At 40.5% G+C, this 132,554-nt stretch overlaps 1 protein-coding gene across 1 annotated transcript; it reads left to right on the top strand.

Moving 5' to 3' along the window:
* Positions 1-35,318: 35,318 nt before the first annotated feature.
* cdh8 (cadherin 8) lies at positions 35,319-114,909 on the top strand (the record flags this gene model as incomplete). Its single annotated transcript, XM_083901272.1, has 11 exons — positions 35,319-35,576; positions 65,228-65,522; positions 88,656-88,775; positions 94,301-94,468; positions 94,730-94,917; positions 99,828-100,072; positions 107,030-107,166; positions 110,071-110,192; positions 110,913-111,030; positions 114,000-114,251; positions 114,416-114,909. 11 exons carry the CDS (start codon positions 35,319-35,321, stop codon positions 114,907-114,909), a joined length of 2,397 nt encoding a protein of 798 aa, XP_083757398.1.
* Between the last annotated feature and the right edge of the window lie 17,645 nt (positions 114,910-132,554).

Genomic DNA, 132,554 nt, shown 5'->3' on the forward strand with positions numbered 1-132,554 from the left:
ACAACTATTCAAGGGTAAATCATTTCCATGAGTTAATTACTTTAGAGCAACAGGGAGGAAAATAGCTTAGTGTAAAGTCTAAGACATCTGTGCAAAGTGAGAGAGCAGGGTTTGAGAGAACACATGCCACTGACCCACTGATGAAACAGGGTTTTCTGCCGTTTGTGGCTTATTCCCTCTCGAAGCAGGATGTTTTTCAGAACCTGCACTCAGAGAAATCATGCATTATTAAAACGCAAAAAACATTTTCACCACTTAATTTGATTTTGTGAGGGCAATGCCTGAGATTTATTGCCAAGACTAAACAAAGGGGCACACATTTCTCCATGTCTCACACCATATAACAGCCTTGACTTTTGTCCATCCAATTTATACCTCTTCGCTGATTAGGTTTGTGAATTTTAATAAAACAACAGGTGACCTCCCATCTCTTCAAAGTGACTTTAATCTGCTAAGATTAGTCAATTTGTGCCACACATGAGCATAATGCAGTGAGAAAGGATGCATTTTTATGGATAAGTAGTCAATAAAATCAGCATGTTACTGCCATAGTGCTCCTTGGCTGGGATCCAACCCGTTAATACCATTACAACAATGCTGGTAACGGGCCTGTTGGCTTTGCAAATTGAGCCACTGCAGGCTCGCTGGGATCTGATTGGATTTCCCCCAGTCCTGCGGCTGGGAACATGTGTTTCTGTGATCCCCAGAGCAGCTGTCAGTTTTCTGACGGCAATGCTTCTCTCCACTGGGGGAAAGAAAGTGCAGAGAAAGTGTGTGTGTGTGTGTGTGTGAGAGAGAGAGAGAGAGAGAGGATGAGACGGAGAGGAGATGGAGAGAAGCACCCAATGGCTATTTACAAAACATTTGTTGTTTTATCTGCACGACGCAGTCATAGGCCTCCGCACCTTTTTCTCCACCTCTCATTAATCAGTGACAAAGCCCTACTTAAGTGCTTGTTGTCCTGACCTATTCACAACTGACGTTGGCATTTGAGAAATACCAGCGAAGAGCGGTGTGCTATATCAGCAGGGGCGGGTGGGACAGGTTGGTAGCATTTTAATCGGAAGCAGAGCCATTAATATATTTCTCCTCAGAAGAAGCTGTCAGCGTCGCGACAGCCCCCTTCACAGACTCATCAGCTGGCGGGTGAGGGGAGCTCACTCGGGGTTGATGAGCTCAATGGGTGATCACCTTTTGTAATGAAAATGACTGAGGGGTAGCAAGGGGAGCAAAGCATAGATGGAAAGATGAAAGGTGAATCACCTGTGTGAGAGAGATAGCAGAAATGGAGAAATGTGAATGGGAGATGCAAAGTGGTGCATGCCATCTTTTCACAAACATGTGCATTAAGGGCGGTTGGTCAGGGCCAAAGGAGGCTCAGAGGGGTGAGAATATATAGAGACCACTGCTACACTGTCATTTCACACGTACTATTATCTCATATGCAATGTCCAAATGCAATCCTGGTTTACACAGTAAATACAAAGCTCATTCTGCATGTATTCTGGTCACTTAATGTATTCTGTATAATCTATTCTATTATTTTAAAAGTAGATATCTTCCATATTATACATTCACAAATGTGGAAACGCATACTTATTATGTGTTACCTTTATAATTACTGTCTTTGGTGCTGCACCGTTTAAAAAAAAAAGAAGAAAAAAAGGATTATCTTGTCTTATCGAACAGACAAAATTACATATGATGGTGATGATGACGATGATAATAATTTTGGTGGTGATGTCAATGAGGTCGATATTCCAGTGGGCAGCGTCGGTCTGTAATGCATTCAGTCTGACAAAGTGAACCTCTCTCAGCTTGCCCTTCTGACTGCGTGGCTACGCATCAGGCAGCATGGCATCATCATTAACACAGTCACTGTCAAGGCTTTATCATAGGTCAAGTTCAGTGGCGCTTCTGGCTAACGCAAGTGCTTCACTCCTTACTCCTCCTTATAAGCATGAATGACAGTGACATAATAAATGAAGTGAGCGCAGAGCTTGATGTGGAGAGTGAGCGGTGGAGAGGTGCAGGAGATTATTTCAAAAATTATCGGGAGAAAGAAAAAAAATTCAATCTGAAAATAATCACTACTGGTGATGGCTCATTAAACTGGCCCAGTCAATAAACCTTTGTCAATAAACCTTGACAATGATTCTTCAAGTCTCTAAACTGTAGGTGTGGAAAACCATTTTTTCAGAAGACATTACTTAATTAGATTTTTAAATTATGACCAAAGATATAAAGTATGGACTTTATACTATGCAGATGTGTACATCATTGCTGCAACACATATCCTGGATCCGTTTGATGTGTAAGTTGTGCACATCCTCAGAGAACATAAAACATGTAATACTTACTTGAAGTAGGTGAGTGCATAGATATGTTTGCTATTGTCAGGACGTCATTGATTTAATTGCCTTTAATTGCCTTAAAGGTACAATATGTAGTATTTATGGGTTTATATAACCCAAAATCCACTTTTTTTACATATTATGTGCTCCTGCATTGTCTAGTCGCTGTATAATAGTTTTTGTTTAATTTTCGTAGTGTTTCAAAAAGTCATGTTAAATAACATGACCACGGACCGCGGTTGCATAGCCACCGTTAGCAGCGAGACGCCATGTTTCTACCGGAGCCTGTAAGGACAAACGCGAGAGAACAAAACAAGCGTCTCTTTACTTGTAGCGGAAGTCCCGCCTCCTCTCTCTCCGTTTGTCTGCTACGGCCGCGGTAGCTCGCCCTCTCCCTCGCCTCACGAACCTCATCTGCTGACACGGAGAAAGACGACGAGGACGACATTTGACCAGCTGCGGATACTGTAGCGCTCAGGGAAGGGAGGGGTGAGCAGAGCAGCAGGTCTTTGTTGTAAATTTCAGCCTCTCCTCTAGATGGCACTATAAACTACTTATTTCCCCTTTAAGAGCCTCAATCTCAAGTAACCACAAGCCAATCACCTCCATTGTCACCATGTTCTGTGTTCAGTGTTTGCTTCTGTGGAGAACCCCCTACTGGAATACTCCAGCAACATAAACACTACATATATGGTGTATAGCGAATGTATTATCTGTCAGTCCAACTTCTCTCGTGATCCTTCACTGAGATTGTGAGGTGGCGATTGCCCATTGAAAGGGGCCATTGTCATACTGGTAAAGACCACATGCACGGGGGCTGGGGGTGGGCATTGAGTACTGCAGTTCATTAAAGATGGCACATGGCCAGAACTAGTTGTGAGACACTGATGTTTATTGTCTCTCAGTTGCAGAACAGGTTATTGTTATGGGTTGGAAAAGTCTTGCAAGCCGTTTATGGATAAACCATTGAGATCTGTAGGTTGCATTGTGTCTGAGGGCTTTGTGCTGTGGGTGGTTGGTGGATCTGATCAGCTCAGGTGGTTGATTAATGCTGCAGCTAGGGGGGGCTGAAGCACCAGCAGCAACCCCCTCCAGCGCTAATGCCACTCTCATCTAGATAGAAAGTTCCATCAGCTTTGTATTGATTTGTAGTGATCCATCACTTTTAACTAGGCAAGATGTCCCGTTTCATGTCCCGTTTCATCCCCACCCCAGCAAAACAGAGTTGCTGGAGCCCAGGTTGAATGTCTATACCATTATCTTGATTTCCATGTACGTACTCTGTGTGTGCAGACATTCTCCTGAGTCTTCTTTCTTCATAGGATGAGCACAGTGGGACATGTTTGGGCGAGACACCAAACATCTGGAGAATATCTGGAAGGATCAAGGTGGGAGAATGGTGTCTGGCGTGAACATACAGGAAGCACGACACTCATCCATTCATTTACTGAGTATTATCCAGTGTTCTCCTCTGCTACGTCCTCACATGCAGTTCACTCGCTGGCAATATTTTTGCTTCCATTTACCACGAAGTGAAGTAAAAGTTGTTAGGTTTAATCTATGCAAACAAAAGTTGGTTCTCAAAGCAAACTGATCACTTTAGACCATTTTGTCTTTGACAGTAAATGCAAAATGTGGCAGTTACTCATGTCTGCGTGCTCATAGGAAGAAACAAGAAATTTGGTTTAGTAACGTTGCCTCAACATTTTTGCAAACTGAAATGATCGGTCAAATTCGCAGAAAACTACGACGATTGGTGAAAGTTGTGGTGACTGGGCGAAAAATGTAAGGTCGTGCAAAAGTTGCAGGCATTGGTTGGATTTGCATTAATTGTTGTGATCACAACTTCGCAAATTCTGGGATGGTCTGACTTCGATAGTGTGCAGTGCAAACAAAGGAAAGCAATATCACTACAATGCAGCTCAGCTACACATGATATATTCACAGTGAATGAGGAACATTTATGTTGGTGCATCTAGTGTAAAGCTGTACATTGTCCAACATTGGTGCTCCATTAGTTTGGTAGCCCACCTTACTCAGTACAATTGTAATCAACTTATTTCCTTATGCCAATTCTAAATGTTGTTTTTAGTGGGTAGTAGATACATTTTACAATGGTATTAAACTATTCAGGGCCACAGTCCTTCAGTTAACTCTCTTAACTTTCTAACACTAAGAGGTAAAAATGTCTTTTGAAATCTGAAGTGGTCAAAACCAAATCACAGAAAAAATGTCACGTTGCTAAAAAAGCTTCTCTTTTAGGTTCCTGTTAAGAATTCAAATTCCAGAGTTAACTCACAATATAAAGCAGCCATATGGTGAGGCTCTTTCAGTAGTTCAATGTCATACACGAAAAGCTCAATAAAAGGGATTCCAATGAATAGAGTAATAGCACATTCACAAAACATTGTAACATTCTGACTGCCGAAGTAATGAAAGTGATCAGTATATATTGCTCTAATACAGCAAAGAAGTTCAGCTCCCTCTAAAATGTCAAAATAATTATGTACTGTGTTGTATTTACATTTGAATACTAAGCGTGAGCTAGAATGCGATTAGAACCTGATCCTGACGGATAGTTGATTTTTAATTGAACCTGGGCTGGGCTTCTGCATGATGATTGGAGGAGCTGTCTGAAAGGCGGGACCAGTTTTTGATTGACTGCATTGCAGAAACACACACGGCAGCGGAGCCTTTTCTGCCTCAGTCCTGTGTCTGTAGACAAATACCTGGTCGTAATGTGTTGTTGTCTCAGCCCATTTTCATTGTTTGCACAAATACACTGTATATAAAAGCACTATTATAGCATTTCAGTTTTACATAATGATCACTTTTTCTTGTTCTAGTTGTTCGTTTGCAGAATTTATGTATAAATAGCTGGGCCTGAAATGAGCTTCCCATGTTGATTGCAGTCTAAGACCTATCTAAAAACAAGGCAAGTCCTCTGTTCAGAAGTGAAAGATTTTAATACATGTAGAGGAGATGGGACAAACAGCGCAATAAGAAAGACGGGAGTTGAAAAGAGACACAGATAAAGAGAGAGAACAAGGGCCTGCGAGTGTCAAGCAGGGCGGACTCTTGCAATTCAAAGGGGGGTTTTCACATTATGATTCTGCCACAGTGTATTGCATACTTCAAAGACCTTATTACAGCAGCTGATTAGCATTCACGCTGCCATTCACATAGCTAGTCCGACACCTGCATGGGAAACAGGGGTAGGATTTGTGGTGAGGACGACTAGCTGGGGATCACAGCGATAGTGCGGATGATTTGGAGAAGAGGATACTTTGAGAGTGAGGAGTCCCAGGACAAGAATTCTAATTCTTGACGAGACTAAATTAACACAACCGCCCTGAATATAATACTGTTACCGGTGAGGCAAATGATATGAGATCATGATGATGATTGTAGAAGGCTTTCCAGGGTTGGGTTTGGACAGTCTTGGGTGAAACCGGGTGAAAATGTTTGGAAAAAGATAGTTATGAGAAAGAATGTTCACAGCACCTTCTAAGTTATTTTTTAGCTTATTAGCTTTGTGTTTACTCACCCATTAAAAAAAAAGAGGGAGCATTTGTTCTCACAACACATCACAACACTTGATGTTTCCAGCTATGGTGGCCTTTTTCATTAATGCTACATCCTCATAGACTGCTTTCTTTTCTTTTATTTTGACATTAAAGCAATATTCAATTCAATCTTTTCTGACGATCACTATTCTAGTTGACATGACAAGGGAAACGGACATGAGCTACGTTTTTTTGTGCGCGTTTCTGAGTTCATTGCCTGCGATTACGTATTGTTTTGCAGCCCATGTATAAACTTGCTCTCGACACACAGAAAACAGCGAGTACAACCCACAGCATAAGGTCACTGTTAATCAACAGCGACTTAGTGCTGTTAGCGCTTGGCAGACACAGTGTGTGTTTCTCACTTCGTGCCACTTAAATAAAAATGATCTGAGTGATCACAGCGTAAATTTGATGAGGATTTTCTATTTTAGGTTTTCAGACCAGGAATTTGTTTTAGTTTTGGCAACAATTCTATGTTGTTTTTCTTCTTGAATTCTGTGGCACTAATGGGTAGCAAAATGTGAAAAGCTAATTGAGTCGATAGTTATTATGATTATTATTAATAGTCCCATTATTATGACTATTCAAACCTGTGCTCTGAGAACATTTATTGTATTTATTCATGGTTTCTCTTCTTTCTCTCCCTCTTTTGCCTTTAAACCATCTGGTGGAGGTAGTTGCTCAGCCTGAGCCCTTTCTCTTCTTATTAAAAGATCTTTTTATATCAATATCAGCAAGTACTTGCTCATGATGGAAATATTTGGTTTTCCCTCTATCATATTGTAAGGTCTCAACCTTACTCTGTAAAAAGTCTAAAGGTAGGCCTAATATGTGCTGTGATTTCAGGCAATATAAATGAAATTGAACTGAAAAGATTAATACTCTGAATTAAACAATAAACCAATTGGGGTTTGAATACAATATATTCCACAGCTGAAGTTTGATTACACACACACACACACACGCACACATATACATATATATATATATATATCCTCTCCCAAATCATATACGTATGTGGATCTAGACATCTAGACCACCTAGAGATGGCAGGGGAAGCGCTCCTCCAATAAAGCTTAGTCACAAAACATGTGAATCTAAAAAAAAATCACATTTCAAAATATGAAAATCAATGTGAGCATTTTGCACAGTTGTTCAAATGGAATCATTGTTGTGTGCAAGGTCGATTCTGTGGTGCGAGTGTCATCAGCATCTCTCTCTCTCTCTGAGCTGTATACATGTATTGCACTGTGTCTATTCACCAGCCTTAGGGCAAAGTTTATTCACTTAAGCATGCTCAAGCTGAAGATAAAGGGCTTTAGATGCAACTGCTCTCTCTTGCTACACCCCACAAGCTATGATTCATTAGCTTTTTGTCGTGTTGACTGTTAATACTTGATATTGTTGCAGGCTGTTCATTCCAAACATTTCCCCCGCATTGCCCACCAGCAGAGCAAGAGTGGAAAAGGAAAGTGGCTCCTATTACAAGGGGATAAAAGTTGTATTCGCAAAATGCCATCAGAGCCAGTAGGTCATCATGTGGACTGAGAAAACATTTTGTCGCCAAGCATTATGTTTTACTTTGGGTTATTTAACTTTTTTAGAGCCTACTTTTGTAATAGTAGTTTTGAAATCGATGGATGGTGACCTGTGTGGTGCTGTTAAATGGAGAGTGTCCAAGGGACATACTGTATACAGGAATATTGTGGAAAAACAAATATGGTTTGTCTATATGCAACAGCCATGGAGACAAAGCAGAAAAAGCACATTATCCTTGTTTCAGGAGCTGTGACTTCAGGCACTGAATTTCCCTCCTTAATTGTGAGCAAGCACATTTTCAGCCCACACTCTCACAGCTTCAATAACTGCTTATTGTGTAACAATAGGATTTATAAAACGTGAAAATGTTTAATCGTGAAAATGGAAAAACTCTCAGAGAAATCAAATCCTGTATTGGGTTATATGGTGGATGCCGGTGCGTATAGTGCGTGGGGCATCTCTTCGGGCAGTGGGAACTGTGTGCAGTATTAGACAGTTGGGGTTAAATAGCCAGACGACTATAGATCACCTTGTGAACTGTGATAAGGCACCAATACGGACAACAGCAGGCACCAGGAAAAGATATCTGACCCGGGCACCAGACAGAAACACACAGTTGAACAGATCAATATCACCACCAGGAATAAGAGGAGCTGGGCTTTTAATACAGATTATACTTTTAAATGGCTGTGAAGCATCTGCTCAAAGGCCTCCCCGTTTTTGACAGTTTGGCTGGAATTGGAGCCAAGAGTTTTCTAACATTATCTTTCACTTATATTAAATCCTTAAAACTGTGCTGGCCCTAAGGTGCATACAATTTTGACAAAAACTGACAAATAAACTTTTTTTTTTAACTAATGCAATTCTAAATGTAATAAACATACTCGGCCTCAAGGCAAATCTTGAACACTTGTTGGCTGTTTGAAAACACATTTAACAACTACAATTTATTCAGCGTGCAACTTTTTTTTATTTATACATAACTGCAGTTTGGTTGTTTTGACCAGAGATGGATGACTGGAGTGGGTAAGAGTATTACATTATCCCTGTTACGCCTCGTCATCAGCATCTCTGCATGGATGCCGTAATGCTCTTCGTGACGAGAGAAAATATTAACTTTGTTCAAAAAAGAATGAAAAGAGAGACCGACAATCTGCAAAGTCAACACAGGTTACAATTTTTTTTTTTTTTTTTTTAATGAGTCTACTCTCTAAACTCAATATGTTACCTGTCATTAAACAAACAAGCAAACAGCTAAACCATGGGACCTTTGCTAAATTACAGTTTTTCTGTCATGTGCTGCAGTTGAGAGCCAGAAGAAATGTGAAACTGTGTCAGGTTGTGTGTTTGCCTCTGACTTAAGTGCTGGGCACCCTGCTAAGATGAGCAGAGCACTTGACGTTTGTAATGACTGAAGTTAATAAGATTATAGGTACAGCTCAAAATCGCAGTGCATTTACCTTGACAGGTAATTTCTACCCTTTCAAATGTATTTGTCCCTTTGCAATTAGACTGTTTCCATTGTAATTCAACCTCAAACCAAGTGTATGCCTTTAATATCATCTCGCGAAAAAATAGGAATAAATAAGAGGAGATTTAGATTCTGATTCAATAGAACGTTAATGGTTGTAGCATTATCTAATATTACATACCCATGCAAAACAAATAATAATAAACATATTTTTAATAAGTGTGCTTTCACAAAATAGTGGCAAAATGAATGTGCTAAAACCGATACAAGCTCAATTCAATGTTTATAGGACTATTAGGAAAACAATAAATTGTCAGCACTGTGCAAATGTATCACATCCGTGAGAAGCTGCTGAACAAAGTAAATGTTAGAAGCTGATAATTGTTTAAAAGTAATTACTCGGTAGCTAAAGCACAGATTTGGTTTTAGTGAGCAGTGTAGGAAATACTTTGTAATATCTAACGACTTGTTTACACAATAAATTGCTGTACTCACCACAGTAAATTACACATGTACATTTTTTTACTAAAACCACTGTAAACTATGCTTGAGACAACCCTAAAAAAACATATGCAAACAAAATGCAAATAAATTGCATGATCTGAACTGTACCACTTGGTGGAAGTGGGGCTTTAGATTCTTGTGACCTACAGCAAAACTGCGGGAGACAAGTTAACTTTTTATTTTGAGAACATTAAACCAGTAGAGAAAGCTCAGCTGCATCATGTTATTGGAGCTCAGTGGAGATTAGAGTTAACTGTCATCTCATGCAGCATTACAGTAGGTACTTCCATGCACAGAGGCAGCATATTTTATTTTTGTCAGGATCAGCCAGTATCAGTTGCAGGCAGTATATGGCCTCTGTTTGTGACAGCTTTGACGAGCACTTGATTGGAATACACGGGTTTTAAAAGGGGGACGAGCCCTCTGACTTTGATGGATTTCTGGGCAATATTAGACAGCGGGCATGTATCCCCTTAAGCTGTGGTGGAACTGATCGAGGTTGACCAAATAATCTGCCAATTCCCTCCCAAGAAATGCAGAGACAACAAAAAAAACGTCTAAGTCTCTCAAGCTCTCATCCCTGAGAGCTGGATCAGCAGTTGTGTCAGAAACTCCCATTAAGAGCACACGATTTCAACTTTAGAGGTGGTGGAGGGAGGACTTGCAATTTCATGGTTTTACTTTTAATTCACGTTTAATCACACAATCGTTTTTTGCGGGATCACGGGGTAAGTGCTGATGGAGTGTGACAATATAGTTTGTGAGCAAATGTCACAGTGTTGCCATTGTTATGCAGCTTGAAATTAAGTGTCACACCGTTCTCTTTAAACTTCTTATTTGTTACTCAGGTAATGAGCCAGTACTTAAGAACATTGTAATGTGAGTCCGTCAGTAAGTTGTGTCGACAGCTGGCCTTGAAGTTCCTAGTGCGCCGTCATTCATCTCATTCCATAAAGCCTTAGGCATCTTCGTTGCCGTAAGTGCTGGAATAGATTGTGTCAGTGATTTCTTTCCAGGCGATATAGTCAGTATGGTCTGAGAAGTTGAGGTCTCTCTAGGTCACCTACACAGAACAGGACATGAAAGCCCAGCACCGAGCCTCCACTTCACAAATGAGCTTCAAACGGGTGGCGAAGCAGCCCAACATTTCTTCTCTTTTCACTTTCAATAGCGAGCACAGCTAATCGCCAGCGTCTCTCTCCATCTCCTCCTCGACCTCGCTATGGCAGTGAGCTTGCAGCTTGAAAAAGTAGTCAAAACTGTGACAGTGTATGACACAGCAGAGCTTTCCAGCACAGCATTATCAGCATTTTACTGAAAAATTATGGTAATTGTTTAACCCTCCACTGGTTGAATAATTAAATTGTCTTTTTGCATTACCAGATCGATGTATAATAGCAGTAACGATATAATAGAACATTCATAGAGACACTCTGCATAATAATTTGATATTTTTATTAATACATATTTTACCAACCTTAGACTTCATTTCCTGGTAACTCATTCCGTGTTGAATCTGAGGAAGCATTTAGGTATTACATTTCCTATACAAGCTGCAATAATGCTTTTGTGTAGCAAGCATATGTAGAGTAGATTGTTATAGGTAAATGGCAGCGGCTGGCAGAGGAACCCAAATATGGATGCTTGGCTGATGTCGAATCTTGTTGTGGAGTATTCTTGTATGACAGAGTCAGAGTGTATATTTCAGCATCATGGTGCCATAATGACCCTCGAAACACTGCATAAGAACATTCTGCACTTCATTTGGGTTGAAAAATACAAATTCTGTCACATTTGTTTCACTGATATAGTAGTTTGGTCAACGCACGTCACAATCGCTGTCTAGCTCAGTGGCAAGCAGCCTGTCAGGAGCACCGGGACATTTCCAGGTGTCCTGGGGGTTGAGCTGACCTGTGCAGTGAGCAGTCAACTCGACCAGCGATGAGATGTCAAGCAGCACTGTGTTAACGGACCTGTTGCATCAGAAGTGGTCTCACCTGTAAACGCCGGCTCTCTTGCTGAAATCTCTCGCAGCCGTGTGTGTGCATGTGTACCGTTGCTCCCATGGTGTTAATACTGAACTACAGTCATCACTTATTCAGGGATGAGCTGATATAATAACCCGGTAATTATATCAGTCTAATGCTGAAATAATATCAGAAATAGAATAAAATATGACATAATGCTTCGATAAGGACAGGCAACATGTTGTGAAGAGAGATGTCTGCCACTAACATCATGTGAAAAGGATGTGAGTGAATGTGGCAGTTGTATAGTTAGGTGCTAAACGTATCAGCACAAGAGAGGGAGAGAGACTTCCTCTCTGTAAACCCAAATGTTGTTGTATGAACTTAGGTATTTTCCTCTTAGATCGTTCCTCAATAACCAAGAAATAATAATAATTAACCATTTTTATGCTGTGGCTGATGACTGATTTACACTATTTGTATTTTTGTAATCTTGATATAATTTTACATAAGTAAGCATAAGTTTAAGTGTCCACATTAACTCTTTCTTGGCCCTGTCCCATAGGTGCCTCTGAGCTTCAACAGATGGCGTGAGGGTTCAAAACTATGACTCAGTATTTCATATAATACTATATAAAGGTCTATATGTACTTCACAGTAGCCTCCTTCCCCTGACACTGGACCGTGATGGTGTCCACATATTTATGACTGCATATCTATATACAAACAGCTTATATGCTGCTTTTTCCTCATTTGCCAGAGCAGCACACAAGGTAGTCATCTCCACTGGACCCCACCACCCAGCATCCTCACTTGAGCCAGTGTGGAGAGCCCCTTCCCTCCACCCGAGCCGTGCCAGCAATTTAACTGGAACAGCAAGTGCTGGCTGGGCAGCATTCCAGGAGCCTCTCTAAAGTGGCTGAATATTCATCTTCATTAGGGATATCACCACCCCCGCTTTGTGCAGGGCTGGGTCCTTTTAACAAGGAGAAAGTGATTCAAATTGGATGAGGAGGGCGAGGGGTGACTCAAAGTCCCATGGGTTTGGTGGGAGGTGAAGACCATTTCCCCCTCTTGTTTTTACTCTTCTGTTTTTCTTTCTTTTTTTTTTTTTTGGTCTTGTTGATATGCCACAGCAGACACAATATTTGGGCTGCACATACAGGGTGCAATTGAAAAGTTCAAAAACCACACCTGTGACAAACGGGGGGGCCTGGGTGAACTCCAGGTGAATCTGCCAGCAATTTGATTTCACTCTGCAGACAGGTCTGGCAAGGGCACCATTTTGGCCAACTTCAGAAATCTCCTGGGAAAAAAAAGGGAACCAATCACAAACCCCTGGCACAGCAGAAGTGGGCTTAACGCAAAGACAACGGAGAAGCGACATCCAGCAGCTTTTGTAAACATCCAACATGGCGGCCACCAAAGAGCAGCTGTCATTTGATTTTAGCCGTTGCTTCCTTTTTTTTTGCAACTTGCTCCACAGACTTCTTTTGGATCATTGGCCTGACAAATAAAACCAGTACTGGAATTAAAGTTGGCCCCCATCCGCTTCACAGCAGTCACCTTGTGCAGCAATACCCTGCTCCCAGTGCTAATATTTGGAACACCCATTCTGTATGTGTGTCAGACACCATCTGTGGCTTGTACTGGATCTCCTCCACTATGTCAAAACGGTAACCCATCATATTTAATTTCATTTTTTGGAAAGATTAAGTGTTTGGAAAATCGAGTGCAGTCGATCAGGAGCAACAATTGTGTTGGTGTGTCCTTAAAAATTGCCACATGCAAAATAAAGTAATGAATGGATTAGAAAGTGTGTTCTGCTCTAATGTCCAAGTCACATCAGAACACCTTTTCTTGTATGGCAGCAACAGTCTAAGTAAACGCTGTTTTTTTATCACTGCACTTTTGCTAAATAAATGATGTGCTAAATATACTGAAGAGGCAAAGAGGGGAGGGCAGGGCTTAGTGAATTGTCGAGTTCGATCCCAGGCTCCACTAGTCTGCATGTCCATGTCCTTGGAGATGACACTTAACCCCATGTTGGTCCTGATGGCTGTGCAGTATATGAAAGGGCATGACAGATGTGGTGCATGCTGCTTGAATGTGTGAATGAATGGTAAAGCAGCTTTAAATATTCATTTTAATATTCAATAGAAAAGTGGTAAATAAATACATTTTCCATACATTGACTGGGCAGTAGCTTTATTAGTATATTACTACGGAGACCCGAAGTGACATGAGAAAAAAAAAAAAAAAAGACAAAAAAAAGAAAATAATAATTGAAATCTCGAGTTTCAAAGTCGAAAATTAAAAAAAAAAAAATCATAATTTTTTGGAACGTCGACATCTCGATTTTTTTTCATCATTTTGGAAACTGTCCACAGTGCTGAACCAAAGAAGCCCTGAACATGGTGCAATTGAAAATGTTTGAGCGGCTGGCAGTCAAAAGAAACTCGACATTAAAAAATGATAAAAAAAAATAATAATATATATATATATATATTTTTTTTATTATTTTGGAAACTCGAGATTTCAATTTTTTTTATTTTTCGTAATTTTTTTTTTCTCATGTCACTTCGGGGGCTCCGTATATACCTATACAAAAGATGGTTAAAAACACAACAAAAAACAACAACAACCTTACAATACAGTGACTTTATTTGTCAAACTCTTTGGCATATCAAACTTTTTTCATTGTTTCTTATATTCCTCATCAGAACTAAGGCCCTTATCTTTTTTTCACACAATGTAATGACAGTGCAGAAGTGTGCTTTCCCACAGGGGAACACATCAAGACTTGGATCGCCATGAGAATACTTGGCGTATCCTGCAAAACTGCCAGAAGCAGGTAAATGGAAGGTGTCTGTGGAACAAAACCAGCACGCTACACTTCAGACTCATTAAAAACCATTAGAGGAAAAGTGTCCGACTTGCTGCTTAAACTGTCTCCTGGGCTATCATGTCCAACCCTTTAAAATGTGACATTTAGAACAAAAGTGAGGTGTTGATGTGAGCAATGGAGCAGTGTGTGTTGCTACTGAGCTGAAAAGTAGTGGAGCAGGGTAGGTGTCCAGAGAATAGTCAATCTCGGCATCTTATGGACCAGAGGGCAAAGAGCTCCACATACTGAGCTCCGTGCAACCTCGCCAGAGTCGGGGCTATTTCTTACTTATTGCAGTATAAATATAAATGTTACTCCTCTGTCAGAATGAATGGAGAATTTCTCCAATACTCGGTGCCTCAGACCCCAAGACATTTTCTGACAATTACATCATTTATTTCTCCCAGTTCCGAGTCTAGAAGGGATTTGCCATTTTTGCCGTTATTCCCAGATGCCTGTCAGATTGTGCATCGAGCCTCTGCCTAAGCCTTCCCAACCAGACAATAAAATATACATGACAGTTTTGTTTAGGATTTGTCTTTCCAAACAAATTAGGGAGATATTGTTTCTAGACATAGTGTTTTATTGATACATCACCCAGACTTGATTCCACACTTTGTTCTTGAGTATGCATTACAAAAAAAGAAAACAGACTTGCACCTAATGATATATAAATGCCATAAGCCATAAATTATTTTATATAATCCAGAAAACTTTATTTTTCTGCCGCCATGTGGGAGTAACCACCTGCAAATACATAAATCATGAGATGTTAGGGAATATAAAGAAGTTGGGAATGGCTGACGGCTATTGAACCATACTCCAGTTGTCCAAACACGTGCTATCATTTGCTCATTATCAGAGTGTTTGCCTGAAGTATTTGAAGACCTTTGCCAGCATTGCAATATTTATGCCATTTGCAATTACTTGCTAAAATAAATCTGCATTTTATTTTCTCCCTTTGAGTAGACTTTGCCTCCTCAAAGGGAAATTTGTAGCCCTCAATGAACAGCTTTTCCCTGGAAAAGTATGATTGAAATCGTCTGTGACAACTGCCACTCAAACAGAGTGGCCCATAATGACAGGAGAGCCAAAAACAGGCTTAATACTATTTATAAATCTCTGAAACGGCATTGTTTGCAGGAAATCGAAGGAATGAGGAATGGTGGGTACGAGATGGTTTGTGTGTTTCTTCTTCTTTTCACCCAAAGCTTCTTATGACCTTGGTATTCCTGTAGTTTAAACAAAGGCCTACTCCAAATACAATTAAATGTAATTCTCTGGCGCATCCCTTAAACATTTGCATTATTTCCACGCTGGTAATGGTGCACTTGGTATGAAATGGGAATAATCTTAACATTTAATGTAAAAGCACCAAATGTATTCCTTCACCTTGCATAGATTTCATACTGTGTTCACTTCTTTATGAACACAGTTATGAAATCAAACATGTTCTCTGTTTCTGCAGAGTCTGTTCATTAATTCTCCAAATGAAATATGCCTAATCCCAAAAAAACGTTTTTATCCTGCACACCATGATTTTTAACTCTGACTCTAAGACTCCCTACTTTCCCAAGAGCACAGCAAGTGTTCGGTTCTACAACATCCAGTTCTAAGAAGTCCCAACGGATTAGCCAAGATTATTGAATCACAGCTTTCGATAATACCATCCGTTACACTTTACTTCTGAGAACAGATGCATAAGGAGCTATATGGCATTATGTGAATGTGCTAATGATAGCAGCAGACTTTTCCTCCAAATAAGCAGATGTGGTGACGTTTGAACAGCTGTCAAATGTGATGAGTGTGACACAAGCACCTGCAGTCGAAACTATGGGACTTTTGCAGTGATATAGCGGCCTACCAGCACTACATACAAGATGACAAATTGTGCTATCTGTGAAACACCTGGTGCTTTGATAGGAGACTCAGGGTGTAAGGGAATTATAATGAATTTAAAAAAACCAGCAGATACATACACGTTATTTTTAAAAGTTAATGATCATAAAGAAATCATACATGCAGCTTAATGTCAATGTACTGCAATGCTGTCAATATACATATACTATAATTCTGTAACGATTTGACTTAACTGTAAGAACAATGTATACGATGCACCACTGCTTTGAATGCTTGTGAAAAGTAATGTGTGACATTAGCTGAAATTAAATCTGTGAGAGGCATTATTACACATATAATGATGCCTCTCACACAACCGAGCTGCAATTTACCAACTCACCATCTGGATCATCAGTTTCCCCAAGGGTCAGATTTTCCGGGTTTGTCCTTATAGATTCCAGCCTCTGTGTAGGAAGCGCCAAATGCGTCTTTTAATCCCTATTTTTTGTCTGAACACAGTGGTTGTAAATAAAGGCCCAGATGTGGCATGACAGCACTTAACTCTTTCAAGGGTCACTTCGCTCCAATGTGAATACAACATAATTTATCACCAGCCATTTGTGGTATCTACTCATGCAGATAATTTTGGTTTTGTGAGCTGAGATTTATGCCTGTCCTGCAAAACAACAGAGGTGACTGGAGTTGTGTTTGCAGTGCTCAAAGCGTCAGAAAAATTACATTTGAAAAACTCTGTCCTTTTCAGAGCTGGGTTTCAGTTCCTGTGCAAAATCCAGAGAGGACACAACTGACAGTACTGTGTGACCTTTTCTTGAGGAGATAATATTACATCCTCAGATTATTTTAAACTGCAACGTTCTTGTGTTTATCTGTGCGTACAGTAACATACAAAAAGAATACATTTCACACTCACACTATTTGTTATTGTGATGATATATTTCACTGAGGAAAAACCGGCATACATTTACGAGCAGTCAACCGACATAAGTATGACTTACTGATGCCATATCAAAGAGAAAGCAAAATGCTCTAATGAAAAATTTACAAAATTTTTTGGCTTGTTTTGACAAATCTGTCTGAAGTTACAGCTGACAATTAGGAGACGCGTGTGTAACTCACAAACAAAAAAGGAAAATATCAGTGGCACATCCATCACCACCACCAGCAATGCTGTTAAAACTAAAGAAGTACAAATTGAGATGTTTTTTTTATTGTTGAAAGCTACACAACCTTGAAGATAAGTAAATTAAATGTATGTTTGCCCCACCATCACTGCTACTTTCTTTCTACACAAAATACATAGCTTTAATACAAAAATGTACATGTATTGAGAACTGTAGCATGAATGCACTTGAATGCTTGTGGATGTTGTTAGGATCATTCGATTTCAGATTAATCTCTATAAAATGCTATGAGGAACTACAGCATACATATTGGAAGATTAACAGTGTTTTCAGCTTTTCAGAGCGACTGAATCTCCTTCACCTCACAGTCCCTATACTTGACACGTGTGTGTGTTCTGTCACAATTACAAGATTTATGGACAGGGTGGATTTTGGTTCACAGGATTTAATTGTGTCTCATTTTACTATCATGCCCCAACAGAAGAAACAATCAGGACAGTAAACCTGCTTGTCAACATGAGTACAGATGCAAATTAATAGATGTGCAACGGGCCGTAACTTCCTGCTGCAGTCCAAGTCCACATGTCTATCAGTGAGGTTACCTGTATAAATAAAATTTAAATTATACAAATAAAATAAAATGTAGTTTCAGGATAAAGTGTCTCTCTGAGCATTTACATTACAACACCTGCATCAGCTACAGTAAACGTTCTGAAAACTCTTCAAATCAGTAGCGTCATTTGGCAAGGTTTTCATGTCATTTAATTGTTTGATAATAATTTGTTTGATAATAATTTGTAAATGGGTGTCTATTAGTTTAGAATGCTATCATAGCCGCACCTGGCAGTGCCACACTGGAGCCAGAGTGGCTCACTCTGCATTACATGCTGGTGCTCAGTGATGACTGTGGCAAAGGCAAACTCATGGAAACATAATTGACATCACCTCAGTGAACTTCACCGCGTTCACTTTTCCGTCGTATTTATTTATTTACTTATTTTGGAGAGAAAGTTGCGGATTCCGAGTGAGCACGAAGAACCACAACACAGTTTTCGAAGCCTCTGTACAGAGGAGCTGACTAAAATAAATAAAACTACCGATGTATTTGACCGAACACTCAGTCTCTGGCATAATGTTGGCATCAGAAATTTCGGTGGAGGTGGAATATAGAGTTGAGGAATTTGACCCAGCAGCAGAGGGAGGAAACAGCAGCTACAGCTTCATGACAGTTGCAGCCAAGGTAGGGAGAGAGAAAGAGAGACAGCGAGCCTGTAGCAGCAGATGATATCTGGTGGGAGGTCTGTGTGGCAGGTGCATACTGATCGAAACAAAATTAAAGTTACCACACTGCAACAAACTTCAAAATGCTCATTTTTTTGTTTTCTATTTTTGAGGTGAAGTTGATGATGGCCCTGAGGATGAATTGTAAGTCTTTTGTTTTATATAGAAGTGAAAATATGGTACTTTTAAAACAGACACAACAAAGCCAGAGATAAATGCATGGATAGATTTAAAGTAATCTAAAAAATTCTACTTAACAAAAACAAAGCTTCTTACAATGTCCCTGTCCTGCTCCCCAACCCACGTCTACGTATACGTATAATTATAGAATTATACTATAGAATATAAAATTATAGAATTATCTTTTTCCTCTCATAAAATTTCAGCTCACAGTACTGTTTCACCACATAGGTACTCAAGAACGTGTATTTTGACCATGTCATCTTATTATAACTATATCTGTATCGTTTGTAATCACAATGCTTTGGCTCTGTTTAAATTGATGTATGACAAAGGACCTTATCTACAATAGTCTGACATACAGTGCATTTCTGCTTTATTGCTTGACTTGCTGGCTGAAAAGGGCATAGTTTTCCTGTGCAGGTGTCGTCTCCTATGTTTCTATGCAATATATACACACCACTGCATGTCAATGTCTTTGGGTCTTCCCTTAGTATGTGTTTCTCCTCTGTCTTCATTCTGCAGGTAAGTCCCATGATTTTGTTATGCACTATATATACAGTAAATATACATATACACAGTATGTCTTCATTAAATCTGTCATAATAAACCTTAGATATTCTTATGGGGGTCCTTCATGATGTGGACTGTATGGCTTTGAGTCAACCATTCATGTCAGACAGCAGAAGCTGGATCATCTGTGCTTCCAGGCATTGATGGAGCTAGGTTAGCTTCTTCAGCCAGTAGGTGTGGATAATTTCAGGGCCTGGTTATGTCTAGCTCTTAGTTTTGGACACTCTTCCTTGGATGTCTGCACTTTGACACCTGGGTTGCCAGTGTCGATCAAATACACGGAGCTGCTACAATAAGTTGGAAATGCCAAACTTTAACCTGAAATACATCCCTCTAACAGCCACTCCCTTCTCTGTACTACATTGTTGCTTCGCCATGTGATAATTCCTCAAAGCTATGACTCTACTGCTTCACAGAGCAGGTACACGTTAGGGTTTGTTGTTAAAAAACAAACACATGGTGGGACAGTTATATAAGTGCATGGATGTGTGCATGAAGAGCCTAAAAACGGTGGGGGATGGGCCGCCACTGTCCAATATTTTGAATTTGGATTGCAGTGCCCATTTTGAATGCTAATGGACACAGTATTTCATATTCTAGCTACAGTGGCTCATATGTATTCAATGCATCTGTTATCTTTTACTTAAGTAAACTTGACCTGGTTCCTCGTGAATGCCATATTTTACTTTATCAGCTCTGAATACAAATAAGTACAGTAACAGACCAACACAGTGGAGACTGTCTCATCTGTACAGCGTTTTGCTCTGCTCACTAAGGTTCTATTGTCTTCCACTCATAAAAAGATTGGCCTGGGTCAATCTGGCAAGCTCTGTGTGCAGTGCATTTTGGTTATGGGATTTTCTGCTTCAGAGCACAACAGGAAAACAATTCAACCTTCTTTTTCTTGATATGAAGAATCAATGTCATAATTTTCAAAGGTTACCTATAGTTCTAAGATTGTTTTATTTTCCAGGAGTGAAGTTCTCTCTTAGTGCTGCTATACCTCATAGCAGCCTTTCACATAGTAGACACGTTGTATTTGTCCAATAGATGTAATGCTTGATAACCTGTACTCACCTAGTGCTTCTCTTGCCTGTGGGGTTCCACAAGGTTCTATCCTTGGCCCTATTCTTTTTTCGGTTATATTTGCTACCACTTAGGTCATTATAACCAAACCAGGCACAATCTATCTTTTCACTGTTATGTGAATGGTTTGCAAATCTATGTACCATTGAAAACAAAACAACGTGACTCACAAACTTAATTGCATTACTGACATTAAGCAGTTTCTAAACCAGAGAGAATGTAGTTTACAAGCGTTTATTACTTATGTCTGCTGGCCAAAGCTAAACCTTTGATGATACCCAGTAGTATGGTGACAGTTTTTATTCTTTTTATTCTATATTTATTTATGTTTATGTCATGTACTTGTTGTTGTGTTTTTTAGAACTGTTTTTCTTTGTAAAGCACTTTGTTGTTGTAAAGGGCTATATAAATAAAGCACATTACATTACACATCCCTCAGCCAAAGTAAATCAATAGAATAGATGATAAATAGGTGGGTAGATATGAGCTTTGATTTATTGTATATTGAATATTACAATGTTTTTTTTAATCAAGAATAAACCTCCCATTCATACTATGTGGTCAATAAGGATAGTTCTATGAAAGTCATTGCACAACCTTTTCTTCAGTGTCCAGTCAAAAAACATTCTCAACTTATACAGTTTATCGCCTAACGTGGTCAGTCACTGGCTCTGCAATGTTTGGGAATGTCAAAGATCCTTTGAGCCATTTTGAGTTTCCAGTGATTGATAATGGCAAACAGCTTGGCTCTGTGAGTAAGGATAACCTTCCATTTGATCAATTCTGTATCCGTCTCTAAGACTATACCCTACAATAAATCAATAGACGAGATTTGCTCCATCCATGTGCTCCTTGGTGTTAAGAACCTGTCGTTTGTCTCACTATTCTCGGCACATTGTCTTTGATATCCATGTCCCTTTGGTGTGTTTTCAAAGTCTTGTTTTTAAGATTATTTGTATATTGTCTAAATTCGGTTGCAAATTGCATCATCTGCTAATTTGTCATGATACAGTATTTCACAGTATTTCCCATTGTTTGTCATCAAACAGCACTTCACACTTGGCTGTCTGATTTTGTTAATTTCATAGAGAACAAAGGAAATTGTATGCAGTACCAAGGGAGATGCCTTTTTGGACTGTCAAAGCTGCAAGATATGAAAAAGCAAACACAGAGGGGATTTGATTGAGAGTCGGTACAAGTGGCAATTTATCAAACAATGAAGTAAGGCACCGAGAATATCAGGACTTAGGTTGTTAGTGTTAATATTTTTCCATTAAGACTCCTCCAGCCTGGAGACGGCTGGGGTGGGGGGATTTTTTACTTTTAATGTCATGTCGGAACAGAGTCATTATTTTGTAGTACTCACAGGAACAAGCCTATACATTCTGCAATTAAATTTCCTAAACAAAACAATTTTGGTGAGGCAGTGCAATCCCTGCAGGTTTGCTGGTCACCTTCATTCCCTGCTAGAGACGCATGTGGAAGGAAGTGTTGTCTAATGACTTCACATAGTGTCAACCACATACTGTACCCCAGTTATTAATAAACTGGAAATCCCTGTGAGATCTTGCTTGGTGAAGGAAAAAAAAAAAAAAAAGAATAAGGTAGTCCCATGGTTACCAAGCTGCAAGCCATTTCTTAGTCTTCAATTGCGGGGTGCACTGCCAAGTACCCACAAGAGATATTTTGAAAGTTAAATCAAAATATGTTCACCCAGAATGTATATAGTATGTGTGCATAGTGAATTTAAACTGCTGTACAAGTCACATTCCTAATGGCGTGTTTCCATCATGATACAGTTCCGTTTGGTACAATACGGTACAGTTTGGAATGGTAAAGCCCTCGGTCAGGCTCGTACCTTTACTTGGTAGGCGGGACGTGCTCTGTGCCCAATGGCCATGTTAACGAGAGACGTAGCGTGATGTTGTACAAGTGCGCCAAAAGTGAACTACGTCGAATTTGACACAACAGACAACAACAGCTTGTTTTTTCCTGCTCCGTTTGTGGCTGTTTCTCTCAACAAGACATCAAGCTTTATTTAAGTGCGTTGTAAGGGAGTGACACTTTTCTGTCACCCAATCAGCTGACTGTCCTCGGTCTAGCTACACCCGTACCATACTGTACAGGAAGACTACTCTGTCGCATGCTTCGACCAGCGTCTCATTCTCTGCTGCTTTCATCTCCTCTCAAGCGTGTGCACTCTTTGTTCCTACAGCTGCCATTTCTCAGTGGAGCAATCAATCTCTGATGTCTTCTGAGGATGTAATACAATGCACGTCTTTCAAAGAGATCCTTTAAACATACTGCTCCTTTAAATACCTCCTTCAATTAATAAAAGAAGTTTATTTTATTATACATTGTAGTGTCTTAGATGCCTTTCTTTTGGACTACGGTTTGCACAATGTGGACTCTTTCCCAGGGTCATTATCTTATTTCCTTGTTGAGCAACCAGTTTTCCCTGACTGGCAACAAACCTTCTGTCTGTCTGTCTGTCTGTCTATCTGTATGCTTGTCTCTTAGTAGAACCTCTCACAATAAGGGTATGGCATAACCCAAGAGGAAACCACAATAACTATTTTGCATTTTTTAACATTGTGAGATAGATTGTGATTTGGCATTTTCTTGAATTATATTGAAAATAATTGAAACATACAAAAATATTATTATAATAATAATAATAATAATAGAAGCAGGCAAATGTAGAGTGCTAATCTAGTAGGTAAAGGTTAGTGCAGATCAGGATAATGATGTGGATTTTAGTGGTGATGGAGGTATGCTATTGTTAGTGCGTTAGTGTTTTGAAGCTATAGTAACATATACAGTGTTATGAAACCAGAATAAGTAGAATCTTGCATGGTTTACCTTAATTTACATCTAAAAGTATGGTGGTTATCAAGGATGTCCGTACAGTATGACTGACTGAAGGTGATCATTCTAATTATTGGTGCAAAGACATATGGAGACATGAAATACATGTGTATTTTAAACTTTTTGATGTCTTACTACTACACAGGCATTGGCCCTTATTTGTGGGTGAGTTCCTCTAATATCATATCTCATCAACGATTGTTGTTAGGGTTTATCCTGAAAAACGAGTTTGCAGGTTGTTCATGGCTCCATGTAGACATAAATGGTGGTTATTTATCGTCAATTCAGTATGCGTACAGTTGACATTTTGACTAAAAGCAAGGCTTTAAATGAGAGTATTAATCTTACTTGGATGCCCCTTCTTCACAAAGCCCTCAGCCTCCTCCTGCTTCCATGAGAACCTTCAAGTGTCCGTAATATATTTGAACCACTTATCAGTGAGAAAATGCATAAGACCCTCCCTCTGTCTGTTGGTTGACGACAAATGGCAGAGCTCATCCTCTTTAACCAAGTGGCGAGTCCTCTTAATGAGCACTATTAAAGGTGAAGTGTCATTAATGCTGCACTTTGTCTACTCATTACAGCCATTGATGTCTGTCATCAACTAAACTTGTCTTCATCTGTAATATGCCTCTCACATTAATGTCAAATCTCTTATTTTTTTTTGCCATGTCCAGTTTTGACATTATATTGCCATTCTCGTAAAGCATCCCAACAGCCAGCAGATGAATGTAACTGGCAGGTTAATTAGTACACACCCCTTGACCTACATTCTTGTAGCCGTAAGTGATAAATTCGATGCACTTACACCGCACTTTCCTCTCCCTCTGCTGTGAGCTTTCGGTTCATCTTAAAGGTCGGTGCATTGGCGGTTTGTACCGCTACCTATGCACTGTATCTCTGTGCCCGCGTTTGTGAGCGATCCCTTGGATGGTTGGACGTGCTTGAGAGACACCTGTGAGTGTGTGCTGTTAGAACTCTTCACCTGGCATCCACTGATTATACGGAGGCTACAAGCAGTGGAGGACGCCACAGTACTGCCCTCCTTAACTGCTTAACATTGTGAGATGTTATGGTTTCGTTTCCTTTGGGGTTGATAGCTTGAATTATTATTTGGCTGTGCTTAGTTCGTTAAGTTGGATTGTTTTGTCTTTTCTTTAATCAATACCACTAAAATAATTTGCTTTGTATTAGGTCTATCATTTGTAGTTTAACATCCCAAGAGTCATTTATTTTGTTTTGTATTTATGTTGCTTTGGTTTGTTTTGAGGTATTTCTGGCGTTATAAATGATAGTTAAAATATCTTTCAGTAATATATTTCAGTCTCTATCTATTGTTTGCATCACATTTACATTTGCAACACTTATTTATTTACTTTCAACAGTTGATTGAGTTATCTCTTAGATTAGTTCCCATTTGTATCACTCTAGGGAAACTAAAGCAGCTCCCCAAGGTTGAGGTTGTTTTTGTGTGTGTCTGTTTGAAGTAATTGGTGTGGATTCAAGATGAGATGAGTTACTGGATAGTAGAAAGAGGGGAATGTATCTTACATTCCAGAGTAGTTGCAGGGGTGTTGTACAAGGCCCACTGCACAGTAAGTTTTTACCTTACTATTTTACTATTTCTTGTGCTTGTATTTATTTGGATTTTATTTTCATTATTTTAGTTTTATTTGTCTCATAATTACTGTTGTTGTGTTTTTGTCCTTTTAAATTCTTTGCCGATTCCCTGTTTTATTATTTCCACTTCCTGTTGTGTTTGGATACCCCCCACCCTCCCTTTGTCTGCTTTGCTGCCTTTCTGATTACCTGCTCTGCCCCATTTTGCTTTTCCAACGGCCTCCTCTAAATTTCCACAAAGAACTGCCTTCAAATCTCGATGCACCCGAGTGAGGCAAAACTCACCTCTAACCAAATCCAAGTACACAGATTGCTGTGCCAAATCCGGCTGAGAGATGCAGTCAGACTATATTGTTATTTAAAAGTTCAGTGAAAATACACAGTGTGGCACAGTGGTTAGCAAAGATGCCTGGCAGTTTGAATCCCAATTCAACCAGGTCCTTTTTTTGTCTCTGATGTATGGCTCTCTTCAGTTTGGTGTTAGCCTAATTGAATACTCTAAACGGAATGTAAGTGTTAATGTGAGTGTGAACGTTGGCCCTTTGAAAGGTGTCCATGGTGTGATCAGCCTCCTACTCAGTGGTGATTGTCTCAAGCTCCTTTCACAGCCCTCAAAGGTAATAGATGAACATAGACTACATTATCACCAACCATTATCATAGACATTGATTCATTGGAAAATGTGAGCACACTGTATCTGAAAACTGGGCGATTATTCAATGAAGGTACGGAACCACTGTCAAGAACTTGTCCATCCCTCTTCCTGACTCGGTGGGTTAGGGTTTGACACTAGTGTCATGTGGTGGGACAAAGATATGACATTCTCTTTAAACTTTTCAACTTCTCTGATCTGATCAACTGCTTCTGATCTGATTTAATTTTTAACAGTTAAACCAGTGAAACAGCTCCCATCCATTCGACTTTTTGCACAACTGGTTAGCTTTTTTTTTTTTTTTTTTTACAATACTAGAGGCTCTTGGTCACGTTGGTCACTCAGCTGGGCTGTTGTGCTCTGCTTCAGTCTTCAGTCACCCCCAATTTCACGCCGTCCGCCACTTAGTAATGTCAAGTTACTGTGGAAACTGGCCCACTACCTCCTCTTCCTTGTAAACACAGTGTGTATGAGTGTGGCCGAGGCTCAACTGCCAGCAAGGTTTACAGGGGAGAAGGAGTGAGAAACGGAGTGCAGCCTAGTCTCTAGTCTGTTTATTCACAGGTATGACCAGTCCCACTCTACATCTGATAACAAACCAATCAGAGTACTTCATGCTCTCATGTGGCTTATTACGCAGACACAGCAAGGCAGTGTCGGGCAACTGAAGTAAAGCTCAACTCACAGCAAGTGAAAAAGAAATGTAGTAGTGTGGTACATGGAATACATGCTTCTCAAAAATAAAGATGACGCAAAGTCTCATGATTTAGGGGCCTCAAGGTTGATGTAGTGGTTTTCCGTTGGGACAAGGGCCCTTCTGCATGGAGTTTGAATGTCCTCCCCGTTTATCTATTGGTTTTCTCCGGCTTCTTCCCACAGTCCAAAAACATGCAATATGGAGATCAGGTAAATTGGTCACTATTAATTGACCATAGGTGTGAGAGTGAATGGTTTTTGGTTTCTATATATGGACTGGCGAACTGTCCAGGGTGAACCTTATGTCAGCTGGAGCACCTCCCATGACCCTCCAGGGGAGGACAAATTGGTAGATAATGGATGGATAAATATTGTGATATTATTTGAAGTACATTCTGAACAGTTGTCACCCCACTCCAACACAACTTTTTTTTTTTCACTTGACCAGCCCACTCCTGACCAAACTAGATGCTCATTGGCCTCCAGTTCGGGTGAGTTTGAGACCACTGTGATGGAAGGACTGCCAATGTTTCTTAGACATTCTTGTCCCAGAAGAATGGATATGTCCTTGGTATTAAAACTAATCACACCAGTTTCATTTTCAATATTAAAAATATCAAAGTGTTAACGTTCAAAAATGCAACTATTCTAGCCACCTGCGTTTGCTATATTTATGAGAATACGATACAAGAATGTCGCCCTCTTGTGGCATACATAAATTAAAGCGGTGGGCAGCCACGGGGAGCACCCCCAGCTTCCCAGCAAGTTCCTTTCCCACTTGGACATGGGGCTGTCTGACATGACCTTGGACCTGGTAATTTTCCAGTGACTCAGAGTTCAAAAAATAAGACGTGTTTGCTTTTGTTTTCAAAAGAAAAGGAGAGATCAGAGGGTTCAGTTCCTATTAGACGGTTCTTTAAACCTGAAACAGACAATGGCTTGACTTAAAACTGGTAATTATGATGATGAAAGTGATTGTGAAGGGTAATGGCCATAGAGAAACAACACCATCTGTAATTATATCGGCACCCTTTCAGCTTTTCTTTCACTGTGTTATTTTCTTGGACACTGGGGCGTGATTTTTGCAGGAAAATGACGACTGTGTTTTTTTTATGATTGTTTTAACTCTGGACAGCAACCAGACTTGATACTTCATATAGCAGCTGTTTTTGCTACTCATCTAAAGAAACAAATGTCATTTGAATATCTCCCACTAATTAGTTCAGATAATTAGTTCTCGAGATAACCTGATTCAACATCTGCTGATCCACCTTGTTTTCACAATAATTTAGTGTGTTTCAGTTCTATAGACACAAATAGCAACTATTCTCTACTGGCCAGTCAATTTCCATTTTTATGAAGTAGATCTATGTTTTATAATAGTTGTCACTAAAGATGTGCATTAAAATCATTCCTTCAAGACTGAATATACAGTCTACTGAAAATAAATAAGTCACAAGGACGTCTATTAATATTTTCTGATGCTGGAGTGTTGCTGCCTTTAAAACCAGGATAATAATTTATTCCCGCATTCCGTCCGTGTCTTATTACACACGCACACCTTAAGGAAGCAGGAATGGAATTACCGTTTGTTATATCAGTGGGGGTCTCAGGACTTTCCTGCATAATTGGGAAGTAAGTGGAATAGATATGTGAATGTGAATAAATAAGCCACATGTAATTAATGAGGCCCAATGATTCGACCGGTGATAATTAAATCTGCCATGTTTTTCAATTTGCAGGATTAAGAAGTTATTTAATGTTATGTTGTACCCACATGTTACAGGTAGTTCATTCTCAAAATGTCAACATATCAGAATTCTCGGCACTCCACTTAATTATCTTCAGGCGCTTAAGACTATCAGCAAAATCAATTAACTTTAATCTGCAACCAATTAAAGTGTGACTTTAAGGAATGCCAATATGCCACATGCTGTACTTATAAGTATGCATAATAAGCACGCTCAGACGCTCAACTTAAATTATGTGTGTGGGTGTGTGTGTGTGTGTGTGTATGTGTTTTATGATCCAAAAGAGGTGAGAAGTGATTTGCACATTTTGACATTTCAACCATTCACAGCAGCTCTCTAAATATCCTGCCTGAAAACAGTCACAGTGGTTTTGAAGGAGTAAAAATAAGGGAACCAGCCTGCTTACTCAATTGTGCTGTTAATGTAATACTGCCAGATGTAGAGGGCCACACTTTCACACTTTTACTGCCATTCCGATGTTTTGGTGAACAAGACAAGTGGATAAGTTCTGGAGGAGAGAAGGAAAAATGGAAATGGAATGGAAAATGATTTTCTAATTTTAGACAAACAACCTCTCACAAGCATCGTTCACCTTTATCTGCTACACCTTCATACCACCAAAACTACTTTGTAACTTTCTAATTAGTTTTGGTCTCCTCGTCATGTGCGGAAATCTCGCAGCATCCGTGCCACCAGTCCCACTACCATCAGAGCTGCAATAACAAACTTTCTTTAGCAATGGATATTTTAGATACTGTTCCAGCCTAAATCTGCACACAACTCCTGTACACAATGTGACTTGGAAATACATTTTTCAACACATCCACTGCATACAACAAAACATATTTTCTTACCTACCATGTCTATGGATTTAAAGACTGAATGCTACTCAAAAACTTTACAACTCCACTCTACTTTAGTTAGTAAGTTTAGTTCAGGGGCCACATGCACCACAATTTGATCTCAAGATTGGCCGTACCACTGAAATAATAGCATATTAACCTATAAACAACAAGAACTCCAAATGTTTCGCTTTGTTTTACATTTAACAAAGTATCTTTTTTTTACAAAACATAATGAACAGCCTGAAATTCTTGAGAAAAATAAGTGTCATTTCAACAATATTATGCCTAAGCCATATACATGTGTGCATTACAACTTATTAATAACAGTGTATCTACAAAGGCACAGCATATTTAGTCGCAGGTATTTGGAACTGAAAAATGTAATATTTCACATCATGATTACATTCAAATTCATCCTGCGGACGGAATTGGACCATCTGGTGGGCTGGTTCTGGCCCGTGGGCCCTATGTTTGACACCCCTGGCTTAGGCTGTTTGTTGGTGAATAAAACACCCCAAACTGCTTCACGAGGGAAATGTGATGAAGATTGAGAGGAATGCTGAAAGCAGCAAGGAAATTAGCCAAAATTGAGACAACATGGCTGACAGCAGCTTTGAGACGATTCAAAATTCTTGGTCACTGACAGAATGTTGTCACCATGGAAAAAAAAAATAGACTTGACTCTCGGTAGTTTATCGTATGAGAAATGCAGACTAACTGTTTCAGCACTAGCTCGGCTCCAGCTTTCTGCTAATAAGACAATGTTGTAATATGACACAGAAATTAGACACTTTAATGTGTTTCAAAGACAGTGGTTGATTCGTTTAGATTGTTGAGATGATTCTAAATTGAAAACAACTGATTTAAGATAGTCAGCTGTTAAACAATGATAATAATCTTGCTGCATTTCCTCCCCTCCACAGTTCATATAATACAAGCAGAGATGATCTTGAGTCATGAGCTGAGTCTACCTGGAAAGATTAAGCTAGTGGTCGTACAGCGGGGAGTACGGGTTCACCAGTGAGGACAGCAATGAAGGACAAGAAAAGAAAACTAATGATGGAACATTGAGCTAAAAACAGTTTACGCTTGCTTAGACTGTGATACTTTCAAGGCAGACTGCTTATCAAGATGAGTGCAACGTGCTGAGTTGGAAATTTTGCCAAATTAGGGCACAGGGGCCACGTTGGTGGGGTGATTTACATAAATGCGTCTTTGAGGATTTCTTACACCTGCTTTAAGGGGCTCACAGAGCTGAGAATATCCCAGTGTGAATATCTGTAGGTTTGTGCTTCAAATGATTGGACAGCAAACAAATAACATACAAAAAAAAAATCGAAAACCAGGCAGTGAAATCTCCACGTGTAACAGTCCCTGTGGTGGTGGTGCTCGTTGGAGCTTCAGAGGTGGATGTCTGTGGTGCTCACTCTGTGATTAATACCACTGACAAAGCAGTAACTAATGATCGATTGAGGATGCATGGGTTCTCAAGACCATTTCCCCTTCACTTACTTTGCCTTTTACAAAGCCATCTGATATTTGAACACTGGCAGGGGCCATGACAGTGAAATAAATCACAAATTTAAAGCTGAAAACTGCTCATTTAAACATAGCTCCTCTCACTGAAGTGCATTTGATTCTAAATGATTTGATATTTTCAGAGTTACCCGTTAAATTGCTGCTTTTATCCTGTACCTTTAAAGGAGAACAGCATGAATTGCAACGGTGCCAACATGTTTGATGACAGGCTACATTATTGCATTAAGCGCAAATTCTGGCTTTTACTTTGACACATTGTTGTAATGCATATCGAGGAGACAGAGTGAGCGGCATTAGACTGGATCAAAAGAGTAATTATACCATGCCAACAGTATCACTTACTGTCATGCGTTTTTTTTGTCTGTTTAATTGAATGCAAAATAGCATTAAATTAACTCCAGGCCTCCGTGAGGAGTTTGTTTTTATAGGTTTAACTCTGTCCACACATTCCCAAACCTTCAATGAAATGATCATTCATACTGAGCAGGAGAAACTCAACATTTTACAGGCTTATGTATTATGCAGCAGAAGCTTTTAAGAAAGATGATTGGAGAATTCCCATCTGAAACACAGCTGCAGTATCAAAGTCAGTGTGGGAGGAATTTAAATGGTGCAGGAATAAATAATGGTACACTAAATGTTTTTGCTAATTGGGATCTCTGGCTCCCGGGTCAAAAGGCCTCAACCAGGCAAACGCCTGAACGGAAGTTGTGTTGTTTTAAGGTGGGAAGGTTGGAACAGCATGCTCTTAATCAAACTGTCACTCTCACCCAGGACTAATTACTGTATGCTGGATACATGAGGTGGTGTGAGAGTGACATCACTGGAACAAATGGTGGGGGAGGCCGACTTTAATGCTTAAATGATTCATACATTTGTCTATATGTGCGCCTCTACCTTTTTAAGGACCTTGCTGATGTAGTCACTGGCCTTGTCTGGACCTGTAATCATCACAGGGACCAAAATATTGTCCTAATGAGGCAGAACCTAATTTCTGAGGAACTGGTCAAGTTTAGAGCTATAATATTTAAACCGTGGTTAGGTTAAAGTTAGGATTAGGGGTTACTTGGTTATGTTTTATGTAAGGGATAAGGCTATATTAAGGTTGTCCAAATAAACTGAACTAAATGCAGTGTCCTTAAGATGAATAGCTATGCTAACCTCTGTGTGTGTGTAAGCCAGAATGCTGATCATCCTCTGCTGATAAGTGCTGCTCCCCAAAGGCCTCTGCTCGCCTCGCTGCTGCCAACTAGCTACACAAACACTAGAGGGCTCTCTCCACGGGCGACAGCATGGGTTTCCCCTGTCTGCTGTCACTCATGCAATCTTCCTGCACTTGCAACAGACACACATTTCATCTGTGGATTGATGAACATGACCTTTTCACTAACTGCCTTAATACGACCTGTGTAACTTTTCCCCCAGCTCCTTGTCATTTCTGTCACAGTGGTTCCTCTCCTATGCATTCATATATCAAGAATATAAATCAAATAAACCACAGGTGTCTGTGTATGAGGAGAGGAAGAACGCCTGGCTGGGTAGAATCTTTTTTTTTTTTTTTTTCTTCCATTGTGCCAACAGGGTGCAGTGCGTGTGTGTTTGTGTGACTGTGTGTATCTGTTTCTTGCTTAACCATATCGAATGACGGGGTAAATGAGCTTGCCCGGCCGATACAATTTCATCTCACCAATAATCAAGAGAAGTGCAGACCAACTAATGAGTTTTCTTCAACAAAGAGAAGAGTTAAAAGGAAACACTCCGCACACATGAGATTTATTTTACCTACACTCCACCTATCTAATATCTACAGCGATAGCGATGTGAAACAATAACCTTTGCGTGTCCGTTTTCGGTCCGGTATGGAGCAGCGTGCATTCATTTGTGCGCCTGTTGAGCCACGCACATCAAACCATGTGAGCGCAGTGGAGGGGAGGCTCTTTTCGCCACCGCGCATCTCTCCTCCATCTCCTCCTCACTTTTCCAGTCAGCCAGCAAGCCTGTCGGAGCTCCCACCTGAAACCTCAAACACTGTCACTCCGTCTTGACATATTGCAGGAAGGATTTCTAGCCTCTCGCCTTTGGCACATTTTTTTTCTGTCGCCTCGAATGAAATCCGGTGGACTTTTTTTTTTTTTGCGTATTTTGAAGGAGGAAAAAAAATGGTGAAATGATGCAGCAGAGGAGAAGGATTCAAGTCTCACGAGTAAGTCTAGCCCGCCATTATAATATACTAACCTAACAGGTATTAATGTTGTATAGTAGTGGTTTAAGTCGATGAGAGGGGCAGGGTGTCCCCTCTTTCTGTCGCGGGGCTAAAGTGCTTCTTCTCCGGCGCGTTTGCAAGAGCGTATCACATTTGGAGCGGCACGGTCTATACCGAAAGGTCTGCAACTTAGGCTGCCTCCTTTATTCACATTTCACTGGCTTCTGTCCGCGCTGTAAGTCCCGCACATAAGAATATGTATACATTTACTACATACCTACCCAATAGGGTATGTTTTCTGTCAGTTGCATTGCTTATGCGCTCTAGTGCCACAGGTAAAGCACCGAGATGGACTGACTGACTTTTTTCACCCTCACAGTTTTTCACCGTTACAGGGTGGATAAAAAAAAGAGGAAAAAAGAAACTTCGGAGATGAGGCGCATTTTGGATTACTGTATCTGCAGTGTAGAAGTGTAGAATGACAAGTGGCGGTCTTAAAGTTTGCGAATCCGTTTATGATTTTACAAGAAAAAACAAAACGAATTGCTCCAGTACCTTGGACAGCTCCTCCGCTGACAGCGCTCGGTTTTCTGTTCAGACGTTTGCACGGGCTGCCTCTGCTGAAGAGCTGTCCTTCCCTCTGTGGTGCTGAAAGCGCTTGCTTACGCACAGCTGGGACTTGATAATGCACCGAAAAGCGGGAGAGAAATATTACAATTTCGTGCCAGAACTGGGTTTTTATTTAAATTGAATAGATTTATAATTCCTTCTTATTCAGTTGTACTTACATATCTAAAATATGTATACATATATATATATATTATTTTTTTGTTAATATCGCTTGAGTCCTCAGGTCGTTGCCCAGAGTCGGAGAGTGGCACGGTCACTCGGATCTCTCCACACTTTATGATGTTGCAGCTGCCTTCAGGTGGAATGCGTTTCAGCTTATTGTCCTTGGAATTGCAATGCTGGAACAATGTATTACTTCACGCCGCTTATGGCCAGAGTGACTTACTGTTTGTGGTGGAAAAGTTCTCAGAACTAACACTGAACACACGTGCTGAAAGCAAACCACTGTCCAGCTGCATTAGCTTTTAGTTGAGGACAACTCAAAGCAACACTTATGTCTGTTTTTTTATTATTATTATTATTATTATTATTTAAATTTATGTATTTTTTTTGCCTTTGTGTTTGTGCACTGTGAACACTGCATATTAGTGCGTGTTGTACACTTCGAAACAAACTATCGAGCTGATGAGAAGGAAGTGTTTTTTTTTCCTTTGTTAATAAAGGTCAAAATTTACATTAGGTTCACTCAGTCGTATTTCATTTGGTTATTTTTTCATTATCATTTTTTAAGTGTTTTTAAATGCATGACTATATATCTAACATAGTTTAATTTATCAAACACCTTTTCAAAATGATCTCCTCAGGATTACTGTATCAGTGAGCTGCAGCACTGTTGACATTGTAGAGGGCACCTTACAAGCAGCCTGTCGTTTTGAAGCTGACATTATTGCTTGCATGTATATATGCATGTAAGCATGATGATTGCGATAAGACATTTCACTCAAACCACACTGTCAAAAATATTAATAATAAAGACGATGTAATTGTTCAACATCTTTCCAGTATAATCCCCAGAACAACAGATTAGAACACGGCAATCTGATGTTGTGGGCTGAATAGCCTCAGACTACAGACATGCCAATTTCTTCTTCATCTTGAGCAGGATAATAATGAAAAAAGGAGCGTAATCAGGGGTCACAGTGTTCTGGAGAAAATCAGTGACAGTGCAGACAGATGAGGTAAAAGCTTTATTCACAATTTACAACACAGCAGTGGAGTCCTCTCCTAAGCTAAAATGTGAACGCTCTTTTATACTCCTCAACCGTGTGTCCCTCAATGAGAGTGTACCCGTGTGTGTATGGCATTAGTTAGTGTGTGTGCGAGTGTCTGTGTGTGTGTGTGATTTGTAATTCTTTCGCATTGTACAAATGTTTCCCCTTTTTCGTGATAAAACAGCTGACACTCCCCAATGCTTTAAGGTCACCGTGTTCTTGGCTCATGTTCATGGTCAAATCACCGTCTGAATCTAAAAGAGTCTGGCAATGATCATCATTTTAACACTTATCACTTTTGAAGACGAGAACATATTCTTCCTGGATACAGTGCGTTCAGCTCCTTGGTTTGTTCTCTAACCTTTGACCTTTACCTATATAATTTCACCTCCATAACTGCTACAGCTCATTTGCGATGATGAAGTGACATCCTGAGTTGTTTTCCAAAAGCAAGATTTAATGTCTTGCTTGTTTTAAATCCCTTTTTTTAAACCAGTTTTCTTTCCCCAGAGGGGGATTTTTGTTTTTCTGTCCGTCTTGTCTGATTGGTTTCAAATGTTTTATTTTCCCCTCTTTCCCCCCACCTCTTAACAAACCCTTACATGACGTATAAAAAGAACTAACAAATTGTAATTGCTCTCTTACAGGTCTCCCTCTCGGAATAACACCAAATGGATGCTGCGCTGAGCGCTTCAGCCCCCTAACCAAACGCTATGGAGGCGTACCATGCAAGTGACCTTTATCACACCATGAATGCAAGCTCTGCCATTCAAAGAGGACACAAGTAACCTTTTCTTGTTATCTGAGGAGCTGTTGATCTTAATTCAGGAGGGGGTGAGACAGAGAGAGCGAGAGAAGAGAAGAGTCTCATAAAACAAATAAACAAGCAAACAAAAACATACAACGGCAGCATGCCAAAGTGGTCCGAGGAGATGCTCATGGATCTGTGGATGTCCTTGCTGCTGCTGTGGATTACTTGTGTTCCCTGTGTGTCTACGACTCTTATCATTGGCCAGTCCAAAAGTATACAAGCTGGTGGGTCCGCAGCAGTGGCGAGCCGTCTTGGCGAAGGACAAAGATTACTGAGCCGTGCCAAGAGAGGATGGGTTTGGAATCAAATGTTTGTGTTGGAGGAATTCTCTGGACCCGATCCAATTCTGGTTGGCAGGGTGAGTGCTGTGATTGTCAGCGTTATATTAAGCTCGCTTATCATGTGGAAACATTAATTCGGCCATTTGAATGCTCCCTCCATTTTTTTTCCCCATGGGCAGTGGGAGGGTTTTGGTTGTCAAGGGGAAACGGAGATACGGGGAAAAGAGAAAGTCAAGTGGGGTGTGTTTCTGTGTGTGTGTGTGTGTGTGTGTGTGTGTGTGTGTGTGTGTGTGTGTGTGTGTTTCTCTGTGTGTGTGTGTGTGTGTGTGTGTGTGTGTGTGTGTGTGTGTGTGTGTGTGTGTGTGTGCGCGTGTGTGTGCGTGTGTGTGTGTGTGCAATTAAACTTGCAACAAATATAGTCATGTTCATTTTTGTGTGTTTTTATTTGTTTTAAACAAAAAAACTGAATTATGACAGCAAACCACTGTCATAAATCTATCTATATACATATAAATATAAATATATATATATGTATACGATAGAAGGATTTCATCCATTGCGGCTCTTATTCTGCGGCTGTGGGGCCACCTGCTCCCTGGCCTGTGTGGAAGTGTCAGGCAGGTTTCTGGGGGACGGGAAGGCTGATGACCAGCCTGGCCAAAGCAGGTTGTTCACAGCTCATTGCTGGGACTCACCTGGGGAGAGTCAGCATGGCAGCTAAGTTCACCTCCCTCCCTCCCTCCCCCCCTAGAATATCACCCAGCCACTCTGGCATGGACAGGAATGCAGGCCATGAAGCATAATATTTGAGCTTGTTCACTAAGAGGTTTTGCAAACAATGTTTTGGTGCCTAATATTTCATAATTGGTGGGTATGTGACACAAGTCCATGTTTTTTGTTGTTGTCAACCCTGTTGAAAAATAGGCAAGATTTTTGATCCACAAGAAACATAATTACCTTGTGACCCAAGTTTATATTTTAAAAATCACCACTTATTTTTCCTCTTCTTTGTCCCTTTGTCTCTTCATTAAGCATGCACCACCATGTGGGATTTTTTCCAACCGGGTTTTTCTAAATATCATACAAATACAACACTTATGTTAGGTGATTTTTCAGGTGAGTCAATTAGGCAGCCTCTGATTTCACAATAGCTGCTCATCAGGATGCTGGAACAAACACTCACAAAGGCCACAATGACCAGATGTGAGCTTGGCATTTGAAGGTTAGATTGCAGGTGTGAGATACTGAGCTTTAATGATTTGACAGCCACACTGTAATTTATATATATATATTGAACCTGGAACTATTTCCTTAAAAATAAGAAGACGTCGTTTTGATGAATGGAGAAATAATGCTCCACAGTCAGTGAAAGACTAGGAGCACACTGACAATGGAGTTTTGCACCCTTGCTCTAAATGTGCTGTGTGCCTCTGGCTGGAGCATGAAGTGTTCTGCAGACTGTCAACAGACAATTGGTGGCACAAAATCAAGCTGTTCTCATTCATGAAGGGAATATTCCGTCCCATTAAATATTCTGCGGCAAACTTGAGAATGGATATTGGGTCAGTTATAGGTGTAAGCACTTTTCCATTGAAGGACAATATGAGGATTGGAAGCAGGGTGGTGAGAAGCAGGCAGCAATGGGTGAGACAAATGCAGCTTGCTTTTTGTGAGGTGATGATGATGATGATGATGATGGGTTGTGTTCACTGCAAGGTTAAGTGCTCATGAGTATGCCTGGCAGAGCTAAGATAAGTCCTATGTTTAACCAAGATGGGACTGTATTGGTTGTAAGAATATAAATTGTTCATCCTGTCAGTCTCTCTGTCTATGTTTTTCTCTCCTTTCTCTGTGTTTCTCATACTTAATTAAGAAATGAATCAAATGGGTGGGAGGTGTGATTAAAATGGGTCAAACAGATCTCCGTCTTTATTCCTCTCCTGTGTGAGGCTGCATGTGTCTGTGGTTGTGGGCTGATAGACGAGGAAGGTCGGGCCAAAACTGGAATCTTTCCATCCCATAGTTGTATTTATTTTTTATTGCTGGTGCCCTCTGAGGTTTATTATAGTTGCATCCCCAATCTTTGTCACTGACCGGGCTCCCCTCAACTACACCAACACTGGGACTTTGAGTGAGAGATAGTGTTAATGAAAGGGACAGAGAGAGATTGTGCCATCGATTTTTAACGGTGTGCCATTCTCAGTGTTCTCTCTCAGCAGACGATTAGCATAAATGTCGGAAAGCTGTAGGAAGGAGGGTGAGGGAAGGAAGAGGTGGGGAAGAGTAAAAAAAAAGGATGACCACAAGTCGTGACAGCACCCTTCCCTTTTGCTGTTCTTGTTCTGCACATTGTTTCGCGACACTGTGATTCATTGAGTGTTGTGTTTCGTCAGCCCCCGTCAGTCCCAGGGAGGCAGGCATGCGGTACCTGTTAAAGTGAAGCAGAGGAGACAGCTGTGGAAGCTTGTTGCTCAGCTGTAGCTCAGAATGAACATTGTGTTCGAAGGGATTTTAGGATTACTCATCGTGAGCCAGAGACGGTTCAGAAATAACCCCTAATTAGCAATTGTGAAGGTAGATAGGCCGGAGCATATTGTTCACAGAGACTCACACAGATGTAGGTGATGCATGTTTTCTCATTGTTCACTCGTGGGAGATGACACTCGAGCAGGTTAAGACTCTCGTGCAGACCACTGCAAGGCAAGGAGAGGGTAATCGTAGGTAAAGCAGCTCTTGAGTTGCCATTACACAACTGTAATGGAAAACGTGTGTCCCGAGTTTTAAAATTAAATGAGTTCTAGATCTGAAGTGATTGGAATCTCTTTTCTCAAAATGTGAACTTTCTGCTATGTCAGCGATGTTTCCCGAAAAAGTTTTGCGTTTTCCATCAACGTCATTTCAATTATTCAAACAGCAACTCATCGAAATCAGGCCAGTAAAGACAAAACATTGCCTCAGAACAAAAGACAGACAGTGAACAAATTATTGTTTTTGCACCAAAGAGAAATTAGAATGTGTTTTCTTTGTAGAGAAAGTCAGACTGATGACAGTGAGTGAAGAAATATCTCACTGCCTTGGACGCTACTTTTCCACACTCCTTTACCTCCATCACATCACTTAGCATATGATGTGTAATAATGATGGATTGAATGGAATGGAGTCCTTTGAATTGTAATGCAGATGTGGTAAATTGACTGATCCCTCATCCCATTGCCCAACACTTTAATCTGCCGCAGCTTCGTATGCGTTTTTCCACAGAGGGAATTGATAATCACCCATTAATATTCATCAATTCAGGCTGAACTGCAAGATTGCAAAGAACTGACAGTGACACACAGAGAAAAAAGGCTTTGATTATTGATTCAGAAAAGACAATAGATATGTTCGCTGGAGGAAAAATAATGTGCTCAAGGAAGAATACAAAGCTGCATTCCTCTAAACAAGCTGTTTGACAGGATTCCCAACAAGAATGGGCTCCATCGTATCTGATAGGTGATGTAATGTAAGTCTGCAGGGTTTTTCGCTAGCAGAGAAGGTTTTTTTTTGCAATATAAATATTGTCTTTATACACACATACATATTTCTACTGCCTCAAATGGTTCAATCCTTCTTTCATGCTTTTCCTTTAGAGGTAGAGAGATCAGTTTATCTTCACTGGTTAAGTGAAGTCATCCCATGACGTACCTTAACTACATTTAACTACTGAATGGTGTTTGTGAAAACATCACAGCTTGCTATGATGAGAATTTTATTTTATTTTTTTGATCTGGACCTGAGAACATCAGCTTTTATCTGAGACGATTTTCCCAAATCACTTCAGACCTTTTTGCCGCTTTTATCGCTTTCTGCACTTTAGACTGCATGTACAAGATGTGGGACATCAGTCTATAAATACTGATGCAAGCTGCTTCTGCTCAGCTGGATTGCCTTTCTCTGTCTCTGTTCTCTGCCTCCACCTCTGCACCTCTCCAGCTCTCCCTGTGATGGGGTGATTATGGAGAGAGTGACTCTTGGGCCCAGGTAAGCTCGCCTCCAAGGCTGATGGGGGTATAGCACGATGACGCTGTTCAAATTTCTCCCAGAGTTTGGCTGTAGCGATGCAAGGCGGCAAAGGCACAGCTAAGGAGAGGTTTAGTCATGAATGAGTGAGACTCCCTGGTCCTGCCAGAACAACCCACTGTTGCTGGTTTATAGCACATCAAAGGCTGAACCCCCTCTTGACTGAGTCATGCCAACGTATCCTCTGATTAGCGAGGATCCCCAAGCTTAATCTGCATACACTCCAGCTCCAGGAATTGAGCAGATATAGGACTTGATTTTTGATTGATGGACGAGGAGTGGGAGTTAACGAGAATATTAGCCGAATTACTGCCTGTGATTGATAGCCATTATGACACAGAAATTAGAAGAATTGGCTTGGGTATAATAAATTCTCAAATGTAGCGCATGTCAGACGTGAGCCCCCATGCCTTCTGCAAGAAGAAAAGGGCTGTCATTAAATTCAGGAAAGGAAAAGGCGCATCAAAGTTTCCTGGACCTAATTTCAATCCATTTGGTTTCTCACACCCACAGCATCTCCTGGAATACAGCTCTGTAATCCCTCTTCAGGCAGCACCACAAACATCCATATTGAGTTGCAGTCGAGCAGCAGCTCCTCTGTCTCTCAGCCCTTAGATCTCCATTCCCTCCTCTTGTGTAATTTAAAAAAAAAAAAAAAAGAAACACGCACTGTAACGCTTCTTTGTCCTCTGCTTCTTCCCCCACCCTTTCCTGCTCTGTTACTGCGTTTCTCTCTTACCCTAAGGCTTACCTGTACAGTATATCACTGATGCCGGCAGGGCCATTATATCAATGGGCCATGGTCGCGCTCTCCCTCCTCCTTTCCAATCTCTTCCTGTGTCTGTCCCTCCCGGTCTGCAATAAAACACTGGGCCCAGCAGTGGCTCTGATAGAGCTGTGAGATCACATTAGTGCTGCCCTCGAAGAGCTTGACAGGTTGTCTACGGATTTGTGTTGTCATCCCGGTTCCCATTAACAAACTGTGTTATGTGTGTGTGTGTGTGCACATGCATGTGTCATGCAGCACGGTCCACATGGGAGTGTTGTAGATCAAATTGAGATGAGCAGACACAGCCATGGATGGAGCATATTTAGACACGAGGGCTATATGGGCAACAGTAAATACAGCATATCCATGAGGGGTTTATAGCTGGTGTATCTTTGCAAACATTTGCAGGGGTGTCAGCATGGCCATATTTGTGAAAGATTCCTCACTAAAGTGCTGTAACTGTGTTATAAGTAGAAAATGCAGTCTCACATCCGTGGTATTTCATATTTACAGGTTACCACCTCACTGACATTATTACTTTTCCAGCAAATGCAATGGCATTGCATGTATCCTAAGTGTTATTGGCAACTATTTTTTTTAACCACTCTGTCAGCGATCATTTAAACTGTGAACACTCACAGTTTACCATTGGCAGATGTGTCAATTGTCAGATATTGGTCATTCCATATCTTTCTTTATGTGTGTTTTACATCATTTCTGAACACGGCGCATACACAGATTACAAGCCCCCGTCTTATCCAGCGACGGCCCTGCACTAAATCACGTAGTGTATTTTCATGAGGGAGATGAAATCATGTTTCAGTTCAGTGTTCAGTGAATCATAAGGAGGCACATGACGCGTCTCGTCCGCCATCCCTGTAAGCTCTCCTGTGTACATGCATCAGCTGCAATAATAATTTAACAGGAAAGCACATCCATTCACACGGCTTCAGAGTCCCTGAGCAAAATAACAAGCTTGCTGCCATCACTCACATCTGTGGCTCAGAATCATTAAATCCATGTTGTACAGTGAATAGCTCACATGGGGGCCTGCTTTCCTGAGCTTCTACATCAGTGGTAATTCAGAGCAAATGGCCCATTTGTGGTTTCACCTTGGACTGCATCGCCATGATTACCTCTTTCCCATGTCAGTGTTTGTCAGTCAGTGGTGTCAAAGTCTTAGAGTGCAAATCATTAAGTCGAACTCTCCCCTCTTTCTCTAAACTGCTTTCCTTCCTCCTCCTCCTCCTCCTCCTCCTCTCCTCTCCTCTGCCTGCCCTCATGCTCCTTGGGTTGGCCTGGGCTGGATGTGCGGAGGCAGAGCGCTTAGCAGGCTAAATCTTCTGGCACTCTGCCTTGAACTTTGCGCTAACTAATTTATAGGAATTAAAGCAGCTCACCTCAAAACCATGGCGTGTGTGCTACTTTGGCTAGATTAGTGTGTTTTTAAACCGAGGGACTATTCTTTGTTTGGGTGATACATTTTTTTCATAGCACCGAGAGATGCATGCACAGGCTTAATCCTCTTGGCTTTTGTGCTGCGCTGACATTTAGATGATTGTTGATTTCTCAGACAAAACACCAGCTCGTGTGTAATCATAATTTCAGCAGGCAGTAATAGATGACAACATTAAGGTAAAATTCTGGTGTCTGGTGTCGGGCATTTCCTCTTACTCGCGGAATCTGTGGCATGTTTTTCAGTCAAACACCCTGGCCAAGCAGTGCATGAGGTTACTTATTCAAATCTGATTATTCAAATCAAAAGATTATGATTATCTGAAACCTGCTAATTTGCTCTTGCCTCTTACATAGTGGTTGCATGGCACAAGCCACAACAGCAGCAGCAGCAGCAGCTAAAGATTCCTGTTTCCTTTTGCCAGTGTGCTCTTGTGGACTCAGTGTTTGGCTCAACTCCCTGGGCGGCTCCTCTCCTATGGATAGAGCCCAGTGTATATATGAAATACTGCACGCAGCTGCAGACGGCTTATCCCTGTGCCTCTGCTCCCTTGCACGTCCCATCAGCCAAACTGGGACTGCTGGAATAATCTTGTTAGGAATGGATGTTGTTATTGTGCGAGTGTACTGTATGTGCATTTGGCTGCATGGATAGGAAGAAACAATGGGGAGAGCGTTTTGGATGGAGGGGGAGTGCAGTAAGTGCCTATTTCTGGCACTTAAAAGATGACAGTCTTCAATCCTCTTCCTCCGCCTCCTGACTTTGCTTCTCCCCTCCTTCCTTGCATCCTCCCATTTCAACAACATAATAACAACACAGCAGCCTCGGTAAACTGTGGATGTGACATTTATTTAAAAATCAGTGTCTTTTCCTATAACTGGTTTAAAAGATTATAATTATCATCACTGTACCAAGCGGTGGCAGTTGAGTGCTCACCTCAATCGCAGAGTTGACAGTAAAAAAAACAAAAAAACAATGGCTCCATTCAGCATGGTTCTCTCTCTCTCTTTTTCTGTCTCTTTTCACTCTGTTTCTCAATGCAACCATTCTAAACTCTGGTATCTATGTGCCAACAGACTGTGGCATTGACCTTTCTCACAAATTAATTATTTTGGTTTAATGATCCCTTCTGCAGGAAGAACAAAAAAGCTGAAATAATCGCCAAGGGAAGAGAGCGGGTACATAATTGGGCAACACCCACACTCAGAGCCTACCTGTGGAGACACCTGTATCCCTCTAATAATACCTCTTCCTTGTATTTGTCTCTCCAAGGAACTTATGAGACTTCCAGCCTCGGCCTCATAAATGAATTAACTTCAAGGAAAAAAGAAAGTCTGGATGTTACAACTAGGGTAGCAAAGACACACATGTCTTTGTGTATGTGAAAAAGACACTTAAGATTTTTTTATTATTTCCTTTTTTTTTTTTTTTTTTTTTTTACTACTCCAATATTTGATTATTTCTTCCTTTCCCCCCTGTCAGGTCAGAAAAGAGGGTGTAATGTGGAGAAGAGTGGGGTGCATAAAAAATTCAAAACGTTATAATATAAAATCCAGATGAATTATGAATGCTTAATGGGAATCAGGGCTGAGCGTGCAGGATGTTGAAATTGTTCTCAAAGAATCCATGGAGTATGCAAGCCATGTGCACAATGAGGGACACAGCATGTTATATTGTGTTTCTCTCAGCTGCTCTCTCCTCTCTCGATGGCAACAGAATGAGGTGTTCAGGGACACTCAGTGGAGGATGCCAGAAACATGTGACAAGCTTTTAGAGGCTAGAAGCTGTCTGTTATCGAAGTCTAGTTAATTGCCTTTATCCTGGCCACCGCGGCTTGTTGTTCTGCTCGTGGACTGGACATGCACTCATGGTCTATCTGATAAAATATTAACAAATCTTTGCTAACACCCGGTCTCCTCTATTGTCTTTTAATGAAATGCAGTGCTTCAAGTATAAAGGGGAAAAAAAGTTTCCGATTATAAATAATAGAACATCCAGTTAGTATAATGCAAAAACAGATGAGTTTGATGAAAGGCTGAGCTGTTGGATATTAGGGGAGTGTGAACAGTTTGTGATCAAAGTATTTCACTGTAGCAGTGCTGCGCAGTTCTATTGCTCAACATTTGATGATGAATTTTTCAACAGACCACCACATGCTCCCATGGCGGCAGCAGGCTGATATTTTCCCGATATTAGGACAATTTTGTCCAAATAATAGAACTAAAGCATTGTCAATAAACTTTTTTTTTTAAGCTTTATTGTTTGTTTCTACATCACCTTTGATCTAATTTGTTGACATCCTCTTCATGTCAAACAGCCAAACTAAATAGAGTATATCTCTGCAGTTACAATCATGTGAATGATCTTGGTATCAAAAGGTAACACTTGTTATCAGTTTCACTGTAGATGCCACTGCTTCAGAGTAAATGCAGATGGAATCTAGCATAAATGAAGGATTTAAAAAAAAAAAAAAAAAAAAAATTGCATTTTAAAGTAAATATCACCTTTAAAAATATGCAGTAGGAGCTTTATTCTCTGTGCAAAGTCTGATGTTACTGAATAGAAGCAGAGTAAAATTACACAGGTTGTAGTACAGAGATGCCGAGGCGTTCTATAGTTTGGCTCAGCTTGGCGCCATCTGTGCCATTAGAGATTTCTTAGGTACCAAATTATTAAAACCCATTTAATTGTATTTACATTACTGTCACTACTGTTTTGAATTTAAAAAGAAAAGAAAAAAGTATGAAAACTCGTTGTCAATCGATCGCTGTGTAAACCTAATGACAACTCTCTGACTCTGCTGCATGTTCAGTTACGCAGGGCCATAGCTCTGGCTTCCATTGGTCAATCTGGGTGATTGGCAGCTTGTTTTAATTCTCTAAACCAATAGAATCGGGCTCCGCATTGACACGCATGTCAAAAGGACACAATGCGTTTGACGGACCTTCACCCCTCTCCAATCAGAACGATCTACTGCCGGGAATAGCCCCCAAAGCATGCTGGGAAGTGAAGTTCTTCATTAGAAGCGGTTTTGTCCCGGTGGAAATAAGTTGTTTTGATAAACAGCAAAGGTAAGACAACATTTCTGCTTGAATTTCTTGAAAGTCAGTTGTTGTGTTGCTCTTATTTTGCGACTGGATCCGTGAATCTTGGTCGTAAAGTGATACGAAACGGTACAGTTGGAAACTGTGGAGTCTCTGCTGGCCGACATGTTTTTTTTGTTTGTTTACACAATCACGCTGACGCTCCTGCGCCACTTTTCAATGTGTGCAGTGTTTTCTGCTCCTGCTGGTTTGAGCGAACCATAAGAATGGTTTATATGAGGTTTTAGCCGAGTTTCTGCCCTTTCTGTGGGTATGCAGCATGTCTGTGTTTATTAAAGTTATACATGGCTTTATGACGTGTTTGCTATGCTGACCCCTGCACTGGGGGCATCAGGAAAGAAGGGCCAAGAGTAGGTGAGAGTGTAGCTGGCTTTTGCTAGACTTACCAATCATTGATTATATGTGGGACAGCATAACTTACTGTGTCAATGGAAAAAAAAAAACCCTTAACATAAGCTGTCCAGGTCACAGGGAGCTGAAGGAGGCTCATAGACTGGTTAATTTTGAAAGTGTCACATGGTTATAGTGTAAATTTAAAAAAATAAATGCTTGATGCAACAGTCTCTTTTAAGTGAACACCGTTAATAATTCCATTTGAATAATGCATTGAATTAAAAATCCAAAAGTCCAAACCGTCCACAATATTATCATTTGAATGAATTATTTTTAGATACTGAGCAGTGGAACTGAGAAGTAAAAATACTTTAGATTTAACACAAATTCAAGGAGCCGTGTCTAAGCGGGAAACCCCCTCATGAGATGACTTCGAGCCTCCAAGAAGAGGAACACTATGCCAAATGGCTCCATGCCATTTTTTTTTTTTTTTTGTTACATTCTGCGTTTCATCGGCATCGTGAAGCTGCATTGTTGCTCTTAGTCGAAGAGGAGCAGCTGCAGTGAGGCAGCAATATTTTAATGGCTCCTCAGATCTTTGAATGGTTTGCCATAGCCAGGAAATGACCTGGGCCAACCCCCAAACCCATTGTATCCTCCATCTGGATGGAAACAGACATGCAGGTCCTCATTTCCCTCCATCTCAATCTGTGGCACACTCCCGGTGTTAACAGAGCCAGCACCCGCTTGAATAACCACTCGCCAAGATGTGGCATGTTTATCAGTGTCTCGCTCCACACACGGCACACGCAGCCACATAAACACAGGCGCGCGCAAGCAAGCAAGCGCAAACACACATTGTCTATGTATCTCATTGAGTAGCCAGATAAGAAAACATGACATTATCTGTTTTTGTGTGGCTGTAGTAGGTCCTGCGCACGCACATATGCACATGCATTTCCGTCGGTGCATGTGTGCACATAATATGTGCTAACAACAAATCTGTCTTGATGACCTTTCCTTCTTTGTTGATGCCCAGTTTTTTTTAATACATTGTGTGTGTGTGTGTGTGTGTGTGTATATTATTCTGGGATACGTAATTACCGCACCACGGCAGCACACTGGCTCTTTATTAGTTTTCTGACAATGGCCTTCCTTGTCACCTCTATGTAAGTGTGTGTGTGTGTGTGTGTGTGTGTGTGTGTGCAGACACGCCTGCACTTCAGTGTGACTACTCCACTGTCTTTATTCCTGTAGTTATGGTAGAGCTCATGAGTGTGTGATGTTGATTTCATTTATATGCAGGTTTAACTCAACAATAATAATAATATGTATAATATCATAGTTTTCATCCACCTATTCATCCGCTTCTTAGATATGATCTCCAGGGATTTCTTAAAGAGCTTACAACCAGTCCGACAACACACGAAAGTAGGATGGAGGGATTTGACAGAGCTAAAACACCCGAGTGTGCTGTAATATATTAGAATTCAGATTGGATCGAGGAAGATTTCAGCACACAGCATGTGCGCTAACATTTTCAATAAAAAAGTAGGAGCGGGATTCCTGTCTTTGTTGCATCACTAGAGCAGAGGGAGAATGCATGTCAAAAAGGTCTCTGTGCATACGTAATTGGATGGTGTTCTGCACGAGCTCAGCATTTGTCGATAAGGATCACACTACCCAGGTTTGACTCCGGGGATTAGGGCAAAGGCTGTTTGATCTCTGTGGTTTTGCATAAAAATCACAAGTCTTCTGAATCCTGCAGCAAAGGAGCTGAGTTAGCTAATTGGGAGGTGCTGCCGCATGGATGGACTTACACTATAGCTTCACGTCGTGTCCTCGAGATGCCTTTGACTATGCCACAATTACAGTCCGCCCGGAGAGCTGTGTTTATAATTCTTTCACAGCAGAGAAGAATAGAAACATTTCAGTCATCTATAGCAATTGACACTTTAACAATGTTTTCAATGCAGACAAAAAAAAGGAACATTCACGACATTGTGTATATACAGTATATAAGTGAAAAGCAAGCTGTTCTAATTGCACCAGGAAATCAGACGGCAAACTTTTTCATCATCAGAAACACGGTCAGCCTCAGCTGAGGCTTAAAGTGTATCCTGAGACACTTTAGCGCTGGATTCAGGGTCCCCAGTGACTACATTGGATCCACTCATACCTAAGGAGCCAGCGCAGCAAAAGCAGAGAGGGGGGTGTGCTAGCAGTTACGGAGCATAATTGCTACTAATGACCATTAGGAGTTTGGTTTTCATCCTCCAGGGGCTGTAGAAAAGGCCTTTCGTCTTATCAGTTGATTGGAAACAAACAGACAAGGCCGGATCCTGCATATTAAGTAAACAGAGGGTTAGAATGGTGTTACTCTATCAGGGGAAAGCCTAATGGAGTGGCAGAGAGCTCATCCTTTGCTAGTGTCTGAGCTGCAACAAATGGACAGCAGCTCACAAACTTCTATGCCACTTGTCAAATATATGTTTTTTGTTCAACCGCAAGCTGAAAAACAACAACAGCAACAAAAAATGTTGCATCAGTCTTTAGCTTCGGTTTTATTTTTCTGCTCCTCACAGCAAAAAAAAATCTGTAGACCTCTGCGTTGCTCTGTAGTAAAGACAGTTTTCCAGCAGCAGGGCCGGTAACCAACTGTCATCGATGGCAGCAAAGTTGTTTTTTTTCCCCCTCTGTGGAGTTATTTGCATTATGCAAATGAACAATTGATATGGATCTTCTACCCTCCGATGAACATTTTGCACAGCTATTTGCCAAGCAAGTAATTACTTATTGACACAATGATATACAGGAAATTGTGGCATAAAAAAGCAATGTCATCTCATTGAAGTAGTGGCAAAAAATAACAAGAATAACAATAATAAAATTAGAACTCATCAGCTAAATGGACATGAGTTATGGGGGCTTGCACTCATCAAGGCTGTTCACACTGCGCTCCTTTCACCACCACCTGTGGTTGCGCTCTGGGCTCGTCGCTGTGCATTTTAATTAATTCCAACATTGTTAAGGATACAAATTCACTGTCTCACTTCACTGCACTACGCAATGTAGCCCAAAACTGCAGAAATATATGCAATTATCCATATTGTGATGGAGTATTCATGCTCTGTCTGTGTTACCTGCATGTAACATTTTGTGGTGACGAGTGATAGCGACTCTTTATCTTAACATTGTGAAACTGGGGGTAGTGGTTTCTTTAATCAGGCAGAGATGGGTCAATCAGCACTTCCCGCATGTACAGCGAGATGCAATGTTTTCAACACTAGTTTATTTCAGTGGACTTCATGTTTCACCCACAGAACACCCTTGTTTGAATACAGGATTCTCTTTTCAGCATATAACTTGGACTTAGTAACCTTGTAAGAGTAAAAGTAAGTAAGAGACTGATTCATAATGATTCATCTCATATTTAATGTATTTTTTTTTGTCTCTTACCACCATAAAAAAATGATTTCCTAGCACGCTGATGCTGGCATGTTTGCATCAGCACCGCTGCAGTTCTAATATTGAGCATCCCCGGGAGATTGGCACCTGGAGGAAAAGCAGAAAGGAGGAAAAGAAAAAAGGTCCAGTGTGCAGCTGCATTTTCTCTCTCAGTAATCGAATCCCTCAAAAGGGGCCCATTTTTCTTCATCTCCCCAGGTCCACAGGACCTTTAAACAGAGCAAGGCACCAAAAGAAGGCGCCATAGAACACAATTATAATTCCAATATAGTCTTGTAAAGAAAATGTAAACAGATAGCCGGGCTGCAAAGCTGCCCCCATTTTCCCAGAAGACTGGTAATAAAGTAGAAAAGATGTAATACTGGAAGAGGCTTTTTACCCCCTGTCCTTTTCTCACTCCAGAAATTGAAAAAGTATGGCTCTCTGCAGTGACACTGGCAGAAGAGGGGATACTCTGAGATTTATGAGAGATTTAAAGGTGAAACAGAAGAGTGCTACATTCGACCACAGGCATTAATGTGCTTTTGCAAATGAACTCTAATACATGAGCAGCGATAAGAATGAATAGTGCTCTGCATTGATGGTAGAGCTTTAATTTCCACTCCAAGTATATTCTGCCACAGGCTTAATTTCAGAACCCTCCAGACTCCAGGCAGGCCTACGTTCCCTCCAGAAATCTAAACAAGCTCAAGCTGGGAGCTAATTCTGACTCTTAAGAGTGTGGTGAATTTCATATTTGCAAGTCTTCAATTATTTGTGAGAGATTTTTTTTTTTCTGTTTACCCCTTCGTGAATATTCCATTGGTTGTGGCACTGCAGTGGGGGTAGCATTTCTTGCTTGATTTTTGTTCCATCTCCATTTTGTTCTCAAATCAATAGGGATGTAGAGAAAACAGCAATAGGCCGATCATGATAATTTCCTGGCTGTCGTTGCAACCGTCCCTATAATAACTATTGTTGGAAACAGCTCGGGCTACACAGCTCAGGGCTGCAGGTGCATGCAGGACTGCATGTACTTTTTGTTGCGCACAGAAAAAATTTTGTTTAACGAAAAGGAAAAAAAAAAAAAGCAGTATGCGGATCAAAAGAAAAAAAACAGCTGATGCGGATCGAAGTGGTGGGTGATTGATTAAAGATCAGACATGATCGCTGTTCTGAGCTGTGTGTGAGAGAGTGAGAGTGAGAGAGAGAGACACACACACACACACAGAGAGAGAGACACACACAGAGAGCGAGTGAGACACACACACAGAGAGAGAGAGACACACAGTGTTGCCTCTCGCTGTGGCGACTATGGTGTTGTTTCAAACCAGTTTGATGTTCACAAAAGTTTATATAGAACATCGATGTTCTCACTAATCACGTGTCTCACCCGCTGTGGTGAAGACATGTGTCCACGCTGCCAGATCTGCAGCTGCGCACAAGAGCATGTCCCGGTAGTTACATGGAGTGAGAAGTTTATATCCGCTTATCTGGGCCAGATCGCTTGGTTTTGTGTGCCCCAGAATTTTCCTATTGTGTTGTATTGGAGGGGGGGGGGGGCCTACTGCGCATGCACCATTTATAACTATGGTAAAGGTTTTTGTCAGTTGAACGTTCACTTGCCGTAAACGAGTGAGGACATCTTTAAACTATGATAAAATGCAGATTACACACGGTATTCATGGTGTGTATAATGTATCGCTTATTTATTTAAATGTTCATGCTTTTGTAAAAATGATTTTACGTGATTCCTATCTTCTTCCTGTGAGCACCCTCTATGGACATTTACTGGTTTATTCTGAGTTTTCAGGTTATAAAGCAAAATGAAAGCTGACAGAATCACAAGATTTTTGGCAAGTGAACATACTTGTATTTTATTATTATTGGTTAACTCATTAAAGCTGCAGTAGGCAATTGAGGCACTCTCTCCATTTCCTGAAAAGCTGTACCAAAATTATGTTTTTTATTGCTTTAATTTGATGACACTGTTTTTAAATTGTCAATGATGCTCTTTTCCAGTTTTTAGGTTGCTTTGCTACACTAAAATATTCTATACAGTATATATGATGCTCAGACACCTGTGCAACAATTCCTGGATGAGAAAATTCAGAAAAATCAGTCAATTTTTTTGCCAGTTTGATTTAATCTGTGATACTGGTGCTTGAGTGGCGTCTAGTTTCAGTGTACATCATACGTATACAACCTAAAAATAAAAAGCTTACAAAGAAATGGTGGCAACTTATGTGTAAGGCTGTAGAGCTGTATGCTGTGACCTTTTCCATACTGTGTGAATCCAATCTCGGTGAGTTACTCACTTAGCCCAGGAGAGAGGCTCCTGGAGTCTGCTGGTTGGAGGATTGTAACTGGCAGCACAGTTTCACACTGAGAGTAAATCACACAAAGAAAGAGAGTGCAACGTTTGTACTTGTGTGAGCATGTGTGTGTGAATATGTGCATGCTCCCCATGGTGCGTGTGTGTGTGTGTGTGTGTGTGTTAATCCCAGGCCAAAGGCAGTAAGGCCCTGCAGGCCAGGAGGGCATGGTGTGTGTGTGTGTGTGTGTGACAGGTCAGTGTGAGAAAGGGAAATGGCATGGTATTACTAAAGCTAGTCATTCGTCTGCTGTGACACCCAATGTGCATGGAAGATGTCACTAGGACTCTTCAAGGCAGAGAGAGGAAGTGTGGCCATGCAGAGGAGTGGGCAGCAGAGTGGAAGTGTCATCCTCTTTGGAAGTGTCACCCTGTCTGTCTGTGGCACATGTGTCTTTATATTGCACATGCAGTCATTCCCTCACACACAAGAATTCCCTGCACTTTAACTGACACAATTGGTCAGTTTATTACAATATTGCAAGGGCTACAGGCAACAGCTGCTTTCTTCCCCCAAATCCCCCCCATCTTTAATTAGCAAAGTAACTGATTTGCAGTGAATTGTGCATTAACGTAATGATGAAGTGTTTTTGAATAATTGATGTTTAATTTACTTAAGCAGACATATGCTATCATTGTGAAAGTCATTCTGGTGAATGTAGATTCTCTGTGCCCGACTCCCACCTCCAGTGACGCTATAAGAACCAGTCATCGGAGGTGTTATCTAAAGTACCAGGTCAATTGACGGAGACACACACACACAGACAGAGAGAGAGAGGGGGCCAAAGAGAGACTTAGGTACCCAGAATTTTAATGGCTCCTGTTTGCCAAGTGTGGTCATGAGCCTCCAGTGCACAAGACACAGTCTAACCAAAAGAGTGACAGCATCAAAGTGCATCTGCATATACTGAATTCTCCAAGCTTTCTGATTTCTACGCAATTAAAATAGGTGCAGGGATGGAAACACACGCTGTGATTATTTCTTCCTCTTCCCTGTTTTTTTTTCTTTTCCCCTTCCGCTTTCCTTTTCCTCCTGTAAACAACATTGTCGCTCCTCCCGTTTGCTGATTGTTATGTTTGTGTACATTATTCTCAAAGCCTGTATTGAGGCCCAGAAGAGGATGGGGAATTCAGTTATTTATTAATTTTTTTAAAAAAAAGGAAAAAAGGCGAGAGCTGAGGGGTGAAAATGTATTAAAACACCAAAAAGAGACACTGCTGAGATGGAGCGAGGCAGTTGGGGGGTGAGTGAGAGAGTGCTGTATTTTTACACTATTAATGTTTTTAGACCATTATAGCGCCTTAAGTAACTACGCTGTGTCAAAGAAAATGATGAACTGCTGCATGAAAACATCTTTCAGGAATACAGCCATATAAAAACATCATGCTTACAGGCATCACAGCAGCTTCTCTCAACTCAAGTGGTCAGACTTTTCTTCTGTGTTTGTTTTTCTGCTGCTATTACGTATTTTACCATGAATATTTCAAATGCTACAGACTCATCAACACTGATTGTTTTTGTTGAGGTAGGAAGAAAAGACTCCGGCGGGATGAAATTTATTTGTCACGTTACACTCCCTGTTTTTCCTTTATCTCATTCCCATTAGCGGATTGGCTTCTCAAGTGGTGTTTCCTGTCAAGGGAACTGCAAAAACGCAGCATGAGCCAAGATGATGGAAATGCCTTTTCTGGCTTCTCTGTGTGGCACTTGTATGAGGCCAGGAGTGTATTTCAGAGGTGCCCGAGTTTGGTGTGTTGTCAAAGGCAAAGTGACCAAATCTGTGCTCGTCCTGCTTTCGGGCCAGTGTGTGTCCTTCCAGGTATCAGGTGGAACTGGTCGGCAAAGACATGTGAAGGGTTTTGTTTTACACCTGTGTCCTTTACAATCCCCCCCCCCCGAACTCCATCCAACAGAGCTCCTCCATTCCACATTGATGTTATTAAGTGTACAGACCTCAGGGTGCACGGAGTATACCGGCACTTGCTCACAGCATTGTACTTGACAGCTGCCTCTGGGGACACACCAAATTCAATTTTACTTTTACTGCCAGCCTAATGACAATGGTGACCCTACTGAGCAAATGCAAAGTTAAACTTTTCCTTGTCACAAGCTTTCAGACATCATTCTGGAGCCTGTGATGTCCTTTGTTTTTTCTCATCCACCTGCGGCGACAGTGCGGGGTCGGTGAGGTTTGGCCACCTAGTTTCTGTGTATGTAAGCCTTTTTTTGCCAGCATCTGGAGAGACTAAATGGATATTGGAAGCTGTTGCTGGAGCTGAAAAGAATGTTGGACAATGGTTGAGATTGATGAGTATTTGGGTGTTTTCCCTGTGACCCCACTGCATCTGGCAGGAACGAAGTCAGGCAGGTGTGACAGCCAGCATCCATCTACCAGTCAGCAGCAATAGGGAGGGGGCACTATTACAGAGACACACACACACGCACAAACATGTGCACACTATCTACACTATAGCCTGTTATTTCCTCCCATTTTAGCATGCACGGATACGATTCAAACAAATCCCTTTTTAAACACACACACACACACACACACACACACACACACACACACACAGGGATAGTGGCTGCCTTCCTGGCAAGTTTCGCTGTATATCTTTCCAGGAAGGAGTCAGTCATTTTTTTTTTATGTGCTGCTGACTTCCTTCAGATGTCTGAGAGCTCTCATGTCATATTATGGGAGACAAATGGCATGGCGCACAAATGCTGTGTTGACAAGCATCACAACATTTTTTCCACTTAACTGTGTTCCTCATCTGTTTGGCTGGATACACGGAAGACCTCGAGAGTATAGGCTGCATGGCTTTGGGTGACATTAAAAAAGTTGGAGTAAACAACGTGTTTTTGTCATGACTGAGTGATAATTTCATCATCGTAATCTTTCAGCAAATCGTAAAAACCATGTGATCTAACAAGCAAAGAGACCTCTGCACGTCCTCTGGGCTTTGTTTCCAGAAATCTGGCACGTTATGGGAGGCTTTGACCAAACACTGTAGTTTGAGAGGGAGAGAGAGAGAGAGAGAGGGACCTTGTATTGGCCGTTCTATTAAGCAGCTGCATCTCTGTCTCCAGTTGTCCCAACTAAGCATCGTGTGTTGCTGCAATGGCATCAGCTAAACTGTATCTTACCCTTGGCAATTCACTGAACACCCATCCACCAATTTTCAGTGGTTTCTGGCATAAATTCAAAAAATAAATGGCTTTTTTTGGTTTGTTTTTTGTTATTTATTTGGAAAGAGATGTTGCTGTTGATTAATTTTTGAGTGTAATTGCTGTGCTGATAAGCACGGTCTTAATCATTTTCTAAATCTCAGAGATGGATATCCAGAACCCTAAACAAATCCAATCAGCTACATCTTTTTTATCCTTCCCTTGTTTCTTTTATTAGGGTTTTTAAATGAGTCCGTGTTGAAAAGCGTACACAAAACTGTGCCGTTCATCTTAATCCACTCGACACAGACAAAGGCACAGCAGGTATGACTCGAATACACACATTTAAATCGAGTCAGCAGGGGATCACAGTTAATGATTGGTTAATATTTCTTCTCTTTTCTTCCCTTTTTTAAGGGTTTTTTGATTCAATTCCTCAATATGAACTTAGGTACAAAAGAAAATAAAAGCTGAATGATGCCGTGTCAATGGAGCTGAATTTAAGCCCAGCTTGTTTAAGGCAGGACATAAATGATGTTGCTGCTAGTTCATATTGACAGAATTGGATTTAGAATTAGACATTTTTGTAAAAGGGGAAGTGGAGCTGTTATTACAAATATTATTACATTTACTATTATATTATTAAATTGTCATGTTTAAGGCCCTGAGACTGACTGGCAGAGTGTACCCTGCATTTAGCCTTAAATCAGCTGGGATTGGCTCCACCCCCCACGACCCTTGAGTGGTGGATAAAGCAGTAGAAAATGAATGCATGAATGTCATGGATAAACCAAAGTTAATGTCTTTGATACATTGCCAGGACATTATCTCAGTTATATTTCTTTGTTTTTACAGGGTGTCCGAGGGGTCTTAAAAAGTCTTGAATCCAATAATTTGAATTTAAGGTCTTAAATTCTCTTAAAATCTCACAAAAGGTCTTAAATACAATTTTGAAAGGTATTAAAAATCTATTAACGTTACTTTTATTTAAAACGTGCATAAACTTCAGTCTCGCTTTGAAATTTTATATATTTTTTAGGATGCGATAACATAACTACAACACGGAACTAAAGTAGGCCACCTGTGCTGCCCGGTGAGAATTTATCGAGCACCCTACCACTAGCTAGTGTGCCGTGTGTTACAGCTTAGCATAGCAGCGGAGAAAACTTAAAGGTGCATTATGTAATAAATCTAAAGCAACTGGCCATAAAATCCTCCTAATATGTCACAGAGACTCAGGAATAATGTTCATATAACAAACTGAACTCACCAACAACAACAGTACAGACAAAATATTTGCATTAAAAAAAACATTTTGCAGACTGCAAACCATGTTTATGTTTTGAAATCATGTTTTAGCATGTGGCGCCACCTACCGCCATCTACCAATCATTGCAGTCACTAGTCTCAGCTGCCGAGCAACCAGGGATTGCCAGTTGCATCAGAAAACGAAACCTAAAAGACCTCGATATTTTGAATTTGAATGTAGTAACCGTTTTTGGCCACATTCTTACATATGGCACCTTTAATGAAAGCCCACAGCTAAGCCGAATTGCAAGTTCAACTATTTGTGGCTCCAATTATCCTTCATGTCTTTTGTACTTTTTTTGCCAGTATGGATTTGAAATGGGTCTTAAATTGTATTCATTGTAATCTTAAAAAAGTCTTAAAAAGTCTTAAATTTGACTTGTTGAAACCTGCAGAGACCCTGTTTTAATATCAGCTGATTTTGATGCCACATGATAGTCTCCATGCTGTTTCCTTTCCCCAAAACACGAAATACAGATCACCAGAGTGTTCTGTCAATCTTACAAAAGCACAACATAATTTGAAACTTTATTACACGTCGTTGATGTAAACACGAAGGCTGCCCGTTCTCCTCTTCTAAGTTATGCCGACCTGTATGCCGTGTAAGAAGAATGCTGACATTTACAGAGCTGCTCCCTAATGCAGTCATGCAGGTCCTCTTTGCAGTAAAAGCATCTCTCGGCCGGGTGGTCTATGCCACCATTGTTAGAGTGCCTTACTTTGTCAAGCCCAAGGGTACTGGTTCTTTCTACTCACCCCCTCACCCACACACACCATCATCACTTCTGTCACTCCCACCACGGCTCCACTCTTTTTGCTGGCAATAGAAATCCCCCATGAGCCTTTTCTCTGATGTAAATCACAGGTAGGGGAAATGTGAGCCTGGCTGATGCACCGGCACTGTGCCGTGAAATCTCTGTTGACATTACCAACGGGCGATTCTAGAAAAACACAGAGCAAGAGCAAGAGAAGAGATGGAGAGTGATAAAGAGGGAAAGGGTTTAAAAGACTCAATTTTTGCAACTTTTTGACTCTCTTGACTCAATTTTGTCTCTCATTTCACAAGTTTAATTATGTTTTCCTCCGCCCTCCTTCTTTTATAGGCCAACACAGAGAAACTACTTGTTTATATTGGTCTTAAAAATCCACTTTAATTCATTTACTGGATCATAAAACTATTATACCCCTAAGCCTAACCTGTTTTCTTACTTTTCTTCAGGTAACCTTTTAACAGACAAGAATTGATTTTGCTTTCCTCCAGCTCTGCGTTTGTTATGTGATGGAAAGAGAGAAGCATAAAGATGAGGGTAGGCAATGAAGTGAAGATAACAAGGGAATTGGGGAAATGGGTTATAGGGAGTAATTTCCTTGCCCACTTCTCCTTTCCAAGCACATAAGCGAATAGTACATGCCTTTACTGTAGTAAATGAAAATATTTTTGTCTTGAGTGCGGCTTTTAATTAAGACTTAGAAGTAATTTCTCTGGCTCCATTTTGGTTTTGTGTAAACACTGACCCTTTTTAGCCAAATGGAGAGAATTACTGTATGTGAGCGAGGCCATGGATATTTTTCTAATGTGGTAGAGAAAGAGTGGAGGACTGTGTCTCTAAATGACGTAGGGATGTACTCAGTGGTCATCTCTGTGAGTAAAGGGACTGAATAAATTAAACATTTCATTACTGTCTCCGTACAAGACAACATTGATGGCTCTTTCCTCCTCTGCCGAGTCTACTTCTTCTTCCCTGCTCCCTTTGTTCTCCCTCCCTCATGTTACACCCGCTGTCTCCAGGCCTGTGCTCCAGACATCATCATGACACACAGAAGGAATGCTTGTGCTTGCCGGCCACTCCAAGGTGATCTGACGTTTTTAAAGTGATTCTCTGTGCAATTGCACATTCACTCAGACAAGCGTGTTGACGTTGCTGCATAGCCAAAAGGACCCCTCATGTCCCCCATTTACCAGTCAGAAGCTGGCTGCCAAGTGCTTCCGCGAAGAGGATGGCTTAATTGTTTCTGCCACGGCCATGCCTCTTCTTCATTTTTCCCTCTTTCTTGTCTAATCCAAGGGATGGGAAAATGGAGCTGTTATTTGCATGTCTAATGATACTCAATATCACAGGGCCTCTCAAAGGAGGAAGCACAGATGATTATTAATATAGTCAATAAAGCTCTCATTTACATTGCCTTTTGTTCTCAGGCCTAAGCAAACACTAGTTCCCTGTACCTGCCTTTTAAAAGCAGTGGAGCAGCACATTGTCTTTGCATACAGCAGATTTTGTCCATGCAAAGCCTCTCTTTGTCAGTTTGGATGCTGTCACAAGCAGCAGCTGTACAAAAATATTCCTGCAGATTAACGCAGTACTCCTATGCTTAGATATTTTACACAACCAGGTTTTTTTTTTATTTTCTTTTTTTTAAACAACAAAAAAAAACCGAACAATTGCCACTAGCCTGCATTTCCAAGCTTTAAAAAGACCAACAAAGAAGACTTGCTTTAAGTCAAATTAAATAATTCCCCAATTAGTCCCCATCAGAGCCCATTATTCAACACCAAAACTTACTGTAAACCTGCAGGAATTTTCATGAGCAACAATACTCGCCTTTTCAGCAGTGGCAGGTGGCATTGAAACTGGCTAATTTGCCAGGCTTCTCAGGTTAAGAACAATGACTTTGACAGCTCGAACAGGCACTGTGGAGCACATCTGCATTTGTATGCAGGAATAAGTCCCGGATAATGGCTCCAACACTGTGTGTCTTCCAATTATGGAAATGTGTGCATGTCTATATATACTTTATGAAACATATTGAAATGTTAAAAGGAATGTGTGCAGTTATTTCTTATCTCGTTTAAGTGTGTTCACCATTTCTTCGTTAACATTTAATTTATCACAGATTCACAGGAAGTGTTGAAATCTCTAATGGTGCACATGGTGCAGTGTGATTTGTTATGAAATGTGTTGTATTCTCAAACTTAGCCAGGGACAACTTTCCAAAGTGAATAGTAATTTAAAGCACCTCGTAATGGAGTGTACAGTATTTAGATTGTGGCGCAGCATTTTAATCACTGTAAAATATCCAATAATGTGTGGTTATAGAAGACTGAACCTCTATTTATTTCACTTGGTAAAAGAGCAAAACCCTCCACAGATGAATTGATGCTTGATTTGAAATGAAACATCAACACCAACTCTACAACATGTCAATACTGTATATACAATAAAATGAATACAGCGTTCACATTAATAAACCTTCACTCAAAGACACACAGAAAAAGCACAACAAATATAATGTAAAACAGATTATTTCCTGCAGCAATGCAACATTAAAAAAGCAAACAAAAAAACAATGGTATGGCTTTTATTTTTAATTTTGCTTTACTCTCCTAGAGCTTCAACACCTCAAGCTCATGAGCCAACAGCATTCACTTTTTGTGACATTTAACAAGATCACAGGATCACATGAGAGACAGACATGCGTTTGTGATACTTGCACACGTCAACACTCATTCACATGGTGGTTCAAATTTGAGCAAAGGAAGAAGGAAAAATATTAGAAAAGGAAAAAAAAAGAGCCTGTAATCGAGTGAAATGAAGAGGGCATGTGTGCGCGTGTGTGTGTGTGTGGAGGGAGGGAGTGTGATGTTGAAATATGAATTAGAAACCCAAGCGGCACCATCTGGGCCGAGAAAACACCACATCATAGTGGAGAGCTGGCTCACTGAATTAGACTTACTACAGGATCCATCTGCACCTCGTGAAATCAATCTCATTCCTTGATTTGATTAGGTCAGCCACACAGAAGAAAGAGAAAACTGTTGTGCTTGATTAAGCTTGTTTTGTTTTGTGCCCCTCCGCCGCCACCCACCTCCAGCATGCTGTGTATACCGATGAGTTTCAGGCCCACAGGTAGGGTAATGACAGTAGTTGAGGTTAATGCAAAAAAATCTCTCTCTATTTAACACACAGCATGTGCACCGGCAGCCCCTGTAGCTGAGCTCATTTACACCTTTTCATGGCTATGTCTTCATTGCTTCTTTTGTGTGTGTGTGTTTGATTTGGTGAAATCAGAGGTTTTGTTACATTTCAACACGAGCACATAAAGTCGTGCTGTTATTGCTTTATTTAACTTTTAGAGGTACAGTATCAGGCACACATCGACGGCAAAAAAACGGCTATATAAAAATGTGTGTATGTGTGTGTGTTTGCGTTGCCTACAATACGTTATCACTGGAGTGAGAGCTGCTGTAACGGACAGCCTGGGCGTTTTATTTTCTCTCTCTATAGTGACACTGTACCTTCCTATGATTAAAAATGCATCCTCCTCTGCATGCACTCGCAAACAAAAGGCTTTTCATGGATGGCTAAATCTAATTGTGTTGCCCTCATGTATACTAAAAGTAGTTGCTTTGACTTATTCTCGTGGAGCAGTAATGCGACAGTGGCTGTGAATGGAGCACATGTGCCATTGCTAAAGTGCAGGGATGGACACCGCACACATTAGCCCTGATTGACCTTGGTGCAGATAACACAAAAAATCCAGAACAAATTGTGTCATTTGTTGTTTGTCTCATTAATTTGTTCTTGTCCAAGGGGAAAATAAAAAACGAGAATGGAAACGGAGGGTGAAAGCCTGCTGATGATTTGGTTTGCAAGTGTTGTGCAGAGATGGTACAATGCTGAGAGTCTCTGCGCTGATTGTAATTACGGGGCCTTTTCCAACTGGAGGTGGCCTCAATTACAAACTATCACCTTTGCTTGTATGTGGGTCATGACACCATTGCTCTTTCTCATAGTGGCAGCAAATGAACAGGAAAACATGTAAAGTATTCACCCGCTTTTTGGCTTCTCAGAACAGTAATATTGATTGTTGTTCTTTTGCAACAGATGCCCACCGATCCCCATGGATTTTATTCCTTTGTGCCCAGTGCAAGACATAACCTCATTTTCTTAAGAGTTTTATACTCACAGACTTGAGAAAAATCTATATTTGTGCACAGGAGAAGCAAAGATTAATTAATCTTATTGCCACTTAAGCATTTACTTAGCACCTTTTCATTTGGCCTTATTTGTGTAATGATAAATTGAGGCTACGATATTTCTGAATGAATTTTTTTTTTCTTTTCCCAGTGTTTCAGCAAAACGAATGTTCACTATATGGTTTTCTCCATTAAAGTCTGTTGTGGTTAGCACCAGAAGGGAACTTTTCAGTCCAATTTGATAAAACGCTACATGCCATGAGACAGACTGCGGGGAAAATGTTCCCAAGAATAGCTAAGTGTATCATATATCATGTATTGCACCATCTGTTCCGTACATTCAAAATGTTATTGCAATATTTAGAATTACAGATTATTCATGTAAGTGTAATTAACACAGTCAAAATCCAGAAAATGGGAGGAAACTACAATTCATTCCCAGACATGTTTGAATCTATCTAAGTAACTATTTAGGCTATGGCTGCCTGAGGGTGAACAGACTGAAAGAGGGAAAAAAAAGAAAAGAAATGGTAGCTCTAATTTTATCCATTTCTGCAATGAATTACCCCTTGTTGATCTCTCAATGCGATATTCGGCTCTTTTGGATAAAATGTCTGCGCTCACTCCGTGAGACTGGGTCACTCTGACCAGATGAGGAGAACTAGGCCATATTAAAGAGACTGAACTGAAAAAGGTCAACATCTGGCTATTACAAAGGGTGCTACATGAACTAGTCCATGCAGCGCGTGGCCTTGGGGTGCCCATACATTTTACATAACAACATGCAGTCTGCTGCATATTTAATGGTTAACAAGACATTCTCCCCGCAATCTGGTCTGGTCATGCAACCTCGGTTAAACAAGCCTGTCATCTCCGTCACATCAAGATTGTGCTAAACATGACATTTAGAGTAGACATAGTGATGCATTATACAGCGCAGTTTCGTGCCGCGCCACAGTTTGTCTTTGCCAGTTTACATAATTTGCGATGTTAAATGTCATCAAATGTTACACACTCTATTATATTAAATAACAGTGGACAGCAACGACATACTGGGGTGTTTTATAACACACACGAATTGTTGTGCCACGCGGTGGCTAGCGTTGTTGCCTCGCAGCGAAAAGGTCTCACGTCGATGCGAGGGCCTTTCGATGAGGAGTTTGCATGTTCCTACCATGCGCGCATGTCCATAACATGCAGAGTAGTTTAATGTGACGCTCTAAATCGACCCGAGTGTGGGAGTAAATGGTTGTTTGTCTTTGTATGTTGGCCCTGTGATGGACTGGTGACCCTCATGAGGAGGATATATATATATAAAAATAAATATGAATTAATGTATTGTTGTACACTTAAATGTTTTTCACCTTTATTCTCACAGGTGCTTGTTACTTATGATTAACATGGTAAAACATCTACAATCAGACAAGGCTTACACATGGTTGCATCACTGTTGATATTGCCACTTCTAATATTATATCAGTCACAGTGCACATCATTTGACAGAATATGACATTGTCTATGTTTGATAATGACACAAAGACATATGTACTTAATTAGATTATTAAATATATCACATGCTCTGGTACTGTGACTAAAATAAAGAATATATAAGGAAAAGGTAAATATGTGTGCTATTGTTTGTAAATTAGTGATATTTGAAGATAAGTTGTTCCTGACAAGAGCTAATTTCGGCATATTTGGCGAGAAGGCAGTCGGACGTGCTGTGCACACTCACTGTCTGTTTCTGGCAGGCAGTATAGCTGACAAGCTGCATCACAGTGACAGCATCTCCGCCCTTTCTCTCGCTCTCTCTCTCTCCTGCTTCAGACTCCCTTGCTTCTTCTAGTCCTACTGGTACATACATAGGAGGAGCACATGTTCTAGCTACTATTTGCCCTGACAAGGAGCAAAATCACGAGTTCCCTCCTGCGGGTCTTTCGCTAAAACGAGTGGATCCCCAAGCTTGATGGCTGTGCTGTGGCGGTGGTGTTGAATCTGCCTCATTAGTACACAGCAATTGTTCAAGTGACATATTTCCTCCTCCGCTGACAGGAAGAGCAGACCAATTTGTTAACTTGATGGAAGGGTTAGGTTAGTGAACAATAAAGCCATTTTTGGCTTGGTTTTCTTATATATTTCCTATTTTTGTGCATTAGGGTGTAACATTTTATCTATGTTATATAGTCTTATTATTATTATTATTATTATTGTTATTATTAATAAGATGCTACTTGTAAAGCACAAAACTGGACCTTATTGGACCTGGTCATGGTCCAATCCATTTTTTTTTCTGTACAATTTCATATCAACGTTTACCGTAGTGGAAGTAACCTGAATTGAAGGTGACACTAGCCAAGTCCATTTCATTTTAAAAAGTGCACTTTTATTTATTTGCCCTGTATACAGTTATGCAACCTTTATATAAATGTAAGTGCTTCATGGTTCGCTTTTGACCTTGAAAACAGTACAGTGACAAAACATTTGCAACTTTAGTTCCGCTTATTCTGGGACTTTTGATTACATTACAAAGTCCTCATCTGAGGATTCATAGTAGTTTACACAGTTGCCATGGCTTCACAAGTGTTAGAGCACTCCATGAATCAAATAAAAGTTGAGCTATAGTCAGTTCACTTTGACCTTGTGAAAAGACCCAAGCACATTGAACATTTTGCACGTTTTTGATGTACGTCACAACGCATTGCAATGCCTTGCCAGCATTTGTGCCAAGGATTGATATTGAGCTGGGGGAAAATCAATTCACATAAGAATAGCGATTCTAACCATCCACAATTCTGAATCGATTCATAAACTTATTTGTGTTGAATGAATAAATGTGAACTTTTGTGTGATTACATCATTGGAATCAGTTTATTTCAAAAATCAGACTCATCTTATACAAACTGCATTGTTTTGAAACCATAATTTGCCTTAACGCACTATGCATTGTATCAATTTTTGAATGGAGAACCGTTTGAATCGAGAAACGATTTTGCATTGAATCGTGACCCTTAGAATCAGAATCGTGTGACACCCAAAGACTCACATCTCTAATTGATATGATAGAAATATGTACTGCATGACAAATGGTGCAACCAAAACCAATGATAATGCAGTCTGAAAAAGTAATGTCGCCATGCTCCCAGGGAAACCTAGACACATGCAGTCATATACTGTAGGCTGAGCAGCAGGCATAACACCACACACAAGAAGTCACGCATAGGATAAAGAAACTCAATGACAGACCATCATTAATTTGAGCTCATTTAAAGAGTTTCTCAGTGTGCAGGATGTTGTGAGGCATTTGTGTTAATGAGCTACATCATTCATGTGAAATGATGGCACAATTAGGAAAACAAAAGTGCAAGGTGTGACAATTTAAGTGAATGTGCTTTGTCAGTGTCTGCAAACAACACCTTAGAGACAGCATATGCATAAAAGGCAGCTTATAAAAACATTGTGGGGGGTTTAGAGGTCGGCATTTTCACCAACAGATTTCTATCTTACTATTCTGCACCCCGACCGCACTCCCAGGGGAATCTCTGCCGAAATGACTGTGGTGGGAAATGAAATTAAAGCTGCTGAATACAGATGTTTTGATGAATGCATTGGCTGTGTGTGTGTGTGTGCATGTGAGTGCACACATATTTGTGGCTGTGTGTTTTTTGAAATGTGTGCCATGTATATCAAATAAAAGAAACACACACAAGCAGAGAAGATGAAGGCTCCCAGCTGTGTCTCAGCTACGCTAAGCGTTGTTGGATTTGTAAATGTACGACTGAATGCCTCTCTCCTCTGCTCTGAAAGTCACTCACCTTAGGGACAAAAGAGGCTTATATGAGAGGTGACTTACAGTGAAGGAAGCCTGTTTTCTGATCATACACATCCAAAACAAGTCCTCTGCATAACATTTCAAACCCGAGTGTTGATGGGTTTTTTTCCCCACTTTCTCTGACCTCTTTCTTTCTGCGCCATGTATCTCCTGCCTTTCCAATTTACCTCTTTAACTTGAAACAGCAAAAGCTTTTTGCCTGCTCCCCTGTCCACAGGCCTTATGTAGCATTGTCAGACTCATTAGTTACACTCAGCTCGTATGGCGAGTGGGAGCCAGCCAGTCAGCCTAGCACATAATGCAGCTTTAGTCAACTAATGAAACTGTAATTACAAAAATAATGAGGAGCATGCAGCATAGTCCAGTAACTTTGGGGCTAGTTATTTGTGAGCATGAATCGTTGTGTTCCGAGATTCATCTTACAATTTTTTTTACATCGATTTGGATACTTTTCTGCAGTCTTGTGGAATGCACATCCAGAGCTCATGCAGCTCGTTCGGTCTGTGTTTTTCAGACTGTGGGGAGCAATATCCCCCACAATGTGTGTTTGTATGATATATTTCTGAGGTATAACAAGGAGTCATGTTGAGTAAGTCAATTTCCTGTACTGCTTATGAATTATCGTCCCCTGCGGGTTTCATTTAGCAAAGTGTAGGCTTTGTTGAGCCACATTTAGTACCCTGCTACATACACTAGTTGCCACAAAGCAAAGCAGCATAAACAGCACAGTCATATACTACACACTTCTCTGCATTTACATGATGAGAATGTCAAGATTGTGCTGAGCTTACAAACTTGCATTCATTAGGACTCCCCTCTCTGTATATACAGTGGAATGAAACTGGGGACTCTGCTGCACCTTTTAACTGGAACCTTTTTTTTTTTTTTTTGCCTTTTGATTACAGCTACACACAGACTTGGATGTAGGCGGCAGGAACATCAAATACGTCCTGGCAGGTGAGGGGGCTGGCACCATTTTCGCCATCAATGAGTTGACGGGTGACATCCACGCCATGAAGAGGCTGGACCGCGAAGAAAAGGCCGAGTACACGTTAACGGCCCAGGTCGTTAATGCCGACACAGATGAGCCCTTGGAGCCACCGTCCGAGTTCATCATAAAAGTCCAGGACATAAATGACAATCCACCGCAGTTCATCGAAGGCCCGTACCGAGCCTCTGTTCCAGAAATGTCTGCTGTTGGTGAGTCACAATACACAACACTTTGAGTCTGTGCCGCATGCAGAAATAAATATGCCATGTCCAATATATACATATATGTGTATATATATATATATATATATATATATAAAGTAAGAATGATAAATCAAAGCAAATCACTGCCTTCACCCATAGATCAGTGTTGCAACTCAATGTCAAAAATAACAAGTGAGTTCACCTGATGCTAATAGTATATCCCCCATAAAATGATCCAACCAACAACCGGAGAACCATGAGCCAAGCAATCCAATAATGTTTAGGCAAAAATACTCACACACCGGTGTGTAAACAGGGCATGCTACGGTGAAACTCTTGCTCACACAATCCAGATTTTGCACTTTCTATTTCCTACTTAATAACGGTCGCAGGGGCCACACTGTCTTATGATGTGGATCATTTGGGAATATATGGATTTTTTATTGCATTCCTCTTCAGTGCAAACAGTTGTGTGATATAAGATGGTGATGACTAAAGACCAAGCATTTATGGATTGACATTTAGACATATAAGGGCTGTCATATTAGTCAGCCCAATCTGTATTATTTTAACGATGACAACATCTCTCGTCAAACTATTTTGTTTCGTTTTTTTAAAATTATTATTATTAAAGTGATATGAAATTGGATATTTCTTTCTGAAAGATTATGGCAGAAGCAGAACAAAACAAATAAAGCATATAATGGGTTTGTATTTACACTCTCCAACTGTTAGCAGCATATTGTCACTTAGCTTGACAGCATCGAATGATGCTAATTGCTATTCTAATGTCTCACACAAAACACTCTGCTTCACTGTATATGCTAGTGTTTTCATATATTCATATTCATATTGCGAAATACAACACAATCAAATAGAAATAGAACAAACCAAGAATAGCTTTCCTTTCAACACAGTGGATTCAGCAGTCTTCTGCTGAAGGAACTGCTCATTGCAGCCACAGTGTTGCGCTTATTGTCCATGATGGATTTTAGCTTTGCCCAAAATCCTCCTCTCACTCACCTCCTTTGTGGGGTCCAGAGAACAGACCAGGACCGAGCTGGCTGCCCATCGCCAGCTTATCTAGTCTGCTCCTGTCTCTCTCTGTACATCCACATCCCCAACAGACAACGGCATAGAATGCTGCTGACGCCACCACAGTGTCATAAAAATGTTCTCAACAGAGCCCTGCACACGCCAAATGACCTCAGTCTCCCCAGCAGATGGAGACGACTTTGACCCTTCTTGTACAAGACATCTGTGTGTGTGTGTGTGTGGTCCAGTCCAGTTTATTGCTATTGTAATGACCACAAAATTGAAATGTATAGCTCATCTAGGTGGGCAGAGACCTACAAGTGGATCAGTACCCTGCTTTTTTTTGTTTTGTTTCCACGGCGGGCTTTGCCTCTGACCCCAGAGCACCAGAAGTCTTGTAGAAAATGTTTCTCTCAGTAGCAAAAAGAAGATCAGAGTGTGTCTTTATGCCATTTTGACATTGGAGGACTTGAGCGAGGGTGTCGAGGTCTGTTGTTGGGCAGTGAGTGCTTGTTATTTTGTTTCCTCATTGAGCTTCTTCTTGTTACCTGTCATGAAGCTGACAAAACATGGTAGGGCAGATGGTGTTCAGTATGTAATGGAATCTGTTTGGTAAATCCCATCTGTAGGCTGTAGCATCTCTTTCTGTTCTTCACCATAATCTGATCCCTCCGATTCCTGTGATTGTAACTGATTCCTATTGGCTGATGCCCCTGCTGCAAAAAGGAATACAACAAAACAAAATAAAATATCCATGTAAACACAGAATATCAGTGAACTCTCACTGTCGGAACTCTTACTTGATCTCAGCTGCTCCTAGTTTGTTTTTTGATCCTCATTGAAATGTACTGTAACTCTCAGAGGGGTTTTTTTGTCTGTGGAATACAGACTTTGTTATGGGACAGACAGGAAAGTGGTAGCTGACAGCAGTCTGTGATTTGCCAGTGGGGATAATGCATAAGACATGGAAATCAGTATCTCTTTGTAGACTGTTGTTCCCTTTTGTCACTACTGATTAATTAAACATTCACGACTGCTCAGTTGTTTGCTTGAAAGGCTTTTCTTTAACTTTCCCTCATGATATGTGTTGCGGAATTATGGGAAGAATGAGCGACAACAATAAGACGTTCATCTCTCTCACCTGATATTCAAAAATCCGTTTGTTTTTTTTAAATTTTAACACTGGTGTTTCGTCTTTATCACAGTGACGTGAGAATGAGCTCATTTCTCAGTGGATTAACAACAGATAAGTCATAAAGTCCAGACGAAAGGTAACATAGAAGGTGGTTGAGTTCATGCGTTTAAGCAAATCTCCACACTGATCCGCAACTGGGAGACGTTAAAATGTAATTATGACCCATGCTATGAAATGCCACATTACATCAGGTATTGTGTTCCGATAATGGTGAGTGTGCTGATGTGTTTCTGCTTAGCATGAACCCACCTGCATCGTATAATCAAAAATCTAATCCAGTCTGTTACGGCTTGGTTCAGCTGACGATGTTATCCACTCTCAGAGCTTGTCAGTTCCACTCCAGACTTCATCAGTGTCTTACCAGCTACTCACTTATCAAGGGTGTATTCACGCGGTAACAGTGAGACGAGGGACAAATATCAACACCCATCTTTTATCTGTCAAGGACTACTTCTCGATAGAAAAACCCCCTCATTGAATGTCACCATCCCCCATAGGACATATTCCCCACAGCCGGATGAGATATGTGACATGGGTCGCTGAGGTCACCATGTTTCCTGTGTACAAAGGAACATAGAGGTTAATGGGAAATGAAGAAGAAAGACCTTTTGTTCTTCCTTTAAAGGGGCCAGTCGGATAAGACGCGTGGCTTTCTTTGACTTTTCTCTGACTTTTGTTGCCCCAAATGGCTGTAAATGAAGGTGACTACCATTTTAATTGATTAGTAGATCACCTCTCAAAGTGCAAAGCAACAATAAGATGAACTGGAAAGCAAAATGGCAGCTGTGCTGGAGGCCCAGAGTTTGATCTTATCCAAAAGATCCAGGATGATCCAGGTGTTGTGATTGCTTTGCTTGAATTGCTGGTACTATGAGGTCATGTGTGTATGGATAAAAATGGAATTTTGGGTTTTAAATATGGTGCATTAAAGCCTGGGTAGGCCGATTCTTTTTTAGCATTATTGATCCATAACGTCATTACAACCTTTTAGCATAATGCAAATCAAGTGATCCAAGAAATAACCAGACTTTGACCAATCACAGGGCAGTATAGAGATGGGGCATTCCACCACACCATAGACCATTCTTTTAACCCTCTTCCATCATGATAATCAGGATGCCTATATTTATTTAGATTTAATGGCTGTTGCATTGTCAAAAAATGAGTGAGCACTTCTGCCCCGTTCTGAAGATAACTTTCCTTTTTGATATCTGACAATCGTTTGCAATGACGTAGTATAGGAAGTATATGGGCGCAAAGCTCTATTTCTATGCTTTCCGGTACCCATGCATCCATCTTCTACCGATTTATCCTCCACATGAGGGTCGTGGGAGGGTGCTGTGCCAGTCTCAGCTGACATGGGGCAAAAGGCAGGGTACACCCTGGACAGATCCCCAGACCATAGTTTCTGAATTTTCTAGACATCTGAAACGGTCTAGGAGTCGCGGTATTGAGAAGGACTATGTATGCATGTAAAATGGTAACAGAAAGGTTAAGCAGCTGCGCATACACACTTTTGTGAAAGGGTTTGCTATTTCAGCACAACTACTCTACTACTGCAAAGCAACCTGAGAAACTGACCACAAGTCACCTGTCAATGAAGTATTCAGGACTTATATCACAACCACAACTGTTCCAATGCACTGTAGGACCTGTCATGCCACTTACTGCACTGTCATGACTACAGAAAGACAGCTAACTATAAAAAGTAATAGGGGTTATGTCAAGTTAAAACAAGTCGGCAAGATATTTGTGTTTAGTCTGAGCTAAATCTGAACCCAGAGTAGCCATTGATTTTCACGCAGTTAACAATAGTGTTACTTCCCACCACTGGAGACAGCTCATGGAGAGGGAGCTGCTGAACCTGAAGTGTTAGGTTTAAATTGGTAATTGGCAAAAAACGGATAAAACGTATGTTCCCTTTAACAACCACTGCTTTTAGAAGGGCACACAGATGTGTTAATTCTTTGGGTAAAATGTGTAGACTGGTTGAAAAGGAATGAAATGTTTCGGCTCATCATGACTTCCTAAATATGGTAGCAACATATATTCCCCCTGTTAAACCACTGTAAAAGAACAGCATTATTCTTCCTCCACAGCGTATCTGCTGTTGCAAATAATGGTAAGGCTGACTCTAATTCAGGGCCTTGTGTTGTGTTGTGGGGAACCATTTTTGCATATTTCTCATATCCGGTGTTTAAAAAAAATAAATAAAAAAAAGAAGCTTTAATTAAACTCACATTTCTAGATTATCTTATTTATATTTATTGTGCTTCACAAATTCAGTGGTTGTACAATTTGTTTTGTCAGTTAAAGATCATAGGATATGCCTTTTAATTCATTTTCATAAAATGAATTTGTGACGTACAACAGCATATCTTCCGTGTTTATAGTTTCATAAGCGTAGTTATTAGATAATTATGTTTCATGTTCACTTCACATGAGGGTTGCTTGTTTATTCTTGCAATCGTGTGTGGATTGCAAAGATCTCTGAGGATTAGTGGGTCTTGTTTTCCTGATAGTCGGGTCTTCAACTTTAGGACCGGTACAAGCTGAGCAGCTCATATCACGTGTTTGTCGACCATATGCTGGATTCGCGAGGCTCTGCTACCCTTCTGCAGCTAACAAGGGGGCTGTGATGTAGTTAGAAATTACATATTGAAGCAAAGCTTCATGTAATTAGGCAAAGGTCATGAGACCCTCCCCCTCTGCTCTGAGGGGGTGCAAATGACAATAATTGCTACACTGTGAAACAAACTTGCTGAAAGTTGTTTCATTGGATTAAACTCATGCGGGAGATGCCCCAGGAGTGTTGAGCTGCGAGTGTGCTTCATTATCAGGGCGATTAATAAACAGGAGCATAGACAGATGGCTCATCTCCCCTTTGCATGGACCGTGCACTCTGAAACCCCACCAAAATGAATACCTGCATGGTAGCACAGATCCCGGCCAAATGTGTCAAGATCTGCTAAATTAGAGTGCAGACATAAAACTGAAGTGACATTAATAGATTACCTGGAGTTGATTTGCATTTTCAGAGTTATTATGGGTGTTGGTAACAGGACTAAGAGGCACAGCCATCTATGTGGGGCCTTAATGATGTTTCTGATTACACTCTCATCACCAGCGGCAGCTGGGAAAATAAGTAAAGGCTTGTCATCGCAGATTTGGACGATAAATGAACAGACTTTGGACGTATGGAAATGAGCAAGATGCAGACCTTTATCAGAGCTGATCGGCTCATGCTTCCAACATCACAACACCAGAACGCTGACTGTAATCACTGATGATATAATAACCACACACTTTCCTTGGTGTAACACAGATATATGAAAGATAACATTGTTAAATACGTCATCAAAGCATCTATCTATCTATCTATCTATCTATCTATCTATCTATCTATCTATCTATCTATCTATCTATCTATCTATCTATCTATCTATCTATCTATCTATCTATCTATCTATCTATCTATCTATCTATCTATCTATCTATCTATCTATCTATCTATCTATCTATCTACCTATCTATCCATCCATCTACATTGTCTGTCTGTTGTGCTTTCTTCCCTTTCACCCTTCTTTCTGATCAATCCACAGAAGCTGATCTATTTTGAGAACATTTCATGCTCCACTTGGGCCAAATGTTCTATAAAAAGTTGCCTTCCTACATAATCCTAAAATATTATGTACTTTGCTGATCTCGCAGTAAACCTTGAGCATATTTTGGTCTTGGGAAGTGTAAATATAAATGCATTAAATGCAATTTAATTTGTATAAGCCCTAGCTCCGTATCAGGGTCACAGCAACCCGAAGTAAAAGAGGCACATTAATACTTCATCTTTTATCTGGCATTTCTCTGTCGAGCTTTGAGCAGAGAACTAAGAGCAAGAGTGTCTGGTGTTTTTGTCACTTTCCTCTCTGATGCTAGACTCTGGTCTAGAGCTTGGCAGATGGACTGAGTGGCAGGGTGCCTTTGGCCCTTTAACATAGTGGGCAGCTGGTCTAGAGCCGGGCCAGTGCAGGGCTGGGGCACATCTGACGACCAGGCTCCTGGGCTGGGCAGGGACATGGCAGACTGGGGCTGTGGTGATGGTGTGGGCAGCTCACTTCAGGCTGAGCTGGGGGTCACACAGGGTCAGAGCAGTGAACCTGGCCAAGCCTCTGACTTGCTTTCGGTTTGTCTAACTGCCAGGCAGCATGCGTGCCAGCCTGCCCTTTTCTGCGGCCGTGCTAAATGGGGATAGGACAGGCCTCTGAGGCAGAAAGAATTTAACTGACATGCTGGAGTTTCTCTGTAAATAACCTGCTACTCCGATCTATCTCACCTCATTTGGCAACAGCATCTGCACTTGTGTATCTCTGTGTATGTGCGTGTTGTTGTGTATGTGAGAGTTTCTGTAGGCTTGTTTTTTTTGTTTTTTTTAAATCTAATGCTGCGTGTGACCTTTGTCACCTGTCACTAACCCACTACCTGCTTTTTCTACGTGTTAATTCAGCATCTCTTTATTCCACACTTAGGCATCACGTCTCTTATAAAGAACAAAGGGCAAGTCGGGTATTCCATAAAAAAAAACATGTTCTTCAGGAGTGAAAAGAAAGGGAAAATTGCATCACACACACACACACATGCACGCACAGTCCTGGCTGCTCAGTATCACATACAAATGTGTATTACTAATTCATCATATGTTATTTATTATCCACTGTACCTCTGCATTATGTATGTAACATCATCAGTCATTGGTCTAGATACGGAAATATAAACCCCTTAGAGCCTCTTGGGACATTATGTTTTTTTCTAATGAAGGCAGTCAGATACACTTGCACAATTTGCACAGTGAACGTGTGAATGTGCATACACACACACACCTACTTGTGTAAGTGCACAAGTGCACATGTGCACTAAAGGACACATTTCTCTGTTAGCATGCAGCTACCACACCATTGTAAAAATGCTGTTGTTTAGGTGTAATTTGTCCCTGATCCCCTGAGTCGCCCACAGGGACACACGCCCCCCCCAACCCCCCTTCCTCTTTGCCAGCCATGGCTCTTTCTTGCTTGGCTAATGCTCGCTCTCTCTCACTCTTCCCTTAAGGGAGAACAAAAAGTAGCTGGCTTCGAGGTAATGAAGCCCTTCAATGTGATCTGCATAAGATTGCCTCACGTTCTGGCCTAGCTGCCTTGCCCCAATGAATAGCAAAAGACTCTTTTCTTTCTTTTTTTTTTCCTGTGTCCATGAAGAACAAAAGGAAGAAAACTTTAAAAAAAGAAGGACGTAAACAAGAAAGTTTATGAAAGGGAAGGTGGTAAATGAGGGAGTGCGTGTGTGTGTGTTTTGTGTGTTAAAGCCTCTTTTTTCCAGGGATGTGTCGAAGAATTGCTGTTGAGTGGATTAATTAAATTGACAGTGGTACAATGAGACATGGGAAAAGCAACAGTTAAAACACTCTTTTCTTTTGGCTGAATGCAATTTAACATCATTAACTGCTCCAGTTTGAGGTTTGATACGAGAAAAGACCTTTTGTCAAAAAGTATCAAAATATAAAATTAAAGCACTAGTTGGACAGGACTAGTCTAACATGGGTAGGGTAGTAATAAAGTTCTACCACAGGACAGCTGTAATATTGTGGCCAATTCGCATGGGATAAGAAAAATGAAAAGTGAAAAGTACCACAAGTGTGACGGGTAAATCAATTTACACACCAGTATCACCCCCTGGCGTCATGTGTGTATGACATTGCTTCCTGTGCGTACTCGTGATATCACAAATTTCGGAATGGTGTTCGTCTTAAAACTCCCGAGCTCTGCCGCAGACACGTCTGACCTTCTAGTGCGAAACTTAATGCTTCTCTAAGCGCCTCCATGCTTGAAAATTCACAGAAAACTACTTGTAAACATGATATGATGGAATATTTCTGCATATATTCTTACGGGATCAAATATACCCGGGGTCATTTTTCCAAACCTTTTTACTGAAGGTAAAAGTCAGCGTGATTATGACTGACATCGTCCAATAATGATTACTGACATGGTACAGGACTAAACTGTGAAGATTACTGATTCAGACAGGACTAAAACTGAGAAGGTTCTGGTAATACATCCCCTCCTATGTCAAATGAATCCCGTCTGAATAGGGGCTTTTGTGTTTCCAGTTAAATGTTTTTTAAAAACCTTCAAATGCAGGTGTCTTATTTTGCGCTGTTGTGCTGCCACACACTGATAATCGCAGTATCGAGGTCAGGTAATCGGTGTGAAAGTGAAAACAAGGACACGGCATCCTCACCTCAGCGCAGCTGTACTGCGGGAGAGGACGGGGACTGATCCTCTCTTACAGCGGGTCGTCTGAAGACACTGCATTGTCCTCTGATGGCCACTGGTGGGCAGATTGTCAACAGTGAGCAGTCAGGGATGGATTAAGGATTGACAAAATGTCAACAAATATTTTAAGTAAGGCCGAAATTGACTGACTTGTAACTGTAGGCTTTGAATTTGATTTTGCGCACATCTGAGCAGCCAATGGGGACAGTAAAAGGGAAAGTGTATGGTGCAGAATAAAAGAAGAATACAGACATTCAGCCCATTATGATGTATGATGACTATACTGCAGTGTCAGCGATATGCTGTTGTCCTTTTAAAGGGAAAATAACCTGAGATTAATAGGTAGTAAGCAATACAATTTTGCCAAATAGTGAGCCTTGATCAGTGTGTGATAAATAGCTTTTAATTTTTAATATTGGAACTAAATACTTATCCATTTTTTATAAACCATTTATAATTCATTTAAAAAAAATCTATCTAGGTTAGATGACACTACTCCAACTACTTGCAGTCCTTAATTTGGTTCACCTCCAAAAGATAGATCTTTCAATTAGAGCTTTACTTTACAGCTGCTTCCCTAGTAAATACTTTATTATTTTTAGTTGGTCTTCAAGTCTGTTGGCAGAGGGTTTCTAAGACGTCGGAAAACTCCCGTGGACCAAAGAAAAGTTATTATACGGCTGTTTTTACTGGTTCCTCACTGTGATTTAAGTTCAGGTGACTATTCTGTTGTTGCTGTTTTGATGCCTTAATGACTAGTCTTTGTTTTTCACCCTGCACTTTTCAAATGCATATCACACTGTGTGTATGTGTGTGTACTGACAACAAACAATTGCCCTTCTTATGCCGCAGTGGATGGTGGATGCAACTGTAAGTTGACACAGAGCAAACTAAAGGTGTCGACATGTTGTAGCATAGCGTGTTTTTACACCTTATTATATTAGTATTCCCATAATTAAAATACCTGACCCTGCATGCTACATGATTATAAAGTCCTAATTAAACAGCCCAATTATGTGCTTGACTTAATTGAGGACTGTTTCTGTTCAAATGATTTGAAAACATAATGTTAAACATGGAAAAAAAAGAAAAGCTGTGTACATTGGCCTCAGCAGGTTTGACCAGTGATGGTTGTGTTGCTTTAAGTGAGAGAGGTGAAGATGTGAGAAGGCCCTCTGCCATTCCCTGACAGTTTTTGAAGAAGTACACTTGTTTTTTTTTTTAAACCCAACCTACATGTTTTGCTGTTGGAATTGAGCAGAAGTATGGGTGTCGTTACTATCGCGTCTTACTGGAGAAGCAGCTCGCGTAGCTGCTTCTCCAGCTGCTTCTCATTTTCTCTGTCACTCGGTCAAACTCGTACTCACTAATTGCTGATCTACAGCTGACACTGTGCTGCGATCATTCACTTCAATCGGCCGTGACACAACTACTGAACTGTTGCAACATGACACTCTTTTAGAAACACAAAAGTAGCCACATTATTACAGCTTTAGTCGCTCGCTGATATGATATTTAACACGGAACACATTTTATGGAGGGAATGACATTCTGTTGGGGATCCCGGAAATATGACACTAGTAAAGTTCTATTTGCATTATGTATTGAGTTATCTAACTTTCTTGTGTGTGAGTTTGTTGTTGTGTGTGTGTGTGTGTGTGTGTGTGTGTGTGTGTGTGTGTGTGTGTGTGTGTGTGTGTGTGTGTGTGTGTGTGTGTGTGTCTTTATCAGCTGTGTGTTACATATCAGCCAGAAGTGAGATCAGAAGATGGCTTGAAGTCATGCTGGTGAGTGGGAGGTCTGCTCTGCATTATCACTATAGCAGGCGAAATGAGGAGGGCTCCAGTTCGCACTTCCAACTTGGCAAAAGCTTACTCATAATCTGCTAAGATGCCAGGACGCGTTCTCACACACATTCTTCAGTGCACAGCCACGTCTCACCTATTAATTATTCAAGCAGAAAGAGTTGTGGATATTTAATGCTTTGTTTCAGGACCTTTTCCAATACACTTGCAGCTGTGCGTCCTTTGCTCATTTTCACATTTCCCTTGCTGCATCTTGTACTGAGGAGAGAAACATTCCCACACAATTTTGGGTAAAAAAAAATAAAAGCAAAATTTATTTTCTCTGTGGCTCTGTAACCAAAAGTCAATATAATTGAGGGATTTGTAAGTTGGAGGCAGTGCACCCCTCTCGTGCTCCAGGTGATTTTAGAGTGTTGAGCAGCACAAACAGGATCCCTTACGCTCTCATCTCCCCATGTGTGCATTATTAATTGTCTGAGGTATCAACCATAGCTATTTGGACCCTGCAGGCACCTGGCTCTCAGTACCTAAAATTAAACACAGCGATTGCATCACATTAAAATAGATAGTAACACTTTTAAATGTTTACCTCTGGCTCTTACGAAAGATAATGTTGGATAAATTTAACAGTAAAAGAAACAAAGAAAATAACTCTTTGACATAAAGAGAGCAACAGAATAGCTTAATATCTTTGTGTGTGTGTGTGTGTGCACCTTAAAGTGACTGACTACAGCCAAGATTCATGTGGCACGCTATAGCTGCTAGAAGAGGGGATTGGTCAATGTAACATAAATGGGGGTGGAACACATTCATCAAGGTGGCAGAGGTTTGAGACTAGAGAGGCCCATCCAATCACCAGTAGAGAATAAAGGGGAGAGGCATAAAAGTCTGTGCAGCAAGGTCATTTGAAAAAGAAGCTGATAAGAAGAAAGGATCAAATCTCCAGTACGGGCAAAGCCCTCCTCTTCATGTCCCCCATTAACTAAAGCTCTCGACTGGCTTGTTGCAACCGTGGCTCATCTGTATAATACAATGAAGGAAAGAAAAAAAAAAAGAAGAAACTTGTCTGCCATGCTTTTACTGCTTTCATTTTGTCATCAGAATTTATAGTAATTAAATCTAGTTTTTTTTCCGTGTTGTTGTTACTTGTTCAGATTTGACATTAAATGTGATGCTGTTATTGCATTTATTTTTTTTATGTTTTATTGCTGACCAATACCCAGTTCACTCCAGGTCTGGTTAAGTTTGTGTTTTACGCTGCTGTCACGCTGTCATGCTCGGTGGCTGATTTGTGGCATTACGCTGACTTCTTCTGCTCTGGCAGCTCTCAACACTACAGAATGGATTTAGTCAGTTTGTGGTTTTACCACAGTCACAGTCTGCACACACACACACACACACACACACACACACACACACACACACACACACACAAACACTCTCACACACATTCAAAGCCACATGCACGCAGACAACAGAGTAAATCCTACAGCAGGTTTACTATGTCACACAGGGAGCTGCTGTGTAATTGGGTGAATCTGCTCTCCAGCACGCTACAGAGATAGCCCTTTAAAATTTCACTTCACTCCTGCTGTAAACAAACCTTGGGATTACAAGTGGTGTAAATCCACACTCTACTATTTCTGCTGTTTTCCTCTCCTGTCATTTTTATCCCTCTTTTTTTTTTCAGTCATCCACCCCCCCCCCCTTTTAGAGTTTAAGCTGTGTGAGGTGTTTTCTCCCTATTTGGATTGTGATCTCTCTGTCGCCCGTGTTTCTTGATGACTGTTTTCCCGTTAACAGGGTGTGCGTCTATCTCCATCATGGACATAGGTGTGAACGCGTGTTGGCATGTCTGCTGTGCGGACACTTTATGTGACTGCATGCTGCTTTCTGTCTGTGTGTTCCCCGTGATGGATTGCTTGTCAGGCAGCGGCATAGCTCCGCTCTCTCTGGCTGACGGAGACATTAAGTCACCAGTCACGTAGATGTACTATGTCTCAACGTTCCTTTGGGGGGGGGGGACCTGGCACACAAAAAAAAAAAAAAAAAAAAATGCTTTAACCCTTCTCACACCAGGACGCCTGTCAGATAACACTGTGTGTTACTTAGAAGGTGCTCGTCGCCAAACCCTACAGTATGGCAGGATTCAGTGGTGCTCAGGGTCTTAATGCAGTTGTGTGGGAGGTGAAGGACCTCTGTCACATGTTGCCTTTTAGATGGGCCAATTGCTGGAGTTATGTGCTACTGTCACTGAGAGGCCCGGGGCTTTATTTTACTTCTGCAAGCTGCAAGAAAAGAAAATATGTAATTGACTGACAACATCCTCTTGCACTGCATCAGCCTAGAGGAGCAGTTTCTGAGGGAGGGATACTATCTCTGAGTCATGTGTCCATGCCTTAGGACTTCACACCTTGGTATGCAACTTTCTTTTAATGATCAATGACTGATATATCTGTTCGATTGTTATTATATTGACTAATCAGTTACATCAAAATAGTAGATTTAGATGCAATTAGATGCAATTTCGTCCACAAAGCAAATATACTTGGTCTGCTGTCATAGACGAGCAACAAATAAACAAGGATATTATATGTAGGTCACTACCTGATTTACAAAAATGTTCATTGTTCTGTTACAATTTAATATTTTTGCCTTACTTCAATTTGTTGTCACATTCGGTCGTGCTTCTCAGATCATCATATGACTGGGTTGCAGGTATAAGCTTGCCACTGCCTGTGTGCCACATGGCATTCTCACTCCACTTCTTGCCTGTTACCATTTTCAAAATCCCCTGCTCTTTGGGAACCACCGACTATCACCAAGCTGCAAACTACACACTAGAACTCGGAGGTTTTGACACAGGCTTAGATCGTGCAGTCAAACAGTTGACATGATCTTTTTTGATCATTATATTTGAAGAGTGACTAAATGACATTTTTAGGTGTAAATCAGTATATATTGGTATCTAGTAATGTTTTTGATCCAGGTGCAAATCTTCAAGGTTTAGTGTAAAGTATTGAAACTGTGTGTTGGGATAAAAATTAGTTTACCCAATGTCTGGTTCCCATTGGCTATTTTACTCCATGCTTTCGGCTTTGGTACACTGTTGCTTTGTCGGGAACACCTGCATCTTCAACTCTGTGTCAGATTTCATTACCAGACCGTGGCCCCTCACTGCTCCACTCTTTCCCTCAGTCCACCTCTTTGCATTGGGCAGAGTTAACGGCAGAAGAGGGGGCTTAATCATACTTTGAATTAAAGAAAATATTTAGAAGCAATAGGCATTTCACCTTTTTGTTCATGAAATATGAACCCAAACTCAAATTCTGAAATCTCTGAAGTGAATCAAAAACATTGTCAGGTTTTCAGGAGTTTTGGTTTGGTCTGCGACTCTGTAGCTGGTCATTCGGAGCTAAGTGGCAAAGTATGTTCTCAGGGCTGTTGAAAAGAATCACAAGCCAAGATCAAGCCTATTATTCAGAATTAATTGACTTAATTTTGCTTGGTGGGTAGTGTTCATTCAAATCTTAAATTGGCACAGTGTCCTCCATGTCTGCCCAGGGCTGTCTATTTTTTATTTTATTATTTTTCTGTCTGGATTTCAAATGATGTTTTCTGACATAACATTTGTTTCTTTTTGTCTTGCTGACATGGTGTGGTGGTTGGCAGGAGAACTAAGTTGCTGTGAGAACTTGACAATTCAGTCTATTGATTATAGTGATGTGCCTGTATAAACAAGATATGGTGATATGATCATATACAATATATATCATAAATATATACAATAAATCAAAATGTATGATTTCATTTGGAATGTGTTAAAACCTTTCTGTGGCTGGAGTAACCATGGCTGCAAAAACTGTGAAAATTAAAATTAATATATATCTATATATATACACACACACCTATAGTGTATGTATATTGTCGGTAATTCATTTAAGGTGCTAAGTAATAACTTTGAACTCTGTTTTCCACACCCTGGAGCTAGTGCTGATGTAGTAAGTATTAACCACAAGTTCATTTCCCACCACAGTTTTTACATTATGCTGAAACTACTTTTCCCTCCCTTTTTTTTTTCTTCCATTGATGAAGCATAATTCACATTAAACTCGCTTGGTCCTGTGGCAGAGTTCTCAAATTAAGCACCGTTTTCTTCGTTTACCCATGATGAAGTTGTTCATTAGAAAATATACTTTGCCTTATTTTTTGTTATTACCTTGCCATTGTAAATGCCTTGGGAGCAGTTAAACATGTGAAGTGCCCAATTTTCTGTCCTTGGCTTTCAGTCCTGAATTCTATCTGCTAGTTGCACACGTTTCCTACGAACTAATTAAAGTGAATCAATGACACAACCCTTTTAAAATGGCGGTGTATGTCACGGCCATCAGTGGGGAACAAAGGACCCTCTTAATTATTTTGTTCCTGCGGTTCCTGTAAACGGCTTGTCAAGGCAGCAGACTCAGTCGCCAACTCCTTAAAAAAAAAAAAGGATGCATACACACAGATTCACATACTGTCCCTTATTTCTCTATGATGGCTTTCTATTTGTCTTATACGAGACTAGTAATTGTAGTACAACAATTATAATGTAAGTTCTTTAGTGTGATTTCCCCCTTGCTCTTCAAAAGTGCAGCATCCCATATCCATCATCGGCTCTGGGGAACAATTTCTTTGATGCTGACAACCATATCTTATTTTGAAGATTCATTTGTTTCCTTTTGCATGACCTCCTCTGGCCCATGTTGTATTGTACTTAGTTTAATTTTAAAACACATTTTATGACCCTGAAACAAAGAGATGTCTCCTGATCTTGGGGCCCGCTGGGTGTTCATCATTGATGTCTTTTTCCTCAGCCGCATTCTGCAGCCGCCATGAAACGCACAGTTTAGCATGAGTATGCATTAGCTCTGTTATGAAGAGTGATGGCCAGAGGGAGGCTGTGTTATTTTTTTTCTGCCGTCCATTTATTTACTGTGCCTCCTTGTCATCTAAAATGCTTACATCTTCCTGATGTGTGCCACCTCTTTTAGTCAGAGCCCTAACTGATTGTTTAGGTGTTTGGTGGAAATTGTGACAAATTGGAGGTTTGAGCCTAATAATGTCAAATACAATTTTGCACATGCCAGTTGCTTTTAGGGATGACTATTTGTTTCAGGGTTTCCCCCGGATGGCCATCTGCAGTGTTGCCATTAATGCCCATCTGCAGCACAGGAATTTGGCTTTAAATACTGTAGGAAAATCAACTGGCCATCCTCCAAGTATGTCATCTTCTCCTTTGAGAGAGAAAGACGGACGTGGATGGATGACAGGATGCCTCAACATGCTTGTTTTCTCAACCTCGTTACAACCATATCTGTGTTGTATTGAGAGCTTTGGCCTGAAACGCTACAGAACCTCATTGCACTTTATTTTAGACATTACTCTGAATGCAGTGGTAATAGTATAATTTCTGCGTTGCACTGCATCTCAATCATAGAGGTGGCAAAATAGTCCAAAAATAGTGCTTGGGGCTCTGCCTGGAGAGATAGGCTGTCAGTCTCCCTGTCTGATCATGAGCTATTATCCTCTCTGCCCTCAGACAGGAGAGAGAGAGAGAGCTACACCAGTGTCTATGTGATCATGATCAATACATAATCACTTTCCTGTCACTGCAATGGCACTTCCAGGGGACAGTCCTGCCCCCACAGACCAGCCATTTTAGAGAAAGGATTTGGCACACGATTTGTCTGACCTAGAAAGCGAGAGGGTTTGAACAGTGACTAGGTGAAAGCGGGGCTCATTTAAACAGTCATTGTCATTGGGTGCATTATAAAGTTTCACTATGCTTGGGCTCATTACATCAGTTTGAAATGTACCGCTGAAAGAAAAGTGATAGCTATGAGACCAGAAAGAATGTTTTCTGATTAACAGACCATATTACATGGCACCATTGAACAATTGTCTAATTGGCCAACGAATATGTTCTGGGGGATAGCAATTTCTGAGTAACAGACAGCCTTTTCACTTTCATTATGACACACAGTCAGAAAGGCTTCGTTTGTTAATAGTATAGTCAAATCACCATTGATAGCAGGAGGAGAAACACAGAACATTTGCTGATTCAGAGTCAAATTTATCTGAATGCAAACATTAAATAGGCTATGAGGATCCAGCGGTATGCTGCACCACACGTTTTATCACTTACCTGCAGCTTAATGGTTTGAAGTTCCTGTTTATTGGGTGTATTTGTAGTTTGTTGTGATATTGGGACTGTGTGATTGTATCATCCAATGGATAAAAAAAGTAGATTGTTCTTGTCAAATTAGCTCTCCCTGTAAACAATCAGCTTTTCTTTTGTAACTTTATCCACAGATGTTGTGCCCTTACAGCAGCAGGAATGGACTTATTATCACCACGTGGACAAACGCCTCAAGCTCTGAATGTTATTATAATTTAGTTGAAGCGGTAAAGCAAATAGCCTCCACAGCAGATATGGAGCGGCATTTGCAGAGTTGCAAATTAAAGAGACCACATTTTTTACCATCTTCTGAAATAAATGTCTGTTTCTTTAGCCTGTAAATGAATCACTATGCGCAGTAGCTCATTTGGTAAATATGTCTTTCAGTCATTTTATGTAGGGCAGGTAGTTTCCAGCGGCCCCAGCCAAAAACCTGACATTGAGCCAAAACAGTGACGCTATGGGCTGGAAAACCAGAATAAATGACCTGAGAGATTATAAAAATCGATGTAACTCTACGGGTACATTTATAATCTGGTGAAAAGCGCAAGTGACATATCACAGTATGGTAATCTGACCTATTCGTAATATAAAGTATATTAGCAAAATTATTATCAAGATTATTAGTATAGTTAGCGCTCCATCAGACAGGGTACTTTTGGAGATGCTCAAACCCATTGTTGACAATAACTGTAGGCTATCAGACAGGTTGGGTGTGAATGCTGTTTCTTTTTTGTTTTGTCTTCAAAAAATAAACTTTTATCCAATTTCTGCTTTGTGCAGACCTTACTATAGAAAAATGGCACCCACAATAAAGTGCTGTTATGCACACTTCTACCCCTGTTTTTCTCCCTCTCCCTTTCAACCCCTGCAGCGCAAAGCCAGTCAGACATAAACAGTATTGTTTTACCCGGGTAGGGCTCACAGCAGGGCACTGTTAGCCCCATGCCTGATGCAGCCCACAGCTCTCCCCATGCCTCAGTTATATCCCTTCTCCATGGCTCACTGCCCGCATACATATGAATGCTCCCTGTCTTCTACCCTTCACGCTTCTGAGCTGAGCAGAGCTGCGATGTTACACAGCTGCCGGTATTTGGATTTTGTGCAGAATGTTGCATTGCAGCAATAGTAAACCAACTGCAATGACACTTTCTTTTTAGTGATTATAGGTATGATGGTACTTGAGCTCAGAGTGCTTCCCTGTGGTGCAGTTTGCTGAGTTGTACTGAGCACGTGAAGGGTGAATCCTGGGCAATAGAGTGGGTGAGGATAAGGGTCGTGGAGGGAAATGGTTCACGCTCTTGTTCGATCATCTGGAAAACAGAACCTTTGTGCATGTAAATGTGATGATAAAAATGTTTTAATAGATTTGTGCAATGCAGTGTATAGAACTGTACAGTATAGTGAGATGCTTCTTTGCAGAACCATTTATGCACATAGTGTGGTGCTTTGTTACATTAATTTACACTTGATTGTGAAGGAGCCCGTCACGTCTCCTATCACAGTTCCAAACAATGGTGTTAATTTGAATGGAAGCTACAGTATTCCTCATTTCCATCTAATCATTTGGTGTGGCACTGTGAAAGTGTCTTGAATTTTTTAAATTTTGCTTATGCGCTTCCTGTGATGGTGGACGTATTCTCGACAAAGTCAAAAATAACCCGTCTTTTTTGTTGATGAAGCTGGAGACAAGTGTGGTGTTTAATTCCTAAATTAATTTCCTTTCCTTGCCACCCTGCAGTGAACACTAAGTGTCTGCAAATGAGTGTCTCACGCTGGCTCAAACCTACATCTTTATGACCCTCTAGTGTTTCATTATCCTTTGTAATGCCTCTCTGGATGTAAGCAGGCTACGCAGATGAAGCTGTGTTGTGGTTTACTTTGTTACAGAAATAAGCTGCGATGTCCCCTCTCAGCCGTTTTGTGTCACGTTGGGCTGCATCCCCCCCCCAATTTCCCCCCTCTCTGGCTCAAGGGAGACTCCGATTGATTTCCTATCACAATGCCAGTGTACAGAGTAAAAGTGTGTGCCCTATTATTTTTTGTCTGTTGAAAAAAACAGAAGGCTAGACCCTCATGTCTTTATTCTGAGGGTTTTTCCATAGGCCTTTCAACCCCCCCAACATAAAAAAAAAAACACAGCTGTAAATTTGATGTAAGTGTCTCATATACAATAACGGCACCTTTGAAGATGATGTGTGTTTAAATTATTGGCATGGTATTAAATCCGGCGAACCTCGCGATGTGATTAATGATATTATACTCGGTGCTGGGGTGGGGGGTGGGCGGAACCATAAATGCAGGCTGTATTTTCATACATGCTTAATGTGTGTCACCCTGTGGGTTACTGCCCCAACTCAACAGAGGGAGATTTGCTTTCCCAGGAGACAAATGTGTGCAATCACTCAGTGTCTGAGAAAGTGAAACTAATCCATTTCGACCGGGAATAGCGTGATTGTCCTTTGATGGACTGGCAACCTGACCAGGGCATACCCTGCCTTTTGCCCCGTGTCAGCTGTGATTGGCTCCAGCGACCCTGCAACCTTCATGCAGAGGAAAAAGTGTTGACAATGAATGAATGAATGAATGAATGCTGTGATTGCAGCCCACTGTACTTCCACATCTATAACAATGGAATGGTCTATAACCAACACTACCCTATTGTAATATCGCCAACACTGTAAAGCGCACAGCGGTGCATGTGCATTTCATTTGAACATGCTTTCTTTTGTTGGCTTCTTACATGACTAATTCCTCCTTGCATGGCTTTTGTCCTAAAGCATCCATTCAGCTTTTTCATGCTTGGAAGTTTATAGGTGTGTTGCTATTATTGTGGCAGCCACAATGCTACATGCTTTGAATAATGGCAGAGACAATATCCCTCCTACGGCTAGTGCGCCCATCGCCTGGCCTACAGCTGCATCCATTTCTGCAGTGTCCCTGAAAATTCTGTGCATTATCGGGGAGAAGGATGAACTAATCTGCAGTGATTTGAAGCAGGACCAAAACACTGACTTTCCTAATCCCTATTTTTTTCTTCTTCTTTTTTTTATCAGGGGTGGTGAGGAGCATTTTACCCTTGTGGGAGGGAAAGGAAGAGGGGCCTATTTCATGCTTCACTGATTCAACTATTTTTATGAAGATTTTTTTTTTCCCCCTATCCTCGACTACCCCCGCTCTAATCCATAGTGTAACTGAACATGTAAAGCCTGTTTCCAATAGTCAGACACCTTTTGGAAGGATGAAAGTACTTTTCATAATTAGGAATGAGTAGATGACTGCTTTAGTGGTAGTAAATTAACTTTAGCGGATAAGGCTCCGTATCTCCAAAAAAAAGAGTGATTTCCCTATAGCTGTCTTTCATTTGACAATTGATAAACACCTATGTTTGGCTCTCCAGAGCACATATACAGCACGTATATAATTTGTTCCCATTTTTGGGGAAATTTCTTTGTGAGCAAAACTGTGAGTAGCAGACTCCGTTTGGTGTGCTGAGGCAAAACAACCTCGCATTTCCAACAAAATGCAGCTTATGGTGTATACATTCATTGTCATGAGGTGTACGGCTAGTGCGCGTTTTGGAACGTGATCACTTAGAATCTCATGTGAATTGGGAATACAGATTTAAGCGCCGAAAGAATTCCAGGTTTGACTCAGTGAGTCGTGTGCCAATTTTTCCCTCAAAGACAAGGAAACAAAGGGAGCTCACTGATCTGCTGTGATCTAAACACTACAACAAAAGGCAGAGGATGTAACAAGCAGGGGGGAAATTTACAAGGTAAGCTCTGGCAGCACAACAGCATAGGTCATCATAAGACTGTGAATTACTAGAGCACCTCTCTCTCTGAGGACCACTTGAGACTCTCTTGCTGTGAAATAATTGGGTTGCAACAGTGAAACTCCTACTCCAGTTAGAATGTAAAAGCTTTGCTTTTTTTTTGCTGTTACAAGACCACAGACACTGTGGTGACTATTAATCAGTGGTGGAAACATGTAGCTGATGGCTAAAGAGTTCAAAAACTATACCATTTGGGCCTGGGGGAACTGAAAAAAAAAAAAACACAAAACATTACCCTACGTAAAGTAATGCCCATGAAATGCCCTTTGTATTTTACTGTGGTTACTTTTTTTTTTTGCTGAAATGTTATTTTTTTCATCAAAGAAAAAAATATATAAATGCATTCCCCAAGTTTGTTTAAACCCCTTATAAGATAGGTGCATCATCACTGTGTTCAGCATTTGTCAGCAGGTCAACTGGAGGGTTGTCTCAGTGCCTGTATAGAGCCAGCAGAGGCTGACATGCCAACAGAATACAGATGTCTGATTTGTGGGTTACACGCTGTTGACTTTACAGGGACCATGTTTCTGTCACATCTGGCACCGTCTTTTTTTTTATTTTCATATTGTAATTCGTGACTGGAACCTCTGAATCACAATGTCACTTGGTATTATGAACCCCTTTCTTTTTTTTTCTTTTCTTCTCTTCTCTTTTCTTTTCTTTTTTTTTGTTTGCAGTGGACAGACTTAAGTGCCTGTGGCAGGACCTGTGCCGTCTGCGACAAGGGACAGCTCCCTTTGTTGTCAGAACACCTCTAAACATCTTTCAAAAAACAACAACAACAACAACAAAAAAAAAAAAAACAATTACCATACCATCTGTAGCTTCCTGCTTGTGTGCTGTTCACTATCAGCATGTCAGCATCTCTCTCCCTCTCTCTCTCTCTCTCGCCTTCTTTCCCCCTATACCGCCGACATACGCTCCCTCACACTGAGACTAATGAGGAGCTTGGTCACTGTGAACTAAAAGGGATGGATTTAATTAGTTAATAGTCACTTTATATTCAGTTTTTTTTCCTTGATACCTTGTAATGGAGCTGTCATTGGTGGATTGAAGTGACACTAATCTATTTTCTGATTTGCCTTTGAGCATTTGAGAGTTGCTTTATTGATTAAGGTCTCTGCATACTTTTGCTGCAAACCTCATCGAGCTGTTTAAATGAAGAGCCTAATTTCTTCTACGTCGAGTATTGTTTCAGTGAAGGTGATGGCTGATTGCTAAAAGGAATAGTGACATTAAAATGAACATTTTAAAAATGCATGGACCAACAGCCACATTAATATGTCCAAACTTTTAATAGGGAAAACTGTTTACAGTTTTTTTTCCCCCCAAAGTGTGTGTGTGTGTAGCAGCCCGTGCTTTGGCTTGTAATCGGAAGGTTGCAGGTTCAAATCCTTGGACAGGTCAAGGTTCTGATGTGCCCCTGAGCAAGGTCCCCATTGCGTGCAGATGTGTTCTGCCCACTGCTCCTGGATTGTTTTGTCACAACTATTGTGTGATAAGAATGGGTTAAACACAGAAGTATAATTCAGTTCCGTTAATTGGTGTGTGTGTGCAAATATAAGACATTATAATTATAGGTGTGTTGTGGCTTCATGTGGGCTACAAGCAATGAAGCTCACACAGTGTCGGTGTCTGTACAGTACATCATTCACACTCCAGCACACCTGTCAAGAGCAATTTTGGTTCAGTGCCTTGCCCAAGGACATTTTGGCACACGGACTGACGGAGCGGTCGAACCACCAACCCTCTGGTTGCAGAACGTGCTTCTCTTCCCCCTGAGTCACTGCTGTCAGGTGGTGTTGCGCTGGCACACCTGTCGTGCATTGTCACATTGTACAGACCATGACCAGCAGCAGTGAAATGTACGTTAAAGTATAATGTGGTCATTAGTGGCATCGCTGTGTTATAATAGGTGTGTGACACATCCATCACTGTCATGTTGATTTGCTTGCATATCCGGAAGCGAGCATTACAAGAGGCTATATGACTAATCAACACTGTCATGGCTGATTTGCTCAGTTAGACCAGGCGTCCGTTATAACATATTTCATCTGAAGTCATGTCACATATTACAAGTAACTGACACTCTGATGCCGGAAGTGTACACACACACAACTGAAAGACAAATTAAAGGCATGGGGAGGAATATTATCAGGTGCACCAGCTGGTTTGAAATATAAAATGCAGTTTGGTTTAACATGACTTTAATATAAATTATTATTATTATTATCATTTTGATTTGTTCTGTACACATTTTTAGTGGAGGAGAGCTGCATTTTTGTTGTATTTCTCTACAATGAAAAGTGATATTTTATAGCTTCCACCTGTGCCCCAACTAATTTATTCACTGACAGTGGTAATGGATTATCAGTGTGTAGCTCCTGTTTCATAATGGATGCAACTGTAAAACAGTTCTATTGAGTTCAAAATATCAATTGTTTTTTAACAAGGGGTTCATATATTCAACATTGTCACTATCATATTAGAGGGTGTAAGTGTTCAAGTTTTTCTACATCATAATTTAGATTTATAAATGCAAAAGTAATTCTCATTCCTTTTTGGATTTAAAACACAACAGCAGTGTTTTAAAATGTGAAGGTTGACACAGATAAGACAGGATTTCTGAACAAACCAAAATCTCTAGTGGCTTCCAACCTAGAAATAGGTATACAGTGACTGTGGTATACTTTAATTCTCAATTCTATCTCTCTGCCTCACAGGTACTCCAGTTACCCGGGTAACAGCTACAGACGCCGACGATCCAGTCTATGGGAACAGTGCTAAACTGGTCTACAGTATATTGGAGGGGCAACCATATTTTTCCATAGACCCTAATTCTGGTAAGTGCATCGTCTGTGTGTTGGGTTTTTTTCACTTTTAGTCAGACATAGCAGACTGATGGCAACTTAAACAGTAATCGAGAGGACCACGGTAATTTCTGTGACTTTAAAACATGAGACAAAAAAGGATGACACCTCTGTGGGGCAGGCAGCCCAACAGAGGTCTTTGTTCTGTTATTCATTGTTTGCCTGACAAAGCCGGGAGAATATCTCTGCGAGATCGAAACTTTGCTTCATTAAATTTAATGAGAGCTATTAATACAGTGTGCAAATCCTTTGTCTGTTTCTAACCAATGGAGAACATAATGTATTACAAAATGTAATAAATGGACACCACGCCCATAATGGGACAAAAAGGAAAGAAATTGGCTTTACAGTGAGACACTGATTACATCTAAGGATTATTTCAATAGTCCTTTTCTTCTAGACAGGGGCAAGCACATTATGCCAGAACCTTTTAGTATTTAAACATTGTCCTTTTTCATTACCTGCTTCGACTTAGATAAATGAGCTTACAAGGTCACTGCAGGTCAAGTAGTGGACTATCAAGGTTTGACCAAGTCTCGGGCTAAGTACATCCGAATGACAGTTTTGAATAGCATTACCACAGAAGTCTCTAACTCATTGTGAGTTGATGTAAATGTGTAGTGTAAGGTCCAACCCCAGCTGTCAAGTCTGTTTTAATCTTTCAGAGCCCAAGAGTGTGTCAGAGCCACGGCACACAATCCAATGTTTAGGTTGTAGCAGTAGCCACTTTTTAAGCAGTGGAGAATTATTACAGCTCCATATTGGCAATGACAAGCATTCAATGAATAAATAAGCACAATGCCCCAATTCATCACTTGGTTCATTATTACATCTTCTGAAATACAAGGAGGGATATTGCTGCCACACTGAGTGATTTTAGATGGCTGCGGTGTTCTACAATCAGAAACATGACATTAAATGCACGCGCCTTGTCCATGTGTGACTACTGGTGTTGCCAGAATAAAAGAAAATGTTTATGTGTTTGTATTGTTCATACATAAGAGTGGTATGTAAAAAAAGGCACAGCAACTCGTGTTGTGCAAGCCTTCACTCATTAAATTATGCCTTATAATAGCATATAATCCAGACTACAGGTATGTTGCTATAACAAACTGGTGAAGCCATTTCTATATAAACATCATTTGTGAGAGCCAAGGGATTCCGTTTTTTTGCCTATTCAGAATTCAAAGCTAATTGGTAAATTGTGACATCTTAACATAAAATAAAACACCAACAAGATGTCTACATTCAGTTACATGAATATACATGACTATTCTGTTAATCAACAGAAACTCCCCCATTCGGCATTTGCCATTAGGCTGGAGACTCGGTATCTTTTAAAAAACAATTTCCTTGTAATTCATTATCATGTCATTAATATTCATAGGTCACATTTGTTTACATGGATATACTGTTGCCTGAATCTTGGCAGCTGCTGAAGGTCTCTGCTGTATTTCATTGAAAATCGGAGACTCTGGTGACAGCAGTAGTGAGAGGGTGCAAGTGCAGTTGTCTGCAGGTGCGACAAGTTGCAGAGGCTCCAGCAGGTGGAAATGCAACAGTTTCCCCACCTGAAGTGGGTGAAAGTGTAGGATGTGTTGTGAAACAGAAAAAATTGAAAGTAAATCAGTCATCAGAAGTCCACATGGCAACTATGTTCTTGTGTGTGTTCTTATGCCAATGCGATATGCAACTTCATTGCAAAACCTATTGGCAACAACATAATAAAAATGCATGCTAAAAGATAGCCGACGCTGTTAGTTGTATCTTCGGCGGTTGTGTTACAACAACAGGACTGTAGGCAACTCATCCCATCTGTCTTTTGTGAAATACTTTAAGATTGCGGCTGCATGATGCTGCTGTTAAATCAGGCTCCCAGGCTCACTCCTCTCTCTATCCTCCCCCTCTGCAGCTGCTCGCTCACTCACTCACTCCGTGTTTCAAAACATAAACAGTACATCAGGGTGAAAACGATGTGGATTACTGGGGGTGCTAAAGCTAAATTCTTCTTTAATTAAAAGGTGAAGTAATGCAAGCACATGTCAAGGAAGCAGAAATGCTGAATAAGAGGAAAAAAAAAAAAATTTAATCAACACACACACGCATACAGGGGATATACTGAGTGGAACAGAAATAGTGGCTCGGTAAGATTCAGTGCTGCAGAGATCCAGGCTGAGTCTTAGAGCATGAATGGTAAGCATTACTATCTCTCACAGGTGTTTGGAACAAGCTTAACAAAAGAACATTGACATTGACCCTGAAGCCTTTTTTTTTTACAACTGGAAGTGAGGGCTGTCCATGTGCATGGCTGAGGACAAAAATCTAAACCCTGTCAGTGAAATACAGCAGGAAAACACAATGGCTTCTCTATTTATGTCCGTCCTGGTTTCGTTCGGTCGTGTGATCGCTTGTGATGTGTTCAGTATCATCATGATTCAACAATGGGGTTGCACAAACCTCATTATTAAAACCGCAAAAATTATAGGGCTCATATGAGCCGAGCTTTGCATCACTGAGTTGTGTATTCATCAGCTGACTGGTTGTCCTGAATCCATAAATGGGCCTGTACACTCACGGGCTGCCATGTAACATCACTGGGTTATGAATTCAAAATAATAATAATTACTTCTTTGCTTTCATGAGGCAAACTCTGCAGCAGCGTCATCATGCATAAAGTTATCTCACAACACACTCCAGATTGGATCTTTAATTGCTTTTTCAGATGACTTTTTAACATGTGTCTGTGAGCAATATGATTAAATAATAGTGAAATTACATTAATAAGAAATGAGATGGAAATCAGCTGCTCACAGTTTGGAAAACAGCACACAATAAACAAGCTGGAAGAAAGGGAATCCCAAAATGTATGTACATAATTAGGATCAACGCTCTGTTCAAAACATGGATTTTTTTGATGCTTGTCCTCGCCGCTGAAGTTGTCGCCATCTCAGTAAAGCAGCCGGGACATGACTTTTTCCAAGACGCGCTGAACGGACAGTTTAAGGATTAGCATTTGTGCTCTGTGTGATTGTGGAGCGCATACAGACGGCTCATTCAAGAGAGCCAGATGTTTTAATGAATGTTAATGGAAAATAAAAGGTAAGGGGGAAAACAACCACTAGATTAACACTTACAATGCCACATTAGAGAAGAAAAGCATTCAACAAATAAATAAACACCATGCCCCAATTCATCATTTGGGTAATGGCTGGTGGGGGGGGGGGGATAAGGCAACTATCTATGGAAATCAGTGTCTGTCTATCCCCTCTATTTAGTGATTAAGAATTCATTTGAATAATTAATTCAATGATCACCAGAGATGAGAGTGATGCTCCTAGCAGGATGACTGAAGTGTGTTTGCATGTGGGAGTGTGTGTGTGCATGTGTCTGTGAAAGGGGACTTCAAGTAACTGTAACTTGTTCTGCTCTTTTTGTTTATGAATTTCAGATTTCATTAATGTAAGGTTGATAGGCCTACCTTGCAGAGTGCTAGTGAGAGCTTGCACTAAACTCAAGACTTTACTTTTTTACTGGTTAGGATTGTGACATAATACAACATGCACAAGTGCTGCTGATGCACACTGAGCACACAGCAACTTGATTGATGTGATTTAGCTGGCTGTTATCTACTATGTAGTGTTTCAGATATATTTTACCTTTCCTTAACCGTGAGTAATCATTCTCACCTCTCCGATTAAGTCACAGTTTTTAAACGACTATTGTGTCTTTTGGAGTGACCTTGTAATCGCTACATAGAGGGTGGCTCCCATTCATTGGAGTCATTTTTCAACAACAACCCCAGAATGCACAAACCAAACGATGAGAGAATTTATTTGACGTTTACGTCGCCTGAAGGACGCAGATTTCTGAGCTATGTGTGCAAACTAGGCATCAATTTGACATTCTGTTAAAGAAAAAAGTTGTGTTTGTGAAACAATGGTTGAGTAATGCCGATGTTCCTTCTCTCCCTGAGAGCTTTAAAAAAATACACCTGCACACTTTCTTAGTAATGCAGTTATTCAGTCATCCAATCTTTGGCAGCAGTGCCATCCTGCAGATAAGGGCAGAAGCTAAGGCTAGCTAATGTTCACATCAATCATCCAAGAGAGAGAGAGAGAGAGAGAGAGAGAGAAAAAAAAAAGCTTTGGTGTGATTGTTGTAGCCAACTGTGCTGGTTTCTGAAACTGCTGATCTCCTGGGAATTTTTGCACACAGTCTCCCGAGTTTAGTCAGAACGGTGCCAAAAAACGATCTAGAGAGCAGCGGTTCTGTTGACTGATGTGTCTTTTTGACGAGAAAAGTCAGAGAAGGGGCCGGTCCGGTTCAAGTTGGCAACAAAACCTACAGTAACTCAACATAACCAACCATGTGGCGCATGTCTGCAAGGGCAAAAGGCCACAGTTCCTCTCGTGTCAGCTATGAATAAAAACCTGAGGCTACAGTGGAGACGGAAATAGCAAAGATGGACCGTTGACTGAAAAATGTATCCTGGTTTAATAACTCTGGATTTCTAATGAGGCTGCAGATGGTAGCTTACGTATAGGGTTATAGGTATGTACAAGTATATACATGTATCATACATACATACACATCTAATTTGCATCCAAATGGTGGTAATATGTGTTTATTTATACCTTGAGTGTGTATTTTTGCCTGTTATATTTTATGCATTTGACTTCCTCTCGCTGATGAGGTCAAGTAATTATATTGCTTTATATATCCTGCCTGTAATATATTGCTTTTTAAATATCATGTTTCATCCAGTTGTCACATTATTATTGTTGTGTGTTATAGCTAACCCTAAAAAATTTGCTATAGTTCCTAGAAATAGCTTTAGAAAATCCCGGCACAGAAAACACCCAATCCCCTCCCATGTTTTTCATTATAGTCATGCATATGCTCATTGTCTGAGGCAGCTCAGGACCAAGGCAGGGTGTCATGCCAAAGCCTGGCTTTTATGAGGGGTTTTATATTCATTTGATGATCCTGCGGGCCTCTGTTTCCTGAGTGGATTATCCGTATACGCCGGTGCTGAGCCCTTTTTATATTCAGCGCTGTGGCAGAGTCAATAAGGTCCATTCTGCATACAATATTCAAGATTATACAAGACAGACAGCATAATTCACACTCAGTCAGAATACAAATGACTGCAGACAGCGAAACAACGCATTTGAAAACAAACACAGATGATTCTCTGTGGTGGAACTAGCTCTGTCATGACCATCTTTGCTTCACTCACACGGAACAAACCTGCAGAGAATTCTTTATATCTGCTTGGTATGGAGTCCCCGTTACATGAAGTCAGGGTCTAAAATAATGCTTGTCTTTACACGGAGAGTAAGGTGAGCCTGAAGGTTACTGTATGCCTTGCTCCTTTTTTTTTTTTTTTTTTTTTCTTGTGTGCATACTTGCTTGTGCATCATTAAAATGATGTGCAGAGTATATCAGTGATGCGTATAATTGCATTAATGTATTCAATCAACTGCTTTCACTTTCAGCGACCATAAAAATTGCTCTCCATGGGATGGATCGGGAGATGAGAGAGGAATACCTGGTGGTCATTCAGGCCAAGGATATGGGAGGTCACATGGGGGGCTTGTCTGGCACTACGACGGTCACCGTCACACTAATGGACATCAACGACAACCCGCCGAAGTTCTCTAAAAGTAAGTCATTTTGCAGACTTAAATATTCTAAATCAAATTACGAGGGGGAAACTAAATTATTGCTGCTCTAAATGAGAGTAAATCAGATTGGTAAAAACTGGGGAAAATCCATTTTATTTTGTAAATTGTATCAAGCAGGCTCCTCAGAGAGGTAATCCTCCCGCTGCTGTAATGACAAATTAAGATGCAGTGCTGTACATTTTCAGTCACATTTGATCAACAGTTCTCCAAAACCAAACAGCTACGTCTCCTCTGTCCCAGGTTTGTACGAGTTTGTAATCCCTGAAGACCTGCCGCTCGGGACGATGGGAGGCAAGGTGAAGGCCAATGATAGAGACATCGGTGAGAACGCCAAGTCATCCTATGGCATCATCGAAGGGGACGACCAAGGCACGTTCGAGATTGTTACGGATGCGCAAACGCAAGAGGGGATCCTCCGACTGAAAAGGGTAAGACCCAGAAACTCACTGGCTGTCCTTTCTCCTCCTACGTTCTCACATGAGCCAACTTGAACATTACCTGGAAATTACACAAAGCAGTTTAAGAGAACACTAGAGGGCCTATTCCCCTGAGTAGCCCTGGCGCTAAAGCAACGTTTCATTTGCAAAATATATTTCTAAAACATCTTTTCACACAATTGATCGCACTGGAAAAAATGTCAGAATAAATTCTACCATCACATCCACGTTAAATAAATCAAATAAACATTTCTAATGCTGCTTTTCTGTGTGTGGACAAATAAATATGACACATGGAACGTAAGAGGAGTTGCTGAATTACTATTTTTCTTGCTCTTAACATGATCTCATTTTCAAATTAGCCTTAAACAACAGCAGCTTAAAGCAAATGGCTGTACTGTGTATTGCCCTCATTCACACTTTGGTTACTCACACTGCCACAAGAGCAGATGGACACGACTTAAAGTTGCCTGTTGTTTCTGACAATGTTATAACACTCACATTTGAGAGGTGAATTCTTTTCCCTCTTCTTTGTTCAAATTACAACTTCATCACAGCAGTTCCTGGGTAATTGCCTTGCTCAAGGGTCACTTTAGCAGTGGTTGTTCTGAAAAAAAAAAAAAAAAAGACAATCAACATAAAAACTTGTTTATCAAAATTTTTCAGGTACATCGTCCTGAGGCAGACAAGCAACACTCTTGTCACGAAACCCTAATTTTTGCTTTTTGCCTTAAGACAAACACATTAGCACTTAATGATACAATGTGATGATGGCGATGCAAGTGTTGGAATTAGCAGCGTTGTATTCATCGGTTAATTTCAAAAGTGCGATAGAGGCTAAGTAACTCGCTTTATTGCAAATAATGAACATAGCAACTCATACTTATGTCAGGCTCTCACCAACGCAGTGCGGATATTTCCTACAGGATATAAGCTGTATTAAGTTTAAGCAGAGCTATCATTGCTTTTCTGTCGACAGCAGAGCGTGCAAGCCTCAATATAACAGTATGTGTAATTTACATTTGAAAACGGCACTGCATTTTAATACAACTGTGACCTTCATTGAAGTTTAGACAAAGGACATCCGCGACGATTCAAACTGAGATTTGAACACGTGCTATCAAAGATGCCACAGCACATGCCATTATATATGCATGTATTCTGCATTCTATATACATCTATAAGCTTTACTTGGAAGAGGATCTTTGCATATGTTGAATCACAACACATGATTGATAGATGGGCGTTCTCACTGTCTTGAGTCGTGGTTGGTTCGGTGTCTGAAGCGAGCAGCCATACATCACTCAAATATGGAATGCTATTGTGTTGTGATGTAAAATGATATTACCCCCAAGGACACACGGTGTGACTTTGTCAAAGTGTGAACAATGAACTGTGTGGGAGGTGGAATGTATAAGAGTCGTGGCAATCTGCCGGGGAATACAGTTCACTGCCACTAAAGAAAACATCAGTGCCAGAGAACAAACTCGACGCAAAGTCATAAAACTCCAACTGTTGACAAAGCAAATGTCAAATGTGTTAGTCTTTTTTGGCAACCTCCACTTCCGTGCCCCGCAGAGAGCCTCCCTCTTTCCATGTCTGCTCAACTTCCTCTCTGTGGCCCTGAGTTGGCCCAACCCCGGGCCCCCGGGATAGATGATAATGTACTGGGAAAACAGCAAAGCATTTGCTCAGCAGTGTCTCCAGATAAAAGAAACAGTTGATATTCATATTTGTCTTTTGTTCTACATCAGCACCGATCGTATCGAACAAACCAGGGTGACAATAGACGCTGAAAAGATTCAGTGTGAATTCCTCCAAAGCACCCTGTCCCCATTAACAGCGGTACATCTAAAAAAGAAGGCAGTTTTTTTTTTTTTGCACACACAGGTTTCACATTGTATGTGCATGTGGCGAGTCTGCAGCACGGTGCATGTCATTTTTCATTTAGGCACACGCGTTAACTGATGGAGGCATCCACGCTGCCTCTGTGAGACAGGCGTCTCAGGTGTGTCTATTTTTCACACATCACACAGCCACAGTAAAACGGACAGTAAAAAATATGATCTTTCAACACAGTTTCAACATCTGAATTTGTCACATAATGTTATGTAAACACGACACATCTTGGTCCCGATTCAAAGTAAAAGCACGCAGCATTTCGGTCGCCCTCGAATCCCTATATATATCTCCCTGTGTGAACAACAGAGCTGCGTGAAACAAAGCAGATTAGATCAGCGCTGCAGCCGCCACGCTCCGCACGCGCATCCAGTGTGAACCCGGCCTAAGACCCTTTGCAGCAAGGTTAAAACATATTGATTTAACTGAGCCTGGAGAGGCACAGACCAGCGCAGAGATTCTTTGCTGTTTGGGTTTTAAGCTTTTTATCTGTCAGGCCCCAGGCCCGTCAAGGGACGTTAGCGGGACTCTGAGCTCTGCAGCCAACGCTGAGAGTTGAAGTCTCTTAATGGCCCGTGTACATACTGATGTGATGCTAATTTTGGAGAGAGACCAAAGAATGATGTAGTGCGGGTGTGGTGTGGGACATGACAAGGGGAGGGGAGGGGAGGGGGGATGTCCCTTTGTCAATGAGTGTAGTGGACATCTTATTAGAAGTTTAGCATCACTCAGTTAAGTTGTTTACACTATGCAACATAGCTCAACTGCTGCTGCACCATGCATAGAAATAGAAGTGGATTACTTATTTATTTAATGTATTTATTGGATTAATAATGTGGATGGCTCAAAATGTATCTTGCCTGCTTTATTGTTGCTTTATCTGGGTTTATAATTGATATTGAAAAATATTTTTGTCCCCAACTTAACTTGGGCCCATTCAAATAGCTATTTTCCAATTGTTTTTCCTCAAACCGTCTTAGTGGATTTAGTGTAATTAAATGTGTCAGCACTAATGTCAGGACACTGGAAACAAATGTAATGAGTTGCTTCTACATGCTGTCAGGTCTGGGTAAAAATTTGACCAGTCGCAAGCGGAGAGATGTGAGCCTATATTCTCGAAAGAAAGAAAGAAAGATCCAATGGCTCGAGGTCTGGCCACACTCTATACTTTGCCAACACAGACAGTGTGATCAGAACGAAAAGGAAGGAGTGAAGGGCGGGTTGGGCGTCGGGAGCGAAGCGTAGGGGGAGGATGAGGAGGAAGAAGAAGAAGGGGAGGTTAATAATGAAAGTGTTCCAAATAGCTTCTCTGAGCGTAGAGGAGTGGGGCTTGGAGAGGCTTCAGGGGCTTAGGTCTGTCTTGTCCTGATGCCAGGAGTGTGGGAGTGTGGAAATCGAAAGCCTTAGGTCGTTGCCCCACCAACACCCACTCCCGGCTGCTGATATAGTCTCAACAGCTGAACCCCCTGGACTCCCCATCCACTCGTGCACCTGCCCTCTCTGGCCCCATGAGCTTTCAGCACTGATCCTGTCTGACCTCAGGGACAATTTCCCCTTGCCTGCTGACTAAATACATTTCTTGTTTTTGTTCCTCTTCCTTGTCATCCTCTTTCCCCAAGCCAGTTCCCATCCCCTCAAGCGGCAAAGGCCCACTTTTGATTTCCCTATAAATCCTGGTTATGGAGTGAGGTAGTGACTTGATCCCATTATTCTAGTAGTCTGAGAGCAACCAGAGGTGATACAGAATGAAATTGTGACAGTCTGGGGTGTCCTCAGAGATGCCAAGAGAGTAAAATTCTGACTCTCCTCTTTCTCTTAAATATTAATGACGAGCTGTCTTTAAAAGAAATATGGCAGCATATAGCACGTGAAAACAGGGATTAAACAGATATGTCAATCACGTGGCGACATGTCGTGAACAAAATGTGTTTATTTCTCACTGGGAAATTACACTATTCTTTATCGTCCTGAATAAGTACCTGTTCTCATTTATTTTATGCCACCTGGTTGTGATAGCGGGATGAAAGCCCTGATAATCGACTGTCACAGAGAGTATTAGCAGGGAGATTTGTGTTCTTTCATGCCGATAAAGACTGGGAAATATTTACAGGTTGTGCCTGTCTGAAAATTACAATTATTGTGACCAACTGATTAAAATGAAAATGATGATAGAAAATGAATTTGGTTTGCGGCAACAAGGCAGATCACTGTCTACAACAGCGGCTGTTTCTTCGCATTCAAGTGTAAAAAAACATTATGTATCTGTAAAATCAAACTAGTATATAAGAGTTTCAGCATAGAAGCAGATGAGAAAAAATGTTTGTTATGCATTGCTCTGTTGTTTCCATTGTTGCAGCTGATTGAGGTGAAAAGTTTAAAGGTGCATTATGTCATAAATCCAAAGCAACAGGCCATAAAATCCTCCTAATATGTCACAGAGACTCAGGAATAATATTCATATAACAAACTGAACTCACCAACAACAACAGTACAGCCAAAATATTTGCCTTAAAAAAATATTTTGCAGACTGCAAATCATGTTTATGTTTTGAAATCATCGTTTTGGAATGTGGCGCCACCTACCGCCGTCTACCAATCATTGCAGTCAGTAGAGTCTCAGCTGCCGAGCAACCACGGGTTGCCAGTTACGTCAGAAAACGAAAACTAAAACACCTCGGTATTTTGAATTTGAATGTAGTAACCGTTTTTGGCCACATTCTTACATATTGCACCTTTAAATACGTAATCCAGTGACTAAGTATTTAATTTCTTATAAATGATTCCACGACTGGTAAATTTAATTATGTAAAACATGCGGCACATCACATTAATCCATTCATCATATTTCATGAGTTGATCAAATGTTTTATGCGTGAAAGGTACGGACATCCTTTCCTGTAATCTGGAACAAATGAAGATCATCTAAAAATTCTACATAGCTTACATTACTTGTGCATAATGTGCTAATGTGTCATTTTTCTCCGTGCCCCCCACACACACAGCCGTTGGACTACGAAAGCAAGAGAGCCTACACGCTGAAAGTGGAGGCCACCAACCTCCGCCTGGAGCCGGGCAGTGGGCCGTTCAAGGACACAGCCACGGTAAAGATTGTGGTTGAAGACGCCGACGAGCCCCCTGTTTTCTCCAAACCTATGTACTCACTGGAAGTGAACGAGAACGCCCCCATCAACACAGTCATAGGGACGGTCACCGCCAGGGATCCAGATTACACGGCAAGCCCTGTCAGGTACGAAAATGAACACAGTTAAACCGTGAGCTACTGAGAAAAGTTTCACTCTGCTTCTTTTTGCTCTTGACTGTACATTAAAAAACCTTGAAGAAATTGAAAGAAAAAAAAAAAAAAAAAGAAGCTTTTATCTGTAACACCAAGAGATGGCGGACAGAAAATGCAAACAAATGGGACTTTTCAGGCTGCAATGACATGTTTTAATAAAAGATTTGACACTGAGACATGCAATTAAATCCATTCAAGCCTGGCTGTGACCTTTGGAGGCTGTAGTATTCTCTTTGTGTCTGTGGCAGTGAGGAGGCAACTTGATGATTGCTCTTATTTCCACAGATGTACTTAAAAAGAAAGATTATACAGGAGAAGGCAGCGCAACTTTTCTTTTTCACCGCGTTACAAGGCGCTGCTATATTATCCTGATGTGTGACTCATTCTTGGAAAATACCACAAGGGCACCTTGAGGATAGGTTATACAGGCAATTTCTCTCCCTCCATCTTGGCATTTCATTAATCCTCTAGCGACTTGCTGACCGCATTCCCGGGACAACACTCAACAGGTTGTGTGTAATTGCATGGCGAGCAGGGAGCAGACTGGGTTTCATAGATTGGCTGAGGCTACAGAGCAGGCCGCCTTTCACGTTACATTATTTTTTTTCCCCTTGTCTGGTGGCATCCTCATGTTTAGTGATGAGATTGCCTGGAGGAATTGAGCCCAGAGGTTGCATCATGTCTGTCCCCTTTTAAGGAGAGGAATATTTCATATATTTCATGTATAATGACATATTTGACTCTTCTCTGTTCTTATTCCATGCCCTAGTCCCCTTTTGTCCGCGGAAGCAAAATTGTGTTTTAGAGCGAACGAGAGAAGTGAATGAAATCAGTTTCAGAGAAACCGCATTTTCCTCTGAATGATATGCAGTTGTTCCATGTAGATTTGCCTACTTTCTTTTTATGCGCCACCTTCAGTACATTATAGTTGGAGAGAGAGAGAGAGGGAGCGAGAGAGCGAGAGAAAAAACATTGACTAAATAATGAATGAGTGTGCACCCAGATGGTAGCACCCTGCTGACACGATCTTTTCACACATTTGCTGCTATGAAACTGTCCAGGCTTCAACATCCTGTTTGTGGCACTTGTAAAAATGTTTTGAGCATGATAAAACGAAAACTACGTCAAAAGCACTGCATCACATAACTTGAAGTTTTGGCAATTTGTGATCGAGTTTCTTTTCTTTTTCTTTTCTTCTTCTCTTCTTTTCACTTTCCTCAGGCTGTTCATTCATGCTCGCTTTGTAGTTTATGCAATCATTAATTTCCTAATTTTGTGGAGACATTTTCTCTTTTTTTTTAATGTTTTTTTCTTAATGTTTTTTTTGCCCAGGAGAAATTGTTGCTCATTTTCTTTGTGACCGTCAGGCACAAAAGATACACTTTATTAACAAAACATTTTTTATTTTTTTTAGGAAATGTGGTTAAGGAGCTGTTAAGATTTTCTTTTAAAATCAAGCCCATTCACAAACTTTGCATTTCATTTTCCAAGTTGAAGATGTGGAATTAAAAATGAGGCTACGTGGCTAATAGAATAACTAGTTATACTATATTCATCTTCCAGCTTCTGTAAGAAACACTGATACTGATGATATGTAATGCCTGTACGTAGATAAAACGCAGAATCAGACACTTGCCGCTATGTATTTTGTAAACACAAATAACGTCATCTCTACGATTTTCTCTCTTGACCAAAACCCACACCAATTCCCAGCCGGCCTCCTGCAAATCTTCAAAATGAGTATGATCTATCATGGACGTCAAGTGTTTTCTTTGTCGGGGGATGAGATGAAACAAGCTATTGTCATGGAGGGCTTAGAATGATGTATCACCCTCACCAAAGACCATTTGATTTTACTTCCAGTCATGGTTTGTATTAGCCTGTAACTCTGCAAGGCTTTTGGGTGATAAAATGATTATGTCTAAAAGATTTTAATCCTCCACATATACTGGCTGACAGAAGGCTGTAGCCCCAGAAATGCCTCTTACAAGATCAGAAGCATGTTGTAAATAATGTAGACTTAAAGACAAAAATCTTCACCACTCAATAAACCAAAGCTCTTCTACTTTAAAAGCTGTGTTTGTCTGCAATGCACATGGGATGGCAACTTATAAAATTGAGTAACACACCATTTTTCAAATGAATATTATTTCTAATATTATTTCCCTTTTTGTAAACTCTAGGAATGTAGTTTTTCACTTTCTAATTGCTGTTTATAAAAATATATATATATGTATATATATATATGTATATATATATATGTATATATATATATATATATATATATATATATATATATATATATATATATATATATATATACAATTATCTGACATGATGGGACAGTTGTAAATGGAAATTATCTACCAATTCATCTGTTTATCATCTTTGCTGCATCTCTAAATGCATAGTGGGGGTTTTCATTGTATAAAAACAGTATTTTTTTTTTTACTGTGAAACTGATGCAAAGGCCGTTACATTATTAGATAAATTATTTGTTCCCAAAGAACGTTGTTCTATACACTTGGAGTAGCTGTAAATTATACAAATCAAGCCAAGTGTCCTGCTCTTCCTTTTTCTTTTTTTCTCACCTCGTGCGTAACTAGTTTGCAAAGGCTGGATCTATAGGAGAGCAGAGGCAACTGTAAATATAAACCTGATCACCATGAGCTCTCAAGTCGATGGTTCTGATTAGACCCCTCCCACACATACACACAACCTCCAGACCAACCCGGAGTAGAAAGCCACTCGGGCGTGAGCGCTCTAGTGGGCCTCCATGTCCCATGCACTCAGGAGACACACAGACCCTTAGCTGTACTTATCCAACCAACAACATTTCAGGTGCACTCCATGAAACACTGCTTCAGTATTGCTCCTTTCTGGAGCCTGTGCTCTGTCATTTTCCACCTGACTGATCACACATACAGTAGAAAGTGATGTGACATCTGGCACTCACGGCAGCCGTCTGACCGAAAATGGCTGAATTTCACGAAATAGGGTGTGGCTGTATTTGTATTTCAACATATCATAAATGTGACGAGCATTACCAGAGAAACTTAAACACATTTTGGATTATTCCCCTTTTAATTATTGTATTGCTGAGCACATCTGCAGGGATGCAATGCATCTCTGTAAAAGCTCGTTTGTCTCTGCAGGCTTTCTTGTTTTAGCGCAGATGACATGCTGCAGGAGGACAAATGAAGATGCAAAATTCCAGGAAACCAAAGATCCTTTATGCTGCTATTCACACTCTTTTGTCTGTTAAAAAAAAAAAAAAGTTCTCAAACAACAATAAAAAAAAAAAAAAAAAAAAACTATGTGTCAAAACACCACTGGTCAGCATTCAGGGGACGGAAAAAATTAGTTCCGCATCAATGATGCTCCCAGTAGAGTTACTGACCTAATAACAAGCAGGAATGTCACTGACAAATTTTATTCTCTGCAGGGAGAGGAAAAAAAATGAGCTTTTTCACCTCTTCTTTTTCAATTCATGCAGATGCGTTTAACCACACAGACAAACACAAAACCCAGCACCCACTTTCACATATAGGCCTACGCCTACGCCTACACATCTGCACCAGCCTGCCTGGTATGTGTGGTTGAAATACATATAATGGTTAGTAAATATAACACATTTGTATTGTTTCATTCAGTGAAACTGTTTTCTAATTTATGGCGGGTGTCGCTGATGTGGTGTTTGCTCACTGACATGAGACGTTTGGTCTCAAGGGTAAATTCAGAGAGAAACTTTTCCAGTATCCCACAACGTTTAATCAGTCAGGAGTCAGAACTCCATGAAGATGCCGTCTCTTTATTTGTGAGGTTAGGCTGTAACAAAGATTGTCCCCTGCCCCTGATGTTCCTCACCTCTACTATACATCTCATGTGTGTCAGTTCATCTGCAGTTTGACCTTGTACTTCTATTTAGCTCGCTTCAGCTCCTCATTCTTTGACTTTTGTGTTTCCTGTACATTTTTTTTTTTCTACCGTCTGCCTCACCTGTTTACAAGAGCATCCGTGAGAAACTGAATCGGAATGTTATTTACTGCTCCTATCTGCAGTTTGGGTTCTGAAATCCTTTTTTGACCTACATCCACTTCAGAGGGCCCATAAATAAAGGCTTTAGGGATGCTTTACATATGGTCATTCTTCTGGATCTTACTCCTCTTCTCTTTTCACCATTTTTGGTCCCTACTATTGTCCAGTATCAACAAAACAAAACAAAATCAGGTCTTTACCTTCTTTACTTTTTACATAATGGGTCATGCATATGGAGTTATGCTAAATGCTCACAACTGCAATTGTGCCTTCTGGGGAAAAAAAACAGATTTCTCTCTCTCTCTGTCTCTCTCTCTCTCTCTCTCTCTCTCAGATGTAAAGTTCTAAACATTGTGTTGTACTAGTTAACTATTCTATCTCACTGTCAGACAGTTTTTTTTTCCGACTGGGAAAGCAACTTTAACTGCTCACTCTTCCCACCAAAGTCCACAGAGAAAATCTGCATGTGTAGTTTGCGGAGACGCGTAATTGAATGGTCCTCACGTTAAGTGGCACGTTTTCCCCTGTGTCCCTAATGGCAGCCATGTTTTTAAGTGAGAGCATGGATCGATCTGTGCAGACAATCACATTTTAAAAACCTGAACTATCCCTTCACATGTGTCTGAAAAGAGGAAATAATCTCCTCGATTACAACCGTATGCTCATCTTTATTTTTATGCACAGATGATCCCCTCTCACACTGATGCATTTTGGGTAGCATGTCACATTTGTTTGATAGTGAGGCGAAATATGTCTTAGATCATTCGGCCGACACTCGTCAGTTACTCTGCTGTAAAATATTTGGCACCAGCAGCGTCTAAGTGATGTTCAACTGTTAGACTGAGGTCAGTCCAATGCCATTTAGAGGCTTGTGAAAAGTAAAGCAAAGTCGCTGCGAGAGGAGACACGTGCGCGCTCTCACTTGCACACATCCTCAACATCACACTCTAAGAAAAAGCTGCACACGCACAGCGCTGGATATCGTTTTTTTTATTTGCTTTTAATTCTTTTCACATCACGTTGTCAATTTGAGTGACAGGTGGCAGAACATTTCAGGGTCTGTCTCCTCGCTTCCACGTGAGGCTGTCAGAGTCTGACTGGGATCCACTCTGTCTGCAGGAGAGAGGCTAGTCCCAGGTGGTTTGCTGCTGTCTGCCTGTCTTGAAAGTGCTCAGCGTCTGCAGGGCAACAGAGAAATAGAGAGAGTGGGGGGAGGGGAGGGTCCTCATGGACGTCTCCCAGCCCAGTGTCTAGAGGATTTTACACCATTTCATCTCAAAAATGAAAATGTCATGGCTCGCTACATCTTCCCAACAATTGGAATCTGGGCCAGTGGTTTATTTATTTCATTCCCAACCAAGCAGCGCTCTCCTTCATATAAATTGTTGTTTTTGTGTCTTTGTCTTTGGCTCTTTGTCTGTCTTTCTTTTTCACCTCTCTCCATCCCTTTCCTTTCTGCCCTTCCTCTTCTTTATTTCGTATAAATACTCCAGGGTTCCTGCCAATAGGTCTGTACTGATAGGGATAAGCGGTTCCACTGGAGAGACCCAGGGTCTCATCTAGGAAGACGGGGAGTCCGTGTCAGAAGGGTCCCTGGTGGCTGAGGGATGTCTGTGCAGGGCAGAGGGTGTGACAAAAGAAGAAAAAAAAGAATTGACAGGAAGAAATCTCTGGCAGAACCAGACTCAAACATGTGCATCCATCTGCCTCAGCCGGTTGGGGTGAAAGGAGAAAATGGGGTAGAGAGGAGAGAAAAAGAAAATGAAACCCAGCTAGACCCAACTGATAGATTTCATGAGGAGAAGTAAAATATTAAGTTAAGTTATAAGTTTCTTTTATTTCGTAAAAAGGCAAGACATTTCGAAGGGAAGATGTGTGTGAGAGAAGGAGGGAGAGAGAAGATGAGAGGCAGTAACAGGGACAATTTGTCCTGGAGGTTTGGAGACACTTGTGTGGCATGTGGTGTAATTAGCTCATGTGAATCATTGGGGCTCTGTGTGTTGGTTGAGTAGGATGTTTGCGACTCTCACACGTCAAATCTAATGAAATGAGTGAAACCGAAACTGACCCATGATGACGGCTTCTTTTTTAGTCTGTTTTGTGTAGGCTCATCACAAGAATTTGAGATGTGCTTGTCGCAACATGAAGGGAAGATTTCACAGGTTCAAGTGGCATGTTCGCTAATGGAGTTTTTTTTTTTTTTTTTTTTTTTTTTTTTTAAACAGAGTAGTTTCTTGTTTTGCAGCTGTATTTTTGAGACAGTAAATACATCAAAAATACAGCATGTCACAGGTGGGCCACACAAAAAATAGAATCAGGAATTAATTTTTTTTTTTTTTTTTTTTGAAAGTGTGTGTTTTAATCACTTCAACATCAAATTGTGTTACTGACAAGATGCTATATAAGTTGCTCATTTGTCAAAGGTCAAGCAAGGTCACACGTAATGCTTGCTGGTTTATTTCAATCACATCCACCAACCTCCTCCTTTCTCTTTGACACAATGCTGTCCTCACTTAGTAATTCAAAGCCTTTGGGAGCCATTGAGTGTTGACATAACCCAAACAGGGTTAACACCACCTCATCTCTCACCCTGACATAACATGCTCTTGCTGTCTTTTTTGCAGGAGGGGGGGGTGTCACTATGATCGTATGGGGCTTTAATGTCTCCCTGCTGCTAATGTGCGGCCTGTAATAGGTTCCTCAGATGTAATCATTGATTTCTGGCTGTTTAAATGTGCATTAATCTCGTGGTTTCTATCGATGGGTAAGGTCCCGTTAGCCACAACACACACAGGGGACTGCTAAAGACGCTTTGCTGGTGCCATTGCTAAAGTTTTGGGTCAAATGTATCATGATCAGTTGTCTTTGCAGATACTTCATCGATCGGCACACAGACCTGGAGAGGCAGTTTAACATCAATGTAGACGATGGGAAGATCACACTCGCCAAGCCGCTGGACCGGGAGACAGACATGTGGCACAACATCACAGTAACTGCCACAGAAGTCAGTAAGTAACTGGAAGACTGAATTATTCTCCCCCTGCTGTGCATGCCCTTCCATGTGAATCGTAATGTCCTACTTTAAAAAACCAACACATTGTTCAAAATTCATTGGCATGCAAGTTTTAAGAAAATTGAGAACGGCAGGAACTGGCGACCTGTCCGGGGTGTACCCCCGCCTTTTGCCCCACGTAAGCTGGGATTGGCTCCAGTGGCTCACAAACCTCGTGCGGAGCATAAAGTGGTAGACAATGGATGACTAGATGGAGAACTGCAGGAGGACGTGTACAGCCTTCTTTCTCTGATCGACTCTGGAGTCAGTCAAAGGAGTCTCTGACCCCTCTGCTCACATAACTCTGTTCAGTATAGTATTTTGTAAACCAGCCCTTTTTATTTACTTCAAGATTGTGGCACAAACAATAAGCGTTTGAATCCGCAGAGGCACTGTATGCGTTAATTTGCTGAGTTTTGATTGAATTAAACAGCTCAGTAGTCAATTTGTACAAGTGAAAGAACATTAAGATGTATCAAATAAACAGTTTTAAAGACATGCTCTAGAGTGGATTGCTCCAATGCCAGCATCCATTACAGATTAAAGAACATCTGCGAACCACAAAACTCACTGACTACGTGGAAAATCTTGCCAGCAGAGCTACAAACAGCTCAAACCATATGTAAGGCTTTATTTGCATACAGATTGTTTCAGGGGGACTGTATGTTGTGATAAAGCTTAATGTACCCCTTGAGGCTATTGGAATAGAAATTTACACAGCTTGTAACTTTTTTCCATGTCCTCCTTGTCTCTCTCTCTCTATCTATCTCTAACTCCATTCTTCCTCTCGTATCAATCCCTTTCTCTTCTTAATCATAGTCAACACACATTAATTGTCCAAACAAATGGAAGCATAAACACTGTCGTAATGTGTCGGCCATGCAGTACAGACAAATCCCTCCATCACTGCAGCCCCGATGGAAGATTTGAATGTGTCTCATTTGATAAGCTGGGTGTCTTGTCATGTCTTACACCCATACATATAAAATGCATTTGCATGCCTCTTGGCAAAGTAACTGCGTCTGCAGATAGTGGCATCTCTGAGAGCACCTAATAGGAATTTTCCAAAATAAATATGGAAGTTTTGCTTATTCTTCACGGATGGGGAGGGGGGAGCCAGTGTGTTCTCTGGCGTGAAGAGGAATAGATGTGTTCCCAGTTCTATACCGATGCCATTTGCCACCCAAACAGATATGCGTTCTGCTGCCTTGCATCAGTTGACATCTGACTAATCAGATTCTATTCCCTGTCTGCTGCTGCTGCTGCTGCTGGGGGAAAGTCACTTTTGCAGGAGGTTGGTCTCTGCCTCGTGCTCTCCATCTGCCCTAATCCATCTATGCTGTCTATCAGACTGTCAATTCCCACTCCCTCACTGCTTACCGCTTTTTCAAACTGTCCCCAGGTCTGCTCAAGGTCTTGAATTTTCTTGGGCATCTTGTCCTCCATGCAAAGCATAGGGATATATAGTAAAATAAACAGTGGTCCATGGAAAAGTGGTATTTTCAGGCAAATACAGTCCTCTTGGCCAGAGGCAAATGTAGACATAAGTCCAAAATATTTTTTATAAACCTATACACAGTGTAACACATAATAACTATAATACTTATATAACAGGATGGAGAATAAGGGAAGTGAAGGCTTTGAGTCCTCACTATACTTGCTGTCAATCACAAGTCATTATCCCTCTTGTAGGATAAAATTATATGAAAGAGTCAATTAAATAAAAAAAAAATATAAAAGTATTCTGGTGCCACAGTGACATGGCTTTCTAAGTAGCATGGCTAATGCCAGATCTGGATCTAGGTCTGGAAAGGGTGCAGTCACTTCCCAATTCCGAGAAGCATGACCAATGGACTTAGATCAAAATGCCTCTGTCCACTGTCAGACCAATGATCCAGATGACATATTATGCAGAGTGAAAGAAAACGTGTCGACATACAGTCTTGTAGTTTTCTCGAAACAATGGCAATCTAGTAATGGGGTCTAACGACTTTTGCCTGGGGGAGCTCTGTGGAGCAAGTTGCCTAAAATGGAAGCAACAGCCAAATCGGAAGACAGCTGCTCTTCTTCCCTTTTTTCGGAGACTCTGTAGTTGGCCAAAAGGGCGTCCTTGCCAGATGGATCTACGGAGTTAAAAAAAAAATCGCTGGCAAATTCGGTTGGGTTTACCGAGGCCACTTTCTAAGGCCAGATAAATGGGTTGCTTAAGAAGCTGGCATCAGGAACATGCTCATAAATACAACAGTTCACATGGACTCTTGAAAGGGACTGTCAATTACCAGCGATGAATAATTCCAATCAACATCTAATCTAATTAAATTGCCTTTTATTGTCTTTTTAGACTTCAGTTACCAACGACTCATTAATATGCATGTTTAACCCTCATGTTTTAAACATTACAGGGTACAGGGGATTTTCAAAAGCACTTTGAATGGATTTTTTTTTTCTTTTCTTTTCTGTTGCCTCGAATCCTGTTTTGCATCACTGATAACAGCCTGTAATGTCGATTGATGTGGCTTATCATCTGTCCCTCCATCAGTTCAGGAAATTGAGAGAGAAATAAAAATGGAAAAACAAAGGAAATTAAAACTAGGTCACATAATTTACCTGAAATTCCATGTGTAACCCTGTTGTTTGTATTGTTTTCTACAAAACATATATTTTTGCTAACTCACCGTTCTCTCTCTTGTTTTTTTATCTATCTATCTATCTATCTATCTATCTATCTATCTATCTATCTATCTATCTATCTATCTATCTATCTATCTATCTATCTATCTATCTATCTATCTATCTATCTATCTATCTATCTATCTATCTATCTATCTATCTATCTATCTATCTATCTGTCTGTCTGTAGGAAATCACAGTCAGATATCAAGAGCAATTGTGGCGATAAGAGTAATGGACATAAATGACAATGCCCCTGAGTTTGCCACTGAATACGAGGCCTTTCTGTGTGAAAACGGAAATCCCGGACAGGTGAGTAATTCATCACTTTATGTTGTCCTCTCTCCCTTTCTCTCTCTCTCTCTCGCTCTCTTCTCCCTTGTAATGACTAGCCACAGTGAATTATAGCCTATTTATTTCGCGGGGAATCTACAGAGGTGGGAGTGTGGTCCTGTTCCCTGCAACAGTCCTCCCTTGACACAGTGTGTCCAGAGCAAAGGGGAAATGAGAGCAGTCAGGATTGATCAGAGTGGATCATAATTCAAGACTGCCTTTCATGTCTTCCTCCAGATGGCACAATGAGTCCCCTAGCCAAAAAATCCCAGATAAGTACTTAGCATTCTCATTTTCATCAATCGACCTCATTCACTGGACCTGTGGTCATACAATAGCGACTATTGTTGAAACTGGGAAGGAAAAGTTGGGAGGGGGTGGAAACGGAGAAAACTGTCCTGCAGGTCCTGAATTCTAATTTCCAATCAATCATAAAGACATACAGCACGATAAGACCTATGAAGACAGGTTAACAGATAGAGCCAGGAGCTAGAAAGTGTGCCAGACTAGACAGGACCTCGTTGATAATAATCTCAAACTCCAGGAATGAATAGAGCGTATATTTCATCAGGTTTTTATCCAGCCAGTTTCACACTGAGGCAGTCTCAGGTGGCAAAAAATGAAGTAATGAATAGGCTGCCTCCTCTAATGGCTGTGAGCTCTCTTCTGTATAACTTACTGTCTCTGTTTTCATCACAGGTGATCCAGACTGTCAGCGCGGTAGACAAAGACGACCCAATCCAGGGCCACTACTTTGACTATCGTTTAGTACCCGAGATGCTCAACAATCCCAATTTTACCATCAAAAACAACCCAGGTGAGAGACAAAAAAGAAATGCAGAGACGCAACTGTTTTGTGACAGCTTGACTCAAGTTTCTGTAAATTCCTCCAATGGCTTTCCAGTCCAATATCTAACCCGCGGCATGTTAGCAATACTGGAGATGAAATCTGGTGGCTCAGTGTAGCTCACAATTAGCAGATGTGAAATTGTCTGGACACCAGCTTCTTTTCACTCCCCAGTGCGTTTTGAAGGAAACTAAATGAATGGGATCCAAATGGCTTTTTCGTGGTAGTCTTGTGGCTCAATGTAGGATGACTTCCTAGGAGCTTTTGCAGCCTGGCAGATGGTACTAAATTTGTCTGCTAAATACTCTCATTGGTTTGTTTGCTGTTTTTCTCTCATCTCAATCCAATTCCTCTCCTCCTGCAATCCTTTCCATACCATGATCTGAAGAGCTGTGTTCTTCATGGTGTTGTGTAATATTTCCAGTTTAGGTCAAAAACTCTTCATATGGTACAAGCCTTCTGTTTTTCAACTGAAACCCTGCAGGCTGAGTAGAAAAACACAGTTTTTTTTTTAAACACAATTAAAAACAACTTTTGAAATAAATGCATAACGTGTGTAAAAGTGTGTAAAAATCACATGCAATACAAAAATTTAGGATTGATTTGAAGATGATATCTTCACACCACTTGTTGTAAAGCCCTGTCGGAGAGTTTGGTGACAAAAATTAGAGGCTGGTTATTATGCAAGAAAATAGCTGCATAATCTCACACTTAACAGCAGTGGACCAGCCTGGCAAACATGATTTATTTGTCTCACACATAATGCTAAAATAAAAAATCATGCAAATTTAACAATTTTTGTAATCCATGGTTAACTTTAAAGAAGAAATAACAATTGCCCCTTAGTTTATCTGATTGGGAACAAATTGCAGCATTGTCCAAGTCATTAAAAGAGATGGGTTTTACAACTGTAGCCCAAGTTGTACACAGGGACCTGACAGAGACTAATGCGAGCAAAACTTTAATACTTAACTACATACTACTTTCTAATTGACCTCTGTATTAGTCTGTGATTTCACTGGTGGCACAATTGGCCATTGTTTCACATACACAAAAGGGATTTATTTACTAAAAAAATATACTATAAAGGCTTTCAAAAACATTTTTAGGAATTGTGTCAGTATCATCTCAGTTTTCAACCTACAAACCAGTCCCTGACATTCGGCAAAAAAAAAAAAAAAACAGTCAACAATCAATAGATTGTAAGTGGTTTATTCATTATTCTGTATCTCTATGTCCTTTGCAGCTTTTAGGCTACATCATGGTTCAGATTTGGGTGAGAGTTGGTGTCCTGTAGACCTGTTATTTAGAAATATAGGCTAACCCCAGCTTCCAGGTTAGAGGCTCAAGAACCAAATTAAGATTTATTAATACACTGTTTACCCTCATTAATAATACATAAATAATAATAAGTTATTGATCGTGAATTTTGACTCCAAATGGGAGTGCTTTTTATGATTTTAGCTGGTGTTAAGGGTACTCTTGTGTGAGACCAATTATTTCATATTGATTTCCATTTTTAATGCGTACGCAATGAATAATTTAACACTAAAATAATAAACATGAACAATAAAGCAGCACATATTAACACAATGCAGAAACACCTATTGTGGTCAGTGTTTAGAATGGTAATGCAGATGTAAAAAGGAAGTGTGTGTGATACAAATCTACCATTATATTGGTGAATATGTTAGCGCTTCTTTCCATGCACTGTTGTAACGTTATTGGCATCAATTAATGCACTATGTGTAGTCACTCACATCATCTTAGGAGGCTTCAGAAGTTAACAAAGTCTGACTGTCACTTCTGCTGCCACTGCTGTCATTTGGAGCCTCCCACTTATTAAAGTATTCATCACTTCACTAACATTATGCAAATGAGCCTTTGAGTTTTCTTACAGGGAGAATTAACATTTCAATGTACACACTGTTTTCATCAGCATCCATCAGTCAATGAAACATTGTTCATGTGCCCTGATATATAAAAGATAATAACACAGGGGCCATGTAACTCGACTTGACTTCATTCAGTTTCATTTATATAACTGCCTCTTCAAGAAGCAGGAAATGTTTATTTCTATTTTTACCACCGACACTTGCCAAAAAAAGGGGAAAAATGGCCTGTATACGAGAAAAAGCCCTGGTGTTTTGCTAAAGTATAGTCAATACTTGACCACTCACTATGCACTGCTGAGTGATCCGAATGAAATGGGACATATCCGAGAGTACTACTTTGTGGCAACGCTCGTAAGAAAATATACCCGAGCATATGTTCACATTATTTACAGATTGTGCAAAGCGTCCAATTCTCTCATGAAGCTCTCTCCACCTTTTGATTGAGATTGCGCTGTCAACAGATGTTTCAACATGACCCGTCTCTCTTTAGTGCATCACCGGATCCGTTTCCCCTCTTCTTGACAGTTGCAACCTCAAGCAAGAGTGATCAAATTTAGACTATCAGGAACCGTGCACATTTTCCATAAGCTCAGCAGGAGTAGATTCTCAAGGGAATGCAAATGTTTGATAATATGAGCAGGGTAAGGAGAGCCAGCTAATGAGTAGACAGCTTCACAGAAGTGTCATCAAAGAGCAGCTGGCACCTTTTCTGGGCAGAAATGTGCCATCTCCTAAGTCAGTGTCACCTGCCAGGCGCTCTTAATTTCTCGAGCTTTCAAAGGCCACAGAGAATTTGGACTCGCCCTTCTTCAGAATTCCTATATTGGGGCTGTTGAGAAAATGGAAGGTGGCTGAAATCAATAGGATATGAAAAGTAAGTCAAATCACTGTAGACAATTGATGTGAAATTAGTTTACCCTTATGCTGCACCGATCCTCACGAAAATTGAATAAACGGAACTTCAGTCTGTTGCCAGCATGAATAGTAATGGTTTTTTCCACATAAAATAAAAAAATAATCTTTGCCTTTACCTCCCTTTGACAGACAATTCAATCAGCATTCTAGCCAAACATGATACCTTCCGACGGCAGAAACAGGAGATGTACTTCCTGCCAATCATTGTGACGGACAATGGGAATCCACCGATGAGCAGCACCAACACTCTGACCATTCGAGTCTGTGGATGCAGCAAGGACGGCATAGTGCAGTCCTGTAATGTGGAGGCTTATGTCTTACCTATTGGCCTTAGTATGGGAGCCCTCATTGCCATCCTGGCCTGCATTATACTGCTGTTAGGTGAGGTCTTTTTTTGTACTGTAACATTGTCATTGAGGATGAAAATGTGCATTATCTTACCTTGATGTCTCGACGGAAAATCAAGCTTGACCAGATCTTTTTGTGTCTTTGTTTCCTTTTTTTTTTCTCCCTTCCTTCCATTTTTCTGTCTTTCTTTCTGACAGTAATAGTAGTACTATTTGTGACCCTGAGAAGACACAAGAACGAGCCTCTGATTATCAAGGATGACGAGGACGTGAGAGAGAATATTATCCGCTACGATGACGAGGGAGGTGGCGAGGAGGACACGGAGGCGTTTGACATAGCCACGCTGCAGAACCCAGACGGCATCAGTGGCTACTTACCTCGCAAGGACATCAAGCCCGACCTGCAGTTTATGCCACGGGCGGGCCAGCAATCGGGCCCCAATGGCGTGGATGTGGACGAGTTCATCAACATACGGCTTCACGAGGCAGATAACGACCCAACAGCGCCACCTTATGACTCCATACAGATCTATGGATACGAGGGTCGTGGATCCATTGCTGGCTCACTCAGCTCACTAGAAACTGCATCATCAGACTCAGACCAGAACTATGACTATCTCAGAGAGTGGGGGCCACGCTTCAGAAGACTGGGGGAGCTCTACTCTGTGGGCGAGAGTGACCGCGAGACCTGACCTTTGGTTTGTTAGAGAAAAAAAAGACCTTTGCGATTTGTTTTTTCTGTCTGCATACTTGTGTATTAAATGCTAGGGGGTTTGCTGGCTTTTAGGAACAGGTGTTTAAAAACAAACAAACAAACAAAAAAAAAAAACAGTTAAAAAGGGAGGCCAACTTTTTGTATTCTTATTAGAGTGATAGCAGTTGTCATCTACTACGTCAAGCGCATTGTAATTGTTGAGCCAAACAATGTCTTTTTATTAGGAGATCTATGATTCTTGTGGAGTGTAACTTAGATTCCTTTGTGGAGTGTCTAGCAGTATTTTGGGTGTTAGTCATTTGCTGTGACTGCCAGTAGCAGAAGAATCCTGGGTTCGCTGAAAGTTGCCCAATGAAGTGAAATGATGGATATTTTTGGGTTCTCTCAAGCTTGAGTGGACATCATACTCCATTGCGACAAGGGCAGCGAGCTGGACTACTAAAGGAGAGCAGGAGCTGCAGAAGGACTCTTGTTTCATATCTTGCTGCCGAAGCCACACTGCTGATTGGTGAGCTGAAACGAAACGATGATAAAAGCAATATATGGTCTACATTACAATGATGAATGTATGGATGATTGAAAAAGAGCAAAAAGACAAAAACCAGTATTGGCTTTAAATGGCTTTGAATTTGTTATCATTTGATACAGTATGTTCTCTGGTGGCAACATTTATAAACTATCTAAAGCCCAGAAGAGGCTTGCTTTATACAACTCTTTGTATTTACATGCTACAGGTGTGGGTCGCAAGTGTTACTAGCCTATAAAAGACTGAGATGAAGACAAAAAAGAGAAATGTAGAAACTCTGAGGCCTTCTTTTTACAGAAGCAACATTAAATACAATTGTAATCTACTGTTTTTTGACAAGAGATGTGTTGATTCTTCATTATTGTTCTATGAGTTTTTGTATATTTGTTCTTAAATCATTTTTTGTGCTGACAATTTGTGGTGTATTTAGATTATTTCACATTAAGCTGTTTTTCCAACCACTTGAACACGATTTCATAATAGCCAAACCTTATCATGAATTTTCTGCAGTTGATGAAATAGACTAGATGTAAGCAGGCATCAAGAGCTCACTTGCAAGTTACCGTAACAATGCAGATGATCTAATCATGGGACTGTAGGAGTGTCTCATACTATATTTTGGGGTACAGCCAGTGGCCGGTTGAGCACAAAAGTCAAAATTGATACCTACCCATAGTATGTGACTCTCTCCAGACCTCAAATCTCATTTAGGAAAGATTGCATTAGCCCAAGAAAAAATGGAGACACAAATCCAGACCATGTGCATATTGTGCTTACACTGTATGATATCAAGAAAATGACTTGTACTGTACATAGCGTTACTGCTAATGTCATTAGCTTTTAATGAGGTGGTAGGTTTCGTCTCTGCACGTTAGCTCTTGCACATAACGAGAATCTCAATGGCACTACAGCTGCGTGCATACTCAGTTTGTACTGATACAGTATTATGGCAGTTCTCGGTAGACTAAACAATATATAACGGAATAGTCCTACATGCAGATCATATTTTCTACTGTGCTTTAATGCTTATAAATGTGTATGTTCAATTATTTACTCCCTGTACTGTAATCTAAGATACCCTGTATTGTTTCCTACTTTGTGAAATATATTTTTATAAATATTTGTGAATGGGTGTGGTTTCTTATGCAAAGTCAATGCAACACAAACCCTTAAATAGATTAGTATTGCTGTCAAAGGAGCGCTGCACAAGGGTGTGTGTACTCGTCATTGGAAGTGCCACTCGGCTTGTGAAAATGGCTGTAAAATGGCATTTGTGGATCTGGTGGGAGCTTTAGAAAAACACATAGCTTAATCAGCCAATATGTCAGGATAAGCATCAATGTATTTGATCTTAAGCTTGAACACTGTAAACAAAAAGGCACAGGAGTTTACTGTCACTGTTGTGTGGTCAAAAAAAGATCTTGATTGTGTTATGGGGGAATATAGAAGCCATGTTGTTGCAGGTTGATATAGAGGTATGAAACTCCAGACTATCTCGTTCTCTCATGGTTTGAGCAACCCACTCTCAAGGATCACGTGTTTTTCCATCATTGTATGTTCTTGCAAACCACAGCTACGTGTGACGTGTGCCACATTTATGAACCATAATTACAGTACTTATCTACATGTCTGCAGACATCTGTAACAACAGCTGTTTAACCACTTATGGCACGTTGACAGAAATAAGGAAATAATGCTTAAAAGCTGCAAGCAGCATTGTGTACGCTCTCTCTCACAACCACTGTGCTGCCAGGTGGGGCTATGCCTTTGACTTAGTTGTATGTGCTTGTGTTTTCTCTCTTGCCTCTTGTCTCACGTATGACGTGTCAAGCAGATTGGTCAATGTACGGCTAAGTTACAGACCACTTCCGGTTTAACAGCAGCTTAATTCAAAATGGTTAACCTCCTGTTGAGTTAAGGCCACTTTCCACAAGTTTCGTGAAATTTGGTGCAACTTAGTTTCCGCTTGTCCTACAGGGTTTTACCTTTGGGGGCGCTACTGAGCCATTTTGCACCACTTTGATGTATTACCTCTATTTTATTTTATGTTTCTTTCCAGTTCTGATTTGCATGCCGATGTTAGTACCTGAAAAAGGCAATCCTTTCAGAAGAAAACAAAATACAGGAATTCACTCAGACACAGTGAGTGAGTGTTTGGGCCCTAAAGATAAAAAACATTCTGGTTAGATATATGGTCAGATTTAGGGTGCTTTCACACCTATAGCATTTGGTGAGCAACTGCTTTATCCGCCCTACTTTAGTACGGTTCCTCTGGTGTGAAAGCGACCAAACCAAATGGGACAAAACAAAACGGTATAGTTTAATGTATTACGGGTATGAGATGAGATACGGGATTACCCCAAATTTCCACCGTGCGCAAAACAGCAGCCTGGAATGTCAGCGCCGCGGTTTTGCGCCGTCCTCTGCCCAGCGTCAATCCCCACCGTGTGCGTTACAGCAGCGCACTGCTGCCATGAGCGCTACCTCAGCGAGCCAGCGACCAGCTCCGGTGACCGCAGCACTTAGGTTCTGCGGCGGTGATGCGCACAGTGGAAACCGTGGGGGGTTGGTGTGTTTCTGGTGCCAATGGTCTTTGCTGTCTATTTTGGTTCGTTTAGAACTATGCATATGTGAAAGCAAACCGTGCCCACGTCGTATTTGCTACATTGTATAATTTTTCTTATTGGTGTGGACCAAAGCAATCAAACTATAGGTGTGAAAGCGCCCTTAGGCACATGTAGCACCTGTTTTTTTATCATATGGTCGTAGCATCCTCTGTCTGACCAGTCTGGCTTAAATTCATACCATTCTTTTAACTATATTCCATGTATGTTCCCCCAGCTTTATGGGAGTCCAAAACCACTAGATATTACCCTAAGAGCACTCTTAATAGCTCACCCGCAGTGTAACCTGCAATAACTGGCAGGGAGTATTGCGATTTCCAACAGATTTTTTTTCTCTCTCAAGTAAAAAACAGTTCCACCGAAAATGGATATGCCAAAAAAGGTGAACTGCGACACCGCATTACAGAAATCTTTGAATGTCAAAGATAAATACTCGACAACAGAGTCTAAGAGCACAAAGCACAACTGGACCCATCCTGACAACAGTTAAGACAGCAGTGCTGAATCTCACAAAACTGCCTTTGGCAAGCATATACCTGTCATAAAACAGTGTGATAAAGACAAAAGCAGCCCTGTAGCATTATATTTCCCAGAGTGTTCCTCACTTAGGCACCTAGCATATTCTTGCCGGGCACACCTTAAATGCTATAAAAAACCAGCATCAATGTGATGCTGTGGAAAGCAAAAAAAAAAGGCTGTTAACCCACTATATTCAAACCAAAACTTGAAAAACAGCAACAAAATGGAAGAAAAAAACACAAACATGGTGAAAAACACTTCAAGTGCTATTCATTTTCCCTGTCCAGCAGCTTTTCATTTGCTTAAAAATTTCTCAGATTTGAAAACAACATAATTTTCTCATTTGCACCAAAACTGCCACGGGTGCAAACACATTCTCATTTATAGACACAACAAACTGAGAATACATTTTACTTGCTTTGGGGGCAAAACATGAGTGAGTATAAGATAAAAAAAATGCTCTAGTCCATAACCAGGAAAACTGTAAATTTGCAACATATATATATATATATATATATATATGTGTGTGTATATATACTGTATATGTATATATGGCAGCAACTCGCTTTCGTCCTTTGTCATTTGTTTTATTGTTATGAGCAGAGATTAGCTATTGTGCAATTTCCCCCTTTTTTGCATTTCCTTTTTTAAAATCCTTTTTTTAATCACTGTCTGATCTTTGTTAATCTTGAAAGATTAGACCCGCGAATTGACTTTATCTGATATTGAGGTTTCTCACATAACAAAAGCTTTTGATCGTATCAAATACCCACTGCACTTCAGAGAATTCAAAGGAACAAAATCACACTATCTAATATGACTATATATAGCGCTTGTAGTGTGCGCTCTCTCTCTCACACACTCACGCACGCACGCACGCACACACACACACACACACACACACACACACACACACACACACACACACACACACACACACACACACACACACACACATAATGAAAGCAATACAGATTGTTTTAAGTCAGAAATTGGAAATATCAGAACTCTTATCGTATGATTCCACATTGCAAACTCCATCTACCTTTTCCAAACTTGCAAAAATGTTGGCATTTCAGACGCCTTTGCCCTATGGGATTGGACGTGATGTGAAGCTTGGATGCTGCTATCTCCCTGCACCTGATCCATTTGTAAAAATCAAGCATGAAACACATTTTACCCACCAGTATCTCCCGCTAAATGATGGCTTAAATTGTTTTGTGGAATGCGCGACCCCAGCAGGTCAGTGGCTCATTTGTAGTCAATCTCTACGCTCCCCCACTGTCGTGTATGTCTGCAGGTCTGACAGAGGTTGCCTAACTAAACAGTAAATCAAATTATCTTCTCACTTTTGTCACGTAATGGAAATGTCCCTCGGGTGACAACCTTGCTCTTGTTGTTCCCTGCTGATATGTGCCAGATTTTATAAAATAGGCCTGTGGCTCTGGCTCTTGTGGTGCGAAATCTCTAATTACTGTTGCCTGGCAGAGATGCCCCCAATTACAAACAAAGTTTAGTGCATTCAAAATAAGAAAGCTGCTGGATTTTGAGATGTTATGTTACCCCCCCCCCCCCCCCACACACACACCTCCCACAATATGTTAAGCCTGGCAGAGATGCCCTCAATTAAAAACAACGTTTAGTGCATCCAAAATAAGAAAGCTGCTGGGTTTTGAGATTGTTTGTTAGAGATTGTATTTTGTCTTTGTTACAGATGTTACCATATTTACCAGTGTGCATTTGTCATTTGGCTAGATTAACAGCTTTAAGGCACCCCAGAGCAAAAATAAGCAGTGGATCCCAACTGACCCCCCCAAATGTATTATTTGTAGGGTATTTCTTAACACCGCCATCAAACACACAGCAGACTAGATGGACCAGATTAATTGCATTTGCCTGAAGCTAGAATTCTAAAGGGCCCCAGGTTTGCTGTCCGCCAATTAGTTTCTGATAATTTGATTAAACACTAATTCATTCAGCCACATAGACCATGTAAGAGCAGTTTCAACAAGTGTATAATACAGCTTAAAAAAAATCGATTTTTACACAAGGGCAGAAAGTTTAGTTGATATTGCATTAGTAATGTCCCACACACATCCATTTGCATCCACTTTCACTTTTTCAACAAGTTTCAGGACAACAGTGTATTGTGCTCTTTTCCACGGTGGGAAGCTGTTTTGGTGGAACAGTAGTCATTGTTTTGTAGATCACGTGTCTGTGTCAATAAACTCAATATGCAAAAGTGAAAGCACATAAGAAGTTGGTAAAAAAACCAAAAAAAACATAATAGTTAGTGTTTATGCATAATGAAATTATGAAAACAGCAAGAGCAAGAAACCCTAAAGATTTAATGGAAGATGCTGAGCTATTTTAAAGAGAACTGATGTTGTAAGTAATTCGAACAACTTTTTATCCATAAATGGCTATTTTCGTTTTTTTAACAAGTATCATCTTTCATTGCGTTAATGAATTTTCACACCCTCAGCAGATGAAACTCAAACTGTCTGCATGATGAGATACAATGCAATTTTCATTTTTCTGATTCATGTAAACTGTCCCGTTTTATCTCGTTTTTATTCCATTATTGTTAATCAATGACCGTACGGCTCAACTCTGTACTTAAATCACTGAAAGCACCATATGTACACACTGATCTTCCCATACAAATGTTGAACAAGGTTTCCCGCTGTTCTTAAAATGAACATTGACTATTAATCATATACAGTATCTACAGTATAATGTAATTAAAATGTTGTATTAATTAAATCTAGTTCATTAGCTTCTATACTCTCATTTTAGACAATAGCTTCCTAGCCTTTTCTCTCAATAACAACGTCTCAAGAGAATTTACAAATGAACTAATTTCTCCATTATATGAAATTATTCGCCTTATTATGATTGAACTTATTCAGGCAGGATAACCTTAACTCTAACTTTCTTTTTTTAAGTTCAATCAGTGTTTACATGTCTAATTTAGTCCACTTTGATCTCATGAAGGTAATTTGAGAAGTGTTTCACAACATCACTACAAAAGAAAATCAAAGTAAACTGTGTGATCAGGTGCAGTTAGAAGTAGTGGAACAAGTGGACCTGAATAAAACAGAATGAAAATCATCGAAGATTAAAGGTAGACTGTCTCCGAGTTTGTTTCCAGAGTGGATGGAAAAACTTGTGGGTCATTAAGTGTTCTGTAGTAAAAAGAATCACTCTAATGGACTAACCAATCTTGTGTTTTCACCATTGGTCACTGAACCGCCAAACCACGTAAACACCGTATGGTCCCAGCTGCTGGTTTAATTAATTCTGCTAGCAGTGAATGACGGACTATGTGGACAGAGCTCATTCAGCAAACTCTGACATCCATTTGGAGCTCAAGTTTTTCTTCTGTCATTGGGTATTTATACTCAACATATGACGAGTAATCGAAATAAAAATAAGGTCATCTTTTAGTTAATGCAGAGGATAAACCAAAAGACAGGGACAAGGAAAACAATGCACTGTATCTGCAGTATACCTCCTTGTTTCAGCTGCTGAGCAGGCGGATATGCAGGTGGGGGGGGGGGGGGGGGTCGGGGCTGTTGTTCTAAACCAGTACATACTGGAAGGGAAGTTTGGAAAGCCACAGATTCAAGTAATTGTTAAATTATTGGCTTTGAATTACAAGCCTGGCGTTTCCCTGAAGAAACATAATGATTACACAGTCCCAAGGGGAAGAGAAAGGAGGAAAAGAAATCAATATTTTTTCACCTTTTAATTCAATGCCAGTATGTTTTTTTTCCTCCTGTTGTTCTTTGAGCAGAGGAGTGGATAGCTGTTGTTCAGATTCATTGGTCACTAGCACGGTGGTCTTAATCATGCACCGTGGAGTGTGTAATTGACCCCCCTCCATCACTTAGCATTAATTAGCACCTTTGTTTGCGAACAGCACTGCCAGCAGAATTGCATCATAACTGTCCCGCGGTTTCCGTTGTGCACCGCTGTCTTAGCTTCAGCCAAATCACTGCTGGAATTCAAATCACTTCCTGAGCCAGACGGCCTCTTCAGAGCCGCTCGCTGGATGAAGGAAATTTCACCCTGCAGGACCACAGAGACAGTCACATCACAAGATGCGCAGAAATGTGTTTGGATTCATTTAGCATGACAATACTCTGTTGGGTACTTTTCAGTAATATCATAGAATCATGGAATCCCTTTTTGTTTTCAGACAAAACATCAGAGCGGATTAATTTTTCAAATCCGTTTCTATAGCTTATTTCTATCCATGCTCAACATTTCCCATAACTACAGTAAATGTTATGCATGATTACTCACTGCAATCTAAATACTAAATATAAATATTTTTAATCAATGTTTTTAATCTGACAATATGCAAGACGATCATGTGTAATGTTCCCCTCTGTCACGGGGTTCTGCTGCAAAATCTTCAGTATGATACAAAAAAAAAAAAAAAAAAATGATGGCATGTACTGTTGTTGTGATGCCCTTTAATTTGCTAACTCCCTGGGTGCACACAGTGAACAAATATTTACAGGTGGAAAAACACAAAAATAGGAAAAATACAATTTTCAAAAATGTACCAAGAAGCAGATAAGACTCAGCCCTTCTTGAAACAATAAGTCCCTCCCACTAGGCTTGAAAAATAAATGAAAAACACAATTAACAACTTTTAAATAAGCCGCAATCCCAATATGTTAAATTACATAGTATGTCTTGAACCAACCCCATCTCCACGCCTGTCTGTTACATAATACTTCGTGATATTTAACGCAGATATGAAAGAAATTGATTTATTCTCGAGGAATAGTAGTCACGTGACTACTAAAGCCCGGGAAACGTATCCAATATCAATGCGGAAGTGAAATTGATTCGGTTTAACAGGTTGACGGGAGGAGGCGGAGCGGAGTGTCGGAGTGATTTTAACAGCGGGTGAGTGGAAATAGTTTGTGTTTTAAACTGATAAACGGCCGAGCCTCGAAGTGTGTGTGTGCCCTTTGTTGGCTGAGCAGTTATTGCAGAGAGTGGGTTGTTGCACCTGTTTAGACAGAACATGTGGGAGAGGGGGGGGGGGGGGGGGGGAAAGTGCGGCGCGTTTGTGAGTCAGCGAGCTGCGGCGCTTGGTGCATGTGCGCCCCTTCACCGGCTGTGTGTGTGTGTGTGTGTGCGCGCGCGTGTGTGCGTGTGTGCGAGCACTGCCCGCGGTCAATAACGAGTTGCTCCATCTCAGCCTTTGTTTTACTGTTTTAACCCAGTGTCTTGGGTTTTCAGCACCACACTTTTCTTTCTCTTTCAGCTGTGTTGACATTTTTTTTTTTTTTGCCACTGCAGATGCAGCTTCTTTTTGTGTGTGTGTGTGTGGAAATAAAACCCATTGTAGGCTCCATATTTTGTCCTGCATGGAATAACAAATTCAGCTAAAATTTAGATGTGAATAAATGCCCAATGTTGCTGTGTGTGAGGCTGGATGTGTTGGCAATGGCATCCTGGCAAATTTGCCTTATTGACATAAAGGGTCATGTGATTTTTTTTTTCTCCCTCCCCCTGTTTGTTTCCACTGATCCCCTCAGAAAGAATAGGTAACTAAGGTTTTTGTATTCTGTTTGAAATTTCACAACAGGGATTTTAACCAATTAAATCCTTCAACTTGCCATGATTGGACACGCATCACTGATACACCATTTTATGTATTTAGAAAATTAAGAACAACAACAAGCAATAGAGGTTGGCTGCTAGTCAAGTTCTACAAACATTTTTTTTATTGTTGCCCCAGTCGATCTCTGGAATAATGAACTATAAAGCAACACACAACATGCTGCTGAAAAATACAGCCTTATTCTTTATTCTTTTGATTATTCTTGTATATTTGTTTTTTTTTCTTTGATGTAGTACCTCAACATTACATAATATTGGATATCTCGCAAACCTTTCTTGGTTTCAATTGTCTGTAACTGTTGTTGTGGATCATCCAATACTTTTAGTGTTGATGGTTCAGTCCCCGGCTCCTCCACATGACCAAGAGTCTGAAACTTGATCACTGTATGTGGGATAGGTGCAGCACATATGCCTCCTCTACAAAATCCTTAGAGACACTTTAGTGTACATGATCAAGGTCAGAGCTTTGCTTGGAGGAAGGACCTCCACTTTCGGCTTGTCTATTAAAGACAGAGGCCTACAGGCTTTAGGATGGGTGAAGCATGAGCTTGTGCTCAGACTAGTCACAACGTTTTGTTATTTAGTCATTTGTTGTATTTATTTATTGCTTAAAACTTGTTTTGTTTTCTTTTGTAAATTGAATTGAATTCTAGGAAAATAAAATAGAGTATAAACTTCAGTACATCTGTTGCGTATGTGGTATGAAGGCCTGTTCAGACCACAAAGTGCACATTCAGAATTGTTCATATTTACCTCCACTAAGGGGGCTATATTTTCATCAGCCTGTTTATAATTAAGTTTTTCTATCCATCTGTTTGCAACTTCCTGTCTACAGTTTGAACGGATCAATTTGAATTTTTTCCTCTATTTAACTTGGCTATTTAAATGCCAAACACAAATGTTAAACACAGCCGTCATATGGATTTAACAAACATTAAACAATATGTTGCATTCTGTTGATTGATTTTTAATTATAACAATAATAATGATGACCAGACATCAAGGTTTATAATAAAGTTGAAGGGGGCGATTTTGTGACGCGTGATCATTTCAGTGTAGTATTTTTGTATTATTTGTAGCACTTCACAGTGAAGTAAATGAGAGGGCACTGGTGACACCATGGTAGGAGGAACAAAACTGTAAATAATGGTAAACAAATCATGAGGTAATGATGCGTTCTCCAGCACTGCTTAGTATGATACACCACTTAACTGGAGGGAACACAGAAAAGTAAGTAATCTGTACATAATAAGGAAGCAATGATTAGTTATTGGTCATGTGCCATTTAGCAACTGATTCAGATGTAATCACAAACAACCTCCTCAGCTTGTGGTCAGCATGTACAGTACAGTAGATGGGGATTCTTGGAACAACAGTCTGTAAACATCGGTAGAAATGTCACAATTATTGTACAATAAATATGTTAAATGCATATCAAAGTCCTTTATTAGCAATATGTCATTGATGTAGAGTATTGGCATCTGAAGAGACTAGGTGGAATGCAATAGAGGTTCTTTGTTCAGGCCAAAATTATTTAAACCCGCTTTGAAACCTGCAAACAGTTTGTTTGTGCAAGGGTCTTTGCCAGAGAGCTTTCTGATCTGCCTTTTACTTTTTAGTTTAACTTACTTGTGTGACAGATGGGTGCTGTTTGCAATGTTGGGCAGGATTTTCACAGTGAGAAAGTTTAGACCAATCAAAGGAAAGCAAATACAAAATGCCTTTCTGTATGAGGAAATTGTGACAGGATTGGAATGTTATCACAAGTATAGAGAACAGTCAAAATGTTCATCAAACATCAATTCGAATGAGTGTGACACAAATGCACAAAGGATCACAGTTGTTTTGTTGTTGGATACTAGATTTTTGTTTTACAGTAGCAGCATGGCTTGAAAGTTCAAATATGTTTTTTTACTTTGAACCAAGGTGTGTTGACCTATGTATGTATGTATGTATGTATGTATGTATGTATGTATGTATATTATTATTATATATTTTAAAAAAATGTCATAGCAAGGAAAGAAATGTCTGAGAGAAATCATCACGGCTAGGGAGTTGGGATGAAGTAGGCAATTGCATATGTGATAGCAGCGTTTTTGTCATAGACAGAGATGACACTATGGTCTGCTGTTGTGGTGCAGACATCATATTAGCTTTAAAGGGTGTGTCTTCTACGGTAACACTGTCGCTCAAGGTTTTGTTAGGATTTTCTGTCATAATTTTCCTCTTTTTACTCCACTTGAGTGCATGGCTGCATTCTTGAAAACATTACCACAGATGCCTTCCCCTTGCTTGTCCTTAAACTGTGTTTGTCAACCTAACATGATGTGGCTGCAGCTATTTCAGCAGCACATGATTGGTTCAAAGCACTGTTTCTCTTATATCTGTCAAAACGTGGACACAATGAGTTCTGTTGAAGTTTTATCAATTGTATCTTTTTTTTTATATCGAAGAAAAGTTATATATCACAATATATATCATTACCGTTGTATAGGCCAGCCCTAAGCCAGTTTCCGTTGACACCACTGTTTGACCTTGAACGTCCTCCTGTGAAAATCAAGCCAATTTGTATCGCAAAATCAGAGACTGTGTGGAAAAGAGACTGACCGATTTTGATCATTTCCGTCAGTAACGCCAATGATGGCAGACATATGGTGGTCCTTCTTTCCGCAAGCTACATATCTGCTTTGCAAGATCTGAACCAGGAATTATATCTATCATTGATGTTTTTGAACTGTTTCTAGTATGCATTTAAGCCAAGTCTGACATGAGGTCATGGACAATTACTCAAAATATGCTTTAAATTACATAACACATTTTTAGGAAAGAACATCTTTTCATTTTGAACCTAGATCTCATGTTGCTGAAGCTTAAACTATATTTTCACAGGATTGATGCTTATGTTCCCTGGTTAATCATCCTTTTAGTTTAAAGCAAATAATCTACTTCTGGAAATGTATTATTCATTCCGTGAGATGTTTTAATGTGGTATAAATTAACTTTTTTCCCCCCCTAAGTACCAGGTTAAACAAACAAACAAACAAAAAGGCTCCGTTATCATCACCGTTTATGATCAGATTATTCTACACACATGTATGGGAAATAGCTCAAGGGGTCATCTATCCATCTTTTAATCTTTCTCCTTTGCAGTGCACACATAAATCTGCAAAACCTCATATGCTCATGTTGTGATTTATTTCAAATCATTTTATTTTGGAACATACCGGTCTCGTACATTGTGATGCGCTGACGTTTATGGTTTGAAGGAGAACATCAACTCTAGGTTGTGATCTCTTGTAGAGATGCCGTCTCTGTTGCTGTCACCTTTGATCGTGATATACATATTTCATGATCAATGTAATGTCAATGAGTCCCAGACTAATCCACCTCAGAGCCACAGGGAGCACACCCAATGATAAGGGTGAGTGAACTCAAACAGACTGAGATAAATATTGTATTTTACGAGAAGGAGAGTGAAAGACGTGGTGGGGCCAAGGGACAAGGAATCACTGGGAGGTGAGATAGTGGGGAAGATAGCCAGAGAGAGGAGTATCTGCAGAGCAAACGGATGAGCCCGCCACGGAGATGGAAAAATGGCAAAGGTAGCGAGTAGAGGGCTAAGGTTATTGCAGGCCAAATGTTCCTTTATTTTACCCGCACATTGCTGGATGAGCTAGATTTCTGACAAGTTTACACTTTCCTTGCTGTGTTGACCCTGACTACATACAGTATTCAGCTCAACGGCAGCTTGTTTCACACACTCGAGTGTCTCATTTCAAATCCATGCATCATTAAAATCGATTAATTTCCTAAAACAACTGTGAAGTGATGAAACGGATTGAAAGTTCCAAAATTTGATTTAAATCTTTCATGGCTGCTTCATGTTATAATCATTACAAATATGTTCTCGCCCCGACGCCATTTATTTTCCCAATATTGAGACGCAACTCTAAACACACCCCGGTGAGCTGGCAAATGGCAGATACCTACTTAAACAGTGGGGAGCACAGGAACTACAACAGAAAATGAATTCATAGGAAGATGAAACGTATGCGGCTTGTTAATTTGCCAGTTCATATAGCTCCCCCCTCTCAGCCTGCCATCCTTCCCCTCGCCCATTTCTCATACCATTTCATTTTCTTTCTTCCACCCATGAAATATATTTGAGTCACAACAGCTTTTGATAAAGACTTTTTTTTTTTTTTTTGCTTCAAACCTACCTTGTCCCAGCCCTGTGTAAAGGCTCTTTGGAAGTGGTATGACACCGGGTAAATGATTATGGGGTCCTCCATTCCCCCTGGCATTGAACAGAAGAGGTTATGTGTTAATACAGGAAGAGAGGTTTTATTTTATGTCCAATGATTAGCCTTCTTGGACCTAATTATGTCCCTGGGGGACAACTGCACTCTTCTCCTCTTCTCTCCAAACCGCCTTCTTTCTTTTTATCCCCTTTCCCCTCTAATTTCAGCTCCATTTCTCTTATGCTTCTCCTCTTTACCCCATACCTCCTCTCTCTCTCTATCTCTCCCTCCCTTCCTCCCCCCCTCTCTCTCTCGCTCTCTCTATCCCAGGTAATAGACACTCCAGATTTCATTCCCTTTCAACATGATCAGTGCACAGTCCACTCCCCCCCCCCCCCCCCAAGTAACACCAGTCAGTCCTGAAACCCTCGACAGTGGTCTCTGCGTGTTAGAGAGGTATAAGATGGGCAGACAAGCTGGAGGAAACTGCACCGTATTGGTGATTTTTCTGGAGCAACAGAGGTGAAAAAAAGATAAGGACCGAGAGAGAAAGATGATTTCCACTACACTGACACCCTCCACCCTTAATTGTGCATCAATCTCTGGCTGGCTGCAGATGGAAGTGATGGGAACTGCAGTCTGAAAACTGAATAAAACATGCAATGCTTTACAGTTCAAGGTTGCAATAAGGACACACAGGGGCCTTAAAACTTCTAAGAGTGGGGTTCCCACTCAACAGATGCCAATCTGGGAGGCTCTTACGAGCGATGGAAGAGTGGTGGTGATCATTGGGTTGAAATAAAATGCCATTAAGGGCATTACTGTGTGTCTGCTCACAGCTTCCAGCTGAAATAAACGGTATTAAATTAAGTTTCGATCTCCGCATATAACGGTTTGTTTTAAACAAGCAACTTGTAGTATAAAAAACAATAAATACATAATACTGTATATGATTGTAGCCTAATACTGGATTAATCTTGGTGTCGTGTACAGTTGCATGTATCTAATTACACAGTGAAGTGGAACTAACGTTCGAAAGAATTTGATATTAAATTGAAATAATTAACATGCTGAGAACATGCAGCCACTGATACCTGTTTTTGATTTTCTAAAACGGTGGAAAGCGCTCCATCTTACAAAGGTTACAGCCCTCTATTATACATCTTTACTACATCTATTCTGCATCACTGATTACAAGAAGTTTCAGACAAACTGCCAGCCACAGCAATCACTGCCAATGTAGGAATTAGAATGACTGTCGCAGGTAAGACATGCACAACTTCAGTGCTGCTTTTCAAAATGAATGCTTTAGAAAAGACTTTGTACCACATCCTTGAAACGCGGCTCCCAAATGTGTTACTGAAATCTAATATGTGATAATTAGGCGTGGAACAGTTCACAAAAATCCACAGTTCAGTTTATATCACTGTTTTGGGGTCACAGTTTTCAGTTAGTCTTTAAAATAGAAATTTCAGAAAATCTATAAATAACATACATCAGCATCGGATCCATCGCTTAATAATCCACCATTTACATATTTTATTTTAGATCAGATATACTTACAAAAGATCAAAGAACAGGGCTGGTTGATTAGGCAAATAATTTAACAATCTTAAATCAAAGTTATGTGAGATTTTTTAACAGCAAGAGGGGACACATTGCTGCATTTAAACATTTTTTTTTATTATTATTTGACAAAATCTTGACTGAAAGATAAACACCCCCATTGCTTTAGTCATGGCTTCTGCCCTGTCTGACTTCTCACAGAGTGGCTGTTTAAATGCTCCGGTGATTAGAAGTTGCCATTTTCTAATTTTACCCGTCTTTCTCCTCCTCGTGCTGTCAATTGTCACACTGGAGTGATGTTTCCGCAGATGAGCGAGCATAGTCAAAGTGTTGCCACTAGCGCAGGTAACGCGCTGCACGGTGCTTGCATGCAGTTGCCGTTTTATCCACTGCCTTCATTATCGGTAACGTGAATCTGAAATGTTCCCACGGAGGAGAACGAAACGATTCTGCAGGCACGTCATCTACAAGCCTCCATGCAGGACAGATTTTTGACAACTGTTCCACCCCTTGTTGTAATCGATCAACTCCGACCTTCCGCAACTAAGCGGACCTGATACGCAGCCGTTCCGCAAACCGTTCCACAACCAGCGTACAAAAATAAGATGGCAGTCAATATAGTACAATAGTGGAAGTAAAAAAAACAAAACAAAATCATTATCTAATATAGAAGAAACAATTAAATTCCACCCTCTTTCTTTTTCCATCTACTTGGGTCAAAGTGTTTGCTTCATTATTACCTAGTCAAATGTATGTGGAGTTATAGTTTCAGCAGTAGAGAAGCACACATCTACTCCCTTCCACTTTATATTTGTTCAGTTACAAATGATTGAATCTCCGGTAAGTGGGTCTTAGTTTGAGCCTTTGAGAAAAAAGAAAAGAAAACAAAAAACTGAAATTCTCAAGCGAAATGAAAATGTGTAACGTTCTCCCAGCACTACTGGCATGATATGAAGCTGTGATAATTGCAGTGCGATTGCTTTTTAGACAAAAATGAGATGAATCCTGTGATTTATCCAATGTCGTGTTGAAAGGGTGGGGTAGGGGGCTCATTTTGGTTAAAATGCTTGTTGCTGTGACCATTTCACGGGCGTAAGTGACACATACAACACCACAAAGAGTTTAGTTTCACAATTAAATTTTAATTGTCTTCGTCTGTGTCTAAATGGCGCAGTGTCTGTAAATGGAGCTCTGGGAGTGTGTGGATGGCGGAAGCGATTACTTGGATGACTGCAGAATAAGCCCTGAATTGGTGAAAGAGCTGAACTGCAAGTATAAGCGTCAAGTATGCAAATTGCCACCACCCATATGAGCTCATCACTACACAACCTATTTTTCCGGAATACAGTCTGCTTTTGATTTACTTTGCTGTGTATGTTTAGAAGGTAAATATAAAAATGTGTTTATGTCAATATACTTGCTAAAGAGTCACTGTTTGGAGCAGTTTCTTTTGAAAATCTGTTTTGTTGACTGAACTGGCGCTGATTGTTGGTGGGTAGAGATGGGTGTAGTTAAGGTTAGGGGTTGCTGAATATTTCATGTGGGATTTATTAATATTTGGGAGCAATAAATAATAATGTTCTAGATGTAATTGAGCTATATTTAAATAAATAAATAAAGTATAAACGTGTATATAACGTTACTACTACACATTCTCTAAAATGAGTTTGACTGACTTGCTATATTGTAATTATTACAATGTACATTTCTCAGTTGCCTGTGAGCTTATTTCCTCATAATACGGAATATAATAAAATAAAGACAAAGTAAAATATTGAAATAGCCCTTTTTTATTTAAAAATAATCCAAATCTGTTCCCCTCTGTCCTCTTCCTGTTAAAATGTATGCTGAGGGACAAAAAAAACACAGTTCACCTAAATCTTAAACAATTTAATTAAATCTGCTCAAATTTATACATACAGCTAATGCTGCAGGATAAAGCCGACGCATCAACCATGAACTATCCTTGCATGATCAATATGTCAAAGCTTTGGCCTTGGCTTTAATGACTAGACTGTGCTAGTATATTAGCCTGATGCATTATAAATCCAATGGCTTTGTCTGCCAGTGTGTGTTTGCCCCAACATTAATGATAGCGACATAATAGAGATCAAACAGAGTATTTAGTCTTAATTTTCCACAGCAGTGTAAAAAAAAAACGTGGGGATTATTAATATTCCTCTGTAAGCACACTGTGAATGTCTTCATGCTTTCTCTGTCCTCATCTGCTGCCTCTAATTAAATGGGGTGAAACAGCCTTGTGTTTCACTTTTATGTGTTTCAATTTTGTCAGCAAGTTTCCCCCACAATGCACCCATCTGAATTTCAAATGATAAATGGAAATCCTGCTCTTAGTCGAGTAATTCCATTAAAGTGCCATATTATGGAAATAAAGACAAAAACCTACAGTATGTAATTCAATTTTCTGCATTTGGTTTCTCATAGGGACCACAGTGGATGAGACCATCAATCGAATTTGCTAATATTTAAGTGCTTC

This window comes from Microchirus variegatus (assembly GCF_963457635.1).
Source record: "Microchirus variegatus genome assembly, chromosome: 14".
In the NCBI taxonomy this organism is placed as follows: domain Eukaryota; kingdom Metazoa; phylum Chordata; class Actinopteri; order Pleuronectiformes; family Soleidae; genus Microchirus; species Microchirus variegatus.